Source organism: Arvicola amphibius, chromosome 4 (genome assembly GCF_903992535.2).
Source record: "Arvicola amphibius chromosome 4, mArvAmp1.2, whole genome shotgun sequence".
In the NCBI taxonomy this organism is placed as follows: Eukaryota; Metazoa; Chordata; class Mammalia; order Rodentia; family Cricetidae; genus Arvicola; species Arvicola amphibius.
Window position 1 is genome coordinate 59,000,764 of NC_052050.1, and position 111,435 is coordinate 59,112,198.

The 111,435-nt window shown below is 41.6% G+C and overlaps 1 protein-coding gene across 1 annotated transcript; it reads left to right on the top strand.

Moving 5' to 3' along the window:
• The first annotated feature begins 24,830 nt into the window (after positions 1-24,830).
• Positions 24,831-93,551, top strand: Akap10 (A-kinase anchoring protein 10). Its single transcript, XM_038328037.1, has 15 exons — positions 24,831-25,047; positions 32,735-32,782; positions 38,463-38,645; positions 39,135-39,695; positions 47,682-47,780; positions 53,133-53,217; positions 54,027-54,150; positions 57,580-57,716; positions 61,832-61,976; positions 64,573-64,746; positions 73,078-73,187; positions 76,575-76,657; positions 84,391-84,443; positions 85,005-85,100; positions 91,781-93,551. The coding sequence occupies exons 1-15, from the start codon at positions 24,960-24,962 to the stop codon at positions 91,784-91,786; spliced, it is 1,992 nt and encodes a 663-aa protein (XP_038183965.1). The 5' UTR covers positions 24,831-24,959; the 3' UTR covers positions 91,787-93,551.
• Positions 93,552-111,435: the final 17,884 nt, after the last annotated feature.

Consider the following 111,435-nt stretch of genomic DNA (forward strand, 5'->3'; position numbering starts at 1 on the left):
AAGCATATAAAACTAATTTCGGTCCGTGGATATTAAGAAAAAGAGACTGGCACTGTTGCGCTCGCGCCAAGCTGCATACTGCGGGGACACGCACCAGCATCCACACAGTTCCCTGCGCTCCCAGGCGTCCTGGAGACCCGCAGCCCGAGCTCTAGGCAATCACCTGAGCAGGTCGCAGCGGCTCTAAGGAAGCGCACTCGGGGGCACCAGTGTCCCGCCGGCACGCACGCACCTGTCCGGGAGGCAGGGGACTCCCCAGGGCCACAGCTGCCAAGCCACCTGGCCCCCGTGCCAGGATACTGCGCCAAAACGAAAGGGAGGGCCGGCCACCTGCGGTCCCCACCTGCAGCGCGATCCCGGCGCTGCCTGCCGCCTGGGTACCCAGGACCGCAGCGCGTCTTCCCAGAGGGGCACCCCGCATCTTCGAGCCAGGACTCCTGCACCCGGGTCTTGCCCAATAGACCTGAGACAAGGCAACTCAGGAACAGAGGGGCAGGCGGCCCATACCCCAACTCACCCGCCGTGGTTCACTCGCACCGGACTCCAGAGCCGCCGCAGCCCACAGCTACCGCGGCTTTCTGCGCTCACGGATGCTACTGGGAAGGTCCCAGGGAGCCCGCCGGCGCATTCCTGATGGATACCTCCAGGGGGAGCGCGCGTGCCGGCGCGAGGCTTCCTGGAAGATGTAGTCCAGGAGCCTCGGCGGTCCTCGGTGTGTGTGTGGGGGGGGTTCTTTCCTGCAGCATTCCATGTGTTCTCACCGGCTCAACCTCCACTGATGTTGGAGCGTCTCACCGAGAGGGGGAGAGGGAGGGAGGGAGGGAGGGAGGGAGGGAGGGAGGGAGACTCCACACTTCAGACCATTGTTCTTAAAGCAGGGATTTGAACCAACACCATCAGCGTTTTTTATGGGAGCTTGATTAAAGAACAAAGTCTTGATCCCACAGTCTGTTCGGTTTTGGTTCGGGTCAGTTTTTGCGGAGCTGGGAATGGAAACTAGGGTCTCATACATGCTATATAGGCGGTCTACCCCTGAGCAACATTCACAGCACTATTTGGTTTTACTTATTGTATTTCTTTTAAAAAAATATGAGACTGCGATCCAGTAATTTGCTTTTTTAACTTACAAAAAAAAAAAACCTTTGACATAGTTTTGAAGTAGATTGAAGTTTGAGAACTTGACTAGGCTTCCCTTGGTCCCTTCAAAGGACTCCATGACTCATTTGGCATTGACTACTCCCCACCACCGTCTCCCTCCCTTCCCCACTCTCTCTCCTGCAGATACACTGCGGGGACCACTTATGTTCCAGTCCAAACCTCCCCCTCATTTTAGCCCTCCTCCCTCAACATCTCTAGAATGTCTCTGAGACCCTGGAATTGAACAAGGTCAAGACCACATGGAGGATTGTCACCTCCCTCAGCCTGCTTCTCCCCTGAGGTGGACTGTGTGTCCAGGAGCTGAAGAACGTCTTCTGTATTTATTAACATAAAAGTCACCTAAGACTGTTAAATATGCATGGGCAGATGGCAGGCTTCTGAGTCATACTTGAGGTAGTGAGAACAAAACCCAGCCAAGTCTTTTCGGATGCGGAGGGGAGCAGACAAGAGGTCCTGGGGACTAGGAAATGCTGTTGAAAGAGGGCTTTCTGTGTTGGGTTGGCCTTTGTTGCTGTTTTGCTTTGTTTTTATGATGAGAACAACTCCAGCATGTTAAAGTGTCTATGAAAAGAATCTTTGAAGGACAGTCCAAAAAAGTTAATACTGCATGACTCCCCAGCAGACTGCACTGATAAGAAAGAAAAAGTGAAGCTAGGTGTGGTGTCACATACCTTTAACCCCCTCACTCTGTGAGTTCAAGGTCAGCCTGGTCTACAGAGTGAGTTCCAGGACAGCTAAGGTATTATACAGAGAAACCCTGTTGTGGAATAGAATATTTGTTTAACTATGTAGAGAGAGTTGCTGTTTTACCTTGCCTACCTAAGCACTTGCTTATTCTAATAAAAAGCTGAATGGCCAATAGTTACACAGAGGAGGGATAAGCAGAGTTGGTGGACAGAGAGAAAAAGGAGCCAGGCAGACAGGGTCTAGCCAGCTAGACATGGAGAAGGCAGGAAAGACAGTACATAGATGAGGTCATTGAGCCTCGGGGCAGCACATGGATTAATAGAAATGGATCAATTAAGTTAAAGAAAGATAAAGGCTAGCTAGAAACAAGCCTAAGCTAAGGCCAGACATTCATAATTAATAATAAGTCTTCCTGTCATGACTTGGGGACTGATATCGAAGAAAGCCTCCTACAAAACCCTGTATCAAAAAAACAAAACAAAACAAAGTCCCTATTCTGTAAGATGGGGGAAGCACAAAAGAAGGGAGATGAAGGTTTCTTGTAATAGAGAGGAGAAAGTCAGAGCGGTTTTCTCTGAAAAAGAAATGAGGATATTAGCCATGAGAATGAGTAGGCCATGTGTGTGTGTGTGTGTGCTTGTGTGTGTGTGTGCTTGTGTGTGTGTGTGTGTGTGTGTGTGTGTGCACGCATGCGCGCGTGTATGTATTGGGTGTGTGTGATGCTATAGAAAAAAAGAAAGAAACAAACAACCCAGAAAGGAGTTCCTGCTAGCATGGAGTATTGACAGCTCCCAGAGCAGGCAGAGAGACTGCAGGGTGCTCTGGACTGGATGACTATGTCCCCTTTCAGATTTTGCAAGACAATCCCCAAAGATGATGTTTGATGTTTACAGGTGGAGTCGTTAGGGGGTAATGAGGCAGAGACTTCAGGAAATGGATTGGTGCCTTCATAAAAGGGTTCCCTTGCCCATTTGATCGTGTGACGACACAGCAAGAAATTACTATCAATTTATCAGGAAGTGAACTTTCACCAGATCCTAAGTCAGCCTTGATCTTAAACATCTGGAGGCCCTTGAGACTCCGTCTCTATTGTCTAAGCCACGCAGTTCATGGTACTTTTCTTATACAGCAACCAGGTAGACAGTAAGAAGGGCAGTAAGCACAAATCGAGTGAGGTTCACCGTGTGCCCTCTGTGAGTTGGACAGTAGCCGGATAGAGAAGTACAATGGAAGTCTCTGTGACTGCTGTCTTAATAAGAAGTAAACAGACATGGGAAAGATGGCTCACGTGTAAAGTACCTGCCATGAAAACATGAGGAACTGAACTGGAAACCCCAACCGCATGTAAAGTCAGACTGGGTGCCATGTATCTGTAACTCTTTCAAGGATTTTGGAGGCAGAGACTGGAGACCCCCAGAAGCTTGCGCCAGGTAGCCTGGTGTACACAATGGCAAACAAAAAGAGACTCCATCTCAAGGTGAAAGGCAAGGTCTGAAGCCTGAGGTTATCCTCTGACCGACCACATGCTATGCTGTGACACACTGTGTTAACGCTTAAACACATGCACACAAATCATAAACATACACACACACACACAGAGAGAGAGAGAGGAGTTTTTATTGCTATTTGTCTTTTGTCATTATTTTGTTTTTGGTTTGGGGCCAGGTTCTTTTGGTTTTTGTTTGTTTGTTTTTAGCCCTGGACGGCCTGAAACTCGCTCGAAGACCAGACTGTCCTTAAACTCACAGAGCTCAGTTTACCTCTGCTTCTCGAGAGCTGGGATTAAAGGCAGTGCACCTCCATGCCCAGCACACACAAAGGTTGTCTTTTTTTTTTAATGGAAATAAAATAAACAGGAAGGAGACAGACAGTGAAAAAGCTTAATCTGAGCACTGGGGGAGGGGGCAGAGGCAGGCAAATCTCTGTGAGTTAGAGGCCAGCAAGCTCTAAAAAAGCTAGTTCAGGACAGGCTCCAAAGCTACAGAGAAACCCTGTCTTGAAAAAAAAAAAGTTCAGAACACAGAGTCAAACATGGCTTCCTGGAAACCACAGTCTCTCTAGTGGGCTCTATAGTATACAGAGACTCGGCTACCAGCTACTGTAGCCATATCAAAGAGTTCCACAAGAGTCAGAAATGGAGTATAACAAAGGTTTATTTATTTGGGGATAAACTCACAGCAAGGATAACAATCTGCGGTCTGAGACCACACCTAAAATGGACCAGTATCTAAAAGGCTAATGGCTGTGGGAGGTCCCACAACAAGCTATTGCCTGTGGGCTGGAGACAACCTCCAGCACCACGCACTAAACTGAGCCACACTGAGCTGATAGAGCAGTTGAAGATTTGTCTCAGGCAATCAGGGAATGCTGCAGATGCTTAGTAAAGCCAGATCCAGACACAGAAAACCACTAAAAAAGGTATTATATGTTTTAAAATGTGTAGGCTTTAAAAAAATAAAAACGGGTATAAACAGTCATAGAAATAGTTTACGAATAATAAGATTAAGTTTTTAAAGAGAAAATAATATAAAATGATAAGCCATGTAAAGATGGAATATATACAGAGAGTCTGGATCCTATATGGTGTCTTGCTGATTTTGAATTTTTTGAATATTAATAAACAGAAAACAATAACTACTGAAAGACATTGAATTGTGGAGGAGACTGCTGAATTAAACCAATCCAGAGCCGAGCGGCGGTGGCGCACGCCTTTAATCCCAGCACTCGGGAGGCAGACGCAGGCGGATCTCTGTGAGTTCGAGACCAGCCTGGTCTACAAGAGCTAGTTCCAGGACAGGCTCCAAAGCTACAGAGAAATCCTGTCTCGAAAAACCAGAAAAAAAAAAAAACCAATCCAGATATTTTTTAAATGCCTTAACTTCAGAATGAAAGTAAAAAATATGTTGCATTGGAGAAAAGGTTATGTTTTTGTTTCCACAGAAAACGAAAGGTTTTGGATTCATTCAAGGTTTATAGAGATCAGATTTGATCAGGGAGACCCCCTAAAAATCCTGACTACAGACATGAAGAAACAAACCTAAAAAACTATAAGACAAGTTATATCTATTTTACCTGCTCAAACATAAAACAAAAAATCATCTTTGGCTGGCTTGTGTACAGCACACAGTCCACGTAGACATGTATGTTACCTGTGAAAGCTTGTGTGTTGATGCAGGTATGTATGTTACCTTTGAAAGTTCGTGTGTTTTCAGAGCAAGGGGACCAGACACCAATTAAAATGGGTGGCCCCAGGTGATCCAGGACTCAGAGTGCCTCTGCTATAGTTCCTCAGAGTTCTGCATCCAGAACAGTTTCAAGGCTGCTGGTTGAGATGATTCAGCCTTACAAATTATACCAGCCAGGACTTCAGATAATCCTCGCACTTTCCCATTGCACAGAGACGGGACAACAAATGTTATGGCTAGCTCTCCCATGACTTGACCATTATCCCAGTTTTCCCAGGGTCTTCTAAAGATGCCAATGCTCCAAACAACAGGAAGCAGTCTAGAGAACACAACACTTACATTCCCAAGAGGTGGTGTGAATGGTTTTTGGCCTTTTGGTGGGTTATCACTTAGAGTTATTGGTTACAAATTGTGACTGGTCATGGTCAGAGAGAAAGCTAAACAAAGGAGATTAGATTCAGAGTTCTCTTTCTGAAGGGAAAAGAGGGATATAGCATAGAAATGATGGGACAAAATGGTGAATTGTTGAATGTAGTTTTGAACAACCACTAGTCTCGAGTATTTTACATTGGTATGGATCTTTGTCTATTGATACAAATTTAAGGTTATTTTTGTTATACTGTATATATGTTCCAACTCTTGTTTAAGGTATTGTACCTATATAGCTTATTTAACAATGTAATGTAAATTTCTAGACCTTGAAAGTTTTTATTACAAACTATTTGGGATAATTAAGAAATATGGGTTAGTAGTTAGTCATCTAGCAATCAAATTTGTGGCCATATTAGGTATGTTTTCAAGGACAAACAAATATATTTTTAAATACACAGATGGTCTTCAAACACTTAAAGGACCTACAGAATACTTCACTTAAGATGTTTTAATAACAAAAGACTTTTCATGACAGTGAGACATGTCTGTTTCTGGCAACACCAATCTACTTCATAAAAGGATGATGGGCATCAAAGAATCTCCATATGCTTTCTTTGTGTCAAAAGCTAGCCATTTGGGCAAGAAATTGTTCTTACCTCAACTGCTGATAATATGCTGTCCAAACTGGACAAGAAAGACACAAAAGAAAGTGACTATCAAACTTTACCAAGATAGAGTAGGACAGTCCTTTAAAATTCCTGCTTCAAAGAAAAGTCTGTCAGATAGATACCCCAACATTACAAAGGAACAATGGGGTGACTGTCCAGGCAATCAGATGTGTCTGTTATTTCATAGTTTGCTTGCTTTTCACTTCCTGTTCACTCAGGTAATATTATATTCTTCTGCTTGCTTTGATGAAGTTGAACACTAGATATTATAATTTTCTTAGTTATGATAGAAGGTAAATTAGGTACTCACCAAGATAGTATTGATAACAGTATTTTCTCTGAGCTTGTCAAATACAAATAGACTGGACACTAAAAACGTAATTCTTACCTAATAATTGTTTCTATTGTATGTAGTTTTACTATGTTAAAGTTAAAACCCTTTTCTTTTTATTTTGACAAAAAGAGGGAAATGTTGCTAGATATTTGATTACACTGTATAAAGATATGTCACTATAATTGGTCTGATAAAAAGCTAAATGGCCAATAGCTAGGCAGGAAGTATAGCAGGGACTTCTGGACAGAGAAAGCTCTGGGAAAAAGAAAGGTGGAGTCACCAGCCAGATGGAGAGGAAGCAAAATGGGCATTACAGAGTAAAGGTAACCAAGCCACATAAAAGAACGTAGATTAAAAGGCATGGGTTAATTTAAGTTATAAGAGCTAATGAGACAAGGCTAAACTGGAGGCTAAGCATTTATAATTAATAAGTCTCCGTGTCATTTTTGTGTGTGTGTGTGTGTGAACTGGTGACCCAAAGAAAAAAATATATCCACATGAGGGCCTAAGGAGGAAGGATTTGTAATAAGCATAAGGAGAGATTCTACTAATAGAGGATGCAAAGTTCATGGGACCTCTTCATAAGGATGGATTCCATTCACGGGGAGACAAAGCTCAGGATTAGGCCCTAAACAGTGCTCAGGATTTTGAGGGACTCTAAAGCTGGCTCCATAGAAGAGCAAAAAGTCACTGGTTGAAAAGGCATCCTTTCCTTCCCTTGAAGAAAATAGGCCTGAGTGTTTAGTAAGCCTGGCTCCTCCAAGGCTTTCTCTAAGCTGTGCCTTCTACATATCACAACCCTCCAAAGAACGGCATGCTCCAGTCCAGTCTCCTTCCACAGTTCCTCTGTGCTCATTCACCTTTCTCCCTCTCCTCTGTTCTCCTGGATGACCCCTCTGACCCTCTTCCCCTGACCTAGACTCCTATCCGCCTCCCCACATAATAATTTGTTAGCATTGTTTAGGTCTTCCATTTCCGTGAGTGTGTGTGTGTGTGTGTGTGTGTGTGTGTGTGTGTGTGTGGTTTTTTGAGACAGGGTTTCTCAGTAGCTTTGTAGCCTGTCCTGGAACTAGCTCTTGTAGACCAGGCTGGCCTCAAACTCATAGAGATCCGCCTGCCTCTGCCTCCTGAGTGCTGGGATGAAAGGTGTGCACCACCACACCTGGCACCTCACAAAAAATTTCTAACAAGCAGCCGGGCGGTGGTAGCGCACGCCTTTAATCCCAGCACTCAGGAGGCAGAGGCAGGCGGATCTCTGAGTTCGAGGCCAGCCTGGTCTACAAGAGTTAGTTCCAGGACAGGCTCTAGAAACTACAGGGAAACCCTGTCTTGAAAAACAAAACAACAACAAAAAAATTTCTAACAAGCAATCTAGCATCATAAACCTTTTGAAATTTAATTGTTTGTTTGTTTGTTGCATGGGTGGCTGTACCTGTGTAACTGTGAAGGTAAAGGGCAACCCACAGGTGTCGGTTCTCTTCTTAGGCCACGACACAGCGATGGAGGTCAGGTCCTCAAGCTTCGCAGCAAGAGCCTTTCCCTGACAAGCTCTCACCGGCCCATACCACAAATCTTTTAAAAGGCAGACATGGGGTGCACCCCTAGAATGCCAGCACTTAGGAAGTGGGGCAAGCGGATCAGAAGTTCAAGGTTATTGTCACCTGAACCACCAAGTTTGAGGCCAACCCAAGCTGCTCTCCTGCTAAGCCACGTGGTCTCAGCCCCAAGTTCTAGCTAATCGGTTGGAATCAGGGAGAGCACCATGAGCGCTAAAAATAGCTCCCACTGAGCTGGACCCGCAGCCACTGACAGGCACTTAACACTTCCCAGGATCCCTTCTGTTGGTGTGTCCGGCTGGTTTGTCTGAAGCTTTCTCTCCAGTAATTTCCTCAAGATAATTCCTTTTTGTTTTGTGTCTTGGTGTGTGTGGTGCAGTGAGCATCACATTCCTTGGTGAAACATTAGAAGTTACCCCATTCAAACTAAAGGACTCTGCACAGTCACCTAGCCGCCCCCATCAAGAAATGAGCAGCAATCAAAGCACTACTGGGGAAGCAAGAAGGCTCAGCAATAAAAATGTGTGTGCGTGCACAGACACACACACACACACACACACACACACACACACGCTTGAGAAATGGCTCAGCAGTTAAAGCAGTTAAGAGCGCTGGCTGCTCTTCCAGAGGATCTGAGTTCAATTACCAGCACCCACATAGAAGCTCACAGCTGTCTGTAACTTCAGTTCCAGAGGATCTGGCGTCCTCACACTGACATACATGCAGGCAATGCACCACACAAAAATAAAAATAAACATTAAAAAAGCACACACAATGGTAATAACAACAATAATAATATTAATATTAATTACAGGCACTCCAAGATTGCATCTGGTGAAAAAGACAATGTAGGAGCTGCTGCAAGCATGCGATAGGTCCTACCTCTTGTAGGGGCTGCGGTGGGAAGACCATTCCTCTCTCCATTGGTGCTCTAAGCTATGATGTCTGCTTTGTCAGAGGGCATGCCACCCAGAAGTTTGGAATGTACAATGCAAAGGCAAAGCAAACTCTGAATCATGGCTCATTTCACTAGCTGGGCACCTGGTGGCAGTGGAAGACCTTGCCACTTCGCTTATGCTGAAAGGTCCTGTGGGAGGCTCTTTGGCTTGGCCTATCACTATTACTGTAGCAAGACCCGAAATAATCAACTTATAAAGAAAAACGTTGATTGTGGCTCACTGCTTTGGGGTTTCTGTCCATGATCTGTTGGCCTCCCTGCTTAAGTCTGAATGGAAGGGCAAATCTGCTCACTTAAGGTCCAGAAAGCAAAAGAAAAGAGGAACAGGTTATGTACAATGTCCCCCTGAATGCTTTCCGTAGGCTCCGCCCCTCAAAGGTTCCAGCTCCTTCCAAAAATGCCAAATTGGGACCACGCCTATCACACAGGTACCTGAGGACCCTTAAGACTACATATCACAGGACTGGAGAAATGGTTCAGCAATTAAGAGCACTGACTGCTCTTTCAATTCCAAGCACCTTCATGGCAATTCACACCTATCTGTAATTCCAGAGGATCTGACACCCTCACACAGACATACATGCAGGCAAAACACCAAAGCATATAAGACAAAAACAAATAAATCATTAAAAGAATTTTGAAAAAGACTAAATATCGCTGTTGAACCCTCAACAAATGGCTCTCCTGTCATTCAAATAAATTCTTTTTATGCTTAAGAGTACCAGAGAGCCGGGCGGTGGTGGCGCACGCCTTTAATCCCAGCACTTGGGAGGCAGAGGCAGGCGGATCTCTGTGAGTTCGAGACCAGCCTGGTCTACAAGAGCTAGCTCCAGGACAGGCTCTACAAACTGCAGGGAAACCCTGTCTCGAAAAACCAAAAAAAAAAAAAAAGAGTACCAGAGATTATGGGCTGGAGAGATGGCTCAGTGGTTAAGAGCATTGCTTGCTCTTCCAGAGGTCCTGAGTTCAATTCCCAGCAACCACATGGTGGCTCACAACCATCTGTAATGAGGTCTGGTGCCCTCTTCTGGCCTGCAGGCATACACACAGACAGAATATTGTATACATAATAAATAAATAAATATTAAAAAAAGAGTACCAGAGATTATACCTGTTTCTACCAACCAAAATCACTTGGTGAGCGTACCAGGGCCCTCATGCACAAGAGAAATGTCAAACCTTCTCTATCCAGCAGTAAATTGTTTAATTCTTGTATAACACAGCTGTCCTGCTTAGTTTTATGTTAACCTTACATGAGCTAGAGATTATCCATCAGAAAAACCTGTGGGGCATTTCCTTGATTAATGATTAATGTGGGAGTGTGTGTGTGTGTGTGTGTGTGTGTGTGTGTGTATGTGTGTGTATGTTATGTATTTGTATACATATATACACACTAAAGATCACATTAAGATCTTTAGGGAAGGACTTCTGTCCACATGGGAATGAACTAAAACCTCAGAATAGTACTAGAATAGCAATGTAATTCAATTCAAAAATAAAATTTAAATCAAAGATGGCTCAAAATTATCTATTTGCAAAATCTATATATATACTATATACATGAATAAATGTATATATGCATGCATACACACACACACACACACGCACGCACGCACGCACGCACGCACATGTTCTCATTGTAATCTTTAGTTTTTAAAACGACCAGGAAACTGGATATGGTGGCATAGCTCTGTATTGAGAAGTTAAGGCAGAAAGATTGTCAGGAGTTCAAGTCCAGACCAGTCTACAGTATTAGATTTGGTCTTAAAGTACAAACAAAACCACAAGAACAGCAAAGAAAACAAACAAATAGCCAACCCAACCCCATTCGCCATTCCCCTCCTCAAGAAACAAGTGCAGCAGATCAGATTTAGATGCAGGACTTTGCTGCCACCTAGGGGACGCATCTAGTAGTGACCCATTTGCAAAATTTAGAGTCCCTGTGGATAGAGGCTTTTAATTAAATAAAGCAAAATTCCTTGGAGTTTTGAACAAGAACTTTAATATTACTTTATAATGGAAGCTAATAATATTCTAGGCCATGAACACATTTTAAGAGGTGATTTAATAACGGACTTCCTCTGAGACGTCATGTACCTGTTCAGGAGAGTCTGAGAGCACTGAAAACCACACTAGCGTTTAGTCCCCAGGAGAGAATCTCTGTATCAGCGTGTGGTGCAGCTGTTTCTGTCATTTCTCACATTTTCTGGAAGTCACTTGCTCGCGTTTCCTGCTTGCTCAGTTAATATTATATCCTTCTCGGTTCTCTGAGGAAGTTGAAGACTGGATAGTTATAGCTTTCCCTTGTTTACCAGACTCAGAAAAAAAAATTTCACTAAAGAAATGTAAAGTATATAAGGTTGAGAGACATAAAAAGATAATTTTGAATTGGTAATGCAAGTTAGAATAGAAAGTGAATTATGTACAAGACTTTGGATTCACGAAAATAGTATAGATAATAGAGTATTTCTTCTGTATTTTTCAAATACAAATAGACAATGTTGATGTGCTTGTTGACTGTATATATTATATATAGTTATTGTACTTGTTGTATATAATTTTTCTTCTATTAGTTATAACCTTTTTATTTTAGACAAAAAGGGGAAATGTAGTGACATATTTTGTTTTAATGAATAAAGCTTGCCTGGAGATCAGAGTGCAGAGTTAAGTCATGATAGGCCAGGCAGTGATAGCACACACCTTAAATCCCAGGACTCAGAAAACAGAGGCAGGCAGATCTCTGTTAGTTCAAGGCCACCTTGAACTACACAAAACCAGTCTAAAAGAGAAACAGAACTCACACAAAATTTGGGATCCAATGCCTTTAATCCCAGCACTAGGGAGGTGGAGACAGGAGCGCTATGGCTGGGAGGAGAGAGGAATACAAGGCAGGGCGACCGGAGCTCATTGCAGCCTGAGGACAGGATTCCCCTTCATTCTGAGCATTGGGAGATAAAAGATCTTTCTAGTGGCTGACTGCACTGCTTCCCTGGTCTCTCAGCTTTCACCCCTAATATCTGACTCTGGGTTTTTGTAAAAAAAAAAAAAAAAAAAAAAAAAAAAAAAAAAAAAAAAAAAAAAAAAAAAATTAGAATTAGTGCTACAATAGAGGATTAACTAGAACTTCAGAGAACAAACACAATTTAATTTTTATTTTATAAGCTTTATTACTTTTTTTTAAAAAAAAAAACTACCAAATAGAGCTGGGCAAGCAGATCTCTATGAATTCCAAACCAGAAAGACTCTGTCTAAAAAGAAAAAGAAAAAAGATAACTACACTCAAAAAAAAAACCCAAAACCACAAATATATAAAAACACCACACCCAAAATTAAACAGACCTAAACCCAAAGTCTATACAACTCCATGGCCTTCTACATAGTCAGGACTGACCTTCAGAACAGGAATTGTGTCCGTTTCCTGTATTCAGTCCTTCCTCATCCCCGCAGACTAACCGTTCTTGCTCTTGTTCTCTTTTCTTTATGTTATACTGTACCTTCATGTACATTTGTTTACATATGGTGTTGGCTAGATTCAACATACTAGAAAGAACAGAGGTTTATTTCTTTGTAAGACTGTGAGATCTCAGTTAGTGCTCTACCTTCTAAGTCTATCCATTTTTCTACAAACTTTTTAACTTCATCTTCTTTACAACTGAATAGTATTCCTACATTATGTTTATATCCCAATATATATTATATTATATATTCATCATATATTCTTCTGTTGATGGACAACTGGGTTGATTTTGATTCTTCGTTACAGTGAATAAAGCAGCAATAAATATGAGGTGCAGATTTCTCTGTGGTAGGGTGTGGATGAGTCATACGGTGGCTTTGTTTTGTTTTGTTTTGTTTTGTTGACATAGGATCTCTCTCTAGAGTCCTGGCTGTCCTGGAACTCACACCTGTCTCTGCCTCTCAAGAACAGGGATTAAAGGCATGAGCCACCACACCTGATGGTGATTGCACTTTAAATGTCTGAGAATCTCCAAACCAACTTCCACAATGGCTAGATTACTCTGCACCCCACCCACAGCGAGTGAAGGATCCTTTCTCTCCACCTCCTCTCCAACGTTTGTTGTATTGATAGCAGCCATTCTGACTGGGATGAGGTGAGATCTCAAAGGAGTTTTAATTTGCATTTCCCTGATAGCTAGAGATAGTGGACAGTGTTTAAAACAGTTATTGGCCCTTTTTTGGTTTTTTGAGACAGGGTTTCTCTGTGTATTCCTGGCTGTCCTGGAACTCACTCTGTAGACCAGGCCGGCCTCAAACTCAACCAAAATCCACCCGTCTCTGCCTCCCAAGTGCTGGAATTAAAGATATGCCCCTCCATCACCCAGTAGCCATTTGTATTTTTTAAAAATGTCTATTCAGTTCACTTGCTTGTCTGTTGATTGGCTGGTTTATTCCCTCGGTATTTGATTTCTGCAGTTCTTTGTAAGTTCTGTACATTAGCCCCTGTCTGAGGTGTAACTGGTTAAGATTCCTGCCCCCTCTCTGGGCTGTCTATCAACTCTGCTGTCAACGTTCCTTTGGTTCCTTTGCTGTACGGGAGCGTTTTATTATTTTTTTTCCCACAAAGTTCATCTGTTGATACTGTGGTTCGTTCCTGTGCTGTTGGTGTTTTACTTAAAAAGGTTTTGCCTAAAATTAGAAGAAGAAGAAGAAGAAGAAGAAGAAGAAGAAGAAGAAGAAGAAGAAGAAGAAGAAGAAGAAGAAGAAGAAGATTTTTGCCTACTCCAATATTTTGAGGCGTAGCCCCATGTTTTCTGTTTAAGATTTCTCTTTTGGGTTTTGTTTTTGTTTTTTAGGGTTTTCTTTGTTTGTTGTTGTTGTTGGAGGGTTTTTTGTTATGTTTTGTTTTGTTTTTTAAGGCAGGGTTTCTCTGTGTAATCCTGGCAGTCCTGGAGTTTGCTCCATAGACCAGGCTGTCCTCAAACTCACAGACATTCGTCTGTCTCTGTCTCCTGAGTGCTGGGATCACAGGTATGCACAACCATCACTCAGCCCGTGTTTTGGATTTTTAATGAAAGTGTTGATCTATTTTGAAATTATTTTTATACTTATTAGCTTAGTGCTCCTCCAGGCAGAAATTCAGTTTGGACAGCACCAGGTGTCAGATAGGCAATCTTTTCTCCAAAGTATATATTTGCTTCCTTTGTCGATGTTAAGTGGGTATAACTTTGCTGTTTTACACAGGCCCTCTATTCTATGCTGCTGGTCTTCCTGTCTGTTTTTCCGCCAGTCCCATGCTGTCCTTATCACTATAGCTCTAGAGTATAATTTGAGGTCATGTTTTGCTCTAACCCCTTAGGATTGCTTTGGCTATTCAGGGTCTTTTGTGGATCCATATGAATTATTGCATGATTTTTTTCTAAACCTATGAAATATGACATGAGAATTTTAATAGGTATTACATTAATTCCATAGATTATTTTTGGTAGACTAGACATTTTCACAGTGTTAATTCTGCCCATCTAGAATCATGAAATATTAGTATAGCATAGTATATAGTATAGTATCATATAGTATCTCCTATGATTTCTTTTGTCAGTATCTTGAGATTTTCATTGTAGAGGCCTTTTACTTCTTTGGTTAGATATATTCCTAAATACTTAATGGGAGAGCCTTACCTTGAATGAAACAATTTTCCTAATTTCTTTCTCAGAAGTAGACTATTAGTAAAAAGGAATCTGTTACATTGATTTGTATCTGCAGTTTTACTGTGCTTGTTAGGTCTCAGAGTTGTCGAGCAGATTCAGCAGGGTCTTCCAGTAGAGAATTCTATGATCTGCAGATGGAGGTGGTTTGATTCCTTCTCTTCCTACTGTTACCCCCTTTATCTCTCCCTCTTCTCTTACTGCTGTGGATAAGACTTTGAACACTATATTGAATAACAGAGGGGCATGTGGACATCTTTGTCTTGTTCCTGCTTCTAGTTTGTCTCCATTTAATATAATGTCAGCTATAAGTTTGCTGTATCTGCCCTTTATTTTGTGAGGTATGTTCCATCTATTCCTAAAGTCTCCAGAAGTTTGATCATGAAGGCATGTCAATTGAAATAATTGTGTGGCTTCTGTCCTTCAGGTGGATCTCTGATTTTGAGGCCAGCCTGGTCTACAAGAGCTAGTTCTAGGACAGGCCCCAAAGCTACAGAGAACCCTTGTCTTGAAAAACAAAAACAAAGTGAAGAAGATGATGAAAACCTGTGGATTAATTCTAGATTAATGTGGTTTGATGAACCAAGACCCCCCTGAAAGGTTGCCATAAACACCCCCAAAATTACTTCACCCAACAAAAGGCAGAAAGCAGGTTGGAAAGAACTATGCCCAAATTCCCAAATATTGTTTATAAATGTTTGTTTACATTTAAAGGGGATATACTATAGAGATTTGCATTGGTATAGATTTTGGTTTATTGATACAAATTTAAGATCAATTTTGCTATATATATGTATATATGTCTGCTATTGATTAAGGTATTGTTTTGTGTAGCTCATTGAAAAATGTAATGTATAATTAAGAAATACAAGTTAATAGAGTGTTGTCTATAATAGCCAAGCTTGTAGTCATGTTAGTTAGGTTTTCTAGATGTACAGAGATATATTTCAGATTTATAGTTATTCTTCAAACCTTTCAAAGATTACAGAATATGGTATTTAAAATGTTTTAAGAACTTAGAACTTTTCATGACAATGAGACTCATCTGTTCCTGGCAGCATCAATCTACTTCAAGAGAAAGATGGGCATCAAAAAGGCTCCTTATGGAGTTTGCTAGCCATTTGGACAAGAAACTGCTCTTGCCTGAACTGCTTTATGGTATGCTGTATGAACTGGACATGCAGGACCCACAGAAAATATGACTGCTGAACTTGTCTAAAGGTAAGACCATCCTTCATGGTTCCTGCTTCATGAAAGAGTCTGCCAGACATTCTGCAGGACACAGAAGAAAGCAACTGATGGACTTTGCCATTACAGGGGAGAACAGATCTTCAAATTTCCTGCTTCATGGAAAAGTCCGGATACTATGGGCCTGAAGGCTGAAGATTAGATGTCTCCATGTTACTGAAAAACTTTGGGTGACTGTCCAGGCAGCAAGATATCTCTGTCAATTCTAGAGTTTTGGAAGTTGCTTACAATGCACTTCCTGTTAACTTAGGTGATATTACATCCTTCTGGAATCTTTGATGGAATTGAATAATAGATAGTTATAGTTATAGCTTTCCTTAATTATGATAAAAGATAAAGTAGATATAAATATTGTAACTGTAATTCTTGCTTGATACCTGTTTTGTTATATGTAATTTTACTATGTTAAAGTTAAAACCTTCCTTTTTATTTAAACAGACGAAGGGAGATAATGTAGGAAGTCCTTCTGTATATGTGTTGCTTTTATTGGTTAATGAATAAAGAAGCCGGCTTGGCTAGCTATGCGGGGAAAACTAAACTGAATGCTGAGAGAAAGAAGGCATAGTAAGGAGACTCCATGTAGCTGCCACTGGGAACAGACACGCTAGAACCTTGCTGGTATGACACAGCCACATGTCAATACACAGATTAATAGAAATGGGTTAAATTAAGATGTAAGAGTTAGCCAATAAGAAGCTAGAGCTAATGAGCCAAGCAGTTGTCGGGGTCCGTGGCCCCAATAGAAACTATTTTTCCCTAACTCGACCAGTATAGAGGCGCGAGAAATACAGTTCACACAGCCATATTGGAAGGGCATCTCAGGCTTCATCCATTCCTTAAGATCTACACACGTTTATTATTTAAACACCTTTTATCCCTCCTGTAAGCCAAGGTGGATACTCATTAATATTCTCTTTCTGGGGGACCACAGGACTATGGAAAACACCTGCACCTTAAGTCACCAGCTTTGGAATCAACACCTCTCCCCAGGCGATCTACATAATAACAAAAGAGAAGGAGCCATACATCCTGAGTCTTTGTCAGGTGGTTAGCTTGTTTGGCAGGATTGCAGCTGCTTTGGAAATTAATCATGGCCAGAGAGCCTGGCTGTAAATATTTTGTATGAAATATGGGCCTACAAGCAGTGATTTAATCAATACAATTTCTGTGTGACTATTTTGAGTCTGGGCAGCCAGGAATTAATCAGCCATATCCAACAACACTTCTCAGAAGATGACGGGTATTGTAGAATCTCCACATGGATCTTGCTTTCTTTGGGACAAAAAGTTAGCCACTGAGCAAGAAACTTCCCTTGCCTCAACTGTGAACAGTATACTGTTTAAATTGGACAAGCAGGACACAAAAGAAAGTGATTGCCCAACTTTGCCAAGACAAGGAGTAACAGTCCTTCAAAATCCCTGCATCACAGAAAAGTCTGTCAGATATTCTATGCCAATAGGTCAAAGATGGATGCCAAAGTTGCAGAAGAACCTTGGGTGACTGTCCAGGCAGCCAGTTGTGTCTGCCATTTCTATAGTTTTAGAAGTTGCTTGCTCTGTACTTCCTGTTTTCTCAAGTAATATTATATCCACCTTGGGTCTCTGATGGAGTTGAAGACTAGATAGTTATACTCACATCTTTTCTTGTTACCAAATTCAGAAAACCACAAAAGAGGTGTAAAGTGTATAAGATTGAAAGACTTAATTGTTTCTCTAAAACAATGTTTTGAGGTCTAAAAAGATAGTTTTAAGATGGTAATACAAGTTATAATAAAAAATGGTTTAGGCATAAAACTTTAAATTCATCAAGATAAGATATTTAAGAGTATTTTCTCTGAATATTCCAAATACAAATGGACTAGACACTGTGAATGTAGTTCTTACTTGATAATTGTTTTTATTGCATATAGTTTCATTTGTTAAAGTTAATACCTGTCCTTTCTATTTAGATAAAACCTGATAATTGTTCTTATTGTATATAGCTTTACTATGTTAGAGTTAAAACCTTTCCTTTTTATTTAGACAAAAGGGCAAGATATTTTGGAATAACCTTTTTGTACACTGTGAAGATGTGTCACTCTGGTTGGATTAATAGAAAGCTGGACAGCTGCCGGGTGGTGGCACACACCTTTAATCCCAGCACTTGGGAGGCAGAGACAGGCCAGTCTAGTCTACAGAGCGAATTTCAGGTCAGGCTCCAAAGCTACAGAGAAACCCTGTTTTGAAAAACAAAAAATGGGGCTGGAGAGATGGCTCAGAGGTTAAGAGCATTGCCTGCTCTTCTAAAGGTCCTGAGTTCAATTCCCAGCAACCACATGGTGACTCACAACCATCTGTAAAGGGGTCTGGTGCCCTCTTCTGGCCTTCAGGCATACACACAGACAGAATATTGTATACATAATAAATAATAAATATTTAAAAAAGAAGAAAAACAAAAAATGAAAAAACAAACAAGAAGCTGGACAGTCACTAACTAGGCAGGATTTTCAGGGCAGAGAGGATGCTGGAAAGATGTTGGAGATGCCAGGAGATACAAAACACGCAGCATGGACAATACAGAGATGAGATAATAAAGCCATGAGGCAGAATGTAAATTAATAGAAACAAACCTAGGCTATCAACTGAGCTTTCATAATTAATAATAAGTCTCTGTGTCATTATTGTCATTATTGGAGAGTTGACAGTTCTGATGAAAAATCTGCCTAAAGATGATTTCATTGAAACCACTACAATAGATAGTCTTTAAAAAATAAATCCAGCCAGTCGATGGTGGTGCATGCCTTTAATCCCAGCACTCAGGAGGCAGAGGCAGGCGGATCTCTGAGTTCGAGGCCAGCCTGGTCTACAGAGCTAGTTCCAGGATAAGTTGCAAAGCTACAAAGAAACCCTGTCTCGAAAAACAAAATTCCAAACTTTAAATTGCCTCTGATCCCAATCAATTTTCATGAAGAGTGTGGGAAAGCAAGACTGGGCAGCGGCTTGCCACTAGATGCTCTCATATGCTCCTGTGCCTAGTTAAGGCTTATGCCCTCTGGAGTCCTGACCCGAGTCCAGGCATCAATCCACTGCATAGCTATTTCCTTGTAGCAGACACTGAATTCAGTATGAAAATATGCATCCAATAATTTTTTTTTATTTTTATCTCAAGTCCTTGAAATGTAACTTGTCATTGTTAACTCTCTGGCACTTCTACACAGAGCCTAAAGAAAGGCTGGAGACAAAGAGTCCTTGGTACTTGTTACCCGACATTATTCCTGGGGAGATGTGACCATCTGCTGATGTTCTGCTAAGCCCAGTTAGGCAACCAAAGCAATGACATAACCAAAGTCCAACGTGGTGAAGCAATGAGGTTACTGGGGTTACTTGTAGGAGCCATTGTGACTCAGAAGCAGCTGCTGTTGGTGTAGAGTGCGCAGAAAGACAATTTGTGTTTTACAACTTAAGAGCTCTCTTAATTGCATCATGCGTACCACAGTGCTGAATAGTTGCCTGTGGCTAGTGGCTACCGTACAGAACAAGGCAGGTCTGAAGAAGGCTTGGTTGGACACTGGAGCATTGTGTTGGGAATCATACTAATTGGATTCGGTGAACAATGGCAAGTATGTTGGCACGAGCATGCATTACAGTGGATAGCAGTGCAGCCACTCTGGTACTGCTGTAACCAAAGTATTGAAGAGAATAGCTTAAAGACAGGAAGGATTTGTTTAGCTCATGGTCTCATGCTTTCCCTGCCTCATGCCCTTGGACAGAACACCATGGTGTGTGAGATGGCTTCCTCAATAGCAGACAGACAGCAGACAGGAGCATGTAGGAAACCAGGCCAGATACAGCCCCAAAGACAAGACCTCAGTGATCTACTGCCTCCAACCACATCCTACCTCCTACCTTTCATTACTATTAAAAAATTCCGTAAAATGATAAGCCCATCAAGGGATTGATCTGTTTGTTAAATCAAAACTCTCATACTTGTGTCTCTGGAAATATTCTCAGAGACACACCAGAGATGTGATCTACTAATACCCTGGGCATTAGCAAACTGACAATCAAAATTAACCAAGAAATGTTTTCATGCAAGAAATGTTTGTACAATCCCAAATATGTAGGAATATAAAATAGGCACATAAAACAAGCGTTTACTAACAGAGTAGAATTTTACCATTTATTTTAAAGGAAAGCAAATCTGCACACTAAGGTTTGCCTGTTTATTTTTACACAAAGAATTAAATATTGGCTAAATATTTGGTACTATAAGATACAAAGCATTGTCAGTGTCTGTCAGAGTTGAATGATATTTTGATTTTATAAAGGTCACTGCTGACAGTGCTGCTTTACCTAAATGTTTGGGGCCATTTCAGAGTTTTGGGGAATGTCTCTGGCCACATCCCAAGAAAAGTTTAACAACTTTTAATGAAGTGCAATTCAGAAAATCAAACAGAAAATTGGAAAATCAAACATTCTAACAGTGCAATCCAAGCATATCCTAATTTGACGCTTCTATGCTGAGGAATGGGGGTAGGGAATATTGAACATTTTCCACAGTGAAGAAAGCATTGTATTTCAATAACATCAGAAAACTTAAGGGAGAGATGGCTCAGAGGTTATGAGCACTGGCTGCTCTCCCAGAGGACCTGAGTTCAATTCCCAGCAACTACATGGTGGTTCACAACCATTTGTAATGAGATCTGGTGCCCTCTTCTGGTATGTGTACATATAATAAATAAATTTTAAAAAACTTGATAAGTACAACAAAGAACACTGCAATTTATAATCTATAGTAGTCTCAACTCTGATCTAATGTGTTTCAGGCATCATTTACTGGTGTTCTGTGGAGGTACAATACTTGTAGTTCTAAGTACAGCACGTGTGTTCAAAAGCAAGGCTGCGTAAAAGTTGTGTGATTCATCAAGGCAAGTGCTGATGGAAATATCTTAGGGACTTATCACACCTTTGATTTTTAATTTTATTTTAAACTGATTTGTTTATTTATAAGTGGACCTGTGGAGGGGTACACATGCCTCTGTGTGTGTGTATGTGTGTGCATATGTGTGTGTATGTATGTTTCTCTCTCTCTGTGTGTGTGTGTGTAGGTGTGTAGAGCCCAGAGTAGGGCATTAAGTGTCCTCTACCACTGTCTGCCTATTCTTCTGAACCAGGGCCTCTTTCTGAATCTGGAAGCAAGCAAGCCCCAGCCATCCTCCTGTCTCTGCCTATCTCAGAGCTGGGGTGACAGGTGTGCGCTGGACACACAGTCTATTATTTAGTTTCTGGGACACAAACTTCAGTTCTCATGATTACACAGCAGATGTTCTTGCTGGGTCATCCCTCCTGCCCTCATTTTAAAGCTGTAGTCATTGTACATCCAGAAACCTTTCGCTATAGCCCCCACATTCAGTAAAGGGACCCCACGTGTGTCACATTTTAAGAAGCTGGAGGTTACTGTTCACCTATACTTATCTTCCCCAGAGAGGAGTCTTCCAAAGCAGATGCAAGTCATCTAGAGTGGCCATAACTAGAGCAAGACCTCCAGAAGTCACCACTCCACCAGCAGTCGTGGGTGTGTGGTTCTGCAGCTGGATAATTTTCTCCAAGAGCTTGTGGCGTGCTGAGAACAGCCACACTGCCCTCTGTTGGCTGCTTAGCTGACAACTCAAAGTAGCCAGGCACTAGCTGGGGAAGATCTAAATTCTTGATATTCCTACTAGTTTAGCTTACTTACATAAATAATCAAGTGTGATTATGACAAAAACTAATTATAGGATTACCATTCTCAACAATACAGTATTAAATGCTAATAGAGGTCAGAACACAAACCTTTAGCCACATATCCTTTGGGAGAGGAGATCCCTAGGTCTGTCTCAGAGAGAAAGGGCTGAAGTTGCATGATTCCCTTCCTGCTCCCAGAGATCTAATGTCGTGGCTCTTAAAGTTTCCTCCACTTCTCAACAACACCACAGGCTGATGACAAGCCTTCAAACAAGAGCCTTTGGGTAGGCAGTTCAGATCCAAACCTTAACAATGGCTGTGACGCCCTCAGAAAGCACCTGAAGCATCCGGGATGCTAAGTATTGCTCATCTTCTGCATCTGTTCCTGAGTACGAGATGCAGGGGTATTAGCTAGAGGTGGAAAGTGTCAGCCCCCAGACACAGTGTTCACCTCAAAAGGAGTAAGAAAGTTTATTCGGGAGCCAAATTCAACTGATCGTGGCTCAGGAATACAGATTCTGTTTTTTTCCAAATACAATGTTCCATTGTAGAAGTGGTTACATGAGATTTTTATTAGTTACAAAGCAAAGTTATAAATCCAAGTATTTATCTGCCTATAGGTGGGTTAGAGCAAATCAGGAAAGCTCTGTTATAGGTTTTAATTATACCTGATGACATTCTTAGCTTTTGATTGATGGAAACTGGTGGTCTGTTAAGGATCCATTTCAAGGTCTTGGTAGTTATAGGTTGTTAAATCAGACACCGTAATGGGAAATGAATGGCTTTCAAAAGGCCTAAAAATATCTCAAGATATTTTGGTTCTTGTATGCAACAACTTAACTGCTCCAAAATTTTAAAGCTAATCATTTGGCCTTAAAGGATTTATAACACAGGTGTAGTCTTCCTTCCTTTCCTTCCTTCTTTCCTTCATTCCTTCCCTTCCCTTCCCTACTGGAATAGCAGTTGAAATCTTGTCTCTACCTCTTATCACCTTCGTAATCCTAGGTCATTATGAAGAACTGCAGACCATCATCTCTAAACAGCAGGCATGGATGGCAGGGCCTCTCATGGGGTAGTGGTGGTACGGTGGTGGGGTGCGTGTGGAAAGGATAAGCGAGGTTTTGATTGTAAAGTACTAGGCACATAGAGACCACATCACAAGCACTCAGTAAATAAAGACGGCTATGATTAGCTGACTGCTGTATCTTTAGTTGTCTCAGAGCTGCTATAAACAATATAATGTATTCAAGAGACTAATAGAATAAAGCAGTTTTTAATATACAGTTTTGCAGAAAGGGATGCCACCGAAGAGAAAGGCAAAAATTGCTGGTGCAATGCTTTGGTATGGGACAGTGGTTTTTAAGGTCCTTCAATCTGGAGAAATTCCAGTCCTTGTCTTCATTGGCCAGGACTTGCTCTTTTCCCAAATTTCCCATTTTATTGGTTTAGGACACAAAGCCTTATCTTAAAAAATAGTTTGGAGCTTGAGAGAGCACCTCCCTCCCGCTTATGACCATGGGCTCAACTAAAGCAGCAGAATAACTTTCTGTGACAAGCTGGCATCTCACACTGAAAATGGACCATAATAATTTATTTCTGACAGAGAATAAAGCAACTCCAGAATTTCTGGTAGAAGGGACTCAAAGGGATCAATCTTACTGGGAAACATTCCCTCAACACTGATCTATGTTAAGTCAGAGAGAATGAGTAAGGGCTCGTACTAGAACCAGAGCCCTCTCTTCAACCCCTTTGGCATTTCGCTCTTTCAGAGGATTTTTCCCGCTTATCCTTCTGGGGATCCTCCTGCCTGATCAACCACAAATACAAAGCAGTCCCTGCCAAGATCGGAAGTCCAGAAGGGAAAGGAATGAGATAAGCACAACTCATTCTCAGAGAAGAGAGTGGATGCTCTGACCACATGACCCTTCGCAAGTGTTGTCTGTGCTCCTAAGTGCTCTGCCGTTCATTCAGCACCCTGTTTTGTTTTTATCATTCTGAGACAATTTCTATGTATCGCTGGCTGGCCTAAAATTCCCCAAGGAAACCAAGCTGGCCTCAAACTCAGGAGATCCACTTGTTTCTGCCTTCCAAGTGCTGGCATTAAAAGCTTAACATTATTAGGCACGAAATGGGGTTGTGGGTAGCTCAGAGTGCAATGGTAGGTGTTCCTCCGAACTCTGCACAGGTGACTCTTCCCACCATTACCTCATCAAGGACAGTCACAGCCTCTGCTCTTCTTTCCTGCTCTTGTCCAGCATTTCTAGAGATGGGTTTTTGTTTTGTTTTGAACCCGGAAGAGGTGCGACCTTTAAACTCCAGCTTCACTTCTAGTTAGCTGTGACCTTGGGTGGGCTGTGCCTCTCAACGTGTTTCCTTCACACCAAGAACAAGCCAAAAGACTGTTACTAACCTGGAGGACTTAGTACAATATCTATGCACGGGATATTTTTAAGAATTTAGCTCTGGCGATGTTTCATGTCTTAACAAACAGGCCCGAAAACAAAACTGGCAAATGTATTAATCTGCTCTTAACAATATGATTAAGACTCCAGGCTTTATTTAGTTCCTGTTTTACACATCGAATAATCAGGCAAGTTGCATCTTCTGAACTTGTTTCTCCCTCTGCCTTATCTAGATTTCACTGATTCAACACAAAAATCAGCAAATATATGCGTCATGAGTTCCTGGCTCCTTTCTGACAGGAACTACAGCTATAGTGATTATCCACTCAGGGCACTAAAGATGGGGAAGCTTTAAGTGTTGAAGGAAGCCAGTAGATTCATAGGAAGTTAGCATCTGAATAAGAACGGAAAAGGTTCACTGTCGAGGCTTTTAGGTTGCAGGCCCTTTCCGTTTTGAGCATCTGTAGGGATCTCATTCTGAAAATAAGCTTACTACTCCTTCTCTTTCCTTCCCGAGGTCACTTTGAGGGACGGAGACTCAGGAGCTACGTAAGGAAAAATGACTGCCCTCGACTCCACGTCCTGCTGGTTCGCCTGGGCGTCCGGAAGACCTGGCAGGGCAAAGCTGCCAGTCACTCCGTGCCATTTAGCAAAATTCCGCGGAAAGGCGGCGGAGCAGTACTGGCCCCAGCTTTGCGAAGACGATCAACGAAGAAAACACACCACCATCCCGAGCCACCCGCTGGAAGGGCTCGCGGATGCGAGGACGCCAGGTCACGTGGACGCGGCGGGCGCGCTCCCCGGCCCCGCGGGAGGAGGTGCGCGGGAGGGGGCGGGGCCGGGGCCTCCCGTGAAGCCCCGCGCGCGGAAGGACCGGAACTCCGGGCGGGTGGCTTGTTGATAACATGGCGGCAGCAGCTGCCCGGGCATCCCGAGGAGGTGGCAGCGCCCACACCCGGAAGAAGGGACTGTTTTCGGGCTAGTGCGGCGGCTCCTGCGGACCCGGAAGTCCCAGCCAGCTGCTGAATGAGGGGAGCAGGGTCCTCCCCGCGACAGTCCCCCCGCGCCCTCCGCCCCGACCCGGGCCCCGCCATGTCCTTCTTCCGGCGGAAAGGTAGCCGAGGGGTCGCCGGCCGGGGGCGAGCCGGGCGGCGGTGGGGCGGCCGACCTGCAAGGGTTTTGTCAGGGCGGCTGCGAGGCTCTCGGTGAGCTGCTCGGCCTCGGCGTCGACACCCGCGGTGCGGTGCGGTGCGCTGCCCGGGACTCTGCAGGGTAGAAGGTGGCCTCCTCCAGCGAGGTCGGAGGGGGCATTGTCGCGCTGGGCCGAAAGTGCTCGCTCAAACCCGTAGAAGTTAACACTTGTTTGCTAAAGAATGGCTTTTCTGGTGTGTTTGGTGTCCAGAGGTTTGGATGTGTGTGTTGTCTATGTGCACGCGCGCACTATGGATCAGGATCAGGGAAATCCCTTTACTTGTAGGAAGTCTGACTTTTTCGAATATCGAGGGACTTATACCTGAAACCACGTGAAACTGTTGTTTGTTCAACCAGAGCTTTTTTGTCCAGTTTCCTCTTTTGGGGGCGGGGGTGGAAAGCGGAAGGGGGCCCACTGTTATTCCTAAAATTTCTTACTACTGAAGTTCCGTATTCAGAAGACGACTGCTTTTGCTGATTTAGCAAGTTTACAAATTATTGGAATCGTTGCTGTTTTTATAAATGAACTACTTAGGTTTCTGGTGTTCAGTTGTAAAAGCTTTCTCCGTTTTAAAGTAGAGGCAGGGTGATTTTGATCCTGGAGAAGGTTGCATTTCATTAAAAATAAATACACAAATTGAACAAGCAAATTTCTTTAGATCAGATGATGGTTCTGTCTCTTGTTGCTTCAGAGAAGATGTAACAGAATTTTTTTTCTTTTTTGAAAATACATTACGTGTTCACGTGACAAACTTTTTCATAAACTCTGTAACCTGGAACAGCCAGTTAACCCACTTCTCTCCCCCGCTGAGAATCATAGGACTGAGGCTGACTGTTAGCACTAGCTGGTAAAATGGCAGGACGCTTTATCAGTACAGTACCTAATGTTAATGATGCCTCCGGAGTCATTAACTGGACCTGCTTTGACAGTGGTGGGCGCTTACTTTTAAAGGGGGAAGATACATTCTAAGTATGGGATTAATTTCATGTTGCACGACAGCAGAGTGTTGTCTGTTTATTCAACACACACTGCCAAGTGTCCAGTTGACCAGACACTGTGCGAGGATGTCATTGAATAGTCTCTAGTAGGCAGACAATAAATAAGCAAAAAGACAAAAAAATTTAAATATTAAAATAGTTGCATGTATATCCCTTACAAACTGAATTTTGTGTAATGAGAGTAATTTATGAACAGGAACCATTTTGGATGGGTGTTAGAGGAAGAACTCAGGATGTAACCTTGAAACATAAAGCTAGTGGATCAGTGCTAGGATGTAACTTTAGAGAGGTCAGGAAAGACACCGTGGGCACCAGAAATGAAGCGCTGGTGCCCTTCAGGAAAGGCAAGCCAGCTTCTGTGACTGAGGCATAGAGAGATAGGTGGGTCAATGCCACATTATTGAGTTTTATTCCAAGTGCAGAGAGCATATATTGTAGAACTTGGAGAGGGATAACGTGACAATAAAGAGTGATCTGATTATTTGTGTGGAAAGCTCATTCTCCAGCCAGGTGGCTCGGCAGGTAAAGACCCTTGCTCTGCAGCCTGAGCATCTGAGTTTGTGCCCCAGGACCCACAGTGGTGGAGGGGGAAGAGTGGCTTCCATAAATTGTCCTCTGACCTCCACACATTTGCTGTGACATGTTCACACCCACAAAATAAATAAAAGTACTTTTTAAAAAAAATTATTCCAGATGAGTTTCGGAGACTGGATGTGGCAGGTGAAGCTAGAAACAGGCTTTTTTGAAGCGTTGGGGTTGAGGCAGTCTAGCTTTGTAGCCATGGTCTTATTATTTGCTGGTTACATCAGGGCCCTCTAACGTGCAGCCATTATCCTGTCTGTAGTATTGGGATTGTAGGCATGTATCCCCACGTGTCTTCCGAAAACGCTCTTATAAAGATCCTCCTCATTTTATTTTTCTTTCTTGATAGAGATTTACTATATTACATTTCATTTAAAATGGTAAGTCTCAAAGCTAGAAAAGGAGGCAGGGGGTGGCTCAGCCCTTCAGAGCCTGTGTTAGTGCACAGAGGAACTCACATGATAGCTTACAGCCATCTGTAACTTCAGGTCCAGGGAATCCTGTACCCACCTCTGGCCTCCCTGGGCACTAGGCATGCACATGGTATACATACATAGATGTGCAAGTAAAACACACAGCAACAACCAAATAAGAGGAAAACTAAAAATTACCTTAGTGTTTTCTTATTTTTACCTCTCTATTGTGTTAAGTTTTTCTTTTATATCTAAGTCTTTTGAGCGATGCTTTTTGTAATTTTTCTGTCATGGCTTTCATCTTTTATTTTTTGGGGGGTTTTCATATCAATATCTTGATACGTGGCCATTACTGACCCTTAAACGTACGACAATCCTTAGTCTTCTGAGTACGGGATTGGGATTGCAGGGCTGTAATAAAGCCTGGCCCGTCTTGTCTCTTCTGGTATACATGCTCTAGAATGGGTGGAGTTACAAGATTCTCATTTGTCTTTGAAAATATCTTAAAGATGTCACTCATGGTCAGGTACGGGTAGCTCACGCCTTTTATCCCAGCACTCAGGAGCCAGAGGCAGGTGGACCTCTGTGAGTTCGAAGCCAGCCTAGTCTACAGTTCCAGGGCTGCATAGAGAAACCCTGTCTCCAAAAGCAAAAAGTCTGTCATGATGGTCCCTTTAGTTCTACTTTGACATAGAAAGTGTCCCATAGGAATTGGCACTGACTTATTTTATTTGTATGGGTGTTTTGTCTGTGTGTATGTATGTGTGTGCACCATGTGTGTGCCTGTGCCTGAGGAGACCAGAAGAGAGCATCTAATCCTCTAGAACTGGAGTTACAGATGGTTGTGAGCCACCAAATGGGTGATGGGAATTTATTGTAACTACTTGATTCTTTTATAAATATATCTCTGTTTAATTAGTTTTAAACTAGTAATAAACTAGTTTTCCTAGTAATAAAACTTATTCCTTAATTTTTACTTGCAAATATTGATGTTGATAATCATTCAAGTAGGTATCTTCCTATGCAAATATGCAAAAGTATCACCAGGCTGAGATAACAAATGTAAAGTGGTTAGAACAGTTGCCCTACTGTAGCCATGCTTTTCCTTATTCTCATCCTTTTTTTAACTGTGCCAGCTTTCTCTTTTTTTTTTTTTTTTTTTCTTTTTTTTTTTTTGGTTTTTCGAGACAGGGTTTCTCTGCAGCTTTTTTAGAGCCTCTCCTGGAACTAGCTCTTGTAGACCAGGCTGGCCTCGAACTCACAGAGATCCACCTGCCTCTGCCTCCCGAGTGCTGGGATTAAAGGCGTGCGCCACCACCGCCCGGCCAGCTTTCTCTTTTAGAAGTGTTGTTGATAGGCACAGTTGCACACTGGGAAGGCAAAATACAGCTCCCAGAACATAAACTATCACACCTGGCCACTTGGCACTGTGCTTTCAGCCAGTTGAATAGATCATGGCTCTGAAACCCAAAAGACACAAGCAGAAAGGAGAATGCCTTCTTCAGTTCAGTGACCTCAACCTTCAAGGGCTAATAAAAATCCTATGGCCATTTGCTGGACCTAAGAAGAGCAGCAAATTTCAGCCCACTCCAGTACACTCAGAACTGCATTTGAGATGGAGCTTTTTTCTTCTAGAAATTTGTTTTTAAAATTCTTTAAATTATGTGTGTGTGCGCGCACACGCACGCGCGGGAATACAGGTGCCCTGAGTTCAGAAGAGTGTCATATCCTCTGGAGTTGCAAGCCACTTGACACTTGTGGTAGGATCCAAACTTGGGTCTGCTACAAGAGTAGTATGTGCTCTTGGGTTTTTTGTTATTGTTGTTGTTGCTTTTGTTTTGTTTTTTTGTTTTTCAAGACAGGATTTTTCTGTGTAGTCCAAGCTGTCCTGGAACTCAGACCCATCTATCTGTCTGCCCGAGTGATGGGTGACAGGCGCGTGCCACCACACCTAGCAGTAGTTTGTGCCCTTCACTACAGAGCCATCTTTCCAGCCTGCTGTTTTATTTTTTATTTTTATTTTATTTATTTATTTTGGTTTTTCGAGACAGGGTTTCTCTGCAGCTTTAGAGCCTGTCCTGGAGCTAGCTCTTGTAGACCAGGCTGGTCTTGAACTCACAGAGATCCGCCTGCCTCTGCCTCCCGAGTGCTGGGATTAAAGGCGTGCGCCACCACTGCCCGGCTTCAGCCTGCTGTTTTAAAATACCGTTCTCTGCCCCAAGAGCAGATGTTTGTTTTCCCTCTAAATCATTTCAAATTTTGTTTTATTCACCAATTGTGCTCCTTCTTATTTGGGATTTTTATTTATATATATATATTTTACTATTGTGTCTGTGCACAAGTGTCACTGGGCATGTAAGACTGGAGTACAACTTTGTGGGGTCAGCCCTCTTCTCCTAACTGACTGTGGGTTCTGAAGATAAATTCAGGTTAATCAAGCTTATGTGGCCAACTATTTATGGGCTAAGCCCTCACTCTAGTCCCTGAAATTTATTTCTGTATTTCAAAGACACGATACAGTCCATTAGTTTTTTTGTTTTGCATATATGTGTGTGTTTATGTATATATGCATGTATGTATGTATGTATACACACATGAATGTTTTGTGTACATGTATGTATGTATGTGTACCATGTGTGTATCCTGTTATGATAACTGTGAGCCATATCGTGGATGCTGGAAACTAAACCTGGGTCCTCTGGAAGAGTAGCACAGGCTCTTGACCACTAAGCCATCTCAATAGCACAGCGCACCACCAGTTACAGATGTGTCTGTGTGTTTAACAGTGCAAACAGAGACCTTTGAGGTCAGTAGAACTTAAAGTAGTTACAATTTGGGACTTGTGGGATGGTGCAGCACTTTGCCCTGCTGACAACTTGACCTCAGTGCCTGAAACTCATGGTGAAAGGAAAAAGGACTCTCAAACATTGTACTCTGATCTTCATATACGTGTATACTGATAAGACCCACACACAGTGCAATAAATAAAATAAAACTTTGAGATGAAAAAAAACCGTGTATGGGTGTTTGGCCTGCATATATGTTTGTGCTTCATGTGCATGCTGTGCTCTTGGAGGCTGGAAGAGAGTGTTGATCCCCTAGAACTGGAGTTGTAGTCAGTGTGAGCCACCATGGAGGTGTTGAAAATTAAACCTGGGTCCTCTGGAAGAGCAGCCAGTGCTCTTAGCCATGGAGCCAGCTCTTCAACCCCAAATAAAAATTTTGAAAATGTCTATACTCTGGCCCTTTTTCAGGATAAGTTTGTGAACCTTTAATATAGATAAAGATGTAGAGATACAGATAAAGAATAAGAGGTAGGAGATGTGGATTTTTTTTTTCATGCTAGATAAACAGTTACCCCATAAGGAAGGTGATAGCAAAATACTTGTGCTTTCTCAGTCTTTATAAAAATCAGCTCCCTCTTGACAGTCAAGCTGAAATTCAAGTAACATCTCAGAGGACTTCCTTAGCCACCCAGCCTAAATGGAGGCACCTGCCTTGGCCAGTGTTAACTGTCAAAAGTGGTGACACATGGCTGAATTTAGGTTAAGTTCTGGGATAACTCATAAAGGACTGCTGACTGGTGAGGTGCTGAGCAGGAAAGAGAGACAGTTAAGGATGGACTGAAGTTTTACCCAGAGAAAGTCCATACTAAAAACTTGATGATAAGTAGACATGAGCCAAGTTGGAGCTAGGTTTCAGGTAATTTAAGTAAACCTGTCAGATAAAAGTGAACCACAGTTAGCTGCAGCAGTCTGGATTAGATAAGGAGCAAAGCTGAGGTTGGAAAGTTGGAAGTTAGAAATATACAGGTGATGTTAATGGCATTGGTCCTGTTTCCTGACTGTTATGACGTAAGGGTCTTGACCACTTTCCTATTCGTATGTTTTACCTTTACACAAACCCACAGCAACAGCAAGCAGTAGACTGGAACCTCTGAGATCCACTTCTCCAAATATATGATAAAAACAAGGATGATTAGAAATCTGTGGTGCATGCCTTCAATTCCAGCCCTTGGGAGGCAGAGGCAGGGGGATTGGAGTTCAAGGCCAGCCTTGTCTGTGAATGAGTTCCAGTACATCCAGGGCTGTATAGACAAACCCTGTCTCTAAATAAATAAATAAATAAATAAATAAATAAATAAATAAAGGACTTAAGAAAAGTCAGCACTAGCTGGGCAGTGGTGGTGCATGCTTTTAATCCCAGCAGAGGCAGAGATGGAAGGATCTTGGAGTTCGAGGCCAGCCTGGTCTACAGAGCGAGTTCTAAGACAGGCTCCAAAGCTACACAGAAATACTGTCTCACCCCAACCCCCAACCAAAAAAGGTCAGTGCTAATTCTTAGGGGACATTTCTATGTGAAAATATAAATAAGGACAGTCATGACAGACCTTAAGGTATTAATTAAAAGGAAAATGAGAATCTTGTAATTCCATCCCCTCCAGAGCACAGGTTTTTCCATTTCTTGTTAGATGAATGTGACCACAGTGTGCTGGTGGGTGGTGCATGCATGCAGTTCCAGCACTTGGAAGGCTGAGGCAGGAGGACTGCTGTAAGGTACCAGTCACTCCATCACACGTCCTTGTTTTATGTTCCTGACGGCAGTGAGTAGTACCACCCAGCACCATATCTTTTCTATGTTGATGCCTACATGCTTGGAAGTAGACTTGCTGAAGTCAAGGGCACTTCTCTGACGCGGGAGAGTTGGGTACATGCTAGGGACTCAGGTTGTTGATGGTTTGAGGGAGATTCTCTGACAGCCAGCTATTTTTTGCTACTGGCTTTTCAACTTGAATATTTCAGAATATAGAGACACAGCACATTCTAAGATTTCTTACTTTGATAAGCCACTCAAGATGAATTCAAGGAAATTTAGTGTTTAAAACAAACACAAGAAAAGTAAAGCAGATTAAAAATAACCTCATGTCAGGTCTTATAATAGAATCCACACTTGCCTAGAGCATTTACAGCTTTCTTGTTTTTTGTTAAAAGCTTCTTTGCTATAGAATTTTCACTGTTCGTGTAATAAAGGAAAGATGATGTAATCATTTTGGAGACAACTTGTTAGACTTTAGGCTTAGGAATTGAGGTTTGTACCCAAAGCTAGAGAGGGCATACAAAAGAATTAAGATGCTATATATAACCAAAGAGGGTTTTCTTTACTGCACTTGAAGGCAGGCATAGTGGGTGATTCGTGGCGCTAACATCCTAAATTCACTTCAGATGCCTTTTACAAGTGTTTCATTTTTCATCAGCAACCCTCTAAGTGAGTTTTATTAATGACCTGATTTTACTACTTGAGGAAATTAACATTCAGTTAAATAAAATAACTTGTCCAAGATTACATGGCTGATAAGTAGCAAGAGGCAGAACTTGAATATAGCTGTTTTGAAAGTTGGCTCTTGAGAAACCCAGGGATTTTGATCAAGTGCTGTTCAAAGGTTACTTTCTCAGGGAATTCTTTTCTGAGAACTGACCAACCCCCCAGGGCACATAGTTCATTGTTTTGGAATTTAGAATACTCATCTGTTAGATTCAAGGCTCTCTGATGGTGACAGTTTATAGAATGGATCTTTGTGTCTGCAGAAGCTGATCATGATGCCTTTTTGTGTTCTAGTGAAAGGTAAAGAGCAAGAGAAGACCTCAGATGTCAAGTCCATCAAAGGTGAGTGAGTTCTCCTTTGTATTCACAGCCATGGGCTTTGGGGTTATGAGTGCTCTGATTCTTATCTCTTCTCTTCTTGTGACAGTAGTCATTCTTCATTATTATAATTATCCATGATTATGACTTAATTTCTCTTTAGCATGTATATTCTAACAAGGCTTTACTGGCATTTGCTGGCTGCTCTAAAGTGAACCAGTTCCTTATTAATCATATGTTTGATTGTTCCCTAACAGTCATTAGTTGGCTTTGTTCAGTAAAACACACACTGAGCCATGACAGCTAGAGAGACTCCCATTTACAAGGCTGGTTTTCTATCTGTTCAGAAATGTGGATGAGTAGTTTTCACTGTATTGGGTCAGTGGCCTTCATTTAAGTTTATTTACAGTTCTTTGTGGGTGTTAATACACTGTTCTTATTTATGGGTTTAAGTATGGTTTTTTTCTTTTTCTTTTTTATGATATGTGGCTAGCATTGAGTGTTTATAATCTGCTTAGTTTGCCAGAGAGTTTAAATATACCATTTACAAGGTTTGCAACGTTAGAGAAAAACATGCCCCTACAAGCCTTACTGAACCATATTACTGATAATTTAAAGTGAGTTGGAGACTGTATTAAACTATTTTCTTTAAGCCAGATGTGACTGGTTAAGGTAAAAGGTCTTAAGAGGAGGTTTGTGAAACAGGTCTGACCGTGGTAGAAGGAGGGGACTGCTAGCACAAGCCATCAGAACTGCCGTCTTCACCCAGAGCTGACGCTGGAAGTGTGACTTTGGAAAGTCAAGGAGCTTTCTTCAGATTCATGTGTACAGTGAGGAGACTGCCATCATTTTGTTTTCCAGTGGGTTTTTAATCCTCTAAATTAATTGAAATTTAAAAATTTCATGCTAGGTCGGTAAAGTGAAACATACAAAAGCATTAAAAGAGGCGGCAGTCCTAGAAGTTTGTACTCAGAGGACCCTCGAGAGGCTCAGTAGGTAAAACTGCTGGTTGGCAGGAGAGAACTGATTCCTGGGAGTTATTTTCTTATTGCCACAAACATTCCCTGTCACACATGCTCACAAACTTGTTTGCATGCATGCATATGCACACATATGCATACACCCAGACATACATGGGGATAAAAGTAAAGTTGCGATGTGATTACCAGGTCCTGCTTTGATTTACAGTAGCAAATAGAGCAAAAATAATAATGGCCTCCATTTATAGATCACTTTTATTCTTTTTGGATTTGGTTTTTAAAGATAGGGTTTCTCTGTGTTACAGCATGGCTGTCATGGAACTAGTTTTGTAGACCAGGCTGCCTTCAGGCTCAGGGATCCTCCTCCCTCTGCCTTTCGAATGCTGAGATTAAAGGTGTATGCCACCATGCCTGGCCAGCGCTTTTATTCTTGGCATTAAAAAAAAGTTGGCTGTAACAGAGATCACAAAAGACTGGGATATTGCCTTTATTGAGTCATATAGTGGTAGGGGAGAGAAAAAATTGCCAAATAATTTTTCCAGGTAGTTTGAACTAGTGATGGTAATAAAGAGATCAGGACAAAATTGAAAGTCCAACAGGTTAAATGAATTGAAGATGTTACTGATTAGATCTGGAATGTGAGGGACACAGATGTGAGGTTTATCACTTGCTACCTTTCTGGCTTGCCTCGCAGAACCAAGCTAGGGAATTACATGTTCAGTTGTGGTATATTGCATGGAAGCATTTTTGAGTCATTCATTTTTATATGTTTCACACACAGTAATTCTAGGATCTGAGGTTTTAACCAAAGATACAAGACTCTAAATGACCTAGGTTGGAATCCTTCCTGTCTGTTGAAATGGCCCTTCCCAAGTTCATAGACCTAGGACAAAGTATTTAACTTTTCTACATGTTTGCCTTTACCTCTAAAATGGAGGAAATACCAGTCTTGAAGAATTGTCCAGAGAGACCAAAACGTAAGTAAACCCACAAACCAAACTTAGAGTGCCTGGTCTGTCACAGGTAGTGCAATGGTAGTGGTTACTGCCTAGTCTTAAATAGTGAGCTCAAGTGAAGGATTGCAAGGAGCCCAGAAAATTTGAGGTTAGCAAACTTTAGGGAAGACTTCATGGAAATGATGCAGTCTGTATACACACTGAAGAATAAAAGGATTTAGATGAAAGAGAAGATTGTTTATTTTGTCCCTGCGAGCCTTTTAAGTTTTTTGAAAATATATATATTCAAATAAATATATGTATTCAAGTATGTATATTTATATATGGAGTAGAAGGGCCATCAGATAAGTAAAGGGAAATTTTTACAGAAAGATTGAAATGAGGCTATACAGACCCAGAAAGATCAGAAAAGAGACCCTCGTCACTGAGTTGCTGCCAAGGACTCAGCTGACTCTCTTTCCAGTCCCCTCACTTCCTGGTGCTCCAGTGCTCCCTGTCTGTCCATCCCTGCCGCCAGCCCTCTTCTCCTGCAGCCATCTTGCGCAGGCCATTTCCACCAAGGAGAAGGAATTGTATCAAATGCTTGTTCTCCAGAACTTCCAAAGTTGATGACCTGCTTCCTGATGGCACTGAAGATTATATCCATATAAGAATTCTACTGGCAGGAAGACGCTTATGACTGTTGTCCCAGGGATTACTGATAATTATGATAAAAAGAAGCTAGTGAGGCATTTAAGAAGAATTTGCCTTTGTTGCCATCGTACTATAATTGAGCATCTAGAATATGGAGAAGTAATTCAGCCACAGAGCAAGCATACAGCAGCTCCTGATAGAGACTGGGCTGGCTAAGGATGATTACCTGAAGGGGCATGGATTTTAAGTGCTTATGTCTCCCTGAAGCTTAAGTGAGGATTTTTTTTCCAGTAAGTAGATTTTCCCTTCTGTCCCTTGTCACTTTTTTTCCCCCCGAGACAGGGTTTCTCTGTAGCTTTGGAGCCTGTCCTGGAACTAGCTCTTGTAGATCAGGCTGGCCTCGAACTCACAGAGATCCACCTGCGTCTGCCTCCCAAGTGCTGGGATTAAAGGTGTGCACCACTACTATCTGGCCACAATTAAAAAAAAAAAAAACAAAACAAAAAACCTCACATCTTGTGTAATGTATCCTTTTGCGATCCATTTATACTAGTGTTAACTCCTTCATGCAATAAATGAAAAAGAGCCATTGCCTCCTCCCTAAAACAAACAAACAAAAGCCAGAAAGGAAAGTTAAGCCAAATAAAATGGGATACCACTGTGGGCCTTTGAGCAGGATGCTAATGTTGTGTGGTTTTGTGACAGGTAGTCTGGAAGAATTCTAAGAAAGACCCAGGAATTCTTCCGTATTGTAGAAAAAGAGTTTAGTCTTGAAAATAAGAACGTAAGCAGGGGATGGAGCCCTGGCCCTCTTTAAAAGCAATGTATGCTAGCTGTTTCATCACTCCCTCTTCAGCCCTAAGAAAAAGAACCCACAAATGAATTCATAGCATTTTTGTTATCATGGATATCTAATGAAGATATTTAGAAAGGTTTTCTTTATTTTTATTTTTATTTATTTATTTATTTATTTATTTTTTGTTTTTTGTTTTTCGAGACAGGGTTTCTCTGTGGCTTTGGAGCCTGTCCTGGAACTAGCTCTTGTAGACCAGGCTGGTCTCGAACTCACAGAGATCCGCCTGCCTCTGCCTCCCGAGTGCTGGGATTAAAGGCATGCGCCACCACCGCCCGGCTTAGAAAGGTTTTCTATGTAGCTATTGTCTGTATGAAAAAACTAACTGGCAGGCATGGTGAGATGGCCCAGTGGGTAAAAGTGCTTGCCATGAAAGCCTGGAGACCTTGGGTTTGATCCCCTGGGACCCACATAAAGGTGGAGGAGAGAACCAATTCTGCAGAGCTGTCCTCTGCATTCCACACGTGCACTGTGGCATATGTACTCATACCACATCATGTGCACACACACTTGTGAAAGTTTATTTTTTATTTTTTATTTTTTGGTTTTACAAGACAGGGTTTCTCTGTGGCTTTGGAGCCTGTCCTGGAACAAGCTCTTGTAGACCAGACTGGCCTCGAACTCACAGAGATCCTCCTGCCTCTGCCTCCCGAGTGCTGGGATTAAAGGCGTGCACAACCGCCAAGCTGACAAATAAAATTTTAACTCAGCTTCAACAACACGTTTAGGTGTCACTCAGCAGGACTGCAGTACTGGGTTGGTATTTCCTGCTGCTGCATTGCTAACTTTTTTGGGAACTGAGCTCTTATTCTTTAGAGATAAGTGTGATTCTCAACTTTAGCAGCTGAGCTCTCTCTCCAGCCCATAATTTATAATGCTGAAGTCAAGAGGATAATACTATTTCTTCAGACTATTAAAGAAATATTTTGGCGCACGCCTTTAATCCCAGCACTCGGGAGGCAGAGGCAGGCGGATCTCTGAGTTCGAGGCCAGCCTGGTCTACAAGAGCTAGTTCCAGGACAGGCTCTAGAAACTACAGGGAAACCCTGTCTCGAAAAAAAAAACCAAAAAAAAAAAAAAAAGAAATATTTTCTGAACAAAACAATTTGTGGTCTTGAGGGTCAAACCCAGGATCTGCTTGACAAATGCTAAGCAAGCAGTTCTGCCACCGAACTGCATCTCCATTGGCTTTGTAAATTTTGTTTATTCTTATTATTAGTTTTTGAGAGAGGGTCTTATTATGTAACCTTAGCTTGCCAGGAACTTACTATGTTGACCAGGCTGGTCTTCAACTTGAGAGAGATTTCCCCTTATTCTTTTTCCTCTGTGTGCTGGGATTAAAGGATGGGACTGCCCTGCCTAAGAGTTTTATTTTTAAGTAGCTTGAACTTCAGTTTGCTGCTCAATTTAAAAAGTAAAGTATTGTGATAAACAGTTTTCTAGATTTTTTTTATTTCTCTCAGGAATTTATTCTAAATTCAGTTTTGTTTGTGAAGCAAGCAAGGATTAAGAAAATGAAAAGGTTCACCTTTCAAAATGCTTTCTAGGTTTTTATACTTTTCTCTTTTGGGAGACAGGTTGTGCCACTTTGCCCAGACTAACATGGAAGCTGACTTGACTTCCTGGCTCCCTGCTGGGGTGTTGGTTGTTTAACACCGGACTAAGCTTGGCTTCTGTACTAAGTCAGAGTTTTCAGAGAAAGAGCTCTCTGAGTCATAGTTTTATTAATAGAGTGTTTTCTTTCCACTTTGCTTCTGTTTTATAGAATTATCTTCTCAATATTTATTTATTAGAGGTGGGCTATGTAGCCCTGGCTGTCTTGGAGCTTTCTCTGTAGACCAGGCTGGCCCTGAACTGACAGAGATCCACCTGTGGCCTCCTATTTGCTGGAATTAAAGGCATGTGGCAACATGTCTGACTTATTTAATTTTTTTTTAATGTAAAAGGGTGTTTGGTCTGCATGTGTATTGTGTGTCTGTACATCATGTGTGTGTCTCATAGAGGCCAGAATAGGGCACCATATCCCTGGAACTGGAGTTGCAGGTGTTTGTCAGCCTCCATGTGGGTGCTGGGCTTGTACCTGAGTGCTCCGGAGAGCAGCCAGTGCTCTTAGCTGTTGAGTTATCTCTTCAGCCCCTTAACTATTTTCTGAGTGTTGCTTAAGTATTAGAAAGTTTAGTTTTTTTGTTTGTTTGGTTTTTTAATTTTCTTAAAGCCTGCTCATGGGTTTCAAATCATCAAATTGTGTTTAACTTTACACATTTTTTTTTCAAAATTTATAGCATCAATAGCTGTACATTCCCCACAGAAGAGCACTAAAAACCATGCCTTGCTGGAAGCTGCAGGACCAAGTCATGTTGCAATCAATGCCATTTCTGCCAACATGGACTCCTTTTCAAGTAGCAGAACAGCAACACTTAAGAAGCAGCCAAGCCACATGGAGGCTGCTCATTTTGGGGACCTAGGTAAGTGACTGCCACTTCTTATTAATGCCTAATAAAGGGCAAACATAATAAAACTTGTGAGATTCCAGTCAAAAGATATTGAACTTCGTAATTGGAAGAAGCTTTGAAAAAAAAGATTAAAAAAATAAGTGCAAGTGTAATGAGGTAGTGCTGTATTGTGTTCATGTAAATATAGGAATGTCCAATAGAAAACTGAAGAGATGCATTTGACCACTTAATAAAAATGCACAGAAAAGATTACTGACTTCAATAGTACTTTGATACAAATCAAAACCATGAATTAAAATATACTCAGAGTTTGCTAATTTGAATGTTAAGTGGGGCTGAAGGAAATGGCTACTCCTAGTTAGCGATGTTGTAAAGGAGTAAAAAAGATTATTTTGGAAATAGTCTTTTTGGAAGTGTTGTCTGATTCCAATGTTAGAAAAGTTTGTCTTTAGATAGGAAATTGTTACCAAAATAGCTAATTTATTTGCTTCTGTCTTTTAGGCAGATCCTGTCTGGACTATCAAACTCAAGAGACCAAATCCAGTCTTTCAAAGACCCTTGAACAGGTCTTGCGTGACTCTGTTGTCCTCCCATATTTCCTCCAGTTTATGGAGCTTCGGAGAATGGAGCACTTGGTGAAATTTTGGTTAGAGGCTGAAAGTTTTCACTCTACAACTTGGTCCCGAATAAGAGCACACAGTCTGAACACAGTGAAACAGAGTTCATTGGCGGAGCCTGTCTCTCCATCTAAAAAGCCCGAGACAACGTCAGCATCTTTTGTAACTGAGTCTCTGGACAGGAGGTTGGGGGATTCTAGCTCAGCCCCACTGCTCGTGACTCCACCAGAAGGAATTGACCTGAGTGGTAGAACTCAGAACACTCAGAATCACTTGCTGCTCTCCCAGGAATGCCACAGTGCCCCTTCTCTCCATCTTGAAATGGCCAGAACAGGAGCTCCTCAAATCTCCACAGACTCCCGAGAATCCTCCCCCAGACTTACAGTAGCCAGTAGAAATAGCCCCTCTTCTCCACTGCGAGAACTGTCAGGAAAACTCATGAAAAGTAAGTATGTGACGCCTGTGCCTCATCACCATGCGGGACTTCAAACGAGGAGGACGGGTCGGCATAGACTCTTTCTGCCTCCAGTTTACACCCGTAGGAGGGTTCGGAGGAGTGAGGGAGCCGCTGCGGAAGGAGATGTTGAGTGGGGACAGTGCAGCAGGGCACTGTGCTGCTTATTTTCACATTTGTCCAAGTAGATGGTCTCCTGGTCTCAGTCCTCATTTGTCACTGTCTAACTGCACCTTATAGGTTCATTTTCTTTTTTAGATTGCTGATAGGTATCATTTATTGAGTTCTGTATTAAGTATATTTGGATTTCATCTAATTGTCATGATAGCTGTGTTAAGTAGATATTAATATTCTGTTTACCCTGGAGATGATTGTGGTTTAGAATGTTCCTTCCTGGGTTGTCTAGTAAGTGATGAGCTAGAATTAAACAGGCATTTTGAAAATAACACTTTTTTCTTTCTTGTTCTCTTAATTCAGAAATTGCACCACATTCTCATTATTTTAATTATTGCTCTTTGGAATTCTTATTATCCAGACTTTATCTTTTTTATCTACTCTCTCTCAAAGGCTGGGTGACTGCTTCAGATGCTGGTAGCTGTCTACACAGATAGGTCTGGTTTGCTAATGAATCAGTTTTAGTGTGTCAGTTCATCTTGCAGAGTTTCTGGATTTCTGTAAGATTTTGTGTGTAAATGTGTGTGAACGTAGGCTTGCATGTAGAGGTCAGAAGAGAGTTTTCAAGTGTGCTTCCTTCCATAGTAGGCTCCAGGGATTGGCTCTCAGATTCATGGGACAAATGTTTTTACCCACTGAACCATTGTCAGCCCCTGAATTTATTTCTTGAAAAAAAATTTTTTTCTGAAATTTTTTTTGGTAATTTCTTCTTTTCTTCACTCTCATTTTGATCTTATTTTTATTTTCTCGAATTTGTTAGATATAGTTGTCTGATGTTCCCATCTATAGTTCTAGTGGATCTGAGTCAGTGGTTTGTTTCGTCAGACTCACACTCTTGGTGTGGAATGTAGATTTTTTCAGGGGGTGGGTATGTGAACATACTTTTACCACAGTTTTCTAACTGAGCTCAACCAGCCACTTGTTTTGTGAGCCTGTGTGTGTAGACAGTGTTTAGACCCTGTAACTAGAGTTACTCTTTTGTTGTGTTAAAACACTGGCCAGAGGCAGCTTAGGGAAGGAAAGGGTTTATATCCTCTTACACTTCCGACCATGCTCCATCATTAAGGGCAGTCAGGGCAGGAGTTCAAAGCAAGAACCTGGAGGTAGGAGCCATGGAGGTATCCCACAGAGATCTTCATTAAACAGTCTGCTTCTGTGAGCAGCATTGTCTACCCATTCTGTTATGTCCAGACTCCTTTATATTTTAAAATTACCTTTTAAAAGTCGTAGGTTTCCGTAAAATTTTTGATCCCTCTCCTCGCATCCTTAAGTCTAATGTTTTCTATTTCCTTTCTCCATTAGTGTCTGCCAGAGATTAAACATAGGACTTCAGATTGAGCTATATCCCTTAGTCTGTACTTTATTTAAGAAGATAATAAATTTGATTTCAAGATCTTAGTTTATGTTGTCAAGGGGAGAAAACAAAGTAATTTTTTTAGCTGACTTTGGTAAAGATAATTACTTTTCCTAGTATATATGTGTCTTCATAGCTACCTCCCTGGCTTCCTGGTTGGCTTTCCTGATAGCCCTGTCTGTTGTGGTTCTTATGGTTTGGCCCCACTTCCACTGACTAGTTGCTTTATTGTGTTAAGCTTGCTTTATCATCCAGCATCCTCAGGTAGGGGTTACTGAACTTCCTGACCTCCTGGTTTTTATAGATGTGTGTATGTAATCTGTACACCCATTCTGTGAGTTACGTTTGTGTGTGAGCCACCATTTGGGTGCTGGAATTGAACCAGGTCCTCTGGAAGAGCAGTTGGCACTTCTAACCACTAAGCCATCTTTTCAGCCCCATGACCTCAGGTTGTTTGTGTTTTTTGTTTATAAAGACATTGTTAGTAATTTAAAATAATAGAAAAAATTTGGTTACTTCATGTGGTAAATTCATTATTTCAATAACTAATTATGGTAGATTTATTCTCGTGCTTATTATACATCTCATTCTGTTTTGTTTTGGTTTTTTTTTGAGACAGGGTTTCTCTGTAGCTTTGGTGCCTGTCCTGTAACTAGCTCTTGTAGACCAGGCTGGCCTTGAACTCACAGAGATCAGCCTGCCTCTGCCTCCCAAGTGCTGGAATTAAAAGTGGTGTGCCACCACCGCCCTGCTACATCTCATTTTTAAGATATAATAATAGATGGCATAGTCACAGACTAACTATTCAGGGAAATTTTTATTCAATTTATGAAATATCTGAAGAATTTTCTATTACATAAGCTTTTATATTTTAATTAATTTTAAATTACTTCATATGTCCTGAATTTCAAGAATTTGTTCTTAAAATTTAGTGATCTAAAGTCTTATTCTTTAAAAATTTTTTTAAGTTTTATTATTTTATTTTACATGTATAAATGTTTTGCTTTTATGCATGTACGTGCACAAAATGTGTGCCTATTGGGTCCCCTGAATGGGAGGCTATGGATGGTTGTGAACATGTGGTACTGATAGTTGAACCCAGGTCCTTAGCAAAAGGGACAGAGGTTCTTAACATCTTAGTTCTCTCTCTAGTCCCTGAAATATATCATTTTCAGAAAAACAAACAACCGAAACATCACCAACAACAACAAAAAAAAACCCTTGTATTATCTTAGTTATAAGAAATAATAAAGGGCTGGAGAGATGGCTCAGTGGTTAAAAGCATTGCCTGCTCTTCCAAAGGTCCTGAGTTCAATTCCCAGCAACCACATGGTGGCTCACAACCATCTGTAATGAGATCTGGTGCCCTCTACTGGCCTGCAGGAATACACGCAGACAGGATATTGTATACATAATAACTAAATAAATATTAAAAAAAGAAATAATAAAGTTCTAGATATATTTATTTGTATGGAGTCACTATTTGAGTTCTGTTGTGATAGTTAAGACCATCTCTAGTCCCACCTACTTCACAGAGTGAAGCAGGACGATCACTCTAAGAGCTTATCAAGGGAATCTGGGGCCAGTCTGAGCTGAAAGACAAGGTCATTTTATTTTGAGTGTTTGGTCTGCAAGTATGCCTATGCACCGCTATGTGCATTGTCCTCGGGCCCGAAGGTCCTGGAACTGGAGTTACAGCCAGTTGTGAACCTCCATGTAGGTTCTGGAAGTCAAAGCTAGGTCCTTGGGAAAAGTAACTAGTGGTCTTAACTAAGAAGTCTATCTCTCCAGCCCCTTAAATATTTTAAAAACTAATTATAGAAATGCTAAATTGAGGAACTTAGTGCTTAAGCATCCTCCTGATGCCTGAAGGAAAGTTCCTTTTTTCCAATTTTTGATGCATCACATACCTTAAAAGGTACATTTTAAAAAACAAAACAGGATATTTTAAGGAAATTTTTCTGTTCTTTTTTAAGTCATACTATTCGTGTGTGTGTGTGTGTGTGTCTGTGTGTGTGTGCACTTGCACGTGCACAAGTGAAGGTGCCCTGCATGCTTAAGGTCAGAGGACAACTACTATATGGGTCCCTGGTGAGCCCTCTTTCAGGTCCCCTTTATTATTTATTTAGTTGGTTAGTTTTATTGTTGTATTCTCTTCTTTTTATTATAGAGTATTAAAATTAGTACAGTCTAAGTTTGTGTTGTCTTGTTGGTTTTGGTTGATTGATACTTTGTTAATATTATCTATTTATATTGCCCAGACTGGCCCCAGATTCCCTTGATAAGCTCTTAGAGTGATCGTCCTGCTTCACTCTGTGAAGTAGGTGGGACTAGAGATGGTCTTAACTATATATTCTAGAACTTACTATGTAGATCAGGCTGGCCTAGAACTTAAGAGATCTGCCTGCCTCTGCATCCTAAGTACTGGGATTAAGGGTGTGTGCTGCTGTGTCTGGCTTCATTGATATTTAAAAAAACGTTTTATTACTTCTTTGAGAAATTTGTGTTTATATTCAGCATCCTAAACTCTGCTCAGACCCATACTCCCTTCTCTACACACCCAACTTTGTATCACTTTTTAAAAATTTATGTTTTTATTTAAATCTGTCAAGACTTGTACTACCCAAATAGTCTTAGGTATGTGATCTTCCACTGGCGTGTGTATTTAGCAGTGACTAGTTATATTCTTAGAGAAAACTGACTTCCCGTATCCCAGCAGGTATTAGCGTCAGCTAGGGGTCACGTGGGACTTTGTGTTCCACTTTGGAGACAGGGTCTCACTGTATAGCTTTGACTGTCCTAGAACTCACTCTGTAGACCAGGCTGACCTTAAACTCTCAGAGGTCCACCTGCCTCTGCGTCTTCCGTGCTGGGATTAAAGGCGTGCTCCACCATACCTGGTTTAACAACTCTCCTCTTTATGCTAGAATTTGAGCTGGTTTGGGCTTGCACAGGTCTTGTTTTTTTTTTGTTTTTTTGTTTTTGGTTTTTTCGAGACAGGGTTTCCCTGTAGTTTCTAGAGCCTGTCCTGGAACTAGCTCTTGTAGACCAGGCTGGCCTCGAACTCAGAGATCCGCCTGCCTCTGCCTCCCGAGTGCCTTGCACAGGTCTTGTATATGCTATCATAATTGTTGTGAGTTCAGGTGTGTAGCTACCCTGCTGTGTTTAGAAGATACTGTTTGCTTGTAGTTGTCTATTGCCTCAGACTTTTTTTTTTTTTTTAAAAAGTATTTATTTTTTATGTATACAATATTCTGTCTGCGTGTATTCCTGCAGGCCAGAAGAGGGCACCAGACCTCATTACAGATGGTTGTGAGCCATCATGTGGTTGCTGGGAATTGAATGCAAGACCTTTGGAAGAGCAGGCAATGCTCTTAACCGATGAGCCATCTCTCCAGCCCCTGCCTCTGACTCTTAAACTATTCCTGCCCCTCTTCCACAATGATCCCTACCTAAGTTTTGAGATGAGGGAGTATGATATGTATGTTGCATTTAAAACTAAACATTCCATAGTCTCTTATTCTCTTCCTCAGCCAGTTGTGAGTCTCTGATGAAGACTGAGTGATGCACTAATTTATGGATATATAAACAAGTCATTAGATGTCATTACTGTGTCCATTTAGTAGTAGGTTCACCTCTGGGGCCTATGACTTGTCTAGCTATAGGTTCTTGGCCCAATAATGGTGCTAGATTTTTATATTATGCTAGGGTTTTATATTATGTAGTGGACCTTAAATCTAGTCCAAGAGTGGTTGGTTATACCTGTGATTGTTCTGCCACTGGTGCCCCAGTGGGCATGCCTTGCCAAGCCGTCCATTGTTGTAGCCAGTGAGTTCATAGCTGGATGAGATTGATGACTCTTTTCCCTCAGTCCTATGCATAGTGCCTTCCGTAGCTGTAAAGCCTAGTCAGTGGGAATAAGGTTTCCAGGTTGGTATCTATCTACATGTTCTATGATTTAAATATATGGTGTCTTCAACAATAGCATCTGTTTTGGGTTTTTTTTTTTTTTTTTTTTTTTTTGAGACAGGGTTTCTCTGTTGTAGCTCTGGCTGCCCTAGAACTCACCCTGTAGACTAGGCTGGCCTTGAATTCAGAGATCCTCCTGCCTCTGCCTTTCCAGTGTGGGACTCGTATGTGCTGCAACTACCCAGCAGCAATAGAGTCTTATTGTCAAGTTTTAGAAGTAACTAAGAGATTAACGAGGGCAATAACTTCTAATGTTTAGTAGAGTCTGTGGAAGCTAACTTGCCAATAAAATAACTCCAGAAGAGATAGCCAGTTCCTGGCACTGGACTGTTTGCTAGTCTCTGGTGTCGTCTAGTAGGGTATTGTTTTAACATCTTATTTTATTTATGTGTGTATTTTAAGGAAACTTCTACCAGTAGTAGTTTTCCATATGACTTTCAAAAGGTCTTTAGTAGAACTTATCCCTTCCTATTCCCTTTTCTGCCCTATCCTTCCTACCTCACCTCAGTTTAACCCTTCCTGTTACCACTGTTCCTTTTTAACCCGGTATAACAGAATGTTCTATCTCTTCTCCCTTAAAAGCACCCCTCCCCTATGAACTCTTAGTAACTTTCTGACATATGGGTATTCCAAATGAAACAAATATATCTGAAGATTCAAAGCTACAACCATGAGAGAAAACATGCATGAGCTGTTTGTCTTTCTGGGTCTGGGTCACCTTACCGAGAATGATCGTTTTCTTCCCCATCCATTTACCTGCAAGTTTCACTTTTCTTAGTTCTGAATACTATTCCCTTCTGCAGGTGTGCCAAATTTTCATTATCTGTTTGGCAGTTGATAGACGCTTAGGATGTTTACTGCAGAGCGACAGAACATTCCACCCAAATATTAAAGAATACATATTCTTCCAAGTTTTAAAGGTTTAGCTGCCCATGGAACTTTCTCCAAAATAAACCACATAGTAGGACACAAAACAAGTTTCAACAAATATTGGAAAATTGAAATCACATCCTGCATTCTGTCTGGCCACTGTGAAATAAGAGAAATAATAAAAAGTGCACAGTGAACAGCACACCAGTGAATCAGAGTAGAGTGAAAAGTGCACAGTGAGCAGCACACCAGTGAATCAGAGTAGAGTGAAGAGAGAAAGCTTTCAGTTCCTAGAATTGGACTTCAGAAATGAAAACACGGCATATCAACATATGCATAATGAAGGCTGTGCTAAGAGGAACGCTTATAGCACCATGTATGTACATAAAAATATTTGGGAGGTACTTTTCTACTAATTTAATGGTGCACAGGAAGGTGTTAGAAAAACAAGAGCCATCAACAGCCCAAACAAGCAGACAGGAAGAAACCAAAATCAGGGCTGAGAGAGAAAGCAAACGCTCACCACCAGGATTAGGTCTGAAGTCAGTGAAGGAAATACAAAGAATCTAGGAGACAACTGGTTTTTTAAAGGGTTGGTGTGCCCTTACTTTAATTAGGCAAAAGAGAGAGGATCCAAGTTTGTAAAATTAGATGAAGAGGAAGATATTACAGCAAACACTGAAGAAATTCAGAGAACCCTAGAGACATACTTTAAAAATCTGTATTACCAGCCGTGCAGTGGTGGTACATGCTTTTAATCCCAGCACCCAGGGTCGGGGGGAGAGGGGCAGAGGCAGGCAAATCTCTGAATTGAAGGCCAGCCTGGTCTACAAGTGCCAGTTCCAGGACATACTTCAAAACTAAAACTACAGAGAAATCCTGTCTCAAAAAACCATAAAGACAAAACTCTGTTCCCCTGAACTGGAGACTCTAAAATAAATGGGTAACTCTCTAGAGATTTTTTTTTTTTTTTTTTGGTTTTTCGAGACAGGGTTTCCCTGTAGTTTTAGAGCCTATCCTGGAACTAGCTCTTGTAGACCAGGCTGGCCTCGAACTCAGAGATTCGCCTGTCTCTGCCTCCCGAGTGCTGGGATTAAAGGAGTGCGCCACCACCGCCCGGCTTTCTAGAGATATTTTTGACCCAAAGTTCAACCAAGATGAAGCAAATGATTTGCTTTCATCCTGTAACAAGTAATGCAACAGTCACAAACTAAGGAAGAGATGATCCCTTTTGGCCTCCCTTTCATAGAGTTTGGTCCATGGTTCCTTGGCTCCATGTTTAAATGTCTCAAACATTTTCTATAAATGTAGATTTATACAGACTGTTTTGAGCTTCTACAGCTGTGTTACTGTGCACTTATTTCAAGCAGAGACTCCAGAGAAGAGACAAAAAGTAACAAAGGGATCATTGTTACTAAGGAGCTTAGTAGCTCATACAGACACTGGAAGAAAGAGCTGACACAAGGTTTTCCTGTTTTGTGAGCCACACAGTGAAAGGGCAGTTTTCCGTGGAAGCTGACTTGTAATAGCACCACACAGCAAACAGCCCCCTGCTCTTAGGAACACAGTCCTTCTCAGTGGTTTGAAGTTGTCCTTCTCTTCTCTTGTAGGTATAGAACAAGATGCAGTGAATACTTTCACCAAATATATATCTCCAGATGCTGCCAAACCAATACCAATTACAGAAGCCATGAGAAATGATATCATAGGTAAGCAGTCACGGGGAAAAGAACTGACTGGTTTCGCTACTGACTAGGATTTTTTTTTTTCTTTAACAATAATGAGTTTTGTTTTTTTGTTTTCAGACAGGGTCTTACTTTATAGCCATGGCTGGCCTGGAAGAAAAGGCTGGCCTCATAGAGATCCATCTGCCTCTGCCTCCTGAGTGTTGGGAAAAGGCATATGCCCCCACAGCCAGCCAAAAAAAATTATTTACGATTTTTATGCGTATATATGTGTGCTTACATGAATATATGTCTATCACATGAGTGCAAGAGCCTATAAAGATCAGAAGAGGGCATCAGGCCCTTGGACTGTGGCCTTGTGAGTGCTGGGTACCAAACCAGGTCTGCTGCCAGAACAGCAAGTGCTCTTAAGTGCTGAACCATCTCTCCAGCCCCAAGGAGATTTTGTGTGTGTGTGTGTGTATACATGAAATATAACAGTTCTCTCCCTAGTTTGTTTTCTTCTTTCCTTCCTTTCTTTTTTTTTTTTTTTTTTTTTTTTTTTTTTTTTTTTTTTTTTTTTTTTGGTTTTTCGAGACAGGGTTTCCCTGTAGTTTCTAGAGCCTGTCCTGGAACTAGCTCTTGTAGACCAGGCTGGCCTCGAACTCAGAGATCCGCCTGCCTCTGCCTCCCGAGTGCTGGGATTAAAGGCGTGCGCCACCACCGCCCGGTATCTTCCTTTCTTTTTTTACTAGACAGGAGTTCTTTGTGTATCCCTGGCTATCCTGGAACTTGCTCTCAAACTCACAGTGATCCACCTGCCTCTGCCTTCCAAGTACTGGGATTAAAGGCGTGTGCTACTAACGCCCAGCTCCTGGTCTGTTTTAGTCTGTTTTCAAAGTGCCTTTTTTAAAAATTTTAATATTTATTTTATGTGTATGGGTGTGTGCTTGAATATTAACCATGTGCATGCAGGAGCCCACAGAGGTCAGAAGAGGGGCATTTGGTCCCCTGTAACTGGAGTTACAGGTGGTTGTGAGCTTTCGTGTGGGTGCTGGAAAGGTCTTCTGTAAGAGCAGTAAGTACTCTTAATTGTACTATCTCTCAGCCCTCAGCGCCCCCCCCCCCCTGTACTTTTCTTTGTCTTTTTTTTAAAAAAAATTTGTTTGTTTATTATGTATACAGCATTCTGCCTACATGTATGCCTGAGGTCCAGAAGAGGGCACCAGATCTTAATAAGAATCTCAGGGCTTGCAAGATGGCTTAGCAGTTAAAATTACTGATTGCCCTTCCAGAGGGCGTGGGTTCAATTCCCAGCACCTAGCTCACAACTATCTGTAACTTCTGTTCCTGAGGATCTGCTACCCCTCACACAGACCTGCAGAGAAAAAAACACCAGTGCATATAAAGTAAAATAAGTAATTTATTAAAATAAAAAGAATCTCACAGATAAATACAATTTTGTAAATGAGGAAGCTTGAGAGTAGAGAAGTTAGGTGCTTTCAAGGACATCACAGGGTTTGTTTGTAATTAGTTTTTGTTTAGAGACAGGATCTCACTATGTAGCACTAGCTGACCTAGAACTTGCTATGTATACCTGATTATACTCAGATTCTGCCTGCCTTTACCTTCTGAGGGCTGGGATTAAAGGTGTGAACCCCTATTCTCTTGGTGACAGTGTGTTCATTCTGTAAATTAACATTAGCCTTATTTTATAACCTCAAATCCCTGCCGAAAAAAAGACTAGCATAGAAAAATTAAAGTGTTTGAGTCATAGAGGCAAACATTTCAAAAATGTATTTCCATCATAATATATATATATATATGTATATATGTATATATATATATATACATATATATAGTATATGTGCATAGACAAAACTATGTCAGCAGCTATATTTCTGTATGGCTCAAAGTTTTACAATGGGGAGAAGAGGCACTGGAGGAAAGACTAAGAGTACTTCATGGCGGGCGGTGATGGTGCACGCCTTTAAACCCAGCACTCGAGAGGCAGAAGCAGGTGGATCTCTGTGAGTTAGAGGCCAGCTTGGTCTATCAGAGCTAGTTCCAGGACTGCTCTGCTACTAAGAAACCCTGTCTCCAAAAAAAAGAGTGCTTCCTGCTCTACCAGACCCATTTCAGTTCTCAGCACTCTAGAGCTCCAGCTGCAGGGGACCAGTTCTCCCTTTGGCCTGTGAAGTTACCTACACACGTCACACACGTCACACACATATCCCACAGAGATTAAAAAAAAATTTAAAGAGAAAATTTTTTTGTGGGACTGGAGCAGTGGCTCAGCAGTTAAGGAGCACTGGCTTCTCTTTCAGGGGACCTGAGTTTGATTCCCAGCACCCACAGTGGCTCACAACCACCTCTAACTCCAGATCTAGGGGTCTGGTTCTTTCTGGCTTCTATGGGCCACAGGCATGTATGTGGTCCACAAAAATAAATGCAGACAAAACACCTGTTTACATTTTTTTTTAAATTGGGAGAGCTGGGTGTTCCTGTGCAGAGCTATAATCCCAGTGTTGGGGAGGAGGAGACAGGTGACAATAAGGTTTTATGGAGTGATAAAGATATTAAATGATGCTGATAGGTTAAATAAAATGGGCACTAAAAATTTGGAGGATTTGGCAATTCCACATACCCTCCTCATCTTAGGAATAGTAGACTGTAGACAAAACTTTAGAGTCTTCAAAGAGCCAAACATGGTGGCGCACGCCTTTAATCCCAGCACTCAGGAAGCAGAAGCAGGCAGATCTCTGTGAGTTCAAGGCCAGTCTGGTCTACAAGAGCTAGTTCCAGGATAGGCACCAAAGCTACAGAGAAATCCTGTCTCAAAAAAAACAAAGAAAAGGCGGGGGGTGGGGAAGGTTTGACACACTGGGATGGTGTGGCCAGGCTCTTCTCTCAAAATGTGAGACTGGTCTGTGACCCCGGATACATGGGGTTTTCCCCCATCAACAACTAGTTAAGCAAATGATTCTCTAGCAGATGCTCCTTAGATGTTTTCCTTGTCAATTCAGTTCTGTCACGGGTTACCTGGAAGCAGCCTCAGATTCTGCAGATTGAGGACTTGGTCCCACAGTGCTTCCCCTTTCGAAGAAGGTCATGGCCCATGTTGCTGCTTCTCATATACCCTCCTTGGATTTGGTTAGTTTCCTAGAGTAGCATGTAGAATTCTAGGAAATACTTATATTTTCTAATTTGTACTTAAGGGTATTTAGAAAGGATTCAGGTTCATAGTCAATAAAGGCTATGTACAGGGCAAATTAGAGAAGGAACATGGAGCCTTCATCTTTCTCCATATACGCACCAGTCTCTGTGGTCATTAATGTGAAACTCCACTTTCTCAGGCCCATACTTAGGTTTTATAAAGGTTTCATTGTGTGGGCATAGCTGAACATGATTATTGGCCACTTAGGTTTTATAAAGGTTTCATTGTGTGGGCATAGCTGAACATGATTATTGGCCATGAGTCATCACCCTGCCTTCAGTACCACTCACTGAAAATCCTTACCCTCTCGTAGGCCATGGTCATAGGTCCCAGTCGTTCTGGTGACCAGGCCCCTCCTGAAACTCTCTAGGGATTCTTAACTACTGGCTGTCTTACAAACATATGATGAAGACTCCCATAATACCAGAGATTCCACGTTTAAGAGCCGACTGCTAGGAAATTGGCCAAAGACCACACACGTATCCCAGTATCACGGCTTAGTATTGTCTGGGAGAGTGGTAGATACAGGGATCAGGATGTGACCCTTGAGTTTCTTGATGCCTCTTTAAAGCCAGGAACAGAGCAGAACTGGCTATTGCGGTTGCTTCAGGGTTTTTCTAGGAGTATTTAACAGCCAGCTAAATAGCTTATGAATGTACTATAATTTATTTAGGCAGCTTTCTTCGTAACTCTCGCTTCTAAACTTTTAAATCTTATAAATAGTATTGATGATTAAAAGTATTTTATTTATCCAGAGGCAGGGACAGGTGGATCTCTGTGAATTTGAGGCCACCCTGTTCTACAAAGAATTGCAGAGACCAGCCAGGGCTACATAGTACCTGTCTCCAAAAAAGAGCTAATGTAGAAACTGCCAGATTACCCTGTAGAAGATACACTGGTGTATCCTGCTGTTAACATTGGTATCAGTTTTCCTCTGCCCTAGTTAGCTTAATCATATACTATTAAATAATGTGTGAGTGTATTGGCCGAAGCAGTTTTATGCTGATTTTCTTTCTGCTCCATTTGATAACTCACAAGTTTATGTATCTTCATAATAGCCACTTTGTTTTTTAAATAGAAGAAAACTGGTGGTGGCTGGATAATGACAAGAGTGCCACCCACCTCTGTTCCTTTGAAGTCACCTGTTGTGCCTTGCTTCGGTTTTTATTTGGGATGGGATGTGAGCCATTAATTAATGGTAATTTTTTACTTCTCATACATATCCTGACTTATTTTCCTCTTTTTTTTTTTTTTTTTGAGACAGGGTTTCTCTGTGTAACAACTCTGGCTGTCTTGGAACTCACTTTGTAGACCAGACTGGCCTTGAACTCAGAGAGGTCTGCCTGCCATGTGTCCTGACTTTAAAAAAATATTTTATATCTGGGCAGTGGTGGTGCATACCTTGAATCCCAGTACACAAGAGGCAGAGGCAGGAGAATCTGAGTTCAAGGCCAGCCTGGTCTATAGAGCAAGTTGTTTCAGGACAGCTAAGGCTACACAGAGAAACCTTGTCCCAAACAAAACAAATATATTATTTTAAGTTGTGTGTATATGTACATATTTCTGTGTGTAGGTGTGAGCACGTGAATTTAGGCGTCTGTGGAGTTCAGAAGAGGGTGTCATATGCCCTGAAGCTGGAATTATAGGTGGTTGTGATCTGCCTCACATGGGTGCTGGGAACCAAATTTGAGTCCTCTGGAAGAGCAGTATATGCTGCTAACCACTGATCCATCTCTTATCCTATTCCCATTTGTGTTAATTGCCTTTTCATCTTGTTTTTGGAGCAATGTATTTTGGAGTAGTGCTTGTCTTGTTCAGTATTTTCATCTGTTTTCCATATTGATACCTCAAAAGATTTTTCCTGTTCTAAGATGTTACCTATACTTATTCTCATCCTTTTTATTTAGATATTTATTTAGATTTTTATTTGGGATGTAGTGTATATACCACGGTGGAAGTTGTGCGACAACCGTAGGAATTAGTTCTCTTCTTCCATCACATGGGTTTTAGGTGTTGAACTTGGGTCATCAGGTTTGACAGCAAATGCTACTGAGCCATCTTGCCACCCCTTTTAGTTCTATTGGAAATGTCATGTGTATGCCCTAACTATTATTTCCAATTTGGTTTAAAGTGGGTATAGCTTGAATTTAGTAGAAATTCAATTGCTATTTCTTTCACAGCAAAGATTTGTGGAGAAGATGGACAGGTGGATCCCAACTGTTTCGTTCTGGCACAGGCTGTAGTCTTTAGTGCAATGGAGCAAGAGTAAGTTCATATTCTCACATTAGCACTCCTGGGAAATCTGGCTCCTGCTTAAAAAATGGACTTCACTCAACTAAAAACAATGCACTTTTGAAAATTCAAGTCACTTGGATAAAGCCGTTTGGGGTGATTGAGGCTGTAGTGTATGACTGATAATCTGTTAATTTAGTAATGCATGTCTTCAGATGGAAATCTGATTTGTTCATGCTTTTAGTTTATGCTCTGTAAACAATAATAAACTGTCTCCAGACTTTTTAAGATTATTGCTCTGTGCCTTTAAAAATTTATATATTCATTCTTTTACTCCCTATTATCTGTTTTGTACAGAGCCACAAGTAGATCCTATGCCTACTTTAAAGGAAGTTACAGCTCAATAAAAGAAACAGTCCATGTTCTTTGGTTACCTTAACATGAAATAGCATGTGTGAACTATCAGGAGAAAGCCACAGACTCGTTGAGAGATGGGGAGATGGCTTACAGCTGAAAGTAATCAGGAATAACATCTTGGGAAATAAGGCAGCCTTGACCCAGGTTTTTAAGATTTTGTGGGAATAAAGCCACGCAGTGGTGGCATATGCCTTTAATCTCAGCACTTGGGAGGAAGAGGTAGGCGGATCTCTGTGAGTCCAAGGCTAGCCTGGTCTACAGAGCTAGTTCCAGGACAGCTAGGACTACACAGAGAAACCCTGTCTCGAAAAATAAAAAGAAAACATTAATAGGAATAGTTTTGGAAAGAGTGTTTTGTTTTTGTTTTTTAGTTATGCTCTTTCCTTGGTCTTTCCCTCAAATACTCTCTTTTTATCCACATGCAGGCACTTTAGTGAGTTTCTGCGAAGTCACCATTTCTGTAAATATCAGATTGAAGTGCTCACCAGTGGGACTGTTTACCTGGCTGACATCCTCTTCTGTGAGTCAGCCCTCTTTTATTTCTCTGAGGTAAATTTTGCATTTTCTTTTATATTGTTAGAACATTCCAGCCCCATGCTGGGGATCTGTCTACACAAAATGACATAGAAGAGATAATTCTTCCAAAATGATTGTTTTAGGTTGTGCTTTAGGCAAGACAGCTTTAATGGCATATTCATCCAGTTAAAGAGAAAACTCAGTGTAAAATAACTCCAGTTTTAAAAAAGCACTTTAGTTACACTATAAGAGAGTACATCATTAAAAAAATTGAACTATTTTAAAGCCATAGAATTGAAAGCTAGGAAGATAACTCAGTTGGCAGAGTAATTGCATAACATGCATGAAGCTCTGGGATCAGTCTCTAACACCATGTAAAACTAAGTGTGGTGCTGCAAACCTGTAATTCCAGCACTCATGAGGTGGAGGCAGGAGGATCAGAAATTCAAGGTTATCCATCTTTTGCTACATAATAACTTTGAGGACACCCTGGTCTACTTGAACCTCTACCTCAAAAATAAATAAGTAGGAGCTGGGGAGATAGCTGAGTAATAAAGTGCTTGCTGAATAAGCATGAGCACCTGAGTTCAGATCCATAGAACCCAAGCGGAAAAGCTGGGCATGGCAATACATTTATATGCTCAGCATTGGGAAGTGCAGACATGAGGCTCTTTTGCGTCTGATGGCTAGCTAGTCTACTCGGTTGGTGAGCTTTGGGCTACGAGACCGTGTCTCAAAAAATAAGGTAGGGTGCAATAAGGAACACATCTGATGTCAACCTCTGCCTTCATATGCTCACACATAAACACAGGTACTCCCAACATACATACACACACTAAGCGTGAATAAATAGCTGGGCATTGTTGGCACATGCTTTTAATCCCAACATTCGGGAGGCAGAGGAAGGTGGATCTCTGTGAGTTCGAGGCCAGCCTGGTCTACAGAGCAAGTTCCATGACTGACAGCTACTGAGAAACCCTATCTCAAAAAACCAAAAATAAATAAATAAGGCCATAGAATTGTCTACTTCATTCCATTGCGGTAATTACAGACCAGATTTCAGAAGAAAGGTATTCCTATGTTCATCATTTTTACTTTTGCTATTTGATAGAATTTTTCAGTATAATATTTGAAGCAAACTGTTAATCTCTTTGAGACATATGTGGTATTCAATATTTATTCATCTTATTGAAATCTTTTGTTGTTTAAAGATTTATTTATTTATTTATTTATTTATTTATTTATTTATTTATTGTGTATGGTGTTCTTTCTGCATGTCTGCCCGCATGCCAGAAGAGGGCCCAAAATCTCATTATGGATGGTTGTGAACCACCATGTGGTTGCTAGGAACTGAACTCAGGACAGTGCTCTTAACCACAGAGCCATCTCTCCAGCCCCTTATAGAAGTCTTTTTAAAAAATTATTAGTATATAATCATACATGATAATGAACTTCTTTATGACCCTATTCATAGATGTACATTGACACAAATACTTTGTTTTCTCCCTCTCCCCCCATTTCCATCCTGTTCCCAACTGCCCCTCTTCTGTTTGTTTTGTGGGGTTTCTGTTGTGTGTGTTTTGGGGTGTGTGTCCGTGTCCATCTGTCAAGTGAGTGTCATTAGGGTTTTACAGAAGCATGGCACTTACATTGATTTTACCACTAAAGAACACGACTCTCCATCCCTCATCTGTCATTAACTTCATGTAATCTTCGGGGAGCTGTGTAGCGCCATGACCCCTTCCCCCTTCCACAACAAGATTGTTGATGGATCCAGTCTGTGGCCATCTTTGCAGGTGGTCACAGCTGCTGAGTACCTGAGTTCAGCAGGGGAACAGCCACACTGTGCTTGGGATTCAGTGTTCCACGTTACTTGTTCCCTTCCTCCAGCTCTAACATTCTTTCTGACTTCTCTTCCATGATTTTCCTCAAGCCTTGGAGGGAGGGACACAGATGTCCCATTTACAGTTGCATATTCAACAGTCACTATGTCATCACCACTGATCACTACAAAAAGAAGCTTTTCAGCCTGATACGGTGGTGCATGCCTTTAATCCCAGCACTGGGAAACTGAGGCAGGTGGATCTCTCTGAGTTTGAGGCTCTCTTGATCTACATAGTGAGTTCCAGGCCAGCCAGAGCTACATAGTAAGATCCTGTCTTAAAAAAAAAAAAAAAGTCTCTCATCAAAACTATAGCACTATTCTATGTATTTGAACATGTTATTTAGAAAGCATCTTGACAGTTGACAAGCACATCGTATTAATTTTGCAAAGCAACAGTAGTATCATACCCCCTAGGGCTTCTGACCTTCTTAGCCATGAATTTTTTTTGCCTGTGTTTAAACTACCAAATGTGGATTATTTCCTTTGAAGTGAGTTGCAGATATAATCAGAAAACAAATTGGTTACCTCCATGACAGACTTGCCACTATTGTACTAGTGAGCACAGCTTGCCTGACTGGTGAGGAGTGTTGGACACATAGTCCTTAGCGGGGTAAGATTGTAATAGTTCTCCGCTGTACATTGTACAGAGCCTTCCTACTTAGAAGCCTTTATTCCATTTCCAGCTAGATTTCTTTGTCATGTGATCAGCGTGATTTCTTCAGCAAATGGGGTTTTACCATCTAGTTCTGGTGGGCAAACAGCTGCAGTGGCAATTGCCTGATACTGTTTTGAGGGTCTTGGGTCCTCCCTGCTCAACAGCTTGTAGGAAGATAGCACTTTCTGGCACTTAACTTTGGTTTAATATCCTATGGCTTCTGGGAGCAGCATTATCCAGGAAAGGCATGGAGCTGTTTATTAGCATATAACTGTTAGCATATAACTGTTTATTAGGCTTTAGCAAGTGAAATGTTTTTGTTGTAAAACAAATGGCTATTTTAAAGATTCCTGTGGTAGTTTCTGGTTTAGCCGTCAGGAGGCCATAGGTTCACAGTCCCCAACATTACTTGGCAGAGCAGCTCCCAGTTTCACAACACCGCGACCTAGAGGTTTGAACGGGGCCTCTTGCAATAGTGCACTAAACATACAGTTGACTTGCTTTACATTTTTTTTCCCTTTCTGACCATGCTTGAGATCAGTATTTGTTCAGATTATCTTTCTGAATGTTCATACGTCCTAATGGAATGGTAGCCATGATTGGGTGTAAAAGAATTAGTTTGGCTAATTCACTGTCATTACTGGTAAGGAAGTATGAGTCCAAATTTGTCTGATTATTTTTCTTTAACTCCAGTGAACTAAAGTTTGTATCTCATTGTCCGTGGTGTGGGTTTTTGTTGTTGTTAATTTTACTCCCCCAAAAGAATATTTAAAACGTGTCTAGTATATGCTTCTAAAACTTGTCTCTGTGTGGCTGACGGGTGTGGAGTGAAGGGTCTTTCTCACTCTAGTACTAACGGCATGGGGGTTAAAAGTGGTGAGGAGACTGTGTCTCGTCTTACTCCTTTGTGCTTTCTTCCTAGTACATGGAGAAAGAAGATGCGGTGAATATCTTACAGTTCTGGCTGGCAGCAGATAACTTCCAGTCTCAGCTTGCTGCCAAGAAGGGCCAGTATGACGGGCAGGAAGCACAGAGTGACGCCATGATTTTATATGACAAGTAAGTGTGTTTGTCCGTGTGTTTTGAGCAGAACTATACACTGTGGTAATAATGTTGAATAAAGTCCGTCTCCTGTCAAAGGAGTTCCCCAGGACACTACATAAAAGTTGGTTTGGAAGCCGGGCGGTGGTGGCGCACGCCTTTAATCCCAGCACTCGGGAGGCAGAGGCAGGCGGATCTCTGAGTTCGAGGCCAGCCTGGTCTACAAGAGCTAGTTCCAGGACAGGCTCTAAAGCTGCAGAGAAACCCTGTCTCGAAAAACCAAAAAAAAAAAAAAAAAAAAAAAAAAAAAAAGTTGGTTTGGAGTGTTGGATGCAGAACTTTCCAGTCAGAGAACAAAAGTCCCTGCTGAGGAAATTGAGGATTTTTATATAGCAAGCAGAACTTGGGGATGGGGGGCTTCCCTGAAAGAAGCTATGTTGCTCTGGGTTTGATTAAGAAACCCTGTCTCCGAGTTGGATGGCTCAGCCACTAAGAGCACTGCTCCTCTTCAAGAGGATGGGGTTCCATACCCAGCCAGCACCCACTTAGCAACTCATAAGCACCTGTTACTTCAGTTACAGGGAACTCCGTGCCTGCTTTTTTTTTTTAAAAAAAAAAAAATATATTTATTTATTTATTTATTTATTATGTATACAATATTCTGTCTGTGTGTATGCCTGCAGGCCAGAAGAGGGCACCAGACCCCATTACAGATGGTTGTGAGCCAACATGTGGTTGCTGGGAATTGAACTCAGGACCTTTGGAAGAGCAGGCAATGCTCTTAACCTCTGAGCCATCTCTCCAGCCCCAACTCCGTGCCTTCTTTCTGACCTCTTCAGGCACCAAGCTTGCACATGACACACAGACATAGATGCAGGCAAGATACTCAGACACATAAAATAATATTAATAATAAAATATATATAGAACATCACCTTTAAAAGGAAGAAAGAAGCTCTACCTCAAAGGAGAAAGTAGATAAGTCATCAACAAAGACTCTCAGCATCACCCTATGGCCTCCACACACATATGCAACACATGCTTGCTCTCTTGCACGTGACCATGTGTGTGTACATACATAGATACTTACATACATATGTGAAAAGAGAAAAAAATCATTGAATTTTGCCAGGCAACAAAAGCTTGAAAGCAAATTTCACACAAAAGCATTGACGCAGTTATAAGAAGTGGAGAAATGTCACACTTAGAAGAAACTGAGATAGAGGCAGCGTGTATAGAGCCCCGTGGACCAGCAGCTAGGCTCCATCATTCCCAGCATCAGAAAAAGGAAAGAAAATTTGAGTTTGGGTAATAAAAATGTTGTTTCTAGAACATAACAGAAGTACACTAAACTAATTGGAACAGATTGGAAAGGGTGTGACTTAATCGTAGGTTCTACTACATTGATAATAAATGCTAGTTTTTTTTCCAAGTAGTTTTATGGCTTTTGTCTTTAGTGGTAGGAATTGAACCCATGACCTTGTATATGCTAAGCATGTCCTCTACCTCTGGGCTACACCAGCCAATTTCTCATTAGTTTTCACCAAAGACAAGAAATTGGGGGAAAAATCATTTTATAAATAAACTAAAACATCTGCTTGGGAAAGTGAGAGAACTGGCCAGCCCCATAGCCATGTTCTCCCTTACATTTATCTTTTCTTGTGAGGAAATTGTTGTTTGTATCCACAGACAGATGTAAAAAGTGACTTGAGGATTAGAGAGCTTTACTGGCCTGGGGACTGGACCAGTGACTCACCAATTAAGAGCTCTTGTTGCTTGCTTTTCAGAGGGCTCAGCTTCTGTTACCAGCTTGTAACTCTATGTAACTCCATCTCTAGGGGATTTGATACTGTATTCTGACTCCATGGGCACCTGTACACATTCATACAGACAACACACACACATGAAAAGAATTAAATATAAAAGCAAGAACCCTGTGGTGGTAGAATAAAAGGGCCAGGCATATCTAGACCATTGGTTGCTAAACATGGGACTACAGGTTTGTGTCAAGTTGTCTGTGTAATAATCATTTAGAGGGGCTGGCAAGATGTCTCAGTGGTTAAAAGCACTGGATGCTCTTCCAGAGGACCTGAGTTCAATTCCCAGCACCCACATTTCATTTCAAAGCCATCTGTAACTCCAGTACCAGGGAATCCAAAGCCACTAGGCACCCATGTGGTACACAGACACACTTGTAGACAAAACACCCAAACACATAAAATAAATAGAATCAATCTTTAAAAAAATTCACCTAAGAGCTTGTTAAAAATTCACTTCCCGGGGCTGGAAAGATAGCTCAGAAGTTGGGAGCACTGGCTGCTCTTCCAGAGGATCCGGATTCAGTTCCCAGCCCCCACATGGTGGTTCACAATTGTCTGTGACTCCAGTTCCAGGTGGTCTGACACCCTCATATAGACATACATGCAGGCAAATCCCCAATGCACATTAAATAAATAAATCTTTTTTTAAGAATTCGCTTTCAGTCCTCTGTATTAGGTTCTGATTCAGCAGGTTTGAGGGAGAGACTCAGAAATGCTCACTCTTTTGAAAACATTTGATAATTCTGAGGAATTTTTCTGTTTTGAAGGTAAGGAACTAAGTCACATAAAGGACATTGTTTCTCAGAATCACAGAGCAAGGTAGTGTGGCAGAACTTTCCTGTTTAGCTGAGTGCTCCCTGCTGTGGTGAGCTAGTGGAAGGTAGTAGGTGAGGACAGTGATGCTGTTGGCTGGGAAGAATGCACATTTGAAGTTTGGTCAAGGGTGCCTGGAAGCTGAACTCATGGGAGAGTATTTGTCATTGCTTACAGCACAGGACAGGTGCTTTCTGCTATGGAAATGCTGATGAAAAGAGAACAGTTTCTGAGTGCTGGAGCAGAGTAGTGGCCAGGGCCCCTCTCAGTCCTGGCTGGAGCTCAGGAACTGTACAGAGCCAATGCAAGTGTATCCACTGCATCCCACTGCGTTGTCAGGTTGGACTTCGTAGTTTCCTGCGTGTTTATTCCTCTTTCCTATATGCATCATCATCCCTGTGTTTCTGTCCTAGATGGAGACAGATGCCCCTAGACTATTCAGAAGTTTTCTTTTCCCCCGGCTTGCACTGCTTTTTTGTATTCATAATCAAAGCACTAAATATCAGTTGCACTATATTCCGTTATGTTCAAACTCTTTGGTTCTCATTAACTACTCTTTCTTTTCTAAATTATCAGTAGGTCCTTTGAGTTAACTCCTGTTAAATCCATCCGCTTCATCTTTAGTACTGTTTGTTTTGGGGTTCCCACATGTTTATTGTTATTTTGTGGGTATAGTGGTATGCTCTTTATGTACAAATCTTTTTTCAGGGAAAATGGTAGGTTCTTAGGAAAATTTCTTACATAAACTTTTTAAATTTTAAACAGAAAACAGGTGCCTATTAAGTATGTGTAGTTGATTGATTTCTTTGCCTCCGTATAACCTCCATATAACCTGACTCACAATTAATATAGAAGAATTTATTCTGGCTATAAATGGCTGGGCACCTAAAGGTGTTTGGAAGGCAAGTGAGAGGTAGCAGGTTTCCTAGAGTGTCGGGGTCCAGTGCCCCAACATAAACTATCTTTCTGGACTAGCGTGGAGGCAAGGAAATAATTGAGACACAGTTCACACAGCAATATCGGAAGGGAGTCTCAGGGTTCATCCAAATCCTGAAGATCACCTGCGTTTATTTTCCAAATATCTTTTATCCCCAAGGATAAACTGAGGGGAAAGTTCATTAGCATTCTGTTTCTGGGGTAGTAGGACTAAAGTCACATCTGCAGCTCTGTCGCTAGCTTGGAATTGACACCTCTTCTCCGGCTGTCTTCATAATTACAAAGAAAGGATCAGCACAACACCAGCATATCCTGAGCTCCGGAGACAGCCAGTCTGAAGATGCTCTTAGCACCTCTGTTGCTATTGTGGCTTGAGAGGCTGGCTACTGATGCAGAAACATGTGGCCTGTATAGTACTGCCCCACACTAGAGGAAGTGAGAAGAATAAGGTGCACAGTGGCACCTTCCTTACCTGACTCTGTAGCCCAGATGAGGGTGCCTGATTATGACCTCCGCTTAGACTTGTGTACAGTTTGGTTTTACTTTGAATCTCTGTCTGCTATAGGTACTTTTCCCTCCAAGCCACACACCCCCTTGGATTTGACGATGTTGTCCGATTAGAAATTGAGTCCAATATCTGCAGGGAAGGTGGGCCGCTTCCTAACTGTTTCACGACTCCATTACGTCAGGCTTGGACAACGATGGAGAAGGTAACTAGATCTTCAGATAGTAAACTACAAGAGTTTTACTTGTGGAACCGAAAATGCATTGTCTAGCACAACAGTGGGAAACTGAAGTGGTATAGCATAGTGATTAAGAGCAGAGGCTTTGCACCTTGACTTGGTATGTATTAACCTCACTTGTATAGGCTGAGTGGCCCAGGCAGTCACCGAACATCACATCGAAACACTAATTTTGTGGTTTTTGATCACTTTTGAGATATCACTAACAGCTTAATAATAATGTCAGTATTTATAAACAACATATTTAATGACTTAGGACAGATTTGTCAGGAATTGTACTGAGTCTGGGGCAAATTTATGAGTTTACGTCACTGAAACATTTCATGCTTATCCAGGTGGAAAGGGATTGATTAAGCACTATTATAAAATGCCAGACACACACACACATACACAATTGGACTTAGATGCTAGGGAGGTAGCTCAGTCAAATTTGAGTTAGGATCCTCAGTGATTTCTTAAAAAGCCAGATGTGGAGAGGAAGCTTCTTGTAATCCTAGCACTGAGGACCTAGAAACAGGAAGATCCAGCCAATCAGTGAGCCCCACGTTCAGTGAGAGACCCTGTCTTCAAAGATAAGGTAGAGAAGTGTTTGAGGAAGATACCTAAAATCAGTCTTTGGTTTTTACTTGCATGCACATACACACATAAAACGACTAAATTTAAAAGAATTAGTATAAAGGCAAGTTATAGCACAGCTAGAGATAATGTAATAAAGTATCAATAACAAACCAAGATAGTAACTTTTTCATGATTTGAAAAGAAAAATCCAAGTCTGGGGGATGGGGTATAAAAAATATAAACTTAATGAGAAATAAAATACAAAGAAACGATGTAGTTGGGCATGGTGACATACAGCCTTCAATCTCAGATAGGTGGGAATTAGTGTTCACAGCTAGGAGATACGGGGTGGCTTGGTTGGTAATGTGCTTGCCTTATAAGCACAGGAAGTTGAGTTTGATTCCTAGAAGTCAGACAGAAATGTTGAGTAGAGTGGCATACATCTGTAATATTCCTGTGGCTCACTGGCCAGCCAGTGTAGAGTAAATTAGTGATCTCCAGACCAGTGAGAGACCATCTCAAAGGAGCAGACCAAGTTCCTGAGGATGACACACATAAACTGACATATTACACAAAAGAGAAGGACAGGCAGGATTTTTTAGAGGTCAGTTCCCAGAACACATGGTGTACACAGAGTACAAACACTTGAAAGTAGTCTTCTTACTCTATTTGTATGACTTGGTACATGGACACCTACTTACACATATGTGTGCATGTGTGCAACAGTAAATAAAATTAAATCTAAAAAAGAAAAGTGAAACTTCAGCGACAGCTTGGGCAACTGAGGGAAATCCTGTCTCAGAAATAAAGTGATTGTGTCTGTAACTCAGCGGCAGTGCGCTTGACTGTCATGTGAGAGCCTGGGTTTTAGCCTCAGTACTTTTGGGAGAAGGAGGACAAAATAGCTCTTAATACATGTTGATCCGTAAGGATTTGTACTAGGGTTTTTTTGTTTTGTTTTTGTTTTTTCAGCGGTGTGGGGGCGTTGGAGACCCTTCAAGACAGAGTTTGATTATGTGGCCCAGGTTAGCTGTGAACTCATGATCTTCTTGCCTCCACCTTCCAAGTGCTGGGTATAGACATGAGCCATCGTGCCCCCACTACCCTGCCCTAATATTAGCAGTAGCAGACCTAGCAGGTAGTTAAAGGATATGAAGACATGAGTGATGCATTCATCAAATACTTTTGAGTATTTCTACACTGGTTGCTGTTGTTGGTAAACCAATGGGGCTTTTGACCTTTGAAGCTTAGGTCTATGAGAAGACATTTCATTACAGACTGACATATCCACAGTTGTGCTAAGTGTTGTGAAAGCCGTCTGTAGTGGAAAATAAGAATGATAAACATGAGTACTTATTCGGTATATTCAGCCCATTAGTAATTCTTAATGACTGTAAAAATATGCTCCAATTAGCATTTATTCAACAAGTATCCTTAGTTACTTGGAAACAAATAAAAAACTAGCATTGGAAAGCTTATACAGATAATTTGATGTGTTGCAAGTGATATACAATAACATCCTTTTGATATTCACCATATATTTGAAGGTTAGAATTCAACTTAGCAGTCATATTCCTTGTAATTTTTTGTTTACTCATTTGGGGGTTATTTTGGTTTGGTTTGGTTTGGTTTGGTTTGGTTTTTCTGAGACAGGGTTTCTCTGTGTAACAGCTCTGGTTGTCCTGAAACTTACTTGGTAAACCAGGCTTGCTTCTAACTCACTGAGATCTGCCTGCCTCTGCCTCCTAAGTGCTAGGATTAAAGGCATCACCTCTGCCTCCTGGCCCCTTTGTAATTCTTAAAAATTTTTTAGTTTCAGTTTTCATGTCTGTGTATAAGTTTGTATGCCTGGGTGATGAAGGTGCCCATGGAGGTCAGAGGTGCTCTGTCCTCTTGGAGCTTAAGTTACTGACATGACTGTAAATGATAGACTTGTAGATAAGCTTTTAAAGTGAAGTACTAGATGTGTTTGATTTTCATTTTTAAAATGCTGTTCCTCTTTCAGGTCTTTTTGCCTGGTTTTCTGTCCAGCAATCTTTATTACAAATATTTGAATGACCTCATCCATTCAGTTCGAGGAGACGAATTTCTCGGAGGGAACATTTCGCTGGCTGCTCACAGCTCTGCCTGCCTTCCTGAGGAGTCTCACTCAGGTGGTTCCGATGGCTCCTCTGCTCAGGTATCAGCTAATGTTAATCTTTCAGTGGGAAGGAAGGCATACAGAGCCTTTTCTTCTAATGCCAGCAGCCAATCCCATTGATAAGTTTTAAGTAGTAAAAAAAGTAAAATCAACTTGCTTGTAAATTCTAGTCAAACTGCCAGTTGTGATTAGGTTTATGTAATACTGTGAGTATCATGCTCTTTCACTAAAGCTTCCGTCTGCTTGGCAACATGGCTTTTCATTTTAGTAACCAAGTGTTTGTATTCATGCACAACAGTGTGCCTAACGTGTGTGCAGAGGCCAGAGGTCAGCTGTGGACGTTAATCCTCAGGCATTATTCACCTTGGTTTTGGGACAGAATCTTTTACTGGCTCAGGGCTTGTTATTAGGTTAGACTAACTGGCCAGCAAGGTCCAGGAATCTGCCTGTCTCCACCTCCCCAGATGCCATGACCTGCATGGCTTTCAGATTGACCTGACTGTGTTGACAGTGACAGTAACATATACAGAAAAACTGGGATCGGGTAGGCATACACTCTGATGGAGGTACATTAGCAGCCCAGAAATTCAGTGTATTTGTTGTAGTGAGGAGCTGCGGGCTGCGTTCCCGCCACCCAGCTTTCTGCCTCCTGGCTAGCTTAACACGCAAAATAACATCACACAAATTGTATTCTTTAAAACACTGCCTGGCCCATTATTTTCAGCCTCTTACTCACATCTTGACTAACCCATATCTAATAATCTGTGTAGCACCACAAAGTGGTGCCTTACCAGGTAGATTCTAGCATGCGTCCATCTTGGGCTGGAGCTTCATCGCATCTGGCATCTCTCTCTGAGGAGAGGCACGGCAGTCTGTCTAACTTAAGAGAGGCGTAGCATCTGACCGAGCCATCTACCTCACTTCCTTCTTCCTGTTCTGTCTACTCCGCCCACCTAAGGGCTGGCCAATCAAATGGGCCAGGCAGTTTCTTTATTAGCCAATGGGAATCCTCCATCAATTTGTTATATAAAGCTGAATTTAAGTAGGGGCCTTTTGGGGGGAGCCATCTCGGGCTGCAGTCATCCAGGAAGAAGCAGCAATGGTTGATATTTTCTGCAGCACCTGTCAATATCTGTACTTAGACCAAGGGAAGGCCTTGCCAATCCCATGGTTCTGAGGCACTGGGGTCCTTGATATGACTATGCTCATGTCAACAATACACATTCACACAGGATTTCCACTCAGGACTTCATCTGTCCCTCATATCCCAAAGGCTGGGATTATAGGCATTTCACCATTCCCAGATGTGTGGGTCCTGGTGCTGTGGATTTTAGGTTTTCATGCTTGCATGACAAGCACTTTACTATCTCCTCAGCCCAGTAAAAAGTATTTTGAACTATGTTTATAACTCTGAAGAGTTCTTTTTCAATTATTTGAGAAATTTTAATAACTAAATATAGGATACTTTTTGTTACTAGTGAACTCAGATTGTTTTAATTTGTTGAAAGTGTTATATTTATTTATTTATTTATTTATTTATTTTTTTTTTTTTTTTTGGTTTTTCGAGACAGGGTTTCTCTGTGGCTTTGGAGCCTGTCCTGGAACTAGCTCTTGTAGACCAGGCTGGCCTCGAACTCACAGAGATCCGCCTGCCTCTGCCTCCCGAGTGCTGGGATTAAAGGCGTGCGCCACCACCGCCCGGCCCTGAAAGTGTTATATTTATGATGTGTATGTGTGCAGATCCACATGTGTCACAGTGAGTGTGGGAACCAGAGGATAGCCTGCAGTAGTCAGTTCTCTCCTTCCACTCTGGGTTCCAGGTGGAGAATGCACGTCCTCCCTCGGGCTTGCTCTTTTTGCGAGCACTTTTACCACTCAGCTGTCTCGTTGACTTGAACACAGGTCTCTTATGGTTTTCTGTTTGTTTGTTTGGTTGGTTGGTTTTGGTTTTTCGAGACAGAATTTCTCAGTAGCTGTGGAGTCAGTCCTGGAACTCGCTCTGTAGACCAGGCTGGCCTTGAACTCACAGAAATCCACCTGCCTCTGCCTCCCAAGTGCTGGGTTTAAAGACTTATGCCACCACCCAGCTCTTATGGTTTTTTTCTTACCACTTTTGAGTTTGTTTTGGACTACAATACTGTTATGCCTTCCTTTTTGTTTGTTCTGTTTTGTTTGCTTTTGAGCTGTTTATTTTTTTTTTATGTTAGATAGCATACCTTACCTGATTCCCCTAAAATCATAGGAAGTAGCATATGTCCAAGACAGCAAACCAAAGACATTAAGAAGTTAACTGAGGGTCAGAAGGTAAGTTCAATCAGAAGATGTGCTTGTCATGCAACCTGAGTTCAAGTCAGCACACACAAAGGTGGAAGGAAAAAACATATTCCGCAAAGTTTTTTGGCCTTCTTTTGCACACGGTGGCACATGTTGCCTACCCCCACATCATGCAAACATGGACATGAACAATAATTTTTTAAATTAACTGATTTTTAAATTTTCTGTACTCTGTGAAATTTCACCATATATATTAATCAAAGTCCTACTCATTATCTTCCCATTCCTTAATGCCTTGAAAAGTAGTGTCTTTTAAATTTTTATTTATTTTTGAGACAGAGTGTTACTATGTCGTAGTAAAGAGGCCACTTGTTGGTAACCAGCCACTTAATCTCAAAATAATCACACAGAAACTGTATTAATTAAATCACTGCTTGGCCCATTAGCTTTAGCTTCTTACTGGCTAACTCTTACATTTAATTTAATCCATTTCTGTTAATCTGTGTATTGCTGCATGGCTGTGGCTTACCCATTAAAGTTCCATCTGGCAGAGGCTACACAGCTTCCGCCCTTCTTTCTCACAACATTCACTCCAGTCTTCTCTGCCTAGCTCTGCTCCTCCCCACCCTGCTCTGCTATAGGCTCAGAGCAGTAATTTATTCATTAATGGTAATCACAGCATATGAGGGAAATCCCACATTACTACGTAGCCCTGGTTTTCCAGGACTTGAATTTGTAGAACAGGTTAGCCTCAAACTCTCAGATCCACTTACTAGCCTCCTGAGTGCTGGGAGTAAAGGCATTCACCACCACACCCAGCTCCATTCTTATCACCTTTTCCTCCCCTCCCAGATAATTTTGTAACCAAGTGTGTTTGTATGTGTGCACAAAAGTGTGCTTGCTGTGTGTGTGCAGGGGCTAGAGGTCAGCTGTGGATGGCACTCCTCAGACATTATGTGAGTGTCGAGGAGACTGATCATTGGTTAAGAGCACTCGCTGCTCTTGTAGAGAACCAGCTTGATTGCCAACACATCAGAAAGTTTAAAGCTGGCTGTAAGTCCAGCTCCAGAGACTCCGATGTCCTCTTCTGGCCTCTGTGGGCACTCTCAACACACATACGTATGAATGAATGAGTGAGTGAGTGAATGAATGAATGAATGAAATCTTTTAAAAAAAGTGATGGGACATGGTGACACATACTAACTTTAACCCAGCATACAGGAGGCAGAGGCAGGCAGTCTCTGTGAGTTCCAGGACAGCCAGGGCTACATAGTGAGATCCTGTCTTTCTTTTTTGTTGTTATTTTGTTTTGTTTTGTTTTGGTTTTTTTTTTTTTTTTTTTTTTTTTTTGAGACAGTTTCTGTGTAACAGCCCTGGCTGTCCTGGAACTTCCTTTGTAGACCAGGCTGGCCTCAAACTCACAGAGTTCCACCTACCTCTGCTCACCCCCCCCCCCACCTCTCCTCACCCCCACCAAGTGCTGGAATTAAAGACTTGTACTCCACCTGGCATGAGAGCCTGTCTTTTGTTTTGTTTTGTTTTGTTTGTTTTTCGAGACAGGGTTTCTCTGTAAGCTTTGGAGCCAGTTCTGGAACTAGCTCTTGTAGACCAGGCTGGCCTCAAACTCACAGAGATCCACCTGCCTCTGCTTCCTGACTGCTGGGATTAAAGACATGTGCCATTACCACACAGCTAAAGATGTGTTTCATTTGCTTTGGGTTTTTTTGTTGTTATTTTGTTTTTGTTTGTTTGGTTTTTTGTTGTTGTTGTTGTTTCGAGACAGGGTTATTCTATGTAACAGCCCTAACTGTCCTGGAACTAGCTCTTGTAGAACAGGACTCAAACTTACAGATCTGCCTGCTTCCACCTCCCAAGTGCTGGGATTAGAGGCATGTACCACAACTGCCCAAGAGCCTATCTTAAACAAACAAACTTGGAGAGGTGTCTTTATGGTTAAGAGCACTGACTGCTCTTCCACAGGATCCACATTGAATTCTCAGCACCTGTGTGGTGGCTCACAACAGTCTATAACTCCAGTTCCAGGGGCTCTAACACCCTCTTCTGGCCTCCAAGGACACTAGGCAGGCATGTGGTACATAGAGTACATACATGTAGGCATTTACGTTTAAAGATAAATCACTGCCAAATCTAAAGTAATGAAGACTTGCAAATTACCGTTTTCCTCTAGAATTTAAGTTTTTGGCACATTTTAAAGTTGGTTTTATATTTGGTGTAAGGTAAATGGTTTCCTTCATTCTTTTGTCAATTGACTAAATTTTTTTTAAATTTTTTAACATTTATTTATTTATTATGTATACAATATTCTGTCTGTATGCTTAAAGGCCAGAAGAGGGCACCAGACCTCATTACAGATGGTTGTAAGCTACCATGTGGTTGCTGGGAATTGAACTCAGGACCTTTGGAAGAGCAGGCAATTCTCTTAACCTCTGAGCCATCTCTCCAGCCCCGACTGTAAATTATTATAATGATAAGCTCTCACTGTTTAGCTCTGGCTGGCCTAGAACTTGATATGTAGACCAAGCTGGCCTTGAACTCAAAGATCACTTGCCAGTGCACCACCACACCCAGTACCCAACTTTATTCTCTTTTCACTAGCCGTCCACACGTCTCAGCAACATTCCTCAAATACAAAAGAGAAGAACAAAAAATCCTGCGTTTTTTTGGCACTGTATTGTTTTAATTAATATCCTTTTCAAAAATCAATTGACCGAACTTGAGGAGTTGCTCAGTGGGTAGGAGCACTGGCTGCTATCCTGAAGAACCAGGGGTTCGATTCCTAGCACCCATATGGTTATTACTCTCACAGCCATCTGTAACTCTAGTTCCAAGACATCCTATGCCCTCTTCTGATTTTCCTGAGCACTGCATGCACATGGTGCATTGACATACATACCAGCAAAACATAAGTTAAAAAAAAATTAAAAAATGAGTTGATGGGCTGGAGAAATGGCTCAGTGGTTAAGAGCATTGCCTGCTCTTCCAAAGGTCCTGAGTTCAGTTCTCAGCAACCACATGGTGGCTCACAGCCATCTGTAATGAGATCTGGTGCCCTCTTCTGGCCTGCAGGCAGACACACAGACAGAATATTGTATACATAATAAATAAATAAATAAATAAATATTTTTTGAGAAGTGAGTTGATCAAGTCTAGTTTATTGAATGTCTGTGCTCGTGTCACTGCCACTGTTGCTGTTTATGTGTGGGGATGGGAGATGTGTTTGACGTGATGTAGCTTGCTTGTGGAAGTTGTTTCTGTCTCTTTCCCATATCAGTCTTGAGGCTTGAACTTAGGTTGTCAGTCTTGGCAGCAAGCCCTGTTACCCACTGACCCATCTCACTTGCTCTAGTTCTGTTGGTTTTAATTCTCTGGCTTTGGTAAGTTAGAATGTATGCATCATCTTTTAACTGTGGTGAGTTTGGAGTAGTTTGGTTTGGGACTTTTTGATTAGTGGTCTCCCTGTGTAGCACATCATGACCTCGAACTCTCCATCTTAGTCCTTGGCCCCTGAGGGCCTCCACACCTAACCTGTTTGGGTTTTGTTGTGTTCTGTTTATTTTCAAGATTGCTTTGTCTGCTCTGAGTCTTTTCATTCCATATGAACTTAGAGATTGGCTTTTTCATTTTGATCAGGACTGCATGGAATTGGTAGATACTACTGGAGTATTAACACAATAATGATAACGTTTTCTAGTGTGTGAAGATAGAACGTTTCCACTTATGTCCTTAGTTTCTTTCAGCATTATTTTATAATATTACATTTCCTTGCCTTTTTAGTCCTACATTTTTCTTATTTATTTGTGTATTTATTTTGTTTAATGTGCATTGGTGTTTTGTCTGTGTGAGGGTGCTAGATCATTTGGAACTAGAGTTACAAACAGTTGTGAGCTGTCCTGTGGGATTAAACCTGGGTCCTCTGGAAGAGCAGCCAGCTCTTAAGCACTCGGCCACCTTTCTAGCCCTAGATTTTTCATTTTGATGCTGTTAGAACATAGTTTCTTAATTTTCTTTTTCTAATTTTTCATTTTTTTCATTTAAAGTGCGTAGAAAGACAATGATTTTTGGTATTGATCTCATACTTTTAGCTCTTAAATGAACTTAAAAATAAAAGTTCATTTGTTAGCTCTAAATGTTCTCTCATAGCTTCAGGATTTTCTGTTATCTAGAAACTAGTAGTTTGCTTTCTGCCCACTTGGGTTGCAGTTGGGTTTTTTTTTTTCTTGCCTTAATTGCTCTGCCTGGGGTTTCTGCTGTAGTGTCAACTAGACGCCAGAAGAACAGGCGTAGTTGCTTTCCTCCTGACCTCAGAAAAATTTTCAGCTTTCTTTCCTTTCCTGTGCTATTAAGTCTAGATTCATGGGTTCTAGGTTTTGTTCATTTTGTTTTTAATAGATGTTCTATTTAAGATTGAAGAAATTCATTGCTAAATGTGATTTATATTTTTCTTTAATTACAAGTGGATATATTAGATATTTAAAAATGGGTTTTTTTTTTACTAAGGTAACTATATAAGTTTGGGACTTTGATTCTCTTGATATAGTGTTATTAAGTTTCTCATGATTTTCAGATGCCGTGTGTTCCTAGGACAAATCCTATTTGCTTATGTGGCTGGATTTATTTTTATTGAGGATTTTAGAGCCGTAATTCATGAAATACTGCCTACACTCCATAGATAAATGTTGGTCTTGGTTTTCTGGTGATGGTCTTACAGTTGGAATATGTTAGTTGCTTGTCTTTCTCATTGCTGTACCGTACCTAACAAAAGTAACTTAAAGAAGGAGCGGTTTATCTTGGCTCTTGGTTTCAGTACTTCTGTCAGCTCAGTGCAGTTGGGCACACTGCTAGCAGTGCCTTCTAGATGCCACAGTGACATATTCTTCTAATATACTCCAGTGCTCCTTTCTTAGTTACATATTTTGAGGCCTTTTTTTCTCAGCATAATACCTATCAGTTATTTTATTTAATCCGTCTCTGAGTTACAGGTTAGGTTTATTCTTCCCATTTGGCATGTTAAATAGTCCTTCAGTGACTGATGTTAACTATAAGTCATTTTGCACACGTGAGTTTATCCAGAAGAGCTCTGTGTACAGGGTTTCACCTGTGTGACGGGGTTTCTCTGTATAACAGGTTTGGTTGTCCTGGAGCTCGCTCTGTAGACCAGGCTGGCCTCAACCTCACAGATTGCCGCTTGTCTCAGCCTCAGGAGTACTGGGATTAAAGGCGTGCACCACCACCTGGCTATAATACCATTTCTAAGATTTGGAGTTCTGAGTCAGCTCAATAGCTCTATATTTCAGAAAAATGCCAATTCTGACCTGCTTAGTGTTTTTTTTTCCCTTTTTTTCCATTTTGTATTTTGAAATTAGAATGCTGGAGGGGAACTGACTATACTTAATAGTCACTGTAGGTGGGGTTCTTATTCTTCTTTTGTTGTATAACCTCACTGAAAGTTGAAAGCATTCATTTTTCCTTCAAAAGTTGGACATTGAGGGCTGGAGAGATGGCTCAGTTGTTAAGAGCTTTGCCTCTCTTCCAAAGGTCCTGAGTTCAATTCCCAGCAACTACATGGTGGCTCACAACCATCTGTAATGAGGTCTGGTGCCCTTTTTGGCCTGCAGGGATATACGCAGGCAGAACACTGAATACATAATAAATAAATAATTTTTAAAAAAAAACTTAAGAAATAATAAAAATTAAATTTAAAAAAATAAATAAAAGTTGGACATTACGTTTATTAGGTAATATACAAATGCCTGGATCACTGAGTTTTACGTATTGGAAAAATAATGTCTGAGGATAGCATGCACTGCAGCATGGGTCATTAGAAAGACCGTTTGGTATACAAATGCTCGCTGTGTATTTTGGTCTTGTGCTTTCCTCTTTTCATTGTAGCTGTAGGATGTGTTTCTGTTGGATGTGTAAGCTGTAGGATGTGTTTCAGAACTGTTGCCGTTACATTCCTCGGTGAAGGAGCTGGGTGATAAACGTGTTTGAAACCACTTTATACTAGTCGCACATCTTCCAAACTCAGGACTTTAAAAAAAAAAAAAACTACTAATTTTATAATTTCTGTTGTAGTCCAGTGTGAAAAAAGCCAGTATTAAAATTCTGAAAAATTTTGATGAAGCAATAATTGTGGATGCTGCAAGTCTGGATCCAGAATCTTTATATCAACGGACATATGCAGGGTAAGCTTAACTTGTGTAGAATTTAACATCTTTTAAAAATTAAAAAATTTAAATACCCAGCATTTTTATATATCATGTAATATAGTGATTATAAGGAAGCCAGCCAAGCATTGTGGCCTATCTTTAATTCCAGCACTCAAAAGACAGAGACAGATCTTTGTGAATTCCAGGCCAGCAAATCTGGAGACCCGAGTTCATTCAGCTCCTGGAACCATGGTGGACTTTCCTCTAACCTCCACATGCATGTTGTAGCACATATATAGCTGCATTTACACATGTGGCAGGTCCATGAATAACACCAAATTACAAGACAAACTTTTTTTGTTTTTCTCGAGACAGGGTTTCTCTGTAGCTTTGGAGCCTGTCCTGGAATTAGCTCTTGTAGACCAGGCTGGCCTCGAACTCACAGAGATCCGCCTGTCTCTGCCTCCCGAGTGCTGGGATTAAAGGCGTGCGCACCACCGCCTGGCTTTTTTGTTTGTTTTGTTTTTTGAGGGGGTGATTTTTTTGTTGTTGTTCTTGGGGTTGTTTTGTTTGTTTGTTTTTCAAGAGGGTTTTTCTGTAGCTTTGGGGCCTGTCCTGGAACTAGCTCTTGCAAACCAGTTTGGCCTCAAACTCACAGAGATCCTCCTGGCACAAAACAAATTTTAAAGGAAGACTCTAGGGGTTTCTTACTTAACGTATTAATGTCTCATATTTAATACTGCAGCTCGCTAAAGGGCATGAAGGAAGTAATACATGAAAAAAACCATCTAGCAAGCATGTGGAATACATCACTCCCATCTTCTCTCCACTAATATGTATCAGATTGATGATATCATAGTTACATACTGTGTTCTAGGCTGCCTGCTCTACACATTCCATTGGATTCACATTTTACCTATTTAGTCACTTGTTTTCAAACAGGGTCTCACTATGTAGTCTTGACTGGCTTGGGATTCAGTAAATATACCAGGCTCACAGTGATCCGTCAGCCTCAGCCTCCCGAGTGCTGGGATTAAAAGCATGTGCCACCATATAAGGCCATTTTAGCTATTTTAAAGTATGGATCTTAAAAACAAAAATACACATAAAGTTGCTTGTTTGTTATGTAGCTATTACTTAGGAAACGGAGTTATTTCTTTGCATTTTCGAATGTACTTAGTGGGGTTTTGAGCCTAGAATAGAAAGACAACAGGATATTTCACTTACTGAAGTTTACTAGCTACACATAAGTAACTTCTTTCTTAAATGTGGTTTGATGACTACTTAAACCTGTGTAGATTTGATTACCTTTTCTATGTGTGTGAATATCCTACCCTCAGTGTGGTTTGACAGACACATAAACTGGTATAGATGTGATCACTCACCCTGTACTTGACCTTCACAGTTTGTGAAGGGATTTTACCATGCCGTAATGCTTTGTCAGAAGTCAGCAGTGGCTTGGATGGCTGAGAAGTCTAGAAGAAAGCTTCGAGGAAAACAGTTGACTTTGTTTTATCACATTGTCTTTGAAAGTACACATGGCCGTGCAGCTTTATAGTAATCTTTTTTTAAGTGTGTGTGGTTATGTGATATGTATATGTGGGTACACATGTCATGGTGCAGATGTGGAGGCCAGAGAACCCACTTTGTTGAGTTGGTTCTCTGTTTTTACCACTCTCTGGGTGTGAACTCTGGTTTCCAGGCTGCTGCTGAAAGTGCTCTACCCACTGAGCCATCTTGCCTGCCCGGCTTTTGAGTAATGGTAGACAAAGGGCTTGCTGTGCAAGTGTGTGGATTGGACCTGAGTCCGACCTCCATCACCTATGTAAAAACGCAGGCATGGGTTTGTATTTTCAAACTGGGGAAGAAGGATCATTGGCCGTCCAGTCTCATTGAATCAAGAAGCTCTTGCTTCAGTTCAGTTTTGAGGCCTGGCTCAAAAAATAAGATGGAGGGACCAGTGAGATGGCTTATTAGGTAAAGGCACTTGCTGCCAGACCTGACTACCCGAGTTTAACCCGAGACCCGCGTGGTAGAAGAAAACTAACTCCTATAAGTTATCCTTTGACCTCCACGCAAGTGCTATGGTGTATGAGCTTCCCCTGCAACTGCATAAATACATTAAATATAAATTTAAAACAATAATAAGTACTGTGAAGAATAATTGAAGAAGACACCTGAAATCAACCTCTGGCATACACACACTCATGCAAACACATACACACGAACAAGTATACACACATACATTGTAAAAAATGACCACCAGTCAGTTACAAAATGTTTCATTTACATATATATGTATCTATATATATTAAAATATTAAATGGGTCAGAAAAGAAGTGATGATTTTTTTCACTTTCATCGTTAAAGATTTCATTGTTTTATCTCCTGTGAAGTTTTTCTCAAGGCAAATAAATTTGTGTGTGTTGGTATGCTGACAAACTTACATGCCATATAAGATAAAAACTCCTAGAAAGAATGTCTCTAAAATAAGACCTCCTTCCCAGAGTAAAATAATACATAGATACCAGAACACATGCTTCGCTCTCTTCTCTTAACTTGTAGTTACAAATAGGTTTTTTTTTTTTAATTAAAAGAATGAACGTGGACTAGAGAGGTGGCTCAGCAGTTAAGAGCACTGAATACTTTTCCAAAGGACCCGAATTCAATTCCCAGCACCCACATAGTAGCTAACAACTGTCTGTAACTCCAAGATCTGACACTCTAACACAGACAGGCATCCACATTCAGACAAACATGAAGGCAAAATACCAGTGCAAATAAAAAAAAACAAAAGAGGTTGTTGGCAATAAGTTCACGTAAGTTTAATGTCCTCTTTAATCACTCGTAAGGGGTGACTTTCTTCCTTTCCTGCTCAGGCAGTCACTGTTACACTGTGTTGTACATTTTCTGCTGCTCACTTTTGCGTAATTGATATTACATGCGGTCCTGTTTTTAGAGACTTCACTCATGAGTTTAGGGAGAGTTTTGGTTGGTTGTCTTAGTTTTGTTGTCTTCTGTACTGAGGATTGGATTCAGGGCCTCCCGTGCTAGCATCCGCTATACACTACAGAACTACAGTTTCATCCAAAAGTTGTCATATATTCTGATCATGTAAAGCAAATCAGACTTTTTTTTGGTTTCTTCTTTTGCAAAATTGTCTTGGCCAGTCTTGTGTCTATTCTCTGTATGAAATTCAGAACTTGAATTACCTACTGTTATGTTTCATAAACCTTTTGGGGGTTTTAAAAGGAATTCCATTGAATTAGAGAATGTCTCCATGAAAAGAGGTTCTGTTTCAAATAAACCTCACTTAGAATAACTTGAATTGCTATGAATTGTATCTCCAGCTATTGAGCTATAGATGAGCTACTTACACTTGGTTTTGAATTTAGAAATGATATTCTTCTTCTCATCTGTTAGGAAGATGTCCTTTGGGAGAGTCAGTGACCTGGGGCAGTTCATCCGAGAATCTGAGCCTGAGCCTGATGTGAAGAGATCTAAAGGTTGGATGTAGTATTTTTTTATTCTTTATAGTAAGCTTTTGCTCACGTTAGATACTAAATATACAAGTGAAGGATTATTTAAGGTTTAAAGTGCTTTTTAACTACCAGATTTTTTTTTAACTCTGTGTGTATGTGTGTAAATACCTTTACAAAATCTCTTCCTTTGAGTAAAAAGTTATTGAACTTGACTTTGCTACTACAGAAGGTGCAGCAGTAAGGGATACATTGTTTATCCTTTTTTTTTTTTTTTTTTTTTTTTTTTTGGTTTTTCGAGACAGGGTTTCCCTGCAGTTTATAGAGCCTGTCCTGGAGCTAGCTCTTGTAGACCAGGCTGGCCTCGAACTCACAGAGATCCGCCTGCCTCTGCCTCCCGAGTGCTGGGATTAAAGGCGTGCGCCACCACCGCCCGGCTATCCTTTTTGTTTAAAGGTATACATCCAATCTCTGTTGGCCTTGTGTCTTATCCTGTGATCCTTTAGTTTATTAAATTTCCTCAGTTACTGAAAATTATTATGAAATATGTAAGGAAAATAATAAGTTGAAATCCAAATCCTTTATATAACAGTCAGCAGAAGAATGACTTGGTCAAGACTTAAGCTTTAGTGTTGCATGAATAAAAACTGATAGTCAGATCCTGGGGTTCAAACTGAAGATGAGGAAAGCAAAGCAGTCAACCACTCGAGAGTTCTTACCTCTACCAATGCTGAGCGAACCTGTGTTCAGTGTGGCTGCAGACCGAGACCCTGAGCTCCTGTCTGCTCCCATCGCTATTCCTCTCTAGGGCTGGGATTAAAGGCATGCACACCACTGCCCAACCTCTGTGGCTAACTAGTGTGGCTGCTAAGATTAAAGGTGTGTGCCACCACTGCCTGGCCTATATGACTGACTAGTGTGGCTGACTTTGTGATCTTCAGGCAAGCTTTATTTATCAAAACACAAATAAAATATTACTATAATTCAGACTAAAGTCTTGTTTCTTTTTTCATTGTATGTGGTGTATAGACACGTTTACTCACTTGCACTGGGGTGGAAATGTTTTCCTTAATCACTTCTTCACCTTTTATTTTTGAAACAGGGTCTCTAACAAAACCTGAAATTTGCCTTTCAGCTAGACTGACTGACCAATCAAACCCCACTCCCCATCTTGTCTCCACCAACTCATATGCCAGCAGTGAGGTTACAGATGTGCAGCTGCACCCAGCTTTTTATGTGGGTTCTGGGAATCTGAACATAGCAAGCACTTAAGCACTTTGCTCACTGAGCCGTCTCCTTAGCTCCTCTTTTTTCTTTCTTTCTTACTTTTTTTTTTTTTTTTTGGAGACAGGGTCTCACTGAATAGTCCTAGCTGGCCTGGATTTCACATACATCTGTCTTCTTCTGTCTCCTGAGTACTGAGATTAAAGGCATACACGCACACTTAACTGTTCATTTTTTGTTTTGTTTTGTTTTAATAAAAATGCATTCTTTGTTACTGATTCCAGTTCCAAATAATTGGTTAACCCAAGAAATTTTTGGAAACAAATGTGGATCCATTCAGATGACATCTAGAACTTGTCAGATACTAACTTTACAAAAGAAAATGCCCTGCTTTATGTATTTAAAATAGGAGCTGTTGTTATTCTTTTGGGCTCAATAGCACTGTTTTCTTTTGTGCTTTATCTATTTTTAAATGCAAATATATATGCATTGTATGATATATATATATATATATATATATGTATGTATGTATTATTCTTAATGTAGAGTATGTGTGTGATGTTTAGAGGTGTGAGTATGAGTATCTCCACCTCCTCCTACTTGGATTGCATGCAGACACTACCACACCTGGTTTTCACCTGGGTGCTGGTGATCAAACTCAGTTTCTCACTCTTGCACAAGTGCTTTACTCCCTGAGCCTTAATGCAATTATATTTTGATAAAGAATTTCACTACTATTTTCATAAATGATCTACTTTTTTAAGGAAAAAATGCAAAAGTTACTGACGTAATATAGAACAAAGAGAGCTTGCTTTCTGGTTGACCTTATTTACCTGTATAATCGATTTGTTTCCTGTTTCATCAGAGCTGTCTAAGGTGTTTGTTTGAACAGTGTAGGGAGTAAAGAAAATGTGAAGCATTTCCAGTGCTGGTGCATGCTGAGCAGTGCTCGGTACATGATTTCTGAGTTCTCTGTTTCTGCTCATCCTAATTATTCAGTCTCCTCATGCCATTCATTCTAAAAAATGTTAAGTGTCTACTGTGCTTATGACATCTTGGTGCCTAGGAGAAAACAAGTGCTGTTTTCTCTACAACTCACATGACAGTGGAGAAGACAGTACACAGATAAACATCACTTATGCATATGTTTAACACTTAGTTATGAGTGTAAACGGCAGGATAATGGATTGTCAGAGAAGTGGGAAGTAGCATTTGAAAGGTAATATTCAGAAAGGTTAACCTGGGCTCAGGGTGGCCCAAGGTTCCAGGAAGAGAGGGGTCCAGCAGTGTCTGGAGGGAGTAGAGGACTGAATTGAAGCATAGCAAATGAGCAAGAGCCAAGACCAGTGAGTCCGGAGTAGATGGTAGTAAGGAGAACTGCAGAGATTAGAGGGCTCATGTTACGTTGGATTAGAGAGGTCATGTGATGTGACTTGTTGAAGGAAGTGTTTTGGCAGCCATTTGGAAATAGAACACAGCAGTTATTGAAGTAAAGAGGCTTTTAGTCAGTGTCTAAGTCAGGAATGATGCTCATGAGCTAGGCTCAGAGTAGAAGAGAGGTTTGGTTTGTGTTCTATTAGAGGAATAGGCAACAGGATTACATTTCTGCCAGCAATTCTTTCCATTAAGATGATTATGGGTTTTTGTTTGTTTGTTTTAATCTGGGCAGAAGAGGGGCTCAGGTCTTTTGAGATTGGCGTACAGATGATTGTTAGCTACCATACGATGCTAGGAACTGAACTTGGGTCCTCTGCAAAAGCAACGAGTGCTCTTAACCCCTGATCTAACTCTCCAGCCTATTACTTCAGCTCTTTTGTTGTTGTTGTTGTTGTTGTTTTGGTTTTGTTTGTTTTTTGTTTTGTTTTTCAAGACTCTTAATCAAGACACATTCCATGAAATCATGGCTAGTAGTTTATACTGTTTGATTAAGCATGTCTATATACACTGCTGTGTCCTTTGGTTGTCAAGATGGCTCTTTAAATCGCATGGTTTTGGGTGATCCAGGAGCATAGAGATTGATTGTTACATTCAGAAAATACTTCAGCCATCCTGAGTGCCAAGCACTATGCCAAATGTCATAGCTATAGATAAAAGGGTGTAGTCTGTCAGTTTTTCTCTGGCTCGGTTCCTTTCATCGACTTCTGACCTGTTCAACATATCAGGCTAATTCCAGCCTTATCTGCCTCCTAGATTTTTCTAATTATGTTACTCAGTTTACTTTTCTTGCCATTTCTTGTAAACTGGAAATTATACGCTTTGGTAGAAAATATTTTTATGTAGTATTGTTCAAAGATTCTTCGTGGCGGTGTGTGGCACACTCCTTTAATTCAAGCACTTGGGAGGCTGACGCAGGTAGAGCTCTGTGAGTTTGAGGTCAAAAATTGAGACCCTTGCCTAATATTGAAGTTATTATATATTAAAATACCACCTAAAAAGAGCTACAGAACGTTTAATAGCAGTTTAGCATACAAAATAGAGGGGTGTGAGATTTTGCTTTTCATTTCCCTCTTATCCTCTACTGTGAAACAAGAATTAAAGACTGAACTAAGGCCGGGCGGTGGTGGCGCACGCCTTTAATCCCAGCACTTTAACCCCAGCAGAGGCAGGCGGATCTCTGAGTTCGAGGCCAGCCTGGTCTACAAGAGCTAGTTCCAGGACAGGCTCTAGAAACTACAGGGAAACCCTGTCTCAAAAAAAAAAAAAAAAAAAAAAAAAAAAAAAAAAAAAAAAAAACTGAACTAGAGAATGCATCATGGTCAAGTGTCAGGTCCAAACGTTACTGCTTTGTGGTGCTTTGTCATCCACCCTGTTCCTTCCTCCTGGATAAAATCTGTCCTCCTTGCTGGAACCTAGGATCGCCCCCTTCTGGCCGCTGTAGTGTTGCTCTCTCACAAGCCGACCTTGCAGTTCTAAAGTGTCTTCCTTCATAGGAACTTCTGTGGTTGCTGCCCTGCTGTGGTCTGTGTGCAGTGCTTTGTTCCTCATTTCAGTATTCCTTCTCAGACTTTGTCTGCCCACAGGAGCCTCCAGCATACTGTTGTATAGCTCTCCTCTTGCGTAATTGCAGCATTAGCACTGTGAGCTCAGAAGTGGTAGGGGTGGTTTATCTTTATTTGGCAATATATTCTGTTTCTAAAATTATGCCTACCAGATAATAGTAAACATTTGTTGATAAATTAATTTTTAAATTCCATTATGTGATTATGTGAGTGATAAAACTATGAGCTATCTATCAGAACAAAGTCATTTTTAAATTTGGTTGCCTTTTGCATAGACATGTAAGTTTTGTTAGTGTTTTTGGATTTTCAAGACAGGGTTCTCTGTGAAACTGTCCTGGAATTCGTTTTGTTGGCCAGACTGGCGTTGAACTCACAGAGATCCTCCTGCCTCTGCCTGCCGAGTTGGGAATAAAGGCCAGTGCCACCCCCACCTGACTAGTTTTCTTATCTATGCATAACCTTTTGGTCTGCAGGTACTCAAAAGATACTGCTCTGGCCCTAAACAGTGAGTGCTTACTAGAGTTTTCAAGCTAGTGTAGTTCTTAGATGATCCACAAATGAAGAAACTGGGGCCTCAAGAGTTTGTGGCTTAGATTGAACTGTTCTACTGTAATGAAATAGTCTAGCAAAGGCAACTAAAGGGAGAAAGGGCTTATACTGTCTCACAGTCAAGGGTACACTCCATCATGGCAGGGAACAGGAGGAGGCAGGAGGAGCTCGAAGCAGCTGGTCACATCAGATCCAGCTGGAGCAGAGAATGGTAAATGCATGCGGGTGCTCAGTTCCCTTCCCTCATTTATAGACTCCAAAACTCGAACCAGAGAATGGTGTCACCCGCAGTGGTCAGGTCTTCCCAAGGAATCTGAGATTCTGTCAACATTGATAGTTAACACTATCACCACACATAGCAACTCCAGGGGTTTGAATCAGATTATCCTTTGATGAGAATTTTCAGAGTTCAACTCCCTTGCTCTGCCTGCCTTGCTAAGGACAACTGACTGAATTTTTGTCATTTCTGAACTATAACTCTGATTTGACTTTGGTAATAGAGCACAAAGATAAATATTAAGTTTTAAGAAAGATCCGGATGCTGGCAAGATGGCTCAGTGGGTAAAGATGCTTGCCATGCCAGCCTGGCAACCTGAGTTCAGTCCCTAGAACCTATGCCAGCTCCACAGAATTGTTCTCTGATTTCCACATTTGGATCATAGAACATTCTTGCCCTTCTCTCCCAGTAATAATAATAAGTATATATTTTAATTAAAAAATGCTTGTGAATATCTTAGATGTTTCTGAAAATATGAGAACTTTTATTTCAGGACAAAGTAAGTTATATTTCAAAAAATAGCAAGGGGCTGGGGAGATGGTTCAATAGTTAAGAAAACTTTCTATCTTGCAAGGGAACTCAAGTTCACTTTTTAGCACTCAAGGGCAAGTGACTTATAGCCATGCATAATTTCAACTCCATGGGAGACAGAAGCAGGCAGATCTCTGAGTTTGAAGCCATCCTAATCTATAGGTCAAGTTCTGGAACAGCCAGGGCTACGCAGAGAAACCCTGTCTTAAAACAACAACTGGGTGGTAGTGGTGCACTCTTTTAATTCCAGTACTCCGGAGGCAGAAGCAGGTTGATAACTGAGTTTGAGGCTAGACTGGTCTAGAGTGAGTTCCTGGACTGCCAGGGTTACACCAAAGAAACCGTGTCTCAGAAAACAAACATAAAAATAATAAATCGTAATAGCAAGGAATTACAAAGATATGTGAGCTTGTGTCCCTCCAGTGGCACCCCTCCTTGTCCGTGTCTTTGGGAGAGCCCTTCTGTGCCTCAGTCTGGAGACTGAACTCTGAACTCTATGGTACATGGTTTCAGAGCTAACTGCTGGCCAGAAGTATTTTTCCAGCAGTAAAATTTGAAAGAAATGGTGCTGGAGAGAGATATCAAGAAGACCCTCAGTCTGTAGGAGTGGTGCTAAGAAGGTGCTGGAGAGAGATATCAAGAAGACCCTCAGTCTGTAGGAGTGATGCTAAGAAGGGAGTGTGAAGTGAGATTGACGTTAGTAGGAATTGGAAGGAAGAATCCAGACTGAAGGTTGGAAGTCAGGCAGTTGCAGGAGAGTAGTGCAGTAGTGAGCACACAATTCAGCAGCCGGGTGAGATTTTAGTGCTAGCACCTTATTGACTCTGCTTTGCAATAACTAATGATCTGATTAGTATTTAACACCTTAAACGGAGGGCTGGAGAGATGACCTGATGGGTAAGAAAGCTTGTTGCTCTTTCAGGAGACTGGAATCTAGTTTCTAGGATCCACATAAGGTGGCTCAAAACCACCTATAACTCCAGCTCCAGGGGATCCAGTGTTCGCCCTAGCTTCCATAGGATCCTACACTCACATGCACAGACACATAGCAACAAATAAATAAATCTTTGTTGTTGTTGTTTTGTTTTTTGAGACAGTGTCTTTATTATGTAGTTCTGACTGTCTTGAAACTTACTATGTAGACCAGGCCAGCCTTAAACTGACAGAGCTCCTCCTGCCTCTGTCTCTGAGTGCTGAGATTAAAGGCATGTGCCACCACTGCCAGGCAATTTTCTTCTTTTTTTTTCTTTTTATTTCTTTTCTTTTATTTCTTCCTTTCTTTCAGGAAAACTTTCAATAATAAAAATTATTGAAGGGAAAAGATCTGGATTTTCGTGACTAGTATATCTAGGCTCAGTTGGCTGCTGAATTAGTTAGGATCTTATCTGAAGAATTAATCTGTGGTTAGAGAGATGATTCAGGGAGTAGAGGCATTTGTGGCCAAACTTGACAACCTTAATTCAGTTCCTAGGACACCCATGGTGAAAGGAAAGAATCTATTCTTCTAAGTTGTCGTCTGAATTCTACAGTTAGAAATTCCCACCAGCTCCCACCGGCCCCCAGTGAATAAATAATGTCTTGAAGGGGTATGTGTGTGTGTGCGCGCGCACGCGCGCGTGTGTGTGTGTGTGTGTGTGTGTGTGTGTGTGTGTGTGTGTGTGTGTTTAAGGAAAGGAAATACTGCCAGGCTGGTGTTGTTGCACGCCTTTAATCGCAGCACTTAGGAGGCAGAAAAAGGCAGATCTGTGGGTTCAAAGCCAGCCTGGTCTACAGAGTGAGTTCCAGGACTACACAGAAATTTGAAGGAATGTTTCAAACTGAAGAGAAAAACAAATTCATCTATCAGTCTCCTGATGTGTTGATGAATTCGTATACCAGATCATTATATTGGTTAAGGGTTTGTTTTCAATGCTAGCTACAAGTCTAACGTTAACCACCTTCATCTGCTGAGAAGAGTAGAAGAAAAGTCCAGAATCCTGAAACAGCTATTCAGAAGCATTTTACGTCACGATTTTCACAGTTATTGTAAACATTATGTTATAGAAATGATATGAACTGTTTTTATTAATGTTTTTAATGGGAAACTAGGAAAGAATATCCATGTCTAAGAGATAGCTCCAAAATCATTTGTAACGTACAATTACATTAAAATCCATATTCATTTTGGCTTTGCTCACCAGGATTCATGTTCTCACAAGCTATGAAGAAGTGGGTGCAAGGAAATACTGATGAGGTGAGTCTTTAGTATAGTCTTGCAGAAGCAGGGAACCTACCCTTGTCTGAGGAAGGCTGCACGTTCTCTTCCTGTGGTTTCTTGTTACACAGATGACACGTCAGTGCCCTCTTATTCTGGCTGTAACAAGGAAGGCTCCACTCAGCATTTAATAATTGCCCAGTGGTAACAGTAAAAGTATCTTCAGAGACTGACCACTGACACCGCCACCAGGTCACTAATGTAAAGACAAAAGCGGAGATGTCTTCTTCAGCAGTTTCAGTTGTAGTTTTAGCAGGAATAGTGTGGAATAGTTAGTACATTGAGAGATTAGTGTGACAAAGAAAAGTGTTCTGTTTTGACCTCAAATATAGAAAGTAATCATGATGTTGGCTTCTCAGTAGCTGACTCTGTAAGACCGTGAGGGACATGTTAATATATCACAGCCAGCGGTGCCCAGATTCTTTGATATATAGGGAAGGTGCTTTACCCAAATGATGAGCATGTTTGGAAGACTGATTATGTGTATCTTGATTCTCCTAATGAAGGGTCATTATCAACAATGTGAATAACTTCTTTCAGGCTCAAGAGGAACTAGCTTGGAAGATCGCTAAAATGATAGTGAGTGACGTTATGCAGCAGGCACACTGTGATCACCCATTGGAGAGATCTACGAAGGTAAGGGTGACTTGCATTCTGACTTAGCCTTTCATTGCTGGGGTTTGTTGTTGTTATTGTTTGTTTGTTTGAGACAGGGTCTTAATGTAGCCCAGGCTAGGCTCAAAGTCTTCTGACTAATGCCCACCTAGAACTTCTGATCTTCCCACTTCCACATACCAACTGCTAGAATTATAGGCTGTGCCATCAAAACTGGTTTGTATGGTGCTGGGAGCAACCCTTGGGCTTTGTGAATATTACAGAAGCACTCTACCAAATGAACTGTTTCTCTGCCCCTGGCCTGGCTTTTGTAAAGTAAATAAATAAACACACACAGGCACATATTTTGATTGTTTAATAATAATTTAAAAAGAGGAGCTGGAATTAGGACTCTGTGGTTAAGAGTGCATACTGCTCTTGCTTGGGTGGGTCCTGAATTTGGTTCCCCGAATCCACAACCACCTGTGACACCAAGTATGATGCCTGCGAATCTCCTCAAATACCTGCACTCACATGTATAACACATGTGCATATATACATATATATGATATTAGGATACTTCTGTATCTGCCTCTGAAGCATTAGCTGCTATGGGAATTACCTTTCATCATAAGGAGCTGCAAGACTGATGAACTAAATAAAGTATATTTCCAGATAGAGGACAGTATGTGATCTTGGAAAGCAGTAGAATTGCAGTGATTCCCTAGGCCACTGTTGGCAGTTGGCTTCTAAAGTAGAGAAGGCAAGTCTGAATAGAGCCAGGAGATTTGATGAACTTAAAAATGAAAAGGAACATTTAGAGAGGAAAAGCTTGATGTGGTTATTTATAGCAGCTATGAAACAGGGCATCAGAAAAGAAGATGCTATCCAGAAAAAAGAGCTATAGAGATACTTGGGAAGGCCCTCAAGTCTTTGGCCAGATACCAGTCTTCATGGATGTACATGAAAATGCTTATCTCGGGACTGGCAAGATGGCTCAGAGGTTAAAGAGCACTGGCTGCTCTTCCAGAGGTCCTGAGTTCAATTCCCAGTAACCACATGGTGGCTCAAAACCATCTTTAATGAGATCTGGCTCCCTCTTCTGGCGTGCAGGCATACATGGAGGCAGAATGTTGTATACATAATAAATAATAAAAAAATGCTTATCTCTAGGGAACAAACCCCCAAAAGTTAGATGTTTACTGATATCCAAAGGATGGGGCTAGGAATAGTTGGTGTTTCTTTTGGCCACAGTAATCAACAAAAAATACTGAGTATTGGGAGTTGTCTTACTGTTGAAGTTAAGTGAAGCCTAATATATGTCAACAAAGTTTAAAAGCAGTTTGGAAGGATCAGACTACATACAGTTGTATGCCAAAACAAAAGTTGCCAAGCGATGGTGGTGCATGCCTTTAATCCTAGCACTCAGGAGGCAGAGGCAGGTGAATCCCTGTGAGTTCGAGGCCAGCCTGGTCTACAAGTGCTTGTTCCAGAACAGCTAGGACTGTTACAGAAGGAAACCCTGTCTTGAAAAACAAACAAACAAACAAAAAACAAAAGTTAACCCTCTTTAAAGGAACATAGCATAAAGGTAGAAAGAGAGAATTGACTGACAAAGTTGTCCTGACCATCACAGCCCATTGTAGCATGTGCACCTACCCATACACATACCTGCACACATACACACAAAATAATATTGAATAATAATATTGAAAATAGTAATGATTATGGGAAGCCTTATCTTCTCTGAAGAGTGGGTTGGGGGTTGGATGAGAGGGAACGTGGAGGAAATGGGAGGAGGGGAGGAAGTGGAAACTGGATTTGGTATGTAAAATGAGAAAAGATAGTTTTTTTAATTAGTTAATTAAAAAAACAAGCAAAATGTAAAAAATAATGAGCAAAATTTAAGAGGAATGTCAAGGCAAACAGTATAGTGGGGAGAAATAGAAGACAGGATTTAAAAACCAAAGTTCTTGAAATAAATATTAGAGGTGGAAAATGACATTGAATGAAATCAGTTGCCATTTAGGAACTACAAGAAAACATTGACTCCTACATGAAGACAAACAGAAAAAAACTGAAAATAGTAAGAAAAATGAGTAAAACAAACGCTATTAGATAGTGTGCGCCGGCTACCAGACATCTGAGGCACAGATAAGTGGAGATACAGAAAAAAACATAATTAATGATTAAAATTTTTCAAAATTTATTAAAAACTAAATCTGTATATACAGATTTAGCAAAAATTCTAATTGGTTTTAATAATAAAAACCCAGTCAGATATTAGGGGGTAAAAGCTAAGAGATCAGAGAAGCAGAGCAGTCAGCCACTAGACTTGGTGAGTTCTTACCTCTACCAATGCTCACATCAAAGAGGCGATCCTGTCACTACGAATCCTCAGACTGTATCTGAACTCCTGTCTCCTCCGACATTATATTCCTCTCTCTGCCCAGCCATATCACTCCTGTTTTTACCTCCCTAGTGCTGGAATTAAAGGCGTGTGATCCCAAGTGCTGGGGTCACCTTTGTGTGAGCTGTTTCTCTTGTGTAGCCCAGGCTGGCCTTGAACTCACAGAGATCCCTCTGTCTCCTGAGTGCTGGGATAAAGGTGTGTGCCACCACTGCCTAGCCTCTCTGGCTCTAGTGGCTTAGAATAGCTGGAGATGTTTTTTGGCTTTTTTTTTAAGTTTTTTTTGTTTTGTTTTTTGTTTGTTTTTGTTTGTTTGTTTTTAGTTTTTCGAATCAGGGTTTCTCTGTAGCTTTGGAGCCTGTCCTGGAACTAGCTCTTGTAGACTGGGCTGGCCTCGAACTCACAGAGATCCGCGTGCCTCTGCTTCCCGAGTGCACCACTACCGCCTGGCTATGCTGAAGATGTTATTACATACAGGTAAGAACAGCAATCATTTTGTCAAATGTTAAGCAGGCCAGAAGATGTCTAAGTAGAAGTCAAACAATGAAGGTGGCTTTTGGTGAGGAAGTTAAATAAAGGCATTTCTTTTTTTTTTTTTTTCAAGCCAGATAAAACCTGAAAGAGTTCATTTCCTCTGACCAAATAACTAAAATCAATTTAAGAAGATTCTTTCAAGCCAGGTGTGGTGGTAGAACTTAGCTCTCAGGAGCCTGATGTTGAAGGATCATAAATTTAAAACCAGTCTGTACTATCTAGGGAGTTCAAAGAATACCTAGCCAGGGCTGGAGAGATGGCTCAGAGGTTAAGAGCTGGTGCCCCCTTCTGGCCTGCAGGCATACACACAGAGAGAATATTGTATACAAAATAAATAAATAAATAAATAAATAAATATTTTTAAGAAGAAAGCCTAGCCATATAATACTCTAAAAGATAAAACAAGACAGACAACCCAACTAGACTTTTTTTTTAATTAGAAAAAATGTCACTTTTTGAATGAATTTTTTTCTTAAAATTTTAAAATTTATTTTGTGTGTGTTTGTGTGTTCACATGTTCATTGGTTTGCATGTAGAGGTCATAGTTTGACATCAGGCATCTTCCCCAATTATTCTCCACCTTATCTTTTGAGACAGGCTGTCTCACTGACCCTGGATTCTTCCGCACTAGCTGTTCTGCAAGCCCCAGGGATCCTCCTGTGTCCGCCTTCCCTTTGCATTAACACTGTGCACAGCTTCCCTGGGTGCTGGGGTCTGAACCTTGGTCCTCGTGCTTGTCCAAGCACTTTACCCCGAGCCATCTCCCCAGCCCCACCATATACAGTTTTTATGTGCACAGGAATCATCTGCCAGGATATGTCATATCCTCAGTCATAAAACAGATTTCATTATTGTAAATGAGTGAAACCTACAGTCTATTTTCTGACATAATAATATGTATTTATGAAAAAGCCTCCCCCATCATCCAAGTACTTGATATAGGTCCAGCATTGACCTTGCTCTGCCTGTTGTTAGCTGTCCTTTTGTCAACACTGGTTCATACACTCTTGTAGAGTACAGCCTCTTTTCTGTGTAAGTGTACCAGGCTTTTTCTTTTGGGCTACCAACCAGCTCCCAAATCATGACACACTATTAGTTTTGAGTGCTCTGCCTAGCTCAGGCTTATTTCTGGCTGGTTCTTTTAACTTAAATTTAAATTAACCTGTTTCTCTTTATCTACCTTTTTTTTTTTTTTTTTTTTCTTTTTTTGGTTTTTCGAGACAGGGTTTCCCTATAGTTTCTAGAGCCTGTCCTGGAACTAGCTCTTGTAGACCAGGCTGGCCTCGAACTCAGAGATCCGCCTGCCTCTGCCTCCCGAGTGCTGGGATTAAAGGCGTGCGCCACCACCGCCCAGCTTCTTTATCTACCTTTTGTATTGGGGCTTTTTACTTTTTTTTTTTTTTTTCTGTATATCTTATTTTCACTACTTCTTGTGTCTGTCAAAGCTGCCTGGCTTCATGCCCTGGGCACCTCTCTCATTCTCTCCTCCTCCTTCCCCTCCTCCTGAGCCTGGATTTCTCCTCCTGTTCTCTCTGCCTGTTAGCCCCACCTATCCTTTCTCTGCCTAGCTGTTGGCCATTTAGCTCTTTATTAGACCAGTCAGGTGCCTTAGCCAGCCAGGTAAGGTGAAATATGCAACATATCTTTACATAATTAAACAAATGCAGCATAAACAAAAGTAATACACCTTGACACAGTTAAAGTAATGTTCTACAGCATAAGCAAATTAATACATCTTTGCCCAGTTAAAATAATATTCCACAACTATAAAGATGATAATCTTTGTCAAACCTTAAACAGTCAAGTCTCTTATCTACCAAGTACACAGGGGGACACATTTAGGCCAAAGAAAATTAAAAGAATTACTGGGGCACTCAAAATTTTCAACATAAATCAGTTGGTGGAGGACTATGTGAGTCAATGCCTCCCTTGCCAGGCCCTCTCAAAGCAAGAAGGAAAGTAAAGGTAAAGTTGTATAAAGAAGTACAAGATTGTTATTTTGTGATTCTCCATCATTATGTTGATGATCAGATGTTGGAAAATAAGGAAATGTTCAGAAATCATTTTGGAACTAGATGTTTAAAGAATTCAGGATCTTTATTTGAGCATTGTGTGTTCATATTTTATTCCCATATGATTTTCATCTTTATGATAAATCTGTGTGTGTGTGTGTGTGTCTGAGAAGAGAGAGAGAGAGAGAGAGAGAGAGAGAGAGAGAGAGAGAGAGAGAGAGAGAGGACTGAGCTCTTGGTAGGCCCGTTAAATCAGGGCCTCCTGAATGCCGAGCCCTTCCATCCAGCCTTTGAATGCATTTTTAGGTGGAATGTGGTGCAACCTTTTGCAAGAGAGCTGTCTTCCTTCAGTGACAGATCAGAGATACTGGACAAGAAAAACTCAGATCCCCTTCCAATTCTCATTCCGTTGCCATGATATAGGCAGTGAGGAGCCCGCACACATCACTTGGGCTGTTTAGCCTGCCCTGCCACCTCTCTGGTTTGAATCTACAGTGTCCATTTGTCCCTGGAGTGTACTTGAGCGCTACCTCCTGTTGCTACTGACTTGTTAAATGTATGCTCCATCTTGAAAACGGCAGGGACCATGTCTTCCGCAGTGTGTGTTCTACCCGGTGCTGTATAAAGGAATGACCCTCATACGCTAGTCTATCTTGGGAACCTAGCAGATCAAAGAAAGTTCTTTCGTTTCTTGTAAGTCTCATGGATTAAGTTATGTAGGGTTTTTGTCAGCTAGAGGCAATGTTTTAGTCAGTACCTTCATATTTGTCTCAAATGAGTAAGTCCCACAAGTAGGTTAAGTCCCACAAGTAGAATTACCTTGTCAAAAAAATGAGAATATTGGGCTGGAGAGATGGCTGAGTATTTAAGAGCACTAACTGCTCTTCCAGAGGACCTGGGTTCAGTTCTCAGTACCCATGTGGCAGTTCAAAATTGTCTGTAACTCCAGTTCCAGGGGATCCAAACACCTTCACATAGACATACATGTAGGCAAAATAAAACACCAGTGCACATAGGCTGGGCTGTGGTGGCGCACACCTTTAATCCCAGCACTCGGGAGGCAGAGACAGGCGGATCTTTGCGAGTTCGAGGCCAGCCTGGTCTACAAGAGTTAGTTCCAGGACAGGCACCGAAGCTCCAGAGAAACCCTGTCTCGAAAAAAAAAAAAAAAAAAAAACCCACCAGTGCACATAAATGAATTTTTTTCTTTCTTTTTTGTTTTGTTTTTGGTTTTTGATGATAGGGTTTCTCTGTAACAACCCTAGCTGAAATTAAATTTTAAAAAAAAAAAGAATATTGACAAACTGTAGAGACGGCTCGATTGATGAATTGCTGTGCTGTAGTATTTCTGTATGATCCTGGTGCTCACAAATGGATTCCTAGAGTTCGCTGGCTGCCTGTCCTGCGTAGTCTCATTGCTGAGCTCCAGGCCAGTTAGAATCCTATTCTTGAAGAATGCCACCCACGGCTTCCCAAGTCACATCCACACACATGGACTCACACAGAGGGAGCAGTGAAGAGCTTCATTCTGATAGCCATTGCCCAAACAGAAAAATGCGAGCAAGTTCTTAGCTTCTTTAAGTTCCTGTTAATTTAGGGATAGCTGAGGATAGTTAATCCTTTGCCTCACAAGAAAGTGCTTGGCTGTGCCCTAAGGCATACCTAGGGAGCACTGTGTACGCACTAGGCACTTCCTTTATTTGTGTTGATAATACGTTATCCCCTACAGGAATGTACCTTACCATCTTTTTTTCTTTTTTCCCCAGCTGTGACTCAAAACCAGAGATAAGAAAATATGATTTTGAAAGAACTTTTCCCTTTGGTTGGATTCCTCAACACAGCCAATGAAAACGGAGCACTGCAATTCTTTCCACTGCTAGATCACTGTTGTTTCCAAGAAAGAATGCGAGACAGTCTAAGATCTGTTGTTAAATGTAGACTTAGATGCACATGATGGTGACATTGAGTCACAAGATGCAAAGTGGTATTGGTGGCATTACTAGACAATTAGTGCTCCAGTAGCTGTGACCCACTATGAGAGAGTTACCCCCTGGAATAGATTGGGACCACATCCTGTGTGAGGCAGAAAAGTGTGAGTTGGCATGTGGTCCACATGCTTGCAGCAGCCTCCATCCTTAGCAGTATCAGAAAGCACAAGAAAAGGTGCTTGTCTTTGTCCTCCTGAAATTCACAGGTGAGTCAGTTGTACCGGAGCCTGCAGCTCCAAGTGGCGATGTGGGCCAGCAGCTTGTGGAGCAGGTGACGATCCCTGTGTAGTCTTCCTTCACAGAGGCATTAATTTAGAAAGAGCGACAAGTCATGGGTCAAGCCTCGCGATGTCATCCTTCTCTTTGGTGACAGACACAATTTTCACATTTCATTCACTCCTGTGATGTTATATCCTTCAAGCTAGTCTCTCCTCTGCTAGCAAAAGGGCAAATTTAGTTTACTTTGAACATCAAGACCCATTCCTCCATAGGAATGCCATGCTACCGATACTTCATTCCCTCTTCAGAATACACATGGAAAAAAATAACTATGACTCCAGTTTTTCCCATGTGGTACTTGGAACACATTTTCAGATTTGATTTTATTTTTTTAATAAGGCGGGGAAAGAAGCACTCGCTTTTGAGTGTCTCCACAATTCTTCACTGTGAGTGGCAAATGTGCAGTTGTCTTTCCTTTTCTGTCTTCAGACAGTCGGAAACTCACTCGCTGCCCTTCTGCTTAGTTGGCTTTGCACCTGTAGCACGGTCGTTGGTGGGGCCACACAGTTGGCAAGCACACTCCCCTGGCCATATGGTGCCAGTGCTTCCTGTATGTGACAGTTTAAAGAGAAAGGAAGTTTTCTTAGGTGTTACTGCTTTTGCTCAGAGTTTGCAAAAGAATATATTTATGTGTGTGTGTGTATATATATATATATATGTAATTATTAATCACCTCTGTCCTTGGGAAAGTCTTGAATGAATAGAGAATTTATTTCATTGCAATATTGATTGTATAGAGGCACACTGTTTATCAACAGAAGAAACAAAAAGGCTGTGTATAAGTTTTTGGTACTATGTACCACCTCTGTTATTCTGAAGTATTCATGTACCTAAACTATATTCTATTTAATTGTGTTTGATTTTAAATATATATATGAATTATATTTAAAATGGTGTCAACTTCCTGCTTTTAGGGCATTTATGGCTCTTCTTTTGAAATATATTGACCCTTCCTAATATTTCCATTCACTTTATAAACCCCAGAATATGATCCACTACTGGACATAGTCTTGTCTTTGTATGTAGACATAGATGAGAGTTTTTGTTTTTTTCAATATATGTGCTGTGGTGGCTCATTTTGTTCTTTTAGCCAAATATTTCTGTCCATTGCACATTGCTTCAAACTTTTAAGTGAAAAGCAATATAAAGATCATAGAGTAAAATGTGATTTTGCGTGACTCCTCCCGCCTCTGCATGTATTAGAGTAAACATTTCTGTAATACTCTAGGCTATTTTAACTAGTGCTTTTTGTTAAAATACTTTCTAGTGATCTCTTTGTCTGCATTTTGTGTATCTGAGCTAGAGATGTCAGAATTTATAAGCTATGTCTAAGGGGAAATGAACAAAATTGAGATTGATTTTGTTTTCTGCTCTGCCTACTGTGAGGTATAGAAGCAGAGTGACCCAAAGCTATTACACCAACTGTATGTTAGGTCCTTAACCTCATTTTAAAATTAGCATAAAATTAACCTAACATTGAGCACCCACCGTGTTCTATGCAGTGTCTATCCATAAAACGGTGCCCTGGCAGGGATTTTAGGTCTAAAGCATTTGAACTTCGCTCTTACCATGCCATTGATGTCAGCAGGTTGTTAAAGTCACCTTACCAATGCGAGCATGACAACATTGTGATTTGGCTTGTCTTCATCATTCCTATAGGAGATGATGAGCATGAAAGCAGGTGTCAGCCATTTCCAGGAAAGAGCAGTGGAGCAGGAAACGGCCTTTTCTGCTTGAGTTCCAGTATCCAGTAAGGCTTTTTGAGATGTAAACTGTTTACTAGAACATTTGACTGGTTCCATAGATACTTTATGAGGAGGACTCTGAATATAGAGAATCACAGACTTCATCGCTGTTTTTAGTTTCCTGAGACAAGGTTTCACTGTGTAGTCCAGGCTTTAGCCTCCCAAAATCTGGGGATTACAGGCACAGCCTCCACACCAGGCTTCTTTGCTGGTTTGTTTCAGTGTCAGCGACTGAGCCCCTGATGTAGCAGCCGATGTCTCTAAAGGCCCTGTGGAGACTTGGCCTGGCTCAGCACCCTCAGTGGCTTTCTGGTCTCTCCCTTGTCACTCTTCTCATTGGCTGTTTAAGCCAGGGATGAACTGGCTGGAATGCCCAAAGATGGTTCTGTATTTTAAGGCTTTTGCGTGAAGGAGACACTGATCCCACCTGGAAAGATGGCCTGGGTGATGACTTAGACGACTACTTCCCAAGGCAGGAGTTGGCTCTGGTGAACAAGCCTGAGAGCCAGGAGGCCTTGGTAAACCTGGAGGTTCCCTGGTTTCCTCATCCAGTCCTGTATCCTTGCCTTGGTCTTCATTCATCCTTGGGCTGTGCTTAGAATGCATCTGCATTTTTTAAATGTGAATCTGAAGTGACTTGTTACTACATGCAACAGAAAGGATTTTGACTAAAGGATTACTACGGTGTTCTAAATCATAATGACCGTGTGTTCAGCACACTGCTAATTACTATGACATTTTGGGGCAGAATTTTTCTGTAGTAAGCCTTCTTTGCTCATCTTGTGTATACTGTTGAAATGGAATCCTAACCTGGAACTAAGGCACTTGATCTTTTTATTAAGATGTTACTCGGGCCTTAGAAAGGCTCCTGACCTATTGCGGGATGGTTACCATCAGAGCTCATGCATCCTAGGCCAGGGCCTATTCATGTTTCCCCATACTCTGCCTAAGAATAAGCTTGATTCCCCACTCTTAGCTGTAACCAAGCCAGAAATAGAAGGCATTTCAACTAGTGTGTGCCCAGTACACACTTGAAAGTAGGAGAAACAGCAGCTCATGAGACCTGTAGGTGTTGAGCACATCTGTATACTAGGCTACCCCTTTGGCCTTCGGCTGGAGCCATAAAGCAATAAGTAAACTACTTGCTAAAACCTTTCAAGGCTCAAACTTGAAGGGGTCACATTAATAGTTGTACTGCCCTTTGAGTCCTTTCCAGGTGGGCACTGAGGAACTGCCTCTTTGCTTGGGCAGGGGTGGGAGTGGCTTGGAGTAGGAGGAATAGTACTGTGCCCTGGACAGGTGGGAAAGGCCGTAAAGGGCATTTCAGGTGCTGGTGTGAGCAAGGCTTCCAAGGGTCAAGGGTGTCTGTTTAGGAAGGCTCCCTGGGAACACAGGAAGCTCAGTACCCATGACTTGGCAACTTGTGCATGTAACCTTGCTTCACTGCACGATGACCTGCTCTGTGGAACCTGAACAGGTGCATAGTGACACATTGACACCTGAGGAACCAGAGACTGGGGTAAGAGGGTGCAAAGAAATCTTTGGGTTAAAGAGCTGTTTCCCAAGGATGAATGAGAGATGAGGATTTAACCAGCTTTGTTTCTGGTTTCAGGTTTTGAAGGCCACCTTTTTTTTTTTTTTTTTTTTCTGGTTTTTCGAGACAGGATTTCTCTGTAGCTTTGGAGCCTGTCCTGGAACTAGCTCTTGTAGACCAGGCTGGCCTCGAACTCACAGAGATCTGCCTGCCTCTGCCTCCTAAATGCTGGGATTAAAAGCATGCGCCACCACCACCCTGTTTTGAAGGCCACTAAATGTGCCTTCAGGCTGGTCCCTAACCGAAACCGACCTCTGCCTGAATCATAGTAGGAACCCCACCCCCGGTCATGAAAGAGGCACTGGGTTATTGGCACCTATAACCCAGAACACAGGAGGCTAAGGTGTAAGGATCACAAGTTTGAGGCCAGCTTTGATGAAATTCAGTCTCAAAAGTGAAAGCAGGTGCTGGAGATACTGCCCAGCAGTTGACTGCTCTTGTTACGTCGAGTGGCTCACAGCCGCCAGCTCCAGGGGGATCCCTCACGTCCAGCCTTCATGTGCACTTACATTCACACGCACACATCCACATACAGGCATACATATGTCCACATAATGTAAGTGAAAAGAGTTCGTAGCTGAAAGAAATGCCTGGCTGCGACCTGGCCCTTCTGCCCATTATAGCTCTAAATGGTAGCCACCAAAGCTCAACTGGCATACCCAGATTTTTGTTTTGTTTTGTCAAAGAGCAGCCTTTGTTAGAACTAATTAGCAACTAGTTCGGTGAATGCTTACTCTGTAAATACTATTTTTAGTTCAGTGAGAGGAGAAAATAGGATGAACTTCCAGAACCCTTAGAACTCAGATTCTACTAAGAAGGAACCAGAAGTTGAAAGTTGCATCTAAAACATGCTGGGCTAGGGTGTTTTTCCCCCACAGTGGTAAAATGCATACTTAGCATATATGGGACTCTAGATTTCATCCCTAGCACTAATAAATAAAATATGTACTAATATTTTTGACTTGAGTGGCCTTTTGTACCTAGAGTCACCACTCTCCCATATCTTTCCAGTGTCACCATTCCATGAGGACCAGCGCCATACCATTCCATTTATTTGCCGAAGGGCTCTATGTTTGGGCACCTGGTCACATGTTGAACAGGGTATGAACAACTTTATGTCTGACCAGCAAGGCCATTTCTGTACAGGACGATGAATAGAGTGTAGGATTGGCCTTGACCTCAAGGATCCTTACAGAACTTTGGGACACACCAACTTTTAGAATCTAGAAACATGAAGACTAAGTTTATCATGCACGCGCGCGCGCGCGCACACACACACACACACACACACACACACGATATAAAATCATGGCCTTGGGAAAACCTAGCTGGGAATCAAACTACTCCATGAAATGGTGGATGTTGTGACTCTTCTTTATTCCTAGTAATAATAGCCAGCATAATTGACCACTTAGATGTGCTAAGCACTGTCTCAGCTTTATGACAATCTTAAAGGTAAGTACTGTTTTCTTTCTTACATTATAAATGAGACTGCAGCTGGAAGGGTAAAGGAATCTCCAGGATTGCACAGCCAGGGGCAAACCAGATAGCCCCCCTTTCTACTGCTGTGATAGATGCCGGCACTCATCACTGACTAGTATAGCAGATGTCAAAGATTTAAGAAAAACTTAAGCTGGGTGTGGTAGTACACATCTGTAACCCTAGCTCTTAGGAGATAGAAACAGGAAGATCTAGGTCATCCTCAGCTGTATAGCATGGGCAGCCTGAGCTGTGTAGTTCCTGTCTTAAGAAAAGGAAGGAAAAGGATTCCATCCATGACTTACAGCACTGGGTTTTTGTTTGTTTGTTTGTTTTTGACTGTTTTGAGGTGGTCTCAAGCACATTAGGCTGGCTTCCTACTTCCTGTGTGGAAGCGGATGACTTGGAACTCTGTAATCTCCTACCTCCCAGGACAGCACTACAGGCATGTAAAAACACTCATTTATGGGGTGCTGATAATCAAACTCAGGGCTTAGGACATGTTAGGCAAGGATTCTCCCATCCGAGCTGCGTGCCCAGCCTGAAAAGCACTGTTCTGAGCTTTAATGTGCACTTGAGTCCCCAGGAAAACTTGTTAGCTCTCAGGCTGCCTATTCTGACGAACCTCTAAGGGTTCTGACTTAGCAGGACTGGGTAAGACTGTAGAGTTTTCATTCTCAGCAGATCTCAGCTGCTGTTGCTGCTAGGAATACAGTTTTGAGAATCACTACCCGAAAAGTTTCCCTGATGCCAGGGAAATGATTGTTTTCATTCTGTTTTTTTGGAAGTGCCACACTATGCAGAAATGTAATTTAATTCCTACTTTTGAGTTCCCGAGAATGGCACCTATCATCTTTCCATAATGTCCAGATGTTTATCAAATCTGAGAACATCCAAACATCACTCCTCAGTCTTTCTGTCCTGTTTGTCTCCCAGCTCCTTAATTCTGGCTGCCTTCTGAGGTCCTGCCCATGCTTCCTGGCCTGTTCTCCTTTGCTGGCTGTCTTTCCATAGATAGCTGGTGTCTCGTTCTCCAGTTCTTTATCCTTAGGGCTATTCTATTCCCAGCAGTTCCCTGGGCAGAAATCCTGCAGTCTAGAAACAAGTATTGACAATTCAGTGCAAGGTGTTTTGGGTGTTTGGGTAGGTTAGGTGTATTTCTCCATGTCTTCACTTAGTCATTCTCTAGAATTTACCCATTCTGCACCTTGCTCTTTTATTTGATGCCATTTTTCTCACAGTCCTGATGTTACCGGGCCAGGGCTCAGTTTCAGCATGCTCCGTGAACATCTGCTCCTGGCCAGTGACATATCCACATTTAGGTCCTTGCTGCTGGGAGGCTGACCTCGCTGCTATCTGGCCAGCTCCAAGCTCCTGGGGAACAGAGGGAATGTCTCCCTCACCCCTTTCCCAGAAAGTTTTTGATACACCATTCCCAGCTTTTTCACAGCTTTATGCACATCTCAAGAAACATCACAGTCTATGGCTGCCCCGCGATCTGGTCCCCACCTCAGCCACTTCCACCTCTGATGACTCCGCATATTTTTAACCCACACTAGCCTCAGAAAGGCAAGATTTATTTAGTTCTGGGTTTCTCCTACAGGAATTGAATCGAGAGGGGTGTTGTGTTTTTGTTTTCGTTTTTCATATTTTTATTTTGTTTTGTTTGTAAAGGCAGGGCAGAGAGACTTATTAGTCCAGGGAAACATCCCCTCCCTACAGCATTTGCAAACCATCCTTCCAAAGAGCTATTTCAAAAGCAATAAGCAAGTGGTTCTGTGGTGAGGATTACAGACATGCCCTCAGGGTAGGTCAAGGGTGAGGAGGAGAGTTCTGCTGTTCTACACTCCATGGAAGAATGTCAGGCATGTGTCTTTAAAGTGCTATATCTGAAAACAACTTAGATAAAAGCCAAGGAGATCTACTTCAAGAAACTAGCTGCAGATATGAAGACATTGGTGCATAAGATGCTCATGGAGAATTTGAAGAGAATTGTTATTTAATATGAGAATGGGGGAGAGCAATATTTTGTATTATTGTATTATATATTGTTATTTTAAAATAAGCATGTATAATTAAATAAATTAGATATTATAAATAGACATCTGACTATTTGATTGCTATTCCTAAAAGCTTAAATTATATTAAATTTATTTAAATTAATTTAATTAATTAAATTAATTTAAATATTAATATTAAGTATTAATTTAATTAAATTAAATTGATACATTTAACTTTTTTAAAAGATTTATTTATTTATTAGGTATACAACATTCCTTCCATGTATCCCTGCCCGCCAGAAGAGGGCACCAGATCTCATTATAGATGGCTGTGAGCCACCATGTGGTTGCTGGGAATTGAACTCAGGACCTCTGGAAGAGCAGTCAGTGCTCTTAACCTATAAGTCATCTCTCCAGCCCGATACATTTAATTTTTAAAAAATTTCCCAAACTGACCAAACATCTTTATTTTAAGTTGTGACATTCATTTTTCATAATACTGGGTAAGTAGTTCAGGTGTAGTGACACACACCGTTTAGCCCAGCACTTGGGAGGCAGAGGCAGACCAGATCTCTGAGTTCGAGGTCAGCCTGGTCTATTTATTGAGTTCCAGTACAGCCAGAGCCACATACTGAAAATCTGTCTAGAAACAACAACAAAATATTAGGTAAGTTAATAAAGTAATAGCTAACATGAGAAAAGATGTTTGAAACTGTGTGGGACCCAGAACAGCTTGGTTGGCCACACTGCTGCCATAACACTTGCTAAAAAGTAGTTCTGAGTTTCCGTTTACTGGCAGGGAAAGCCATAAACTGACACCACCCAGGGAGGGCCAGGACCTGACATCCCAAACACTTGGAAAGATTCCATAAGATCACCATATGTACCTGAGGCCAGGACCCCTAGACAAATGTCAGCCAATCAGGGTCCTGAGCCCTGGAAATGCCCTCATCCCAACCTTTACTGTGATAAAAATCTGTACCCCAACTGGGACTGGGCATTCTTTACTTTCAATCATTGAATCAGAGTCCAAGCTTAAACTTGCATAAAGGCTCTTTGCTTTTACATACGAGTACAGTCTCCATGGTGGCTTTGGGGAACCCCACAATCTGGGCATAACATTAATGTTTTAGCATTCAGATTTCAGAGATAGAGATGATTCTGGATTGTGTTTTCTTTTTTTAAAAACAAGCTTTAGTTGAAGCTAAATAATCCATATTCAGAGTGTGGTGTTACAGTTACAATGTATAACCTAGCTTATATTTAATGTGTATTTTATATGTATTCTGTTATTGTGATAGTATGTTTTGATGAGCTGGTTATAGTTTCTGGTGAAGCCACTTAAATGTGTAAACAAGGAGCAGTGGAGGAAAATGTTTTCTCAAAGCATTTGCCCACAAGGCTATACTTAACATATTTCTCTGTGTTACTGATGATCTCTCCCCCTTTTCCTCCCCCCCGCCCCGTTTGTTTTGAGACAGGGTTTCTCTGTGTTGCCCTGGCTGTCCTGGAACTCACTCTGTAGACCAGGCTGGCCTCAAACTCAGAGATCCACTTGCCTCTGCTTCCCAAGTACTGGAATTAAAGGCATCTCTATTATTAAAAAGAAAAATCAGTTACAAGCTCTATATTATTTTTAGAAAACAAAAATTTGGTTTCATTTTATTTTTATATATATTTTAATTAAAAATTTTAATTAGCATACACAGCATTAGGTTTGATTACAGGCTTTTTAAATAAAATTTTTGTTGATTCTCCTCTCCCCATTCCTTTTCTCTCTCCCCCAACTTAGTTTATTTTTTTTAGCATTTTAAGGCAAGAATCTCATTCTGGCTCCTAGGCTGGCCCTGAACTCTACAGACTTATGTGTAAGTCTTGCCTCAGTCTCTCCAGCAGGCATGACTACAGGAGGTGCATGCTACCACTTTCTGACTCAGAAAAACGTTTTCAATGAAAGACTTCCACGTTCCTTATTGATACTGAAGATAGACACCATCTCTAAACCTTAAACTAAATTATCTTCTCTTTTTAATTCTCATAGCTACTCTGTGACACTGGGCAAGTGAGACCTTGGCAGGTCAGGGTGAGGACAGAATAGACCCTGCAGAGAGAGCTTGAGTGGAGTTCATTGAGGTTTAATGGGAGTGGGCGGAGCTTGTCTTTTAAAGGGACCTTTGCACCTGCATACAGTCAGGGAACTATTTGCCGTATGCAGAGGGGTGCCATGTTCCCAAGGGGCAGGCCAAGGTATGCCTGGATACTAACAGCTACTGCCTTTGCACAAAGTGATCTTTACACTTGGAAATGTTTTCCCATTGCCATGTGTGGTGTTGCTCACCTGTAATCCCAGCACTTAATAGGCACAGGTGATTAAAGATTTAAGACCAAGCCAGCGGTGGTGGCGCAAACCTTTAATCCTAGCACTCGGGAGGCAGAGGCAGGTGGGTTGCTATAAGTTTGAAGCCAGCCTGGTCTACAAGAGCTAGCTAGCTCCAGGACAGGCTCCAAAGCTACAGAGAAACCCTGTCTCGAAACCCCCCCCCCCAAAAAAAAGAGAGAGAGAGAAAAAAAGATTTAAGACCAGCCAGGGCTACACAGAGAGGTCTTTGTCCAAAAGAAGTGCTGGTGTTGAGGTGTTCTCGTACATGAGCCCAGCAGGTCACAGAACATCTTTTGTGGATTTTGAGCGTCCCTCAAACCCTCCCTGGAGATCTGCGAGATTCTGGCTTTTCATAGTACGCTATCATGGATTGTTTTGTCTCAGCCCTCAAATGCATATTTTTCAACATGTTGACAAAAGAAAAACCACATATAGCACTTCTGCTTGCCGCGGTATTACCCTGTGTCCAGGGGGCGCTCTCTGTGATGACTTGTATTACCCTGTGTCCAGGAGGCGCTCTCTGTGATGACTTGTATTGCCCTGTGTCCAGGGGGCACTCTCTGTGATGACTTGTATTGCCCTGTGTCCAGGGGGCGCTCTCTGTGATGACTTGTATTGCCCTGTGTTCAGGGGGCGCTCTCGGTGATGACTTGTATTGCCCTGTGTCCGGGGGCGCTCTCGGTGATGACTTGGCCACTGTTTTCACAGAAGCTACATACAAAGACAACTGACAAGCCAGCTATTCAAGCTGGGTATTTAAAAGACATTTTCTGGAAAACCTGCCACATCAGGAGAAACTACAGTGACATTATTTATTGACAACGTGAAATTTTTAGTTTGAGTTTTCAAGTAAAAATAATCACTTTGGAAAACTAGTGTTCACCATAGTGACCTTAGTTTTTTATAACTGAGATATTTCTGGTAAGATCTGGTTTACAAATTTGATTTTTAATTATATTAAATTTAAATATAATAAAATTTGGAAGGTCTGCATAACCAGCATACCAGAATCTTCAAAGTGCAAAGGAGTGTGTGGAAAATATATTGGTTTGGTTCAAGGTCTCCCCAATAGATCTGGGGAGAGGCTGCAATTTGTGTTAGGTTGAGGGTTCCCCAGTAGATGAGGGTCGAGTGTGGAAAGTGTACTGGTTTAGTTCAAGGTCCTGCCTTGTAACTAATGTCAGGAAGTCAATACTAGACAAATTACAGTACACTGTCAAAGAGTAGCCGTGATATATGGAAGGAACTTACGAAGGAGCAGAAAAAGAAGTGAGTCTGGTGTGGACACCTGTTATCCCAGCACTTGAGAGTTGGAGCAAGAGGACCAGAGGTTCAATGTCACCCTCAGCTATGTATTGAATTTGTAGATAGCTCTGTCCTGTGTGAGGCCTCAGAATAACACACACACAGACACACACAAACATAAATAGCAAGAAATATATTTTTTAAAATTTAAAAAGATGTGTAGAGAAAGACTTGCTCCAAGTCAGCCCTTCAAGTTGAACATGTGTTAAGCAAGAGTGAGCGGTCAGAAATAGGCTTTTAAGAGTGGGATGAGACCAGCTGGGAAAGCACAGTCTAAGATTGTGTTTGCTGGGACACAGGTGATGCCCCTAGTGTTGCCACAGCCAGCAGAAGCCATTTGTCTGATCGCTGTTTACTCTGGAAGCTTTGCTTCCTCTGTACCGTTGGGCTGAGGGTCTGTGCTCATCTGTTATAAGCATTTGACAGTGCTCACTCACCTGATAAAGTAGGATTTTACTTCATTCTTGTTTTTTGCTGAAAGGAGACAAATCACTGTGTAGCCCAAATTGGCACCCAAAGCTCTTGCTGTTCCAGTTTAGCCTCCCAAGTGCTGAAGTTACAGATGTGTGCCAGGAGGCCTGACAGTATTGAGGACAGAACAAAGCTGGTAAGTCTCTCTATTGAAGGTAGCAGACCTTAAACAAGAGAAGGGTTACAATAGATGCTACATTTGATCTTAACCCAGAGGCCAAGAAATGATAGAATGAAATAAATGGATGTGCGCTAGTTTCGGTACCAAGGACAAAGCTGAATCTGGGGCTGGAGACGGAAAATATAAAAGGGGGATATGATTTTAGAACAAGTGGCCAGGGCTAGCCTTACACTGACAAGGTGACATGTGCATCAAGGTGAACCTTGGAAGACATGACAGTGTGCTCTCTCCAAACAGAGGACATCTCGGGTCAAGGAATGGTGCAAAGACCTCCAGACAGGATCCTACTTGGGGTTGGATCCAAGTGGACCAGAGGGAAAGTGATTGGGAACATCACAGAGAAAGTGGGCCAGATACTGCAGGGTCACAGCTTTGATTTCTCTCCTGGGTGCAATGGGAAGGCTTGGAAGGGTGTTTTGTTGTTTTAAGGAACAATATAATCTAGGTTACGGGCGGGGGGTGGGGCTTTTCAAAAGCAGTCATAGGTTCAAAGCAGAACAGCAGAAAAGACACAAAGCTGGATGGTCCATCAGTAGTAGAACACTGGCGAGCTAAGTGCTTTAGGTCCAGTCTCCAGCACTGGAAAGGGTTGGAGAATTCTTGTCCCTGCCCTGCCCCAGGTAGTCTTCTCATCTTCTGAATCCACCACCACCACACACGCACACACACACACAATGCTACATTGGTTGTGCCCCATGAACCTGCTAGTACACCTAGAAATCTGAACTCCATAGTCTATGGACTGTGACAAAGGCCAGTTAAATAACCCCACACACACACACACACACTCCCCTGCCCTCCCCGCCCCCACCACCAGTGAATAGATAACAGCTTTTCAAAAGCCTTTGCTGGTTTACCTTTTCAACAGTTGAATGTTCACTCATGAGTCAATAAATTGCCCCTCTGGAGCATATCTGTGTGTCACAGCCTCTGTCCTGCTATGACCTGCTCTTCCCAGAGAAGACAGAGCCACCCTCCTCCCAGTGCCCCTCTACCCGTGTTGTAGAGTCCAAGTTGGTTCCTTTCTCTGTCTCTGTCTTTGGTGCTTAGAGTGGAATCCAGGGCTTTGCATAAACTAGGCTGGTGTTCTGACAGGGGACTCCACTCTAGCCCCTCCCACTTAAGTGAGATGACCCGCTTGGTTTGGTGCTTGTTGCCGTTTCTTTAGTGAAAGGCTGGCCACCTGTGTTTCTTCCTAGAGAAGTGAGGACATCTGTGTGACAGACTCTGGCCAGGATGGGACCAGGTCCCCAAGAGGCGGAAGAGATTGCCCCGCCCCCTGTGGTGAAGACAGAGCGCTCACTTCCCCCTGGGTTGGCTGGATCAGCAGTTCTTACCACAGTGGCGGAAAAGGAAATGGGTTTGTCCATTTGGCGGTTACACAGCTGTAAGTAAATCCCGATTAGCCAGCCAGTGGGTCTGCACTAGAAAGAGACGCTTGTGGGATAAGAAAATAAGATTGTGGCTGACTTGGTGACATGTACCTTTGTCCCAGAACTTGGAAGGTAGAGGTTCAAGATCAACCTGGTTTACTTGTCAAGTTTCAGACCAGAGCCAAAACTATATGAGACCCTGCCTACACACACACACACACACACACAGAGAGAGAGAGAGAGAGAGAGAGAGAGAGAGAGAGAGAGAGAGAGAGAGAGAGAGAGAGAGAGAGAGAGAGAGAGAGAGAGAGAGAGAGAGAGGAGAGGAGAAAGTATAAAACAAAAAAGATACGATTATTCAACAGCATTCCCTTGAAATAAAGTACCCTCAGAGGGCCTCACTCCGTGGGTGTGGGTGCTTGAGACATGTTTCTCTCAGTGCATGCTGGCCTCAGACTTGTTTTGCTTTAGCCCCAACTTCTGGAGAGACAGGCATGCTCCACCAGACCAGCATCATCCTTGTTCGTTCGTTTGTTTGTTTTCCAAGACAGGGTTTCTCTATGTAGCCCTGACTGTCCTAGAACTCTCTCTATAGACCAGGCTAGCCTCACACTCACAGAGATCCGTCTGCCTCAGCTTCCCGAGTGCTGGGATTAAAGGCGTGCGCCATCACTTCCCGACTAGCATCATCCTTTAAAAAGACTTGTAGATTCTATCAGCAAATATTTCTCAGGTCATCAGACTTTTCTCTCTGCCAGCAGTAGCCTCAGCATTATCTGTTTCTACAGGTGACAGAGAGACCCAGAGAGGAAAGGGGAAGCCAAAAGTCTTGAGAATTCAAAGCCAACCTGGGCTACATAGTGAATTTGAGGCCAGCTTGGGCTTTATAGCGAGACTTGTCTGGGGTTGGGAGGACCTACATGAGTATAAAATGAAATGTATAACAGGTCTGAGTGCCAGCTTAACAGCTGTCCTTGCCATTAGAAATGCTATTCTATGAAAGTGGTGGGCAAATGACAGCCAAGACATGTATGTGGACTTCCCTTTTATCAATATGATGTTAAAATACATGTACCTAGAGACCGGAGAGATGGCTCGGTACTGGCTGCTCTTCCAGAGGACCTAGGTTCAAGTCTACAAGATAGCTCACAGCTATTTGTAACTCCAATTCCAGGTGATCTGACACCCTCACATAGATATGAATACAGGCAAAACACATAAACAAAACAAAAACATCTACTTGAGGGCTGGGATTTTCCTCAACTTAGTAGTAGTTGCTGCTGCACAGAGGAAACAGGGAAAACTGACACTGGTGTTCTCTTCTGGCTTTACTTGCAAATTATATAATGGTGACCACTGAGTTCAGTTCATCCAGGTTTCTCCCAAGGAGCCAGGAGTTTCACAAACCACTTCTTTTATACTTTCATCTCAGATATTGGCACAATAAAAAGGCAGTTTATTTGTCTTTACTGCTATGAAAATATATTTGACTTCACACAACCCCTGTTACCATCTTGAGGCCTCCAGGATTCCTCAAAATAAATAAGTTTTTTTTAGCCACCTTAATTTTATAGTTTTGCCAGGCAAGAGAGGCTCATGCCTTTAATCCCAGCATTCAGGAAGCAGAGGCAGGTGCATCTCTGAGTTTGAGGCCAGCCTGCCTGGTCTACAAATCCAGTTTTAGAACAGCCAGGGGTGGCTGTCTTTAAAAAAATTATGATTAAAATAACATATTTTTGGGTTATTGAGACAAAGTGTCTTGTGTGTAGCTCTGGGTAACCTGGACCTTATAATCCTCCTGCCTCAGCCTCCCCAATACTGGGGTTGCTAGTATATACCACCACACCAAGCTCCACTTCACAGGTTTGTGTATTTGAGTATGTCCCAGGCAGAAACAGATGGATCTTTGTGAGTCTGAGACCAGCTTGCTCTACAGAACAGCCAGGACTACTTTAAAGATCCTTTCTCAGGGCTGGAGAGGTGGCTCAGAAGTTAAGAGCAAGAAGTTAAGAGCACTGACTGCTCTTCCAGAGGTCCTGAGTTCAATTCCCAGCAACCACATGGTGGCTCACAACCATCTGTAATGAGATCTGGTGCCCTCTACTGGCCTATAGGATATATGTAGGCAGAATGCTACATACATAATCAATCAATAAATCTTAAAAAAAAATAAAGATCCTTTCTCAAAAAAAATTTTTTTTAAAGCCAGGTGGTGACGCTCACCTTTAATCCCAGCACTCAGGAAGCAGAAGCAGGTTTGTGTCTGAGTTCGAGGCCAGCCTGGTCTACAGCATGAGTTCCAGGACAGTGTTGGGGAATATTATTTTCAGGTGTGTGCCTTTTGTTTATGCTGTATTTGTTTAACTCTGTGAAGCTGTGATTCTTTGTCTATCTAAAACACCTGATGATCTAATAAAGAGCTGAACGGCCAATAGTGAGGCAGGAGCAAGGATAGGCAGGGCTGGCAGACAGAGTGTAACAGAGAATGAGGGAAAGAAGAGCAACAAGAGAACAAGGAGAGGAGGACCTCAGGGGCCAGGCACCCAGCCACATAGCAAACCACCGAGAAAGAAAGAAAGGTGTACAGAATAGTGAAAGATAAAAGCCCAGAGGCAAAAGGTAAACAGGTTAATTTAAGTTAAGAAAAGCAGGCAAGAAAACAAGCCAAGCTAAGGCCAGGCATTTGTAACTAAGAATAAGCCTCACCTCCATGTGTGATTTATTTGGGAGCTAGTTGTTGGACCCCTCAAAAAATCAAGAGTAAAAATGTCACACAACAGCCAGGGCTGCTGTACAGAGAAACCCTGTCTTTAAAAGAAAAAAAAAAAGACAACAAATAAATATTTAATGTGAAATAATAGATATGGCATGGTAACGGTGGAAAATTACAGCCTGCCCTAGAAGTTTTCCAATTGGCATAATAGCCTCAGAGATGTGCTATATAGACTCCCTTAGAGCAAGGAGCTGCACATCATTGGGCCACAGCTATCTGCTTCTTCAGGACCTCCCCATCAGGCAGCAGCTACACCCATCCATTAGGAGATGTATTGTAGGATGTTTGTACACTGTGCGAAGATAGTGCTGTGATTGGTTTAACCAAGAGCTGAATGGCCAGTACCTAGGCAGGAGACATAGGTGGGATTTCCAGGCAGAGAGAGGGGAAATAGAAGATGAATCTAAGAAGAGGTCATGGAGGCACAGAAATGAGTTGGACACAGAATGGGAAAGAGGTAAAAGCCACGTGGTGGAATGTAGATTAATAAAAATATGGGCTAATTCAAGTTATAAGAGCTAGTGGAGAAAGCCTAAGCTCTAAGCCAAGCTTTCATGGTAAGACGTCTCCATGTCATTATTTGGGATCTGGCTGGCAGGACAGAAAAAGACTTATTACAGATCTGGGCTCGTGTTGAACAACAACTGATTTGTTTGTTTGTTTTGTTTTTCAAGACAGGGTTTCTCCGTGTAGCTCTGACTGTCCTGGAACTCTTTAGTTTGGCCTGTCTCTGCCTTCCAGTGCTGGGACTGAAGGTGTGCACCATTGCACCCAGCAGGCTCCCAGTTTTTTGCTTCAGACCTTTCTGCTTGGGAGGTTCTCATTTGGTCAAGCTTAGTTCATTTCCATTTCTGCCCTCATCCCAGTGGCAGTAAGCCCTCAGTGTCTACTTTCAGAGAACTGATGAACCTTGGATGCTGTTTGATCATTTCAGTAGATCTTTGTTTTATAATAGAAATCTAGATATTTGTGCTAAGGATTTAGGGTGTTGTGCACGCTAAACAAGTGCTCCTACACCTGCCCTCCTTAAGAGTTATGTATCATATTAACTCTCACTTGCATGTATGCACATGTATGCCTGATGTCCACAGAGGTCCAAAAATGGCCCCAGATCCCTGAAATTGGAGTTAGAAGTGATTGTGAGCCAGGAACCAAACTCTGCTCTTCACCACTGAGCCCCTCTCTGTTTTTATCCTAAGACAAGGTTTCACTCGCTCTCTCAGGCTGCTCTTCTGACCCTCCTGGTATCACTGGATTGTGCCACTAGGCCTAAACAAAGATTTTTACATATTTTGATGGTGTATGTCTTATTTTTTAAAATTCTAACAAATTAATTACTACTAAGAATGCTTTATCCTTTTAAAACTAAACAATAGCATGCTTAATTTTTCTTAAATTTGAAATGTTTCTATTTTTCTTTCTCTTTTCTCTCTACAAATAGTGTTTATTTTAATGAAACTGGTACAACGTCCCTAAATCCATATCCCAAGCCAAATAAAATTAAAAGGTAGTGTTGTTTTGTAGACACTTCTACATGAATAACAATTTCGTTTTGCTTTTCAAGACAGAGTTTCTCTAAGTAGCCTGGTTGTCCTCGAGCTCGCAGAGATTGACCTGCCTCTGCTCCTGAGTGCTGGGATTAAAGACGTGCGCCATCACCACCCAGTTTATAACTTTTTAAACTGATAACGATAGCACTTTGCTGGCATCTTCTGACAGGGTTACATATCTGTGTCTGTGTGTGGGAATGTGATGTGAGTAGAGTGCCTTGAAAGTCCAAAAGAGGATGTCGAATCCCCAGGAGTTGAGCTGTTAGCTGCCCTGTAGGTGCTTGGTACCAAACTCAGGTCTCCTGCAAGAGCAGCAGTGCTCTTAACTGTCAAATCCAGCCCTTCGACAAGACTTACCTTTTAAATGCTTCCTTGCCCCCTGGACCTCCACTTTAGAACAGTGCAAAACCCTCATCAGAGAAGCTCTGTGTGCAGTCGATGATGACGAACACAGAGCCCACAATTGAAACGCTCTGCCCAGAATGGAACATGTACATCACACCCCTCCACCCAGAGACTCGGGGATCGTTGCAGAAGAGGAAATGGAACGAGTGTAAGAGCCAGAGAGGGTGGGTGACTATGAGGAACAGTGTGTTCTGCACAGCAAGGCAGCTGCACACATGAAGCTGTGACAGCATACACAAGACCTCCGCATCCCCAAGCAAGACCAAATCCCAACACGAAGAGGGACACTGGGCACACATTTCTACTTCTAGCAGAGGAACAACTGGTGACTGACAGCTGCTGGTTCGGTGTGAAGGGAGGTGAAGAGGGTAAATCTGGAGGAGCTGGGGGAGGGAGGGCTAATGTGATCAAAACATAGTGTACTGAGTTCTCAGAAAGCTAGCAAAAATATTAGAAAATAAAAACATTTTCCCTTTAGTGAAGCTATCTTTGGAGTTGGTCATTTGTCTTAGCCATCGCTGGCATCATGATGTCAAACTCTTTTGGGTTCAGGCATTCGGGCTTTAAAAGCAGCTTCAGTTTGGGGAACACTCATTTTTTTCCAGGGTTTGTTTCTATGGCATCTTCCATCTCCCACTGAAAATTACAGACAAGGAGGGAAGCAGTGGTGCTAGAGCTCCAGGCCCAGTTAGAAGGCCCTGTGGACACACTCCAGCGAGCCTTCCTGGTCACCACCAAGCTGGAAATGCACAATTTTTAAAATAGTGGCCTCTCTGTTGTAATTTTTCAAAGGAGAGGGAAATGTGGAGGAGACTGCGGTCTGACCACCAAACAGCAGCTCAGTAAGAAAAGAAGATAATTAATACTCAACACTGAAATTCACAGGACCACATGTATACAGTGCCAGTTTTGAGTTCCATTTTGAATATAACATTACAAATAAAATATTTTCAAAAGTAAAAATACAATTGAGAGAAAGGGGAAAAAACTAAACAGTTGAATGATACCACCCATACACGTTAGTTTCTGATGAACTTCAACCGTATCTTTTTTCTCTATCCCTGGTTCTTTTTAAAGTATCGTCAGCAATCCTTTGACCTTCAGAGAAACCAAATTGAGTGAGTTGGAACCACCATCTGTCTTTGAAAGTTGGGTTTGGGGTTTCTTGTCATTTCCTGTCCTGTTCAATGATCTTAATTTAATATACCCCCCCAAGTCTTTGGTGGAAGGTTTTCCCCTCCTAGACAGACATATTGAAGATGCTTCATGTGGGGGTTTCTGTACAGCAGAGGTCTCAAGTGAGCAATCTCTCACTCTGGGACTTGCAAACCCATCAGCTCCCATTTTCTTTTATGTATCACTAAAAATGCTTATTGTTTAGAAATTTTGATATTTCAAGTAGTTTATTTTGGAAATATGTTCTTTTAAATGTGTCTTGATTTCAAATTTTTAAAAAAATATATCTCACTGGTGTTTGTTTGCAAATATTTATTTAAACCATTATGAAAACATTGCCTGTCTGTCTTGTGAAACAGATATTTTTTGAGCTAACAAATATGGCAATGGTAAAAGTAAGCCACTTGTATTGTGAAATGAAATACAAATTATTATTTTATTTGTTATGTTTTTAGTTTTTTTGTTATTTTTGCTTTTTATGTAGTCCTGACTGTCCTGAAACTTATTGTGTAGACCAGGCTGGCCTCAAATTCACAGAGATCCACCTGTCTCTACCTCTTGAGTGCTGGGTCTGAAGTCATGTGCTCCCATGCCAGCTTCACTGGGGATTTGCTCTAGGGTGCATGCATACCAAGCAGACAAGTCACACCCTACAGATACAATGTTGGTGTAGGAGGTCTTTCTGTCTGTGTGTTGCTTTCATTGGTTAATGAATAAAGAAA

What these genes read in the sequence shown, in the direction of transcription:
- Akap10 (XM_038328037.1), top strand. Translation starts at nt 24,960, where the DNA reads ATGAGGGGAGCAGGGTCCTCCCCGCGACAGTCCCCCCGCGCCCTCCGC. An exon ending in TGATGTGAAGAGATCTAAAG is followed by an intron (nt 76,658 to 84,390) that starts GTTGGATGTAGT and finishes TTTGCTCACCAG; the next exon opens with GATTCATGTTCTCACAAGCT. An exon ending in TGCAAGGAAATACTGATGAG is followed by an intron (nt 84,444 to 85,004) that starts GTGAGTCTTTAG and finishes AACTTCTTTCAG; the next exon opens with GCTCAAGAGGAACTAGCTTG.